This window comes from Paroedura picta, chromosome 1 (genome assembly GCF_049243985.1).
Source record: "Paroedura picta isolate Pp20150507F chromosome 1, Ppicta_v3.0, whole genome shotgun sequence".
NCBI classification, from domain to species: domain Eukaryota; kingdom Metazoa; phylum Chordata; class Lepidosauria; order Squamata; family Gekkonidae; genus Paroedura; species Paroedura picta.
In genome coordinates, this window is record NC_135369.1 from 24,018,921 (window position 1) to 24,140,613 (window position 121,693).

Sequence of the window (121,693 nt, forward strand, 5' to 3'; positions counted from 1 at the left end):
GGTAGCACCTCATCTACAAAATACCCTTCTCCTTGAGGCTCTCCCGGTGCCTACGCTACTGACTTTTAGACACCAGGTCCAAAGGTTTCTGTTTACCCAGGCCTTTAATTAAAGGGTAGATCTCTTGATGCCATTTTTAATAGTGTGCTTTTAGCCTGGAAACTGTTACATTCGTTTTAAGCTGCACAGTGGTCTGCGGCTGGGTTTTTTAATGTTGGGTTTTAATTAACAGCTGTTAACATTTTGTGTTTGTATTGTTTTCTTTTCTAAGTCACCTCAGGCTGGTTTCCTGGAAAGAGGGCATAAAATTTTTCAGAATACGTCTGCGGATAGAGTTGCATCTGGGTTTGGATCGGAGTCATGCCGAGGTTGGTCTGTTAATTGGTTGGACTGTCACTATAGATCTTAGCTAGGAATATTGTGTGGCCACTCACTTATGACAAGAGTGGTCGTTCTTCCGAGGCATGAGGGCAAGTCAAAAAGCATTGCTGCAAACTCATGGAAACCTTTATTAAGCAAAAATATCAAAATGTGATGCTCTTGTTTCTTGACATATCCTACCTCTAAATCTATATATTTCTGAAGACAGCAGTTCCATCTCTCTAATCCTTCCCTGAAGAATTCTGCACTCTTCCGTTTACACATCAAAATGGCAGTTTTGGCATTCTTGAGGGACTCAGATTGTGTTCCTTTTAAACGTGCTTTGAATTTTGGGAGCACAAAGAAGTCTGAAGGGGCACGATCTGGGCTGTGGACCGGGCAAGGTTTTCCGACAAAATTCTCATAGTAGAATTAGCAGGTGCATTGTCATGATGGGGGGAAAATTCCTCAGTGCAACTTTCCTGGGCCCTTTTCTCATCGATGCAGTTTTCAATTTTCTTATAGCGTCTTCCAAAGCCCCTGTGATCATCCTGTGTCCTCTGAGAAAATCATTTCTTTGGAATAAACCCATGTATGTAGGAACTGGAATCCTAGTAGCAATATTTTTCAACTTACCAGAAGGGGACGACAGAGAATGAGGTGGCTGGATGGAGTCACTGAAGCAGTAGGTGCAAACTTAAATAGACTCCGGGGAATGGTAGAGGACAGGAAGGCCTGGAGGATCATTGTCCATGGGGTCGCGATGGGTCGGACACGACTTCGCACATAACAACAACAACAACACCCTCATATTTGCTTTTGCGGAAAGTATTTCATCACCCAAAGAGTAAGTAACGTGTAGGAAGTAGGAGCAGCTACAACCATGAAGAGCTTCAAGACGGGGTTGGATAAACATAGGGGACAGAAGTCCATCAGGGGCTAGAGCAGGGGTAGTCAAACTGTGGCCCTCCAGTTGCCCATGGACTACAATTCCCATGAGCCCCTGCCAGCAAATGCTGGCAGGGGCTCATGGGAACTGTAGTCCATTGACATCTGGAGGGCCACAGTTTGACTACCCCTGGGCTAGAGGGTACAGAGAGAATACTATGTCTGGGGCAGCAATGCTCTATATCCTTGGTGTTTGGGGGCAACAGTGGGGGGGGGCTTCTGGAGTTCTGGCCCTGCTGGTAGACCTCCTGATGGCACCTGGGATTGGCCACTGTGTGACACAGAGTATTGGATTGGATGGGCCATTGGCCTGATCTAATAGGCCTGCTCTTATGTTCTTAGAAGTATTCATAGCACCCCCCAACCTTCTCGTGTCAGGCCTACAGGTTCCTTTCTCCCTCTCTCCCCAAAATGTGTGAAACTGCTAACCTTTCATAAGCCACCACTGACATTGTCATACTGAATCCTTAAGGTCTCTAAGGGCTGGAGGTTCTTTGTCGTTTATTCGTTCCAAGAGTGGTTATTTTCAAATGTGTAAGAAAAAAAGAACGCTCATTGAATCCGAGGCCTTCCCACTTCAAGGGCCCAAGATATATGGATTTCCATCCATTGGAACCCTGGCCTCAAGGTCTGCAATAGAAGAAGACATCACTGAGAGGGGAAAAAGGGAGGACGATGATGAGCAGAAAGCCGCCCAGTTCTTCGTTTCCCAGCCGCACATTTATATGCGATGAGGGGAAAGCAGCATCACCAGAAAGCAGAGACGACCTGTGCCTGGAAAGCCTGTCATCGAAAACCTGCCGTTCTGTCTGCCAAGCATGCCCCAAAATAAACTCCAGCATTAGCAGTCTCCTTGGAACTTCAGCGAAACAGGCACCAGAGATTCGCCAATTCAAATCTCACAGAACCCACAATCAGTTTCACGAATTTGCAGAGTTCCTCCAAGTCAAGGCACCCTTGCCAAAGCACAAAAGGGAAGGAGCCTCCCCCAATTCCCCCCCTCCCAGTTCAAGGGCCCAGTCACATATGGAAGGTCCAACGGAACTGCAAAACTGATGCTACACTTGTCTATGTCCCGGCACCTGCTTAGCAGTCTTCTTCTGGAGAAGGACCGGAAAGGCCCTTGCAGTGAGCCCTCAGTAGGACTGTTTGAATTCCTCACCCAACAACCGAAAGAAGGACAGACATTATCTCCCTGGTGGTGGGGTGGAAACTACCATCAAATTGCAGCCAACATATGGCAACAAACTAGAGTTTTCAAGGCAGGAGATGCACAGAGGTGTTTGCTGTTGCCTGCCTCTGCACAATAACTTCCTTGGTGACCTCACATCCCATCCCAAGTACTAACCAGGGCTGACTCTGCTTGGCTTCCAAGATCTGATGAGGCTGGCTTTAGACTATGTGGGGAACGGTACCAGCTAGATAAAAACATTTTATGCCAAAGTAGTTCAGCAGTGGATTGGGTTGCCTAAGGAGGTGGTGAGCTCCCCCTCACTGGCAGTCTTCAAGCAGCAGCTGGACAGATACTGATGCTGGATGCTTTAGGCTGATCCTGCATTGAGCAGGGGGTTGGACGAGATGCCCTGCCTGGCCCCTTCCAACTCTATGATTCTACCCAGGGCCCATTCCACACACAAAGGATAATGTGCTTTCAATGTGATTTGGCAGCTGGATTTTCCTGTGCATAACAGGAAAATCTGCTTCAAAAGTGCATTATCTATTGTGTGCAGAATAGGCCTTGGTCAGGGAATTATTTATCTTGTTATTGGGCGGGGGGTAGAACAGAAGCTTGAAAAGGTGGCAATATTTGGGAGCTAGGCATATTATTGGATTTTCCAAAACAGAAAAGAGTGTTGCAGACAGTAGGTATACAGCTTACAGTTTTTCTCTCTCCTGCTCTCAGGTAAGAATGGTAAATTTCTCTCAGGGTAGGAAGCAAAGAGCAGATTTAAACATGATGCTAGTTAGGCAAACTCCCCTGTGCCTAGCTGCCTCATCAAGGCAACAGACCGGTTGAAAAACAGAGGCTGTACAAGTAAAAAGTCCCACTTTTAAATCGTGACTCATAAGAACTTCCTTCAAGGCAGCGGACTGCATTTGGATCAGCCAGCAAGGTGCAGTGATTCAGAGTGTGGGGAAACCATTCTTTTGGGTGAAGCCTGCTGGGTGACCTTGGGCCAGTCACGGTTGTCTTGGAGCTCTCTCAGCCTCACCCACCTCACAAGGTGACTGTTGTGGGAAGAGGAAGGGAAGGCGAATGTAAGCCGCTTTGAGACTCTTTAAGGTAGAGAAAAGCAGGGGATCATGACCAACTCTTCTTCTGCTTCTAGGATGACACCAGTTATTCTACAGCCTTTGTTTTAAAAAAATGGTAATCACTCCAGCCTAACCTAACCCCTTGCACAAGGGTAACAAACTGGGATCAGGAGAGAGTCTAACAAGTTTGCCATCCCCATAAAAAATACATTTCTGTGGGTGACAGGTCCAAACCTTTATTTATTTATTTTCCCCAGCATGGAGGCACCGTTCTCTCCTCCTGTATCGTTCCACATAGCTCCTTTTAACAAGGTGCCGCTCTTTCAAGTGGAAATACAAAATCCCCCTCCCCTTCCTGGCCGTACATTTTTTGCAGATTAAAAATGGGTCAGAGATGCCCCCTTGAAAGGGAAATTCCTGTGTCATGAAAACCTTCAGAAGACCCGAAGTGAAGTTAATCCTTATAAAAAGCAGAGATGGGTTATTAAAAGGGGAAGAGACGCATATATTTTAAAAGTCCCCTTAAAATAAATAGCATTGTCTGGGAGTGGGGGGGGGAGTGGAGAGGAGGAAGAGGGGAGCGCGCTGAATTCACGGCAGGAGACGAGAAAAAGAATCTCTTCCCCCGCTTCACTTCCCTCACCCAGAAAAAGAGGATTGTACGTTAAGAGCCAGGATGGAGGGGACACAACCGAAATGCAGCTGCTCCATTGAAACTGCTGGTGGTTCAAGGGGTGATGGGCACTCACTCCCGTGGCTCGTCAGGAGCAGGGATCTTCTGGCGGCTGGGCTCAGCACCCCAGATTTCACGGGCATACTGGGAGATTGTGCGGTCACTGGAGAACTTTCCAGAGCAGGCGATGTTCCAGATGGCCTTCTTGGTCCATTCCTTGGTGTTCTGAGAGGGAAGGAGAGCAGCGCAGATGGGATTGTGAGACAGAAGGAAGCCAGCCTCCTCCTCCTCCTCCTCCTCCCATCAATTGCCCCCACCGGATCACCGCGGAAGGCCCCCTCAAGTGTTCCTGTTCTCTGAGATTTGGTGGGCAGCGACTAGAAATAGGAAACCCTCACGCTGGAATTCTCTGGTGAAGCACACACACGCCAACTCAGTGTGTTAGGCTGGCTTTTGTGTAGAACTGTCACCCTGCTCTTACTATTAAGGATGCCAGTTTTGGGTTGCCAGGCAGGCGAGATAATTTTTAGACAAAAAGAAAAAATAAACAGCAAATTGGGAGATATCTGAAGAAAAAGTGTGTGCTAACAGGTGGAGAGGAGGTAGTAGTAGGTGGTTGAAGGTAGGCAGGAGTGTGAGGTCCCACATGTGGTGAGGGAAATATGAGATTGGGGGGGGGCAGTACGATGTCTACTGCTAACACCTGACCAAATGTGACACCCCCCACCCTCACCCCCCCCACCCCCAGTGGCCTGCTCTCTTGCCACTCTCACTGCACGCGCACCTTAATGGCCGCCTCACCTTGTACAGAGCGCTGACCTTCTCTTGACATTTAATGTAGGCCTCGTAATCAGCAAACACTTTGAACCTACAGAATGGAAAGTACCAGAGATAGCATCCATTTTAATCCATCAAAGGACACCTTCCACATTCTTCCACATGAGAGAACCCAAGTGGAACAAGCAGAGATGGGGGGAGGTTCTCTCCTAAAGCATCCCCCTCCCCAAAGTCTGTATTCTTGTTCTGTGACACAATGGTTTTGGGACACCGTGGCTCTGGCAAGACGGGTCTCCAAAGGACTCTCTGTCAGCTCTACCCTTCAGAAGCTTAGACCATAAACTCTCCAGAACAAGGATCTATCTTTGCGGCTAAGGAAGCTCTTAATGTGCCACATATGTTAATGGTGCTAATATAAATCATTGTTAAGGAAGCCAATTAGCGCAAGTAGCTAAATGACATGGTTGATGACCTGACCCAGTGTTCTGGAAAGCCCAGGCATTTATTTTCTAAAACCTATGCAGGGCTGGTGACAGAGGGAGTATGGGGGCCGTACGGAGGGCATCTGTGGGCCACCTTCAGCCACCTGGCCCAAGGCCCCACCTTAGACAGCCACCTGCTGGACAACTGCTGGAATAATCCATGCACACGGACAAAGCTCTCTGCATCACCCCCACCCAAACTTGGGCCACAGGTGCAGTTTTTCACTGCACTCTCTTGTTTCGGCCGACCAAAACACTCCTCCTCAGCTAAGCTGCTGAGACTGGCTTATGGCGGTGGGGTGCTGCCTTCTTGGCACGCAAGTTGCTTGGCTTGCAGAAGCCACCTCCTCTCGGCCAAGCTTGCTTGGAACGGTGTGATGCGAATGTTGAATTGCAGGATATAAAAGGGATGAGCAGAGCGGGTTTTTGTCCTCTCGTAATAATAGTAGGCAAGAGCGCCCCCCCCCCAAGCAGCGTGTTAAACAGAGAACCAATTCATGCATTGCTTTTCGTGTCAACTGAATTCTTAATGCAAAAATGCATGCCCAACCATGAATGGAGCCCACATGTAAAAACTGCTGGGCTTCCAAGCAATAAAGGAGGAGGGAGGACCCCTGTAATATCTTCCCAATCACCGTTTCCATGTTTGCTTCAATTCAGCAGATGAACTGGCTCTCCGTGGGAAGTGCAGTGGCTCAGTGGTAGAACATCTGCCTGGTATGCAGATGTTCCCCGGTTCAATCTCCAGCAGCTCCAGTTAAAAGGACCAGGCAGTAGGTGACGTGAAAGGTCTCCACCTGGGACCCTGGAGAGCTGCAGCCTGTCTGAGTTAGTAATATTGACCTTGATGGACCAAGGGTCTGACTGACCATAAGGCAGCTTCATATGTGTTCATGTGCATGTTCAATGCTTGCAGAATAAGTTTGGTGGCTCAGACAGGTTGTGTTTAAAGGGTCCTAACAATTCAAGTAGTGCATTCGAATGTGTTGGCTTTTAAACCTTAGAAGAAGCCAGGCTGCTCTGTTTATAGTTTAATACTAGGAATAATATATTTGACTTAGGTTTTTTTTTAATGTTATAAATATCACCGATAGCCTTTGGCCACAAATGCAATTTGTGCATTTTATCTCTTTCTTTTTTAAAAAAATCAGTTTTTAAGATTAATGTTTCATTTTTTTTAAAAGGAGCCCATTCTAGCGAAAAACCTCACTTGCATATGCCCCATTCGAAGAAACAGGAGCAGTTTCCCATTTGGCTAAATTGTATACGCAGGATAAATTCTTGTTAGATTGTTCCCGCAGTGGGTGAACATTTAGAGATGCCCTTGAAGACAACAGAGAATTCTGGGAGAAGTCTGTACCATTGGCCTGGAGGGGACCCAAACCAGCCACTCTCCCAAAGCAAGCCCCTGCCTAGGAGGTATAACCGACCTCTGAGCTGCGCTGCAAAGCAGAGAGTGCTGGCAGGTTGACGCCAGAGAGCCAGAATGGTCCCAGAGCCTTCCATCAAACTAGCTGATCTTACCTGTCATGATACATGAGCATGTTGACGATATCTTTAAAGAGGTCGGGCTGCTTGGGGGAGAAGAAGCCGCTGCTCATCTGGTCAATAGCCTGCTTGAGCTCCGGGATGTGGTCGTAATAATCTTTGGCACAGTACCTGTGGGGGAAATTAGTTTAGCAGTAGTAGACAGCCCTCTTTCTCCATTGCTCCTTTTCTCCACCTACCCTTTCCTCATCCAACATCTCCCTCTGCACCAACAAATCATCTTCCTTTTTCCAGGGCCTCCTACTGTGCACACAGCAAAGACAAGGTGTGTACCAGGGGCTTGTGCTCTGGCACGTGAAGAAGAAGAAGAGTTGGTTCTTATATGCCACTTTTCTCTACCCAAAGGAGGCTCAAAGCGGCTTACAGTCACCTTCCCTTTCCTCTCCCCACAACAGACACCCTGTGGGGTGGGTGAGGCTGAGAGAGCCCTGATATTCCTGCTCGGTCCGAACAGCTTTATCAGTGCCGTGGCGAGCCCAAGGTCACCCAGCTGGTTGCATGTGGGGGAGTGCAGATTCAAACCCGGTTTGCCAGAATAGAAGTCTGCACTCCTAACCACTACACCAAGCAGGTGTTACAACAAATCTCAAAAGGGCTTTGTGCACCCTAGCACCACTTTTATGTCCTGCCTTCCCTCCTCTGGAGGACACACATGAGGTTCACCTACATTTCATCCACACAACAACCTTGCAAGGTAAATTGGATCGAGTTGAGACTGTTAAGCTGGAGATTCTGCAAAACGTAGCACCTCCCCCCCCCCCCGGTGCTGTTTTCCAAACAAGTGTCTCACCTTACCAGGGCTATCAGTAGCCACAGTAAGGGTGGGGGAGGCAAAGGAAGTAATTTGAAGGGCAGGACAGGAGAGCAGTCATCAAAGGTCACTCAGTGAGTTTTGTGTCACTACCCCACACTGGCTCAGTCCTTCTCTGCTCCCCAAACTCCTTTTTTGTCCCTATTTTATTCTGGGAGGGGGATTAGAGCTGGGCAGACCCTATTCAGGGCAGCCAAGCAACTCCTGACCAGGCAGTGTGGTGGGTAGTTAAAGAGTGTCGGACTAGGGTTCTGGAGACCTAGAATCTTGCTTAATGACCTTGGGCTGGTCACACTTGGTTAAGCTTCCTCACTGGATCGTTATAAGGATGAAATGAAGAGAAATAAAAGGTATAAATGAAGGATGCACAAATAAATGGATAAAACTGTCACCTCAGCCTCCCCCAGTTTTCACTCATACCTTCCAACCAAGTAAAATGACCACACTGGACAAACAATCCTCATGTAATGATTCACAGGGAAATTATTTTATATGCTTACCTAAGATAAGATGGTCATTTTACAGGGGATCTTGCAAGATTGTTTTTCTAGGTTCTGGCTTTTTCAACCTTTTCACCATGGAGGGTCGGCAGAAATATTTTTCAGGCCTCAAGGTACCAGGAAGTGATGTCAGCTGGCCACACCTGCCTGCCACACCTCTCGGAAGTGAGAGGAGCAATGGTTTAAATGGCCGGGGACCCTCCCATTCCCACCCCTTTCAGGCCCATCATTGGCCACTGGGAGGGGAAGGATTAACCTGCCCAAATAAAGATAGATTTTTTAAAAATTCAACCCCCCTTTTCTTTCATAGGGTGGGAGGGCTCTTCCCAGCTGCTATTTTTTAAACCCTCCAAACTGCAACACCATTAAGAAGCCTTTGTAATACAATATAGGTGCCTTCTCAGGGCCATATGGTACCTTGGTACCGTGACCAGGAAATCCTGCTCTGGGTAAAGAGTATTTAATTGCCAAAGCGTATTGAACTCCCTACGCAAGACTTGCAGAGTTAGCCTTTTTCCTGTGGTTTGTACAACTCCCAGCATCCCCAAAGGATAGGAAAGCCAAAGAGGTTGGAAGGAGATGGGACATAAATCCCAGTGACCTAGAACATTTGGGGTAATTCCGACCCGCTCTGGCACCCACCCCTTCCTGTCCAGCTCTTCCACATCTTCCACCCGCATGCCGAAAATGAAGAAGTTCTCTTCGCCGGCTTCCTCGGCCATCTCCACGTTGGCTCCATCCATGGTGCCAATTGTGAGGGCACCGTTCAGCATAAATTTCATGTTGCCGGTTCCGGAAGCTTCTGTGCCAGCTGTGGAGATCTGCTCAGAGAGGTCAGCCGCTGGAACCACTGCAGGTGAGGCAGAAGCAAAGACTAAACACAGGAGGCCTCTGGACACAGCAGCTGCCAGGAGCTCAGGGACATGACCCAGCCCAACCTACCTTTTTCCGCCAGTGAGACACGGTAATTTTCCAAGAAGATCACCTTGAGCCGGTCACCGACGATGGGGTCATTGTTAACGATGTCCCCAATGGACGTGATGAGCTTGATAATGATCTTGGCCATGTGATATCCAGGGGCAGCCTACAGGGAGGACAGCCATAACTGTAACCGCAATGGCAAAGGCCTCCTAGTTCATTCACCCTCTCTTGACTCTCCTTATTTTTAAATTTCATTATTCATTTAATCATTTTTATATGTCCACTCTCCAAGAAGTCTCGAAGCAGCACCACAATGATAAAATACATTAAAATACCATAAAATCCCCTAAAACCCCTTACATTAAAATTACATAAAAGCCCCTTACATTACGGTTAATCACATAGCGATTATTCCTATTAAAAAGGTAAAGGTATCCCCTGTGCAAGCACCAGGTCATGTCTGACCCCTGGGGTGACGCCCTCCAGCGTTTTCATAGCAGACTCAATACAGGGTGGCCTTGCCAGTTCCTTTCCCCAGTCATTACCGTTTACCCTCCAGCAAGCTGGGTACTCATTTTACCGACCTCGGAAGGATGGGAGGCTGAGTCAACCTTGAGCCGGCTGCTGGGATCGAATTCCCAGCCTCATGGGCAAAGCTTTCAGACTGCATGTCTGCTGCCTTACCACTCTGCGCCACAAGAGGCTCTATTATTCCTATAGATTATTCCTATAGAGAGTTCTAATTTCCCACTCCCCCCCCCCCGTTCAGCCCATAGGGTCAAGTTCTCTTCTGTTGGGAGTGAGGGACCAAATACAATCATACATCCTCCCGCCATAGCCCATCCCCCTCCTTCTCACTTTGCCTCCAATCATGATCGTCCTGGGCACAAAGTGTTTGTTTGGTTCTCTCCGGATCCCTGCAAGGACGGGTAGGGTGAGGGGTGGACAGAGAACACACAAGGGGGGAAGCACAGTTAGAACATCTCGGGTAGGATTCTCCTCCCCAGTTTCGTGAACCAGAGATGGACCAAGCATCCACTCTGCAAGCCTCCTTGTATTGGAGCAGTAGGCAGATCCCCCGTCCCCTGCCTGGCAGCAGGAGAGGGAAAAGAAGGATGGCAGGATGACACACTCCACAAGGGGACAAATGTTTGGGGCACAAGCAGATAAAGGAGACAAAGAGTTTAATCCACTTCTGCCTCCATCTATTATTTTAAATTAGGGGTAGCCAAACTGTGGCCATCCACTTGTCCACAGACTACAGTTACCAGTATAGAAATCTAATCTTTGCTGGGGGTTTGGACGGGATGACCCAGGAGGTCCCTTCCAACTCTATGATTCTACCACAAGCTCCTGCTAGAATGGCAAGGGCTCATGGTAGTTGTAGTCCATGAAGATGTGGAGAGCCTCAGTTTGGCCACCCCTGCTGTAAATCTACTGGGCCCCTTTGGAATGTACTGAGGGGAAGAGAAGCTGGGCTGTCAATCTGAACGCAAGAGAGGGCCGGATGCACTTGAGGGGCCCCCACCGGGCAACCTTGAACCCTGCGGGTCACAAAGCAGATGGTGAAAGATCAAGAATCGGGGAGGGGGGCAGCAGGGCAGGGCAGCCAGTCCGGCAGAGGAACAGGCAGCACTCACGGTTGTAGAAAGTGATGATGTGGAGACAGTTGAGCAGTTGCCGCTTGTACTCGTGGATTCTCTTCACCTGGATGTCAAAGAGCGAGTTGGGGTTGATCTTCACCTTGTACTCTTTCTCCAGGTAGGCAGCAAACTTCAGCTTGTTCTCCTGCGTTGGGAGGGGGAGAAGGGAGCAGCCGAATTAAAAACAGAGGATGGGTTTGGCTGAGAGAGAAAGGAAAAGCTGGGTTTCTATACTTTTCACTATTCAAAGGAGTCCCAAAGCAGTTTGCAAACACCTTTCCCATCCTCTCCTCACAACAGACACCCTGTGAGGTAGTTGGGGCTCAGAGAGCTCCGAGAGAACTGGCTCAAGATCACCCAGCTGGCTCCATTTGGAGAAGTGGGGAATCAAACTCAGTTCCCCAGATTAGAGGCCATTGCCATTTATTTATGATTTGATTTCTATACCGCCCCTTTCAGCGCTGTCAACTCAGAACTGTTCACAGCATCCAATATATACAACATAGCTGCATTAAACAGTTAAAACACAACTAAAAGCAGTTAAAAGTTATTCAAAGTCTGCCTTAGCCATGGGTCTTTGTTTCTGCCTCTCCTTCTCCTGTTCCGGGGGTGGGTTACTTTAGGGAAGGCCCATTCAATAAAGCTGAGCCGCCTGAAATTCAACCTGTCCAGGACAGAGGTCCTGTGGTTGTACAGGAGGGGGACAGATCAGGAAGTGCACCTACCCAGCCTGGCTGGGGTGCAACTTAACATCACACCATCCGCCCGGAACTTGGGTGTGATTTTGAATGCCTCCTTATCGATGGAGGCCCAGGTCACGAAAGTAGCCCAGCAGGCGTTTTTCCATCTGCTCACTCTACACAGGCCTATCCTTGTCCTTGATCTGGATATTACAGCTGGTACAGCATGCAGCTGCGAGGTTCCTCACTGGAACTCCTTGGAGGGCCCATATCCAGCCGATGCTGAGGCAGCTGCACTGGCTAATGACTGCGTTCCGGATCAGGTTCAAGGATTTGGTGTTAACTTCCAAGGCCATCCACGGTCTGGGCCCCTCATATCTGAGGGACCGCCTATCACCTTATGCCCCCCACAGGGCCTTGCGCTCAGCGGGTAGGAATCTGCTGGTGGTCCCTGGCCCACAAGAAGTACGTCCTGCCTTGACCACAGCCAGGGCCTTTTCAGTCCTGGCCCCGACCTGGTGGACTGAGCTCTCAGAAGAACTGAGGGCTCTCAGAAGAATTGTGCAGTTCCGCAGGGCCTGCAAGACGGAACTCTTCCACTGGGCATTTGGTTGAGGCCGGGTGGCAATAAGATCGAGGGCCCCTCTTCAGTTCGCAACCCGCCGTGAGCCAACTTGATGGGAGTGGCGGGTAATAAACCCAATCATCATCATCATCATAGAATCATAGAGTTGGAAGGGGCCATACAGGACATCTAGACCAACCCCCTGCTCAACGCAGGATTAGCCCTAAGCATCCTAAAGCATCATCATCATCATCTTAACCACTACATCACATTGTGCTCTGAATTCTGCCATGTTAAATAAATGAAGTTGTAAAATGTTTTTCTTGTTGCCAGGCACCATTTTTTCCCTGTCAAGTTTCACATGCAGGAGGGTGATAAGAACTGGGGAAGTACCACTCCTGGTACGCTGATTGCCTGAAAACCATGACACTCCTTCTTCCCTGGAGAATTACCAAGTTCCAAATCTGAACATTTCCAGGAAATGCTGTTGACACATTTCTTGTCTAGGCTGTTATTTTAGTCCATTATATATTTTTAAAAACATGTTTCATCTACTTGGCTTTATGGTTTTGTGGTTTTAGTGATACCCGACCCAGGGTAAAGTGCATTAGAAAGCCTAATACTTTGCATAAAACTAGGCCTAAATTCAAGCCCTGCCATGTGACAGGCTCTGAGCCCTGTTCGTTCGGTTACTCTCACCAAACATAGATTTAGCAGCAGTGTGGTAGGCGCCGTACAGAGCAAAGGGTGTCTCTTCCCCAGGTGAGCATTAGATGAGGCAGAGGAAAAAGGGCCAGAATGGGTAAACGAACAGGCTCGAAACGGTAGAGAGCAGACATTAGAGCAGAGAAACAAGTAAGGCCAAAGAAGGTGATCCAGGAGGTCTTCTGTGAAGAAGTCAGGCTTTGCCCATGACAGGCCACCCTGGAGTAAGGCATGGCATGAAGGCTCCCTGGCCTTCCCCCTCTCCCTCACCTGCTTGACTTTTGCTATGTCCCGGATGAAGCCCTCATCGTCCACGTAATTCAGCAGCTTCTTCAGCTGATCCAAATCGGCAATGTACTCCTCTCCAATGCGCTGGAGGAAGCAGGAAGAAAGAGTTGCGACAGGCAAGGGAATAGATGTGTATGGGACACTCAAAAAAACACAGGTGACTGAGGATCACAAGAATTCTCTGTATCGTTTCCTACCTTTACCCATCTACTCTGTTTGAACAGTAGTTAGATGCTTATTCTGAAGCCCAGAAAATCGACATTGGATGTTAGGGAGTGTGTCAGGTCATGATTAAGGGTGAACACGACTGTATAAAATCTGCCTGCTGATGAATCGGACCCGTGGGCCTATGAAGATCACTAGTGGCTACTCAGACTGGCAGCAGCTATAGAGTTTCAGTGGAGTCCTTTCCCATCACTTACTATCTGATGGAGATGCTGAGGATTAAATCCGGGATCTTCTGCATGCCAATCAGGGGCATTACCAGTGAGCTATGGCTTCTCCCTGTGTGCAGAGTATCTTCTAACATGCCACAATGACAGTGTCCAGCAGCTCAGATTTGATAAGAGGACAACCAGCAAGAGGAAAGGATATAAACCAGGGTTGTGTGAGGGCTGCCTTGGGGTTATGTGGCCTTTTCTAGAATTTCAGAGGCCCACTGACATCACTAGATGTCACTGGAGCTCACAGACTTAGTTTCTTTCTCCTCTGTGGAAGCAGTAAATGATCAATCAATTTGATTAGCTGGCTCTCACATCTTACTTCTGTTCCCACGTCTCTGAAGGGGCATGTCACCACTTGCAGAGTTCCTCGAAACCTGAAAAATATTTCAGGGATTCCTCCACGGTCAAAAGGTTGAAAAGGCTGATAGAGACTAAATTTATCACGCTAAACCTACATTTCACACAAATGCACAAACACAAAGTCAATTTGTTTTTCAAATTCAACACGGAGGGTCATAGGGAAAAAAAGTTTAAACTGATGAACCGTTATTAAAATCAATACTTTTCAACCTTGGAGGTGTTGTTGTTTTCAATTTAAAGCCAGCATCATCCACTGAGGACAAAAATTACTTTTAAGAGGATACAGATTCTTATTTGTGGCAAGCAAATTTAAAATTAGGAGAAATCGCTTAGAGAATATTTTCTCCCCACCGGTCTCACTGCTGTAGGCCTTGGTTAACATCCACAAACAAAGTCCTGATCAAAATGAGGAAGAAGTGCTGCAGGCACCCGCCAGCCATGGGCCAAACTAAACATTACTGGAGAAGTTTTTTAAAACAGACCTGTTTGGTTTGGCGCTGTGCTGGTGAATTTTGCATTCTCAGCATCTCATCCATAGAATCATAGAATAACAGAATTGGAAGGGACCTCCTGGGACATCTAGTCCAACCCCCTGCACCATGCAGGACACTCACAACCCTATCGCTCATCCACTGTAACCTGCCACCCCCTTGAGCCTTCACAGAATCAGCCTCCCCGTCAGATGGCTATCTTTAAAAATGTCCAAAGATGGAGAACCCACCACCTCATCCCCACTGCAGCACACATAAAGCCCCACCTCAGCAATGATCTCAGCCAGTCCCGGGTTGCATAGGACAAGCCAACGACGGGGGGTGATACCATTGGTTTTATTCTGGAATTTGTGGGGCTCAAACTCATAGAAGTCCTTAAACCTGGAAGAGGAAAGCGAGGGGAGGGGGGGGAGCAGAAAATCAAAAGAACAGTAAGAGAAATGAAGCGAGCAAAACTCAACAGCAGAGGAAACGCGACAGACACGGAAGTTTAAAAGGAAGGATGAGAGGTCGCTGCTGGGAATTAATGAGGGGGCGAAGCCACATTACAGAAGGAAAACAAGGAATAAATCCTGTCACTAGAGGCACGCATCTCTGCTGGGAATGCGAAAATACCGTCTTCCTTCTAAACATGGTGACATTTAAAAGCTGGAAAAAGGTAGTTGCTTAGAGTTTCAAAGGCTCAGGTAGCCTCTGACACCTTTGACACCTCAGGGGTGTGAAAGACGCCGCTGAGACGCTGGAGACCTGCTGCCAGCCTGAGCCGAGAATACTGACTTCCACAGGCCAAGGATTTCCGTAGAAGGCCATTTCTCATGCCCGGCAGGAGAGTACCACAAGAGAGACGAGGAGTCAGGAAGCAGCTCCTGATTGGCCCACGTGGGCACGGGGAGGGTACTTACACAGTGGCCTTCAGGATATCAGAATGGATACGGGCCACTCCATTGACAGCATGGGATCCCACGATGCAGAGGTGGGCCATGTTGATGCGTTTGACACTGCCCTCCTCCACCATGGACATGCGCCGCAAGCGGTCGAGGTCCCCAGGGAACTTGGCGTAGACTTTCTGCAAGAAAGAGAGGGGCCCGCCCAGACCAAAACGAGCTATTCACCGCTCTAAGTTCAAAACAGCAAGCACTGGACCTAAAGGGTCCCGGTTCTTTCCCCAAACACCCTTCCCAACTTCGGGGCCGGTAAGTACCCAGGGGATTGTGGCCACTGTTCCCTGGGCCTCCATCCTTGTCTTCCCACAGGGTTTACACTCACATCAAGGAATCGCTGGTTGATTTCGTAGATGATTTCCAGGTGACGTGGCAGGAGGGCCTCAAAGAGCTGGACGGGCCAGCGCTCCAGTGCTTCCGGCAGCACGGTGTGGTTAGTGTAGGCACAGGTCCGCACTGTGACATCCCAGGCCTTGTGGGGGGGAAATGGGGCACAGAGAAGACTTCAGAGTCCCTTTCCAGGCACAAATTCAGATGTCCTTTCAAGTCATAGTTCTCGGACGATGTGATTTTACACAGATTTTATTCTGGTTCTTCTCTATGTTCACAGGGAGGCCATGTTTTACTGGTGTTTTCATGTATCTGCTGATGCATTTGTATCTTATTGTGTGTTATTTTTTTAAATTGCTGCCTTAAGAGTATTTTTTTTAACGTAAATAAATTCACATCAATGAAATTGGGTGCAAAATGAAATCTTCTGCTGGAAAATCTGGGTGCTTTTGCCACTGAAAACTGGTCTGAAAGCAATTTTAACTTCCAGGGTTTATTTTCCCCCACACACAAAAAGGGGGGGGGGACTATGATCAAATGGAAAATGGAATAAAAGTTCCCATCTCCAAAACTACAATTCCCAGGGTCGCGTAGAGACCAGTCATGAAAGCAGAAGCTGATTCTGAAAGTAGTATGGGTGTAAATTAATATTCTTTTTAAAAAATGCTTGTGGACTGAGGTATGATCAGTAATATGCAGGCATGCCCACAAGCTTTGAGTTAAAATTTCCTTCTGAGGACTTCATTGTGGCTCAAGATAGGCAAATCCTTCCTAGTTAGGGATGCCAGTCCCCAGCTGGGACCTGGAGATCCCCAAGAATTACAGCTCATCTCCAGGCAACAGAGATCACTTCCCCTGGAGAAAAGGGCCATTTTGGAGGGTGGACTCCATAGCATTCTACTCCACTGAGGTCCCTCCCTGCCCCAAATCCTGCCCACTCCCATCTCTAGCCCGAAAATCTCCAGGCATTTCCCAACCCTATTCCTAGTACAGAATGTGCTACCCTGCGACCAGCAGCAGCTAGCATTGTGCATGCAAATGATACAAATATACTGCAACCCTTAGAACAATTCCCTGAGAGTAAGACCCCCTGAAGCTTCAGAGCAGAGCTCACTGCCCCCTTCCCGAGTTGCCTTTGACCCAGCAGGGAACAGGGCCTCACCCCAAAACCCCTCCGTCATTCCAGGGCCCCTTATGGAACAGGCAATGATAAGCAAGTCTCTGAGCATGCACCAAGTGCCAGAAGCCCCCACTGAAGAGCTGGAATTCTAAGGGGCCAGGCTGGGACCCCAGGATTAACTCCTCTGGGAATTTGACACAGCCTCACCTTGTCCCATTCCAGTTTCTCAATATCTATCAGGACTCTCATAAGTTCAGGGATGGCCAGTGAAGGGTGGGTGTCGTTGAGCTGGATAGCAACCTGGAAGAGACAGGAAAGATGACCAGGAGTGGGTTGGATATTCAAGAAAGAAAGCCCAGCCTCCAGCACTGATAGTCTCTTTGCCCCCTTTGACACTACCAGAAAACCCATTTTACAGTTACGAGGACTGAGGCCAGACAGAAGGCCAATCACTTAACCCCACACAGGGACCAACCCAAGACAGGAATACAGTGTTTTGATTTCTTTGTTAACTGGCTTATTTAGAGGGCACAAGGGTCTCTTCCCCTATCACTGTAAGCCATTTGGGATCCTTTTAGGGAGAAAAGATAAATATAAATATCTAAACAAGTACAGCCGGCCTGGGGAGGCTCACAACACAGTATTTATACCAAAATTTAAAACTATTAGCATAAGGAGTACAATAACCAGTGGTTTATATTTCTACCAGATAAGAGTAGAGCACCTGAAGTTAAACTGATGGGGCTATTCAATTATTCTAATTTCCGATTTCCCCTGATAGGGAAGAGGAGAGGAGGGGAAGGCGGGGCTTGTTTTGCCGTTCTGTTGCCTGTTTTGGCCTCAGCCATACACCTGGCGGAAGATCACTATTTTGCTGGCCCTTCGGAACTTTGGTAGTTCCGACAGGGCCCGGATTTCTCCTGGCAGCTCATTCCACCAGGCCCTGGCTCCGGTCGAGGCCAAACACACTTCTTTGGGGTCAGGGATCACCAACAGATTACACCACACATTCTCTTGGAGGGTTGTCAACCCGCAGCTGGAAGCTGGAGGTCCCCTGGAATTGTATGTTCTCCAGACTACACCGATCACTTATTTATGAAGGCAATGATTCCACTTCTCCCGGATAAAATGGCTGTTTTGGACACTGAACCCTGTGGCATTATGCATGACTGAAGTTGCTCCCTCTCCTAAACCCCACCATCCCAGGCTCCGCACTCGGGAATTTCTGAACCCAGAGTTGGCATCCCTGCTGCCTCTACGATTCCCTCACCCTGCTCAGGGGAAGTCTATACGGGCCGGGCCCCCTGCTCCCCACTGCCCTTGAATAACCAAGTCAGCCCTGGAACTCCAACTAGCAGAGCCTCGGCTCCCCTGCCCGGTGTGGCACCTCCCCTACCTTTTCCGGGAAGGCATCGAAAGAGGTGCGGACGGGGTCGCGGCACCCGAACTTGGAGGACTTGAAGCGGCGGATGATGTCTTGGAGGGTGGCGGCCACAACAAAGTACTCCTGTTTCAGGCGCAGCTCCTTGCCCTCGAAGAACTGCAGGGGAAGGCAGGAGGGGAGACTTAGAGAGCCACGGATGGGGGAGTCCCAGGCGCTCTCCATCCTCCCGGGGGCAGACAGCCACGAAGGGAGATCCCGAGCAGCAAACCCAGATTAAGACCCAGGAGTTCCAGCCTCGAAGCCCCAGGGAAGGAGCTGGAAACGGATGGTCCAGGAGCACCTTCAGAGCCAAGACTGGGGGAGGTGTAATAGCCAGAGCTCCCATGGTCAGATCTGATGACGGGACTCTGGAAGGGCTTTCTCCCTGAATAAAGTTGGACAGTTGTTTTTTGCTGACGAGGCACAGCTGACTTATGGAGACCCCCGTAGGATTTTCAAGTCAAGAGACTTTCCGAGGTTGTTTCCCATTGCCTGCCTCTGTGTCTCATCCAAATACTTGCCATGGCTGATCCTGCTTAGCTTCTAATGCAACCAGGCTAGCTGGGTTACCCAGGTCAGGCCTAAGGTGCTACTGGACTCTAATCTAGTTCTTCCACATTTACCCTCCTGAAGCAAATATTCTTCAGCAGAACTCCCAAAACAGAAACCATCTAATTACTATTTATTAAGGCGACCCAAAACACCACAACACCCTTCACAATGTTTTGCCACTTGGACATGCAGCCTGATCGTGAACAGCCACCCCCTGTGCCTACGTGAGTCAGGAAACAAGTGAAGAAGCTTCAAGGCCATCACCAGAAAAAAAATGTTCCCTTCTGCTTCAAACAAGCATAGAAAAAGATTCCAGCCTGATGAAGAGTTCTGGAGAACCTGAAAGCTTGCACAATCTGTTGTGCCATTTTAGTTGGCCTTATTTACATGGCTGCTGCTTCGCTTGGGGAGGGATTTTACTACAGGCCAGAGTGGCCACCACCAGTTTGCTGAGGCACCAAAGTGAACATTTTCATATTCTCCAGTCCCAAATTGGCTTTTGAAGGGCGCTTTGAAAAAGTTACATCTTAACTACTGTTAAAAACCCAGCACTCCAACCCAGCTTCATGTCTCTGTGTTTTTCTTCTACGACCTTTAAATTCAATATCACGCTTAATCAAAAATTAGGTGGTCGTTGTTTTCTAAATTACACCAGAATATAAATGAGATGTTCCGCCTGCGCTAGGCACTAGCCGGCTGGCTTCAAGGGCAGGCCAAGGTACTCCTCAGTCAGAGAAACCTCAACGGAGATCTCGGGCTGGGGGTCGCTGAGCTTGGCTCCTCCCGCAGCACAGGAGGAAGGAGGGGGGCTTGCGGAGCACAGAACCTGGATTCAAACCCCCACCCTGCCGCGAAGCTTGTTGGGTGACTTAGGGCAGCTGCCTTTTCTCAGCCTAACCTACCCCGCAGGGTTGTTGAGAAGATAAAAAGATAAGTGGAAGGACCATGCATGGCACCCTGAGACCTCTGGAGGAAGGGAAGACTAAAAGTAAGAGAAAGGAGCAGGGCGCCTACAGAGGAGGAGAAGACTTGGTTTTATAGCCCACTTTTCACTGCCTGAAGAAGTCTCAAAATGATCACCTTCCCTTCCTCTCCCCACAACAGACACCCTGTGAAGCAGGTGAGGCTGAGAGAGCTCCTGACAGGGCGACACGGTCAGAACAGCACTATCAGGACTGCGACTAGCCTAAGGTCACCCAGATGGCTGCATGTGGAAGAGTGGGGAATCAAATTCAACTTGCCAGATTAGAAGCCGCCGCTCTTAACCACTCTGTGCAGTCCGAAACTCTCACAACCCACATGGAAGTGGCCGCATCCCAAACTAAGGTAGCCCACAGGTCTGGAAATCCTGCAATGTTTTAGGGAGGGAGCCGAGAGAGATGGAGACGGCACCTACGTTATCGTTGGGGTACAGCACGCGGGAAATGTTCTCTGCCAGGTTTCTGTCCAGCACCGCCTGGATGTAGCCACCGACATTAACTGGGGGAACCAGACAGGGCGGAGGGAGGGGAGAAGAAAGCAAACGATTGATCAGTGCAATGAACTCGGGCCAAAGACTTGCAGCAACCCCTGCCGTACAGAAGGTGGACATGCACAAAATAGTTTTTGCCATATAAAATACGGGAGTGAGCCCGCAATTGGCTCCCACAAATGATCCGCCAATTATCTGAGGACTGCTATCACACCAATGCACATGCAAGGACGCATGTAGGTGCAATAGCAAGTAATGCATCTGTGTTTGAAGGTGTAGTTTCCTTAAATCCAGATACTCTGCACCCCCATTCCCAAGAGAAGCAGCCCCCTCCCGCCCCCCAAGCAGGAAGGCCCACTTACAGTCCTTCAGGTTGAACTCATTGGGGGCCCGGGCCGACCACAACCGCATTGTGTTCACGACGTTGTTGCGATACCCAGGGACGGGAGTGTCGTAGGGGAGGGCCAGGACCACCTGCAAGGCAAGGGAGGGGAGGTCTCAGCACCAGCAGCAGCAGCAGCAGCAGCAGCGTCTCCTGCAGGTGCTCTATGGCCCCTGCACCTGGCCGTGCAAACTGCATGAAGAAAGACCCAGCTCCCGTGGGAGTCCTCCTACAAAAGAGAGCATCTGCCTTCCCTCCCACCAGTCTGCTTTCAGGGCTATTCGTCAACGTGTGCCACATCCTCCTACATCTCCCTTCCGTTCAAGTTCGGCAAGGGCGCCCTGAAGCATCTGCAAGACGCTAGTTCCTCCCCCCGCCTGCCTTTTTAAACATCTCTCTTGCCTAGGAGTGGAGCGCCTGCCCTCTATTCACCCAGCCTTGCGTTTTCTGCTTCCCACGAGCTCCTTTCTCCTGCTACCCACCCTGTATCTTCTGCCACGTAGTGCCCCTATTCCAGGAACAGTGCGATCCTACACAGATTTCCACCAGCCTGACATTACTGAAATGAATTCAAACAGACTATCTCTGCAATAGGCTTGCATGGTGTGACCTTCAGCCATGACCTTCAGCCTGGCCCCCTGCAATCTGCAGCCGAACTCTTCAGAGAAACGTCCAGCTGGAAGAGATCCCAAGGATCTTCCAGTCCAGGCTTTCTCAACCAGAGTTTCATGAAACCCTGGGGTTTCTTGAAAGCCCCCAAAAGGGTTTCTCGAATGGGTGGGAGTTAATTAATTTATATATATACTAACCCAAAAGCCCGCTGCATGTACCAATGGTGAAGAGCTGGGGGAGAGGGCAGGAGCCGGAGGCAGGTGGCTCCACAAGGTGTGGAGCAGGCTCCCCGCACGGGCCCTTACCTGGGGTGGCGAAGGCGGCGGGGTGAGCACGTGGTGCGGCTTGGGACGTGGCACCACAAGCCGCCCGGTGCAGCATCGCTGCTACTGCAGCCACCATTGCGGCTTGTCTGCCACAGCCTCCGTGGGGGGTTGTCCACCATGGCTGCCTCCTTGGGGCCCCGCCTGTCTGTTGCCACTGTAGGCTGGGCGCTATCAGGGTGTGGCTGTTCCTGGCGAGGCCTGGGTGCCATCGGCGACTCTGAGCTGCCATCGCCAGCCCAGTGAAGTGGTGGGCTTGGCAGGGCAGCCTGGCCCGCAGCGTCCCACAGCAAAGGAGCATCTGGCAGCCAGGCTGGCAACACGCCTCGCGGACGGCTCCTTGGGGCAGGCCCAATCTGGGTGGCGCCAACTTTGTTGGCTGGGCCCGGATTGGCCCGCTGAACCGGAAACAGTGTCCAGACATGTCCCTAACACTGCCCAGGACAGCAGGCTACCCTTAGTGCCTTTTCACAAATATTCAAGGCACTAACTAATGGTTACAGATATATACATCTTAATTTGTTAAATATCACGTGACATAACCATATATAGTCATGTCGACCTGCCCCCGCAATGGGCAATGACTGGCCTGGAGGGGGTGGGAAGGGGAGGGACCCCAGGTGGGCATGTCCACAGCTCTGCTTCCCAGCCCTATTCTTCACGATCGCCCCACTTCTGGGGTTTCCCAAAGCCTGAAGAAAGCTTATGTTAAAAAGTTGAATATTTCCTTGTACAATGCAGGAAATCCACCACTCCCTTCCCCTCTTCCGTGCACGAGTATTCCCTGTCCAGTCCATTCAATATAGTCTAGGAGCTTTTGGAACAGGGCAAATATTAAGCAGAAGGGGGACAGGGGGAGAGGCATAAGCCGCAGTCCTGCTCTAGAACCACAGATCTCCAAACCCATACAAGGAGTCCTCTGGGCAGAGGGAGGCAAAACAGACAGTGGCATACCCAACTGGCGAGAGGTCGTCATCTTGCAACCGAGAGCAACCGCAAGCATACCCTCCTATCACCACTCCCTCAACGGCCTCCCTGGGTCTCTCTCTTTGTTTCTCACCTGCGTATCCGCCCATTTAACCCCATCTGGGCCATGCTGCACGTGTCCGTAGAAATGCACAGGGATCATGTACTCGGGGCGGGCCTTTTCCCAGGGGTTGCCGTAACGCAGCCAGTCGTCCGCCTCCTCCACCTGCCAGCCCCCGCAGATCTTCTGGTTGAAGATCCCAAATTCATAGCGGATCCCGTAGCCATAGGAGGCCAGGCCCAGAGACGCCATGGAGTCCAGGAAGCAAGCTGAACAGAAGCAGTGGGAAGAGGGTGAGAGGAAAGGAGGAGGAGACGTTTATTTCTACAGCCAGCCCTTTTCCTGGTTGACTTGGGCGAGTAAGAGCCGTTAAAAACAAGGTGAACAGAGTTAATTTTAAACTAGGAAAAAACTTTATTTTAAAATTCTAAAATAAAATTGTTTTAAAATCTTAAATTATTTAAAACAGTGTAAATAAAAATGATTAATTCTGAATCATTAAAGGTATACTTAAACCACCTGCTTTTACGGTTTTTGAATTTTCTGCGGGGTTGATCGATATTTAGTAGGTGGAAAGTTGCGTGGGATCTTGAGACCAGGCAGGGGACAGACGCTGGGGCTTGCAACTAGAGCTCTGGGTATCAAAGGGGATCTAACAGACCACACCCCATCCCTTGCAACACAACAAGGGCAGAGCTATCCAGAGAACATCCTGCGGAATGGGGGAAGCAAAATGTCCTGGGCTTCGGGTCCCTCAATAGGCCAATCCAGGTCCCTGAAGCAGGGCCTGTGTCAACATGCCTTGAGGTGGGACAGCTGCCAAGCCCCAAGACTTCCGTAAGGGCCTGTCCCCACGTCCCCACATTGGCTCACTTCTCCCGCTGCCCATCTGCTCTTTGTGCGCTCTCCCAAGCCCACATTCCAGTCTTCATGCTCTGCCCAGTACTACTGGGGGGAAGGGTGGCGGAAGGACTCCCAACACTGGTGCTCCCAGTTGTACGCATTGCTCAAACCAGTTGGAAAAGGGTGCAGGAGCGCTGGGAGGGCTGGCAAACGAGGGAGGGAGGGAGCGATAGGGTTGTGAGTATCCTGCATAGTGCAGGGACTTGGACTACATGACCCAGGAGGTCCCTTCTAACTCTATGATTCTATGAAAGCCGGCATGAGTGGGCAGCAAGGGGGGGAAATGCAGGCAGGTAAGGAGGAAGGCTTAAGTGGGGACCACTGAGGCAGAAGACGGGGCCTCCAGTGGGCCTTTCTGTCCAGGATCCACTAAAACCTGGAACCGGTTCTGCCCTGAATCTCTGCCGCTGTCCCACATATGGAGCTGCCTTGTCCTGAATCATGCCCTCGGCCCATCAAGGTCAGTTTTGCCTACTCAGACCGGCCGCAACTCTCCAGGGTCTCAGGCAGAGAGGTCGTCCACATCCCCTACTAGCTGGCCTTTTTAACTGCAGATGTTAAGGATTGAACCTGGCACCTTCTGCATGCCAAGCAGATGTTCTAACTCTGAGCCACAGCCCCTCCCCCTAAGTCTAACAGTGCAAGACCCTTGGCTTCAGGGTCCGCCTCTCCCTTGCCGTGAATGATACCGCGCAGGTGCACAAGATCATGAAATGGGGGCAGGTTTAGGGCAGCAGGAGAGAGAGACTGATGGGCTAGCCAGGCCAAGCAGCCCCAACTAGGAAACATTCTGTGCGGGCCTCGAGAAATCATCACAGGATTGGTAAATCCAGAGGCGAAAGGAGAATCGCCCACCCCTTTGGCTTCTTTATATCTACACACCTGCCAGGCGCCCGAGACCTCCGTTGCCCAGACCGGCATCTTCCTCAATCTCTTGCAGCTCCTCCATATCCAGGCCTAGCTGTGGGGAAAAGGAGAGGGAAGGCACAAGATTGGAAGGTGCTGGGCAGCAGAGCCAGTTCTACACTCAAGCCACTGCCTGGGACGATATTTGAGGCAGGGCAGAAATGCACCATGGGAGCTCCAATCTCACTTGCCCACCAGTGATGCAGACAGGGTCATATGTCATCTCCAGGATCCTGCTTCCATCCTGCGGCAAAAGCCATAAAGGCTTCGACTGGGCCCAGCCAGCACCGGGGCAAGAATCAGTACCCTTGCTTAGTACTCTGAACCCACAACCCTGCAGAATTCCTTTTGGTGCTAGAATCGTCCCAGCCCCAGCGTCCCACCACCCCATCCTTTTCCCCCTCCCGCCCCACCCCGGCCAGGCCAGCAGGAGCCCCAGACCTGGTAAATAGCTTCATCGCAGGCATTCTGCAAGCCCAAGTTGACCATGGTGTTCTGTAAAGTGCGGCCCATGTAGAACTCCAAGGAGAGGTAGTAGATCCGCTGCAAGAAAGGATGGGGGAGTTAACAGGAGTAGCTTCTGGGATACCCGCCTCGAGCCTTTGGGGAGAGGTGGGCAATAAATTGAATAACAACAACAATAATGATGATAATGATAATAAGAAAGACTCAGAAGTAGTGCTGCCCATCCAAGCAGAATGGAAACCCCACAACACAAACTCTCCAGTGGGATGTGTTGCTTTGGCAACAGCAGCCATTGCTGCCCAAGGATCTTCACTGTGGCGGCCATTTTGTGCCTGGCCCACAACACTATTTCGGAATCCCACAGGTGCCCATGGATTCAAAATGTTTGGGGGGCCCTGGACCGCACACTTTATAACAACCCAGAATTACGATCCAGTATTTGCACTTGGTGGAACATGGTTTTTATAGCCGCTTTCCACCTTTAACAATTCCACGTGCGCCACAAGAAGAAAGCAAGGAAGGAGGAGGAAAAGGAACAAGATCTGAGGTGAGGTGTTCCTCGGCTGAAAGCCAGTTTGGTGTAGTGGTTAGGAGTGCGGACTTCTAATCTGGCATGCCAGGTTCGATTCTGCGCTCCCCCACATGCAACCAGCTGGGTGACCTTGGGTTAGACACAGTACTGATAAAGCTGTTCTGACCGGGCAGTGATATCAGGGCTCTCTCAGCCTCACCCACCCCACAGGGTGCCTGTTGTGGGGAGAGGAAAGGGAAAGCGACTGTAAGCCGCTTTGAGCCTCCTTCGGGTAGGGAAAAGCGGCATATAAGAACCAACTCTTCTTCTTCTTCTTCTTGTGTTACATGCCTCAGTGTACCTCTTGGACAAACCTTCTCAAGTTCTGCTAGGTTATTATCCTCAAGACTGATGGGGGAAGGGAGAGGGGTGGGCAGGGATCTGACCCAACTGACCAATGGAAGGTAGTCAACAGCACATCCAAAACGGGCTGAGACAGCACTGCAGGTCCACAAAAGGTCATCTGGCCAGAGGAGATGCTCCAGATGCTGCTCATGGTAGTCAACCGTGCCTACCCTCCATGCCCCTCCCAAACAGCAAAGATGACCCTCCCCCAGTGCTATTCTTACATGCAAGGGATTGTGCCTTTGGCATTCACACCTTCTGAACAAGCACTGCCTCGGGGACTTCACCAGGTCTTCGACTCTTGCACCCCAAGGGGCTGCACTGGCCCTGGAACCTCGTGACCTTTGGCCTTCCCCCTCCCTCCTGCAGCCAGGATTAGCACTGAGATTCCAGGTCAGAGGGCTGAGTCGCAGCACTCTTCACTCCAGAAATCAATCTCTGGGGCGAGGGGAGGGGAAGAAGAGAGGAGAAGAAGGGCTGGTTGTGTTTATTCAGTGGCATGAGAAAAGCACTCTGCACGTTCTCAAGATCTCCTCACCGGGCACAAATTAAAATCTCTCTGGGAGCCCCTAGTGACCTGCGGAATGTCCAGAAGGAGACGACAGCATTTCTGGGGAGGAACAAAGCCATTTCCTGCAGGACAGAGCGTCTGAGCCCCCAGAAACCAGGAGCTGCGTCTGGAGCTTCTCCTCTGGCCAAATGACCTTTCGTGGACCAGCAAAGCTGTCTCAGCCTGTCTTGGATATGCTGTTGCCACACATATCTGGTATCCTTCACCCTGCCCTCCCCCCCCCCCCCCAGGGCCTGCTGACACAGACCTTTTCTTAAATTAAATGGCAAAAGTTCACCGCAAATGTCAAGCTGGGCTAAATTTAAAGAAACACGGGGATTCCTGCTCTTGCCTTCCCAGCAGTGGTGCAGACGGTCCTCTGCCCTCGCAGGACCGGGAAGAGAAAGGCCAGATGAAGGCATGGAGATTTATGCCCCTGTCCACATGCATCCTTGCCCTTTTTATTGGGAGGGCACAATCATGTAGGGCTGAGATGAAATGAAGCAAGGGGGGATTAGGTAGAGTTTTGTATCCAAAAGTATAGGGAGGGAGCTGGGTTGACTTCACTAGCACGGGGCACCTCTGCCTTTTATGCCCATTTCAGAGAAACTGAATGTTCTGACCTGAGGCACATTTGCCAAACAATCAGCAACGGATAATGGAGAAGAAGGAGAAGAAGAAGAGTTGGTTCTTATGTGCCACTTTTCCCTGCCAGGAGTCTTACAGCCGCTTTCCCTTTCCCTTTCCTGTCCCCACAACAGACTCTCTGTGAGGTAGGTGGTACTGAGAGAGCCCTGATATGACTGATCTTTGAGAACAGTACTAACAGGACTGTGACTAGCCCAAAGTTGCCAGCAGACTGCTTGTGGAGGAGCGGGGAATCAAACCCGGTTCACCAGATTAGAAGTCCATGTTCCTAACCACTACACCAAACTGGCTCTTGTCTTAAAGGAGTCTTGATGGGAACCTCAAAGCGTCCAGCAAGGATTAGAAATCTTGACTGAAGAGAATCAGCCTCGGAAAGGGCGAAAGGCTCGAGAGCCGGCATTGCTAGGAGCTGGAAGATGACAGAAACTAAGTCCCCGCTAGGCTTCTCAGAATTAGGCGGTGCTGGAAATTGCCACTGAAATTGCTTTCTCGAATCTGCAGCTGAGGAGGGAGAGAGCATTGCCTCTTGTTGTTCAGGCCTAGTGCTGGATCAGCCAAAGAGAGGAAGCCGGGCAGAGCACCAGAGGACAGAAACACAACTTCAATCATCAGCGGCCTCAGATCTCTCGGCCTGACTCCCCCTAGAAATCTGTGGGACGGTCTAATTTTACGGTACGGGCCTACCTACCAGGGATGTTGGAACACATCCAACATATCAAGCCCTTTTAATATTTATGGAGCACTTGGCTGGTAAATAGTATTTATGAACAATAACCCCATCAATGAAGTTGTTGTCCGTCCGTCCCGCACCAAGTGTCACCCAGCTGGGATTGAAGCAAGGGTCCAATATAGAGACTGACTTCTCCAGAGCCACCTCTGCCTTCAAGCAGTTTCTTTACAAGCTCCCTCAAAGTTCTCTGGCTTCGCAACCTTTGAGAAACGCAGCCCGGAGAGGAGAGCAGCCGCCCGCCATCTCCTAGGCTGCAGGGTGGCATCCCAAGCCGCTATTAATACCCACCAACCCCGGCTCTGATCTCCTCTCCTCCACCCCCAGCCGCCTTCCTGCACCACCTGGACGCCTGCCCACTCCTCAGGCTCCCCTGCCCCGGCCAGCCTGCGCGGCTGACTCCTCTCTGGGACCGCTTTCTGTGCAAACTACGGGAACCGAATTTTCCTCGATCGGGGCGCACAAAAGTCCAGGAAGACGCAACAGCAAGCCCCTGAGTGTAAAATGCCATGCCTGGCACAGCAAGGGTTGCCAACCAACAGGTGGGGCCTGGAGATCTCGGTTCCCCCGGAGAAAAATGGCTGCTTTGGAGGGTGGACTTTATGGCATTATGCTCTGCTAAGGTCCCTCTCCAAACCCTGCCCAGGTCAGACTCCAGACCAAAACCTCCAGGATCTTCCCAAACTGGAGTTGGCAACCGTGAGGAACGTGGCACAGATTGGGTCGCAAACAAGCGGAGGCAACGGCCCCTTGGAAGGCCGGTCAGGAAGGGGGCCATTCCTAAATCTGCCCCCCATTTAGGGAGTCCAAGAAGTCACCCCCGCGGGACGGGGTGGAGAGGGGCACTGGGAGCTCCGCCCCGCGGACCCGCCCCTTGCCTTTGATCCCGCCCCGCCCCCCGCCCGAAGCCCCTGGGCAAAGGGAGCCAATCCCGCATCTTCGCTTCTGGGGCTTCGGAGGGAGAAACTTCCCGGGGCAGCGTCCGGGAGCGCGCGGGCGGGCGGGCTCACCTTGGGGTCCTTCTCGTAGTAGTGCTGCTGGGTGCGGATCCAGCGGCCGACCAGGTGGTCGCGCACGGTGTGCGCCAGGGCGAAGTAGTAGTCGCGCGGGGTGGCCACATTGCGGTCCTTGACGAGCGTGAAGTGGAGGTGCCGGTTGAAGTTCTTCTTGAGGTCGGTCACGTTCTCCACGCCGGCCAAGCCGCGCACGCTGATCTGCTTCCTCTTCTCGTGGTCCGACAGCGGCCGAGACATCCTGGCGGGCGGGCGGAGCGGAGGGACGAGCCGGGCTGGAGGGAACCGGGGGCGCCGCGCGCTTCGCTTCGGCACCAGCAAATGCGCCCCAAGCCCCTCCCCTCATGCATTATTAAGCCAAGCGGCCCCGTGCATTATTCATGAGGTGGGGGGTCTCCCCTCCGCACCCCGGGGCTGAGCACGCCCCCTTGCTGCGCAAGCCCCGCCCCCTGGCCCTGGGAATGCCGCTCCTCCGGGGGTGACCCAAAGAGGCAAGCCGATTAGCCTCGCGTCGCTTTTCTTAGGCTTGCCCGCTGGAAACGTAGATTCAGGTGGGCAGCCGTGTGGACCTGAGTCAGTGCAAGTCCAGGAGCCTCCTGAAGGCCAACCGCCTTGCTTCCTGGGCATATTTGGGTGCTCACCTGCCTTAAAGGTGGCACCGGACTCAAGCTTGGTTCAGCTGGAAATAGGTGAAGTGGAGCTCCAGAAAGATCTGATCCCTGTTGGTCTGGGAAAGCACGTGCCCAAATAAACCTCTAATTTAGGGATTTCTGGACAAATTGCCATGGCTCTTCAGGGCCAAGTAGAGTTGCCAGCTTCCAGGTGGAGGCTGGAGATCTCCTGAGATTACAGTGGAGATCAGTGGAGAAAGTGACATCCTTGGACGGTAGCCTTTGTAGCCTTTGATGGGGAAGAAATGGAGGTAGTGACAGATTTTATTTTCCTGGGCTCCAAGATCACTGCAGATGGGGACTGCAGCAAAGAAATTAAAAGACGCTTGCTCCTGGGGAGGAAAGCTATGGCAAATCTAGACAGCATCCTAAAAAGCAGAGACATCACCCTGCCAACAAAAGTGCGCTTAGTCAATGCTGTGGTCTTCCCAGTTGCAATGTATGGCTGCAAAAGTTGGACCATAAGGAAGGCTGAGCGTCAAAGAATTGAGGCTTTTCGACTCTGGTGCTGGAGAAGACTCTTGCGAGTCCCTTGGACTGCAAGGCGAACAAACCGGTCAATCCTAGAGGAGATCAGCCCTGACTGCTCTTTAGAAGGCCAGATCCTGAAGATGAAACTCAAATACTTTGGCCACCTCATGAGAAGGAAGGACTCCCTGGAGAAGAGCCTAATGCTGGGAGCGATTAAGGGCAAAAGAAGAAGGGGACGACAGAGAATGAGGTGGCTGGATGGAGTCACTGAAGCAGTCGGTGCAAGCTTAAATGGACTCCGGGGAATGGTAGAGGACAGGAAGGCCTGGAGGATCATTGTCCATGGGGTCGCGATGGGTCGGACACGACTTGGCACATAACAACATAACAACAGCCTTTGAAGTCACTCACCAATGCCTGCTGTCCTCAGGCTCCATCCGCAAAACCCAGAGCTGGCAACCCTAGGCCCACCCTGGAAGCTGATTTCTACAGCCACCATTTCCATCGCTGTTCCATTGCTGCAGGGGATGCACCCCGTTCTTCTGGCCTGTTTGTGCAAGTGAACTGAGAAGATCCACAGGATGCAGCAGCAAGGCCAGGCGGCAGCTGCAGAGGATTCCTCCAGGGCCCTGTGGCTTGTCCCTCACTCTGGGGCATGACCTGATGCCTTGCCTGGTGTTTCCTGCCCATGACCTCCTGCTCCACCAGCCCCAGACCTGGCCTTGCCAATGATGAGGTCATAGCTCTGAGTTTCCGTCTTCCTGTCACCTGACTCTGATGTCAAGTCCTTACAGCTAAGTGGGATCTCTAGTCTGGAAAGGCTGTAGTAGACCATTGATCTAGCCAAGCAGGGATGCCAGCCTCTAGGTGGGACCTGGAGATCCTCCAGAATTACAGCTCATCTCCAGACTGCGGGGATCAGATCCCCTGGAGAAAATGACTGCTTTGGAGGGTGTACTCCAGTGTCCTCCCCAGGCATGACCACACAATCTGTCCTGTGATTGGCAGCCGCAATATAGGATCTGTGGAGGGGGGGGGGGGTTGGCCTTCGCCAACACCTGCAACCTGTGTTCTTTTAACTGGAGATTCCAGGGGACCTTCCGCTGCTGAGCCAAGGCCAGCTCCTGCCAAGCAGCTCCTTGCAGGATTTGCTCATCTTATTATCTTAAATGCCCTATGAGAGGTTCGGAGGCCATGGCAGCCCCTAGTACTCCCAGTGAGTCAGGATTCGAATTCAGTCCCTCTCCAGCCCTGTGTGTTTGTAGTCCTTCATATCCTAGTGCAATAATTCCCAAGCTTTTTAGTATGGTGACCCGTCAGTTCAAATTTACTCAGCATGGTGAGCCATCCGGAGGTGGCCCAAGTTTTTTTGGTGCCCTGGGCACCCATCCAGTCCAGCATTCCCTTTTCTACAGTGGCTAACCAAGAGTTTTGGAGGGACCCGCTAACATCACAGAAAGGGGGCAGCTGCCCCCCATGAACCTCAAGCAACTGGCATTCGGACATGCACAGCCTTTGGATATGGAGGTTCCATCCCAGTCTTGGGCTACTTCCTCCTCCTCTCTAAGCCCCCCCCAAGAAAATCCCCCCTAAGAAACACACTCTAGTAACCACCAGGATACCTTCCTACCAACGATTACAGGACATGGCAGATGCTGTTTCCTGGGTCAGATCTTGGCTTCCAAAATGCCAAAGAGAGTAAGGGGACCAGATTTTAACATTCATAAAGCGGGACACCATTGACCTGGGGGGTTCTTGATTAAAAATTTGGTCTATATGGAGCAACAAAAAGTTTCATAGAATGTATGTATTAATTTCAACATAAGTACAGTTTGCCAGGTGCCCCCGGATGTCCCTCCAAAAGTGGGGCAATCTGGTCACCTTCAAAGAGAGCCATAAGAAGGTCAGGGGCGGCCACTGGAGCGGGCTGGCCCGCAACCCACCTTCAGAGGTGCCCTGACACACGGGTTGGCCCACCCTGCCCTAGAGCTGCAGGATAACACTGAAGGCAACTCCAGTGTCTGACGGAAGGAGGCCAGAGCCAGCCCCAGTGCTGCACCCACCCTGGCAGGCCACCATCTGTGCCTGCACACGCGCCACAGGAGAAGCCGCCCGCAGTGCCGTGGGCAAGAATGCCCTCTTTGGCCATCTCTGCCTCCTCCCGCAGTGTCCAGACAGCTCCTATCAGACAAGCCAAAGCTCAGTGTCTCCCCCCCCTCCCCACCTTTCCAGGCTGAGTTATGAAGAGCAGCTGCTGCTTGGCCTTGTGCTGCTCCCCCCCCCCACACACACACACCCCGAAAAAGGCTCCCGGTGGGAAAGTTGCCCAGTCACATTCTGTTCTATTTTTGGCCTCTTCTGCCGGGCCTTGTGTAGCATGTTTGTTCCAACAACAAAATGACAGGGGCCGATACTCCGGTTGAAGTTTTTTTGGCGGGGAGGTGATCCTGGGGCTCACGTCTGCTCCCAAGCCACACACATCTGCCCAAATTTTCTGAGTTCTGATTTCCTCTGTGTGTGTAGAGCCAGTGTGGCAGAGCAAACCCCCCCCCTCCCAGGTTGCCAGTCACACACAGTCAGCCTAACCCACCTTGCAGGGTTGTTGTGGAGGTAAAATGAAGGAGAGGAGGAGGATATAAGCTTCTTTGGGTGGAAAGGTGAGAGATAAATTATGTGTTTTTTTAAAGTGCTTTTCCACCAGTAAATAACCAGTATGCCAGGATTTCTCAACTAGGGTTTCATGAAACTCTGGGGGTTCTTGAAGGCCTAAAACGGTTTCCTGAATGTGTGGAGTTAATTAATTTTAATATATTTTTGTTTGTTTGTTAAACATTTATCAGGTGATATACCATATATGGTCATGTTAACCCCCCATGGCCACTGATGGGCTTGGAAGGGGACGGAAGGGGAGGGGCCTCTGGTGGGCGTGTCCACAGCTCTGCTTCCCAACCATATTCTGCACGATGGTGCCACTTCTGGGGTTTCTCGAAGCCTGAAGAATATTACAGGGGTTCCTCAAAGGTAAAACAGTTGAGGAAGGCTGTGCTATGCCTTCATGCGAATGGCCCAGGCCAGCCCAATCCGGTTAGATCTCAGAAGCTAAGCAGGTTTGGCCCAGATTAATAGTTGGATGGGAGACCACGAAGGAAGTCCAGGGTCACTATGTAGAGGCAAGCCGTTTCTGTTCATCTCTTGTCTTGCAAACCGTGCAGGGACACCGTAAGTTGGCTGCAACTTGACGAGCCTTTGCACCGTAAGCACTCTGCGCCTGCTCAGGAGACTGAGGCCGAGGAATCCGTTTTATTGGGTTCTCGCAGGCACAGAAAACAGCGACGGAAGCAGAAACCCTGCCCGGCTCAAATGAAATCCCATATTAGGACTCCACCCCCACCCACCCCCTTTTCCCGGGACTGACAAAGTTTCCTTGGCATTTGGAGCTCGAAGGGCCACTTGATTTGTGAAATATTTCCCCCTGAAGACGTTTTCGGGAGTGATTTACACACCGTTATTTGGGTTTCCCAGACCTACAAATCAAATGCCATTACTCCACTTAGAAACTACTCTCTTTCCATTTCCGTAGCGCATTAAATAATACAGGCGTCTGAAGAGGCTATTCTCATTCTTTTCCACTCTTAGATGTATATATATAAATACATTCTTGGAATCACCATCCTTTAGCAGTAAATAAACCCTAGAAACGTTAGCAGCAGCAGAGAGCGGGGCTCAATGGCTGAGTCTCTGCTTCGTACACAGAAGGTCCCGGGATCAATCGCCAGCATCTTCACTTCCAAGGACCAGAGAGTAGGTGATTGTGAAGGACCCCATCTGAGACACCGGGAAGGCATTGCCGGAAAGAGTAGACAAGACTAATCTCGACAGACCAAGGATCTGACTCAGTATAAGGCAGCTTTGTGTATTCAGGCTGTTCCCTGTCAGATTCTGACACATGAGCTTTATCCCTACAGGTTTCTAGTCCTCATAGAGGCAGGAAGAGGTCAGAAACTGGAACAGCTGTTGTGGGCTGGGAAAACTCTAATCTTTTCTGACATGCTCTTGTTCTCTGTGTAAGTTCCTGTTCTTTCACACACACACCCTTCTTTCCCCTTAAAAAGGTAAAGGTATCCCCTGTGCAAGCACCGGGTCATGTCTGACCCTTGGGGTGACGCCCTCTAGCGTTTTCATGGCAGACTCAATACGGGGTGGTTTGCCAGTGCCTTCCCCAGTCATTACCATTTATCCCCCAGCAAGCTGGGTACTCATTTTACCGACCTCGGAAGGATGGAAGGCCGAGTCAACCTTGAGCCGTCTGCTGGGATTGAACTCCCAGCCTCATGGGCAGAGCTTTCAGACTGCATTTCTGCTGCCTTACCACTCTGCGCCACAAGAGGCTCTTTCCCCATGCTGCTTCGCTTTCCTTGCCTTCCCAGAACCTTCATCTTCATGTTCTGCAGGGCTTCCAGTTTTGCAACCGCTTTCAAGAAGCAAAGTTTATCACAATAACTCTGGTAGAATGCAGCGGCTTGATTAGAAGTACGTTTCTGATGTTTCCGCCTTATTTGGATCATCGAAGACGTTTGTTTTGGGCGGGTCAGTGGCTCCTGGCCATTGCAGCATCTGTGCTGATAAAAAGGCCCAGTCGGACACACCAGCAAGGCTATTCTCCACTCTGCCACGAGGAAGGAGTCGGCGGCAGCACCAGGGAGTGAGTCTTGCTTTTGGATGTCTCGGCCCCCAAAGATCCGTGTAGGAAAGCCCCTAGCATTGGCAGCAGAGCCTGTTCACTCCGCATGTTCTTCTTGCACTCTCCAGAAGCCCTGCAGTTGGGATTGAGCCGTGGCTTACCCACATTCCCTCCATCAAAACTTTGAAAGGCAGGCATTTGCTGTTAACCCTAAAATACCTCTACAAAACTGACAGCCCAACCTGGTCTGATCTTGTCAGAGCCCAGAAGGTCAGCAGGGGCAGCTACAGCTAATACTTGGAAGGAAGATCACCAAGGAAGACTCAAGTTGCTATGCAGGGAGAAGCAAGAGCAAAAACGACCCTTGTGGCCACTGTCTACTACCAGAACCCCAAACCCTCGTTTGGAAACCTCCACTAGAGTTCAAGACAGAAAGAAACCAAGTTACATCTTTCCTCAGTTCATAATTAAACGGTGGCATTCCCTGCCAGTGCTTGTAGTGAGGGTCACGAGCACAGGTGGCTGTTAAAGGAATTTAGACAAATAGTTGCGTCCAAGGCTATGCCTGGTGGTTGCCAGCACAGTCTCCGGTACGCACATAGGCAATAAATTAGATGTTGTGTCCAGGCCCAAACCTGATGCTTTTACTCTTCCCCAGGGCTTCCGGGAGGCACCGAGACAATTACAGAGGCAAAAATAACACAAACTTGGCAACAAAAAAAAACCACCAGATGTTCTATCTGAAGTAGCAGGGTGGATCGGAGGTCAATGTCCACATGCAAAATATGGTATCAAGAATCTCTCTCTGGAAAAGAAATTCAGGGTTAGCAACAAGGCACAGGCAGACTCTGCTGAATGACTTGGAGGACAGAGCAGTATGAGGAAAAATTCCTCCCAGACCGGTTCTCCTGTGCATCTGATAGAAACACCTCCTGCAAATGAGGGAGGAGATATGGGGGGGGGGGGAGCCAAACCGGCAGGGGAAGCCCGTTGATGTTTCAGATATTTTAGTACATTTTAATCCCATCTTTCCTCTGTTGCACACTGTTCTCTGCTCCCACGTTTTACCCTCACAACCATCCTGCGAGGTAGGATAGGTTAGAAATGAGTCACCTAGCAAACTGCCATGGCTGAACAGGGATCTGAGCTTGGGATGCTGATACTTTAGTCTGACACTGTAACTACACTGCTATCCTGGTTCAATTCTATTGGCAAATCCAGGCTTTGCGATTCTCTAGATCCTGGGCAAAAGACCAGGATGTGGACCCAGAATCATTGCCTGAGATTCTGAAGAGCTGCTGCCTGTCTGAGTAGACAGTTCAGACCCTTATGGACCAACAGCGTAAGGCAGTTTCATGCGTTTCTCTTTAAGGTTCCATGAGATTCTTCTTTTGCAATTTGTCACTCTCCTTGAGCAGTTAAAATGTTTGTGGAAGTTCTGTGTCATCACAGCTGTTCCACAAAGGGAGGACAAGTTGTTGCCAACCAGCAACAGGCAGGTTTGTGTTTGTCTTGTCTGCTCACCCATACAAATCAGGGGGCTGGAAGCATCATTATGCCTTGCTCGGAAAGCTCCTTAAACACCCGACAAATCCCTTGCTGCAGGATTCCGTTTCTGCATCTCTCTCCGTCTGCCCAGCTGAACAGCGCTTTCCCTCTAATCCTCCTTTATCTGGGCTCCTAATGCTCTTCTCCCTAATTCTCTCCCCCAGATCCTTATCATCAGCCCACCTAATTTCATTCAAGTTTTCTCTCTAATCTCGTTTCCAGTCTAATCTCTCCAGTCAATGTTCCGATCTCACACACTGCCACAAAACGTCCAGGAACATGCCACCGTCAATCAAGTTTATTATCTGGGGTCACCGCCGTGTAATACCCACCATCCCCTTTCGCTTGGGCTGCGCAGGTTGGATGCGCTTGGCTTGTCCCCGGCCTGGCCCGGTGTTGTGAGCTGCTGCACCGAAATAGCAATGCCTTGGAGCCAGTGAAAAGGTCTCAGGCCCACGACGAAGGACAGCCTGGCCCTGTGTAATCCTCGGTCCATCGCTTCAGGTTGCTGGGCGGGGTAGGCCTTGTGGGCTGTAGCTCAGGGGCAGAGCATCTGCTTGCCATGCAGAAGGTCCCAGGTTCAGTCCCCGGCATCTTCAGTTAAAAAGGCCAGGCAGTAGGTGGTGAGAAAAACACGGGCTGAAATCCCTGGAGAGCCACTGCTAGTCAAGGGCGACCTCAATTGACCCAGGGCCGGATTCAGCTTCAGGCAGCTTCAGGGGCTCACGTGTGGCTGGCCTGAGAGAGCCTTTCGGATCACCTCTATGGGGTTGGGCTGTTGTCGGCCTGACGTGTGACATGCAGCTCGGCTCACTTGTTGGGTTCAGTAGAAGGAGGAGATTTGCTTTCTCTCCCATCTCTGCTTGGCCCAGCATCGTGTGGGTTGACCAGAGAGTGTGGTTGTCCACCTTCAGGTGTGGCCTGTAGATCTATAAGAATTACAGCTCCAGACCACAGAGATAGGATAGAGCTGTTAGCTATGGGGTGGGAAATATCTGAGGACTTTGGGGGTGGAGCCAGGAGTGGGTGGGGAGCCCAAGGTCACCCAGCTGGCTGCATGTGGGGGAGTGCAGAATTGAACCCGGCATAGCAGATTAGAAGTCCACACTCCTAACCAGTACACCAAACTGGCTCTCAATGGAACTATACCACAAAGGTCAAGGTCCCCCTGCCTGCCATAGGGGAGGGCAATCAGGGCAACTGAGTCCCTGGTGGAGGGGCCTCCATGCTGCCCACCACCCCCTGAAACTCCTCCAGTACTTAATACAGTTTTTGCTGATGTTGACTTTCTGGAATGCTTCACAGTTTTCCTCTTTAGTTTCATCAATATCAAAGCAGGGGCAAGGTTGCTCTTGCACTGCGCCCATTTGACAGACGGGGAATGGAGGCTCACAGTCCAACCTCCCTCTCCCCACTGCTGCAAGTTTAGGTTGCCCTTGTCCACGGGATGGGATGTGTGCATGTGTGTGAGCACTGGGGCACTTGTGAAAGAGCACTGTCGAGATAGGAATGCCAACCCCTGTGCCTGCCACTCAGTGCCATCGGCATCCCTATAAATACAGTGCCCTTCAGAGAAAGGTCAGGTCACCTAGCAAGGATGTGGCCTATGCCATACTTAGCACAACGTACCCTTTCCTGTGCCCTGTCGCCTCTCAGCTTGCTGGGAGATGTAGTCCTGGCATATTCACATGCAGCCATTCCAACATCTAGGGCTCTGTGTCGTCTCATCACCCCCTTGCCCCGCTGCTAGCCCTGCATCTTCAGTCTAGCAAATTCCATTTCAGGCCCTCAGTGCCTTGCCCTGCCTTAGTGCAGAATAGATTCAAATGGGTAACCGTGTTGGTCTGAAGTAGCACAATGAAATCAGAGTCCAGTGGCACCTTTAAAATCAACAAAGATTTATTTAAGGTGTGAGCTTTCGAGTGCAAGCACTCTTCCTCAGCCAGTAGCATCTTTAAGACCAACAAAGCCATTCTAAGAGGCTAAATGTCGTGCCTTCTATAAGGATAGATTCAAATGGGTATCCTGAGGAAGAGTGAATAAATCTTTGTTGGTCTTAAAGGTGCTACTGGACTCTGGTTTTTTTTGGTGCAGAATAGTCACCCTTTTGCTCTCCCTTTTCAGACTCCTTCCTCCCATTCTGTGTGACCTCAGCTGGGCTTTGGCCAGGGGGAGGCTGCTGTTGAATTAGAGTCAGACTTGTAGTTTGCTCAGGTGGCTTCGCAAGAAGTTGAAAGACCTAACCGGGGACCAGGCAGGTGAGGATCTGTGCTGCTCAGCAGCACCGCCTGTGGTAATCCTGGCCTGCTCTCCCGAAAATGGTATCAAACATTCCATTTTCCCCTTTAATTGCCTCAATCTACACCAGGTTGATGTATTATTTATTAGATTTTAGTTGCTGCCCACCTGGAGGGTCCTCCGGCAACGTGCAACACCTGAAATCCTATTACAGTACATATAAAATCTTACTTTGATACATCCAACCATTAACTATTAACTGTAAAAAGCCTGCACAGGCAAAAGGCAGGACCTCTGGGTAGCCACTTCTTTGAAAGGCATCCCCTGGCAAGGGGAAGCGTGGTGCATGCCTGGTCAAAAAACATCATTTTTATCTTTCATGGAGGGGAAACAACCCCACAGCCCCATATAGGGATGGTGACAAGGGTGATAAGTGGTATTTACACATGGCTGAAGAGTGGCAGTGGACCACGCTTTGGGGTAGCGCTGCTTCTCTGCCCTTCAAAACATCTTCTTCTAGGCAGCTCTTGAAGGTGCAGGAATCCAGCCGCCCTTTGTCACAGCCTATCCCCCCCTGCCGCACGTGCACCGTGCCTCCCTGCTGTGCAAAGAATCCCACATTTAGATACAGCTGAGCTCAAAGCACCAGGATTATGACACCTGGAGGCCTGCAGAAGGGCAGGGATTTGGTCTGCTCCTGATTCCCATTTATTGGATCTAGAGGATGAGGCTGGATCTCTGTTGGTTTCAAGACCAACCACCTGTGATCATGTTCTGTGATCATGTGCACCGGAGCATACAGGCAGCAGGGAGCTGGTAAAGTTAACATTTAAACCTATATTCGGCCCTAAACCTTTCAGGCTGACCTCAGCCTCACTCTGAAACTGCAAACTACTTGAGGATAAGAGAGGTCAGAATTGTAGGCGCAAGAAATTCCTTAGAAACTCTGTTTTTAAAAATGTGCTCCACAGAAGTAGGTGGGTACCGACTGGAAACGAGAATTGCCTTTGACAACTTAAAAGATGGAGAACGGGGCTGGAGTGACCATTTTTAGCATGCTAACTTCCCAGCCCGTCTTGTTTCAGAGGGAAAAGCAGAAAACACGCAAGAGCAATATGCAGGAAGGGCTTGTGAAATGAAGGTGCAGCAGCATGAAAACCCTCCTGTCACCCTCGCCTGTCCCTGGCATCCATTTCCCATCGCCTCTGGAATCACAATTCATTTTTTGTTGCCCTTGGAAGAACTCATCAGACTGCACTAGTTATGTAAAAATGGCTCAAGAAATGTAAAGGCCTCCATTTCAACTCCTTGTCCCTTAAAAATGCCACGATTCAAACCTGGGCTGTGTGTGTGTATTATCATCAAGTGACCTTGGTTTTATGGAGACCCAATCAATTACTGACCTCCAAAACATCCTCTGGTCACCATTCTCAGGTCTCGCAAATGGAGGGTCATGCCTTCTTTGAAGGAGTCAATCCATCTCAGGTTGGGTGTTCCTCCTTTCCAGATGCCTTCAAGCTTGTTCCATTGGATTTTTGTCATGGGATCAAGTAAACTTCCAGCTGTCTTTCCCAACCCTGATCCCATCTTTCAGTTATGTGACCTTCAGTCGGGGTGGGGGGATTCTTGGGATGAACAAAAACAAATAAGAGTCTTGTGGCACCCTAAAGACTAGGTCATTTTATTCCAATGTGAACGTTTGTGGACTAGAGCCCACTCTTTCAGATGCAATTCCATAAAACATTGTGCACGAGTAGCATTTTGTGAGGTTTTCCAAGATCCAGAAGTCCTGTATTTATTCTTGCTGCAGCTGACATGGCGTGAGATGGCACCTCTTGCATTACTGGGTGAGGAAGGGGACCGGGGAAGACGGGCCCTGAGGCATGGGACTACCTCTGCAGCAACCGTGCTGTCCGGAAACCCGATCAACACCAGCCACGTAAACAAACAAAACTGCTTTCTGTGGAATCACTGCATTGGTGTAGCCAGACCAGGCTTGTCTGCTCTGGCTGGCAGCATCTCTTCAAGCCTTATTGCTGGAACTGCCGGGAACTGAACCTGCTGGGACCTTCTGCGCACAAAACTGTGCTCTGACACTGAGCAGTAGCTCCTTCCTCTACAGCAGCGTTTCCTGGGGTTCATGAACGTGAATGGGGGGGGGGGGGCAGGCAGAATTACATGTTTATTTTCACGAACGTCTTAACTGAAATTTAGCATTTCCTTCTGTTACTTATGTAGGCACCAAACCACAGCAGTATTAGCAGGACACCAGTAAGGTATGAGCCGTAAATCACTGGCTTTGAGAGTTTTATTGGCTGGTTTGGCTGTGTTTGGTTGCTGTGACAGTTTATTAATTTAACAAGATTAACTTTTGCTTTTATATTCCTACTGTTATGATGGTCAGTTCTTAGTCTGAGGAAGTGCTTGCACTCGAAAGCTCACGCCTTGAATAAATCTTTGTTGGTCTTAAAGGTGCCACTTGATTTTGTCACCAGTAGAATTCACAGCTCTTTCCCCCCCCCCACCTCACCGTTGTTGCAGGTATCTAAAGCTGTCATTTACATTCATAGGTACTTTGAAATTATTCCAAGGGGGCTACAGGCTGCACCAGATTGGCCAAGGGGTCCAACGGTATGATGCGGCTCTCCGTTTACCCCAAGGATATGGGGTAGTACAAGAGCATGGAAGCTCTCATGTTCATTTTGAGACCACCAGTTGAGACAAGGGAAACACTAGTTCACCATTACAGGGCACAGAATGCTGGACTAAATAGCTCCTGGGGTCCAATGCAGTGGGGCACTTATGTGCTAGAGCATGGCTGATGATCGAGGGAACAGGCCTTCTCCTGCAAGGCCTAGTCTTAACTTCGTATCGTCCACCCTCCCATAGGAAGAGCCCTGCTGGGTCAGACCAGGCTAACAGACCATCTAATTGAGCGCCCTGTTTCACAGAGTGGCCAGCCAGTTGCCATGGAAAGAACCAGCTTGGTGAAGGGGGTTAAGAGCAGCAACCACCAATCTGTGCTTCACTTCTCCACCTGCAGCCAGCTGGGTGACCTTGGGTCAGTCAGTTCTCTCAGAGCTCTCTCAGCCCCACCTCCCTCACAGGGTGTCTGCTGTGGGGAGAGAACGGGAAGCCACTTTGAGACTCTTTTAAGTAGTAAAAAACTGGGTACAAAAGCTTTGGAATGGAGCATCATAGCTGAATTTCACTCCACCAAGAATTTCTTCACTCAGTCTGCCTTAGCAGGACTAGAAGGGCACACAATTTGCTCCATTTACCCCCAAGAACAGCATTCTGCACCAAGTCAATTCAGCCCTTTCTGCCACACCGTGATACTTGGCAGGAACTCGGCCTCAGAACCTCCACTTGCGTTGAAAATACAGAAAAAGAGGTCGAGTGCTTGTGAGGTTTGCATTCTCGTCCCAATCCCAAAGTGACCATTATACAAACACGTGCAAAATTTACTTGCTTGGTATCCTCAACTAGTTGGGGGGCCCAGAACTATGGGTAAAGGGGCAGAAGAAATTCTTCTCAGTGTAATGGCTTTGCCACAGAGGAGGGTCCACTCCCCCCCCCCCCGCAATCAAACCCTTCTGCTGCAGTATCTTGTATCAGATAACCGTCTCAAAAGGGTTGCAGCCCCTTCTGCTTCCTTCAAGGGGATGGCCAGTTTCAATTTCACCAGGGAGCCCGACTCTTATTTCAGACGCGCCCAGCAGTTGAGAGGCAAGGAGAGAATGAAATCCCACCACGGCCCACAGAAAGGTCAGGCATAAAGCTAAACAGAGCTCTGGGTGACTCAGCTGGAGGTGTAACCCGAGCGCTGTAGAAGCCTGCCCAAGCCCCAAAGGGCTGCCTACCCTTATCGGGTCCCTGGACTTGGCTTGGAGGACAAAAGCCTTGGGGCAAGCCTGACCCCCACCCCGCTTTTCTCTGTAGTCCTAACAGAGCTTTGAGGTGTGGACCCTGCAAAAGTAATCCACACGAGGCAACCGCTTGAGCCACACCTTTTTGAAAAAGCAAGTATCTGTAGCGTATTCCTGGACCAGGTTCCTGTTTTTGGAGGAAATGTCGGAAGGCTGCGTGGCCCTGGATTCCAGCCCTTCCTTGCATTAAGCCAGCGAGACAGAGGCTATACAATTTGGCTAAACCCGCACCTGATGAGTTATTACATCCTCCTTACTGCACGGCAGGATCCGCAGCAGCAGCAGGCCCGCCCAGGGTCTTTGGGGACAGAAGTGCTGACGATGGTTAAATGCCAGGAGGCATTGTTTCCTCTGCGCTAGAGCCTGTCGCCTGCAACTCCACCGTGCAAATGAGAGAGGGGAGAGGAGCTGACAAGCCCACCCCACCCCCCTTCCCCTCAAGTCAGCAAGGGCTGCTTGTACAGCTGGATGGCTGGAACGGCTTCTTCCCTGCTCAGGGAGCTGGCACTGGAGCCTGAGGAGAAACAAAGCTGTTTCACACAGATTCAGACCGGGGGGGGGGGGGGCATGCCGCTCAGGACTGGGCACTCTCCAACAGTGGCTCTTCGGTAAGGCCTTTCCAGACAGCGGATTCTGCTGCCAGGGACTGAACCTGAGCTGCAAGTGAATGAAGAACAAACTCAAGCCCCTTTTGTCAGGCTGGACTGGAGCGGTCCAGAGAGTAGCTGTGCCAGAATTTGGGTTGTTTTATCAACTCTGATAGCAGACTCTCCTTGAATCTCTGCATACAACTCATGTCTTGTGACAGGTTTGCCCATCACCTGAGGCATTTTTCCCCCCAGCAGATTCTTCTCTCTTATCTGAGATTCTTGCCAACTGAAATTCTGAGCCTCACAAATGCCCTTTCCTCTCCGCTTTCTAGGGAACGACAGTTTTTGGGAAAGCTAAAGGCTGTGCCTGTTCTTAAGCATAGTACCTTCCTCCCCCCCCCCACCAACATCATGCACCTTAAGGATCACGGCATCATTACTGCTTGCCCTTTCCCCCCAACCAAGTTGAATGATAAACTCTTCTCTCCCGCTGACATGCCATTTCTTCTGTGCAAGCTTAACCACTCTGGGGAGCTGGGGTGATGGATGGAGAAAACAGAAACAAAACTTTCTCCATGCTAAGGAACAGAATGTCCTTGCTGGGAAAGCTTTTGTATTCAACCGGGCACCAACAAACATCTTGTGTAGACATCCAGCTATTCTGGGCACTGGAAAGACCAATTCAACATCGTAGGAAACTGAAGGGAGCACGCAGCCCTCCTCTGTCAAAGCAGAGGATACAAAAGACAACTGAATTATTGCAGCCCCCCCCCCCCCAAGCTTCTCACAACTCTGTGGCCAAGGGGAGAAACCAAAGAAGGCTGAAAGCCATCAGCCACGTGGTTCAAATGGGTCATTTCCAGACCTCTGCAGATTAGCCTCCGCACCCCGGGGGGGGGGGGACCACTTCAGGTGCATTCAAGGTTTTAGTTCAAAATGAAATGGACTGGGAGGAGAGAGGTGATTCAAAAGGAATTCCATCTAAACATCCGGAAGAAGTTCCTGACAGTTAAGAGTGGTTTCTCAGTGGAACAGGCTTCCCCAGGAGGTGTTGGGTTCTCTATCTTTGGAAATGTTTAAACAGAGGCTAGATAGCCATCTGATGGGAGAGGCTGATTCTGTGAAGGCAAAGGGGTGGCAGGTTACAGTAGATGAGCGATAGGGTTGTGAGTGTCCTGCATATTGCAGGGAGCTGGACTAGATGACCCATGAGGTCCCTTCCAACTCTATGATTCTATGAAAAGGGCAGTAATGTTCCAGAAGGAACAGGAGCTAAGGAGCTATTACTGCTCAGGTTGGACAAGAGCAGCCAAGACAGACCTCTCCCAAGCAGCAAAAGAAATGCAGGGATCATCTTCAAGATAATCCTGAAATCCAGAATGATTGTCTGTGTGTGTGTCTCAGACATCCAACAGTCTCAGGGCCACTGGCACAACGGGGTTCAGCCTGCATTGTAACTTGGCCCCCCCTACTGGCAGAAACCAGCTACAGTATTCCTGTGCCTCCCGCAAACGAAAGGGATGCAGGAAGCCTATTTTAAAAATGGCATTTAATTGGAACCTCCCCTCACTGCAGATTTTACTCTTACACAAAAAAGCAATTAAGAAAATGGTTACAGGTGACTGAATGAAGCATTATACACATACATCATTGTCAACAGAGATCACTCAATCTGGGGGTGGGGCCACCCAAAACCACAAAACACTCAGACATGCTTTAAAAAAAAAAGGAAGGAGACTCTAGGCAGGTGAATTAGAGACAAACGGACCTCAAGATGAAGGTGCCCTCCTGACACCTACTTCATTTTAACTACCCTATGGGAAGGGTGGGGAGGTGGACTCAAACACCTTAGCTTCTACAGCAGACACATTCTGCAAAATCTACCTATTCCCGCTAAGGAGACTCAGGGGTAGTTTTAAAAAAAGAACACACTGGAACCCCTCCCCCCCTCCAGTCAGCTGTAGGGCAAAAGTCTCAGGTCCCAAACACAGAGAACTCCATTCATTTCTCCAACTCTACTGGCAGAAGTTCAATGGTTCAGTGGTGGAGACGCACGGGGCCCTGGAAACCACAATGTCTTTAAGCTGGGACTGAAATCTAAGCCCAGCAAGAAAAAAAAATTAAATAAACAGAAATCACTGTTCTACACCTGCAGAGCACGCGAGAGACGCTTAAATTCACCAAAGAGGGCTTGGGCTTGCTGGTTCCGAGGCTAGACCTGGTGGTTTCACATGGAGCTTTGCTCCAGCAAGTACGTCCCATAAGTTCCTTGTTTTCACTGCCAAAGGTTAGGCAGTCCTCCCCTCAGAAGGATGCTTAAGGCTAGTGTCTTGATGGGTCAAATTAGCGAAGTACACCAGTCAGATCAATCAAAACAAGAAGTTAACAGAGTCACACCCCCCCCTCTATAATACAGAGTAAGGAGGGGGGAACATCCCTCACGTGCTCCTGGCTGAGCTTCATTAAAGATCTCCCTCCAATTCTTGGCTCCGTTTTGGAGAGAAAAGCAGCTGGATAGAAAAACCATTCTTCAGTTCTGTGGTGGCGGCGGCGGGGGAGCTGGGGGCATGCCAAACGGTGGCAAAGCCGGAACCCCCACCCCCATCATGGTGACAAAGTTAGAAGGGTCCATGGGAGGCGGAGGAGGGGGAGGGGCGTACATCATGCCCGCGGAGCCAGGCGGCGGGGGCGGGGGAGGAGGCGGGGCCCCTGGCGGCAGCGGAGGCTGGACCCCTGGAGGCAAAGGCACCATGGAGGGGCTGCCTTGCATCTGCGGGCCCCCCGTAGAAGTTGCCGCCGCCCCCTGCTGCTGCTGCCATGGAGGGATGGCCCCGCTGCCAGCGTTCGTGGTGGTGGTGGTCGTCGTATCTACAAATTAACACAGCACAGAGTCATTCTAGAAGGCCGGGACTCAGGGCTCCGAATATCCCCCTTCAGAGAAAACAGCTGACCCTCGCACATCCAGGCAGGATATTTGTTTCCCTCCTTGGTATGACCAAGGGGGGGGGCGGGGAGTATGACTGGGAAAGATGCCTTTTCCTGACCATTCCCAGGGCATTTGGCCTGCAAGTGAAGGATGGGCCTCGCAGCAAACGTCTAGAGGGAAGCCACGGTACAAAGACTGGGAGAAGCGACTCCAGAGACCGAGGGGTGGCCAGCTGAGTAGCATCCAGCCTGACCTTGCAAAAACACAACGGAGAAATCCTGGCCAGGTGCTGAAGGCCAGGAAGGAAAAGAAAGTGGCCTCCTACCCCCCCGGGGCTGCCAGCGGCTTGCTAATCTACAGGCCGGAGGGTCGCGGAGGTGCAAGATTAAAAGAAGTTCTCTTACTCACTTTGCTGCCATGGCAAGGGAGTACTGCTGCTGGGAGGCGGGGGTGGAGGCTGCTGCTGCTGCTGCCATGGGGGAAGAGGACCAGAGGGAGGCGGGGGAGGCTGACCACTGGGCGGAGGGGGCGGTGGGGGCATCATACCCATCGGAGGCGGCATCATACCTGCAGGGCCAGACAGGCCATTGTGCTGACTGTGGGAACTATCCTCCCGCCCCTCGCCCTGTCCTCCAAGTGACAGCCTCCCCCCTGCACGAAGGGAAGACACAACTGTTTCCTCACCTTTTCCTTGGAGGCGATAGACCCCAGAGCCCACTGGCGCATTGCCCAGGTACTGATCTTAAGGGAATGAGAGACCGCAGCCTTAGTGTCACAGTATGAACTGGCCATCCCCACCAGCTCTGCCCACCCAGCCAGCCACTGCCCAGTGTACAAGTGGACCTGGTTGAAAAAGAACTCCTCCTGAGCTCAAGAGAGACAATCTAAATGAGCCCACAGTTGCATTCTGATTGGCCACTCTCCATCCAAGGACCACAGAGATTCCAGACTGTACTCACCCATGTGATGGGGGCCTGGTGGGCCATGCGGATGGGGCCCCTGGTTCATTGGAGGGTTGTGTGGCTGTATCCAGGGCGGGGGACCATTTGGATTGTGCTGCATAGGGTGGCCCCCATGTCCTCCCATATTTGACATTGGGTGAGGGAAGTTGTGAGGACCGCCAGGACCTGCAGGCCCTCCTCCTCCTCCTCCACCACCACCACCGCCGCCACCACCTCCACCATGCATGCCATGGAAGGGCCGATTTTCAGAAGGGCCAGAGTTCATCCACGGAGGGCGGTTCTACGCACAAACACACAACAATAGGGGAAGTCCTTTCAGTTACACAAGGAAGAAAAGCCATGTGAGCTCTGCACTAGAAATACCCACATTCCACCCTACTTATCTGAGAACACAAACACATGTTCTGCTAATATTCTAACAGGTCAACTGTACTTTGTTAAAGTGACTCTCCTCTCTTCTATTCTCTTTAGTCCATTCTGGTCTAACAACATAATTCTAAGTAAGTTACTCACAGGAGGTGGCTGGCTGCTGCCAGGGCCTGATGGTCTTGGGCCACTTTGCAGAGGTGGATTTGACGGTCCTGAGGAAGACCCTACAGACGCTGGAACAGGGGCCTCTCCCAACTCGGCCATTAAAGATAAGTACTCTTTGTCCATACGTGCCTTATCCTGGGCGGACTGGGGATCTCCAGGTCTGAAAGGAGAAGGCTAGTTACCACAAAGCTTATAACACAGGAAGCCAGTCATCGTGTAGACAAATAATTCTCTCTTTCCCATGCCCACAAAAAGTAGCTCAGTTCTAACTATAGCTCCTCCCATTATTTTCCCCAAAGCAAGGTAAGTTTCTACCATGCTAGCCTGTATTTCTCAGAACACACAAGAAACAAGCCAGACTGGAGATGCTGACAACCTGTAAGAAATGAGCCAAGTGCAGACCTGTTTTTGTACAGAACAAGCGACAAAAATCACAGGATATTAGAGATGATGCTTACCGGGCAAACTTGCAGTCTGACGCAATGTGGCCAGCTCCTCCGCACTTGGTACACACTGTGGTGTTGGTGATGCTGCGAGTTTCCGTATTTTGCCATGGACGCAGAATCCTAGAGCAAGAGAGCGGTTAGGCCTGACTGAGAACAGACTAGTTCATTCCTGCTTTGCATAACTGAAACCTCCAAATACTTACCTGTTGTCATCTTCACGCAGCGTCCCATTGAGGCGGGCAAGCTCCCGCAGCTGCATCTTGCGCAGGTCGTTCTGGTCCTCTGGCGTTTCAATTCCTTGCTTCAAAATGTTCCGAATCTAGAAGAAGAAGAGTTGGTTCTTGTAGGCTGCTTTTCTCTACCAGAAGGAGGCTCAAAGGCGCTTACAACTGCCTTCCCCACAACAAACACCTTGTGAGGTAGGCGAGTTTGAGAGAACCTGATATTACTGCTCAATCAGAACAGCTTTATCAGTGCTGTGGCGAGCCGAAGGCCACCAAGTTGGCTGCATGTGGAGGAGGAGCGCGGAATGAAACCCGGCTAGCCAGATTAGAAGCCACAACTCTTAACCACTACACCATGCTGGCTAGAAGACAGAAAATCTTCTGCTGTATGGAAACAATACTGACCCGGATGGATCAAGCATCTGATTCAGTAGAAGACAGCTTCATTTGTCAAGTTGTGACTAAGAAAGGTGATTGTAGAGTGTGTCTCCACTGCCGCTGCCAAAAGCCCTCGATGTTGAGATGTTGGTTTTGATGCAACCCATCATTTCTCTTCCCAGAGGGGCAAAGGGTGCCTTTGGAGAGGAGAGCTCCAGAAGGTACCTTTCCCACCTCACCAGCCAACCAACTTTATCTGCCCCGTCTTCAGCTTTTCCTCCCCCTGGCAGCCTCTACCTGGAAGAGGTTGAGTGGTGCCAGCCCTGGGCCCAGTGACATGACAGGGGAACCTGGGAGACACCTCATTTCCCCCTATATCCCCTTCCCCACACTATCGCTTCCTTCTCTCCTCCTGGCAGCCCTGATACGTTTACATTTCTCTGGTTTGTTCTCTCCTTCCCACCCAGGAACGAACCTACTTTTATCTGGCCCCTGTCTTCAGTTATTTTATTTATTATATTTATATACCGCCCTCCCCGCAAGCTCCGTATACTTGGTATACTCCACAATGGGGGCCCTCAAACCATCTTACATCATTCTTTTATAGCTGCACAATAACCATTAGGCAAGTGAGGCTGAGGATGTATAACTGGCCCAAGATCCCCTAATAAACGGCCATGCCACAGTGGTGATCTGAACCTGGATTCCCAAGACCATGGTCTGAAACTCTAACCATTATTATACTATACAAACTTTTGTGTGTTGGCTGCTACCAAAAAGTAACAAGCAGCCAGTCCTGGGTGAGTTACCTGGTGCTAGCAAGCTGCCTTATGGTTGCTGCCAGGCCTAGACTCAATGAGTCTGCCCTGAAAGGCCAGCCATGCCCTCAAAAGGAAACTCCCACCACCCCTTACTGATAGAAACCAAGCCTGAAAGGCTGACATTTTAAATTTAATGATTTAAAGATGAAAATCGTCACGAGCAGGTACATACCAACAGAGGCTGCATATAAATATAATAATTATAAAAATAAATAAATAAGATGCTGGTTTGGTCGCCTGGCAGCAGCCACTGAATACATTTGTTTTGTAAAATTAGAAGTGCTGGTCAGGGGTGGGGGGGTGGGATACACCAACTTTTTAAATTTTCAGATTTTTCTGCAAACTTGAGGCAGTGCTCTGGATTGTTGGTCTGTCTTATCTGTTCATAGCTTAAATCTCAGGATTTAAGTGAGACATCAAAGATCCTGCATTCCCTACTGCCATGCAAAACTTGGGTCCATCTTTAATCAAGAGATAAAAGCTACCCTAGCTGAAAAGGGTTTTTCCTGGCCACACTAGGGCTGTTTGACTGAATGCCACAGTAAGGGTCAGGAAAGGTTCTTTCTGCATCCTAAATTGCCTAGCAACCACCATGAAGTTTTGTTCTTCTCTTCAGTGTGCACCTTGGCTCATGTACACATGGTCTTTGAATGAGTTGCTCTAAAAGCTTCACACTGCGGTCTGCCTTTCTGCTGTGCACTGAACATGTAAACTTTTTGGCCTGCGTTTTTCTAGTAGCTATAATGCCTTGTAATGGCCTTTGGCTATATACAATAATTGTTAGGTCTGCCCTTTACCTGTTCCACGGCTTTCTTCACATTTTCCATAGTGTTGGCAGTGACAAGCGCATGAAGGGGCTCGTCCTCACCAGGCAGCATCTGGCCATCTTTCCGGCCCACCTTCCCTTCTTTCACAGAACCTTTGCCTCTGATCATGATCTTCGCATTGCACTCTTTCTCGATGTTCTTCAGTGTGTTTCCTCTGGAAAGACAAAACGCAAACCCAGGTGTTCAATGGATGTTAGCCAAACAGTTCTCTGAAATACATCCCCCAAAAGAGGAACCACCCTAAAGGATGCAAATGCAGTACTCAACACACTCAAATAGTCCTGTATCATTTTAAAGCTTAAACAAAGTATTTTATTCCTAAAATAATATGGTAAAGGAAGACTGGGGGAGGGGGGGTCGCAGTACTTTATGTATGCTTCACTTTACTGTGAATATAGAAAACAATAACACTAGGTGTTCTGTCTTGTCAGCTTTTTCCTCCCAGACACTCCCCTAAAAAAGACAGAAGCTACCACCTTTCTGCAATACAGAGCACTCTGGAACTGCCCATTTTGCCATCTCTCAACTTTCATGGAAGGAACACCATGAACAATTTGGGGGTTTGGCTTGATCCTATGCTTTCCATGGATAAACAGGTATCCATGGCGGTCGGAATGGCATTTTTACATCTTCATCAACGACCTTCTCAAAAATTTGAGCTTGACTATACCACAATGATCCATGTAACATTAACCTCTCAGAAGGCTCCCTGTGAAAGCTTCCGATGGTAAAGAATGCAGCTGCTCAGATGCTGAGTAAGTCATCATGGCCAGCTCACAAGACCAATCTTGAAGCAGCTGCACTGCCTACCAATTAGTTTCTGGATCCAATTCAAGGTGTTGGTATTCAAAGTCCTTAATGGTCCGGGACCCCTTATTCCTAGAGATTGGAACAAACTGGCTCACGAGTCAAAATTCAGGCTGAACTTGGGACAGTTTGGGGCCAGCTATCAAAACCTAACAGCTGAGCTCTGCCACTCAGCTGTTAGATCCCTGTCCACTTTCTCCTGGATGCAGGAAACCACGGCCAGAAAAAAGAAAGTCCTTTCCTGAGCCATCCTCCTGTCTCCTGGCCTCAGTGCCCACCCACCCCCCCCCCCGCCACAGCTTGCCCTTTTAAGGTTCATGGCTATCCCAATTTATTCCTACAAGACCATCTCTCCCATTATGACCTCCCTCTTGGAACCTTTGTTCATTTTCATTTGGCCTGCTAGGGTAGCATGATTTTATAGACGATTCACGATTGTGCCACCCTCCCCCTGGAAATGGACTGTCAGAAGACATGAACAACAGGACCTGGTGACATTTCAAAGCCTTTGTAAAGCAGAATGATCCTGACTTGCTGCTTACTATTAAGCTTGAGAGTAAGTAAAAGCATTGCTACAAAATTGCTGAAACCATTATTAAAAAAAAAGAATTCTAAGTATGCGCATCCTTCAGGGTTCAAACTATGCTCCTTTTAAATGGACTTTGAGTTTTGAGAAATCTGAAGGGGCAAGATCAAGGCTGTAGGTGGATGGGATAACATTTCCCAATAAAATTCTTGTTATGCAGCCCTTCCTACTCTAAGTATGAGCAAGTGCATTGTTGTGATGGGAGAAAACTCCTCAGCATAACTTTCCTGGCCTTTTTCTCACCACAGCAAGTCTTAGATTTTTTCGTTTTGAAGGCAGCCTAACAAGACTAAGACTGAGGAGAACTTGTCTGCAGACATTAGCTCATAAGAGAGATAGGTTTATACCAGTGTTGGTTGGAAGAAACCAGTGCATGGATGAACTGGGACCCTAGTAGCAATACTTTTGACTTACCCTCATATAGAATCATAAAACTGGAAGGGACCTCCAGGATCATCTAGTTCAACTTCCCCCCCTCCCCGTAGAATGCAGGAAACTCGCAACTACTTGCCCACCCAATGACCCCAGGTGATTCTCCCCACCCCCCAAAATCAGAATCCCTGGCCACTCTGGCCTGGAGGAAAATTGACTCCCGACCTCAACGTGATTGGTATTATCTTGGGCATCCAAGAAAGGCCACAAGAGCCAAGCAATAAGACGATCCCTTCTGCCCATTCACTTACAATCTGCCTAAGCTCACAGAACCAGCATTTCTGTCAGATGGCTATCTAGCCCCTGCTTAAAAACTTCCACCACCTCCCAAGGAAGCCTGTTTCACTGATAAACTGCTCTGTCAGGAACGTCTTCCAGATGTTTAGCTGAAATTTCTTTTGAATTAATTTCATACCACTGGTTCTGGTCCTATCCTCTGGGGCAACAAAAAACAACTTTGCTCCCCAGGGGTAGTCAACCTTTGGTCCTCCAGATGTCCATGGACTACAATTCCCATGAGCGTTTGCTGGCAGGGGCTCATGCGAATTGTAGTCCATGAACATCTGGAGGACCACAGGTTGACTACCCCTGCTCTATGCGACAGCCCTTCAAGTACTTGAAGACAGCTATCATATCAACTTAGTCGTCGACTCTCCAGGCTAAACAGACCAAGCTCCCTCAACCTTTTCTCATACATTTTAGTCTCCAAACCCCTCACCATTTTCATTGCCCTCCTGTGGACGCACTCCAGTTTGTCTACATCCTTCAATTGTGGTGTTCAAAACAGAACACAATACCCTTAAATGAGGTCTAACCAGAGCCAAGTAAAGCGGTACCATCACCTCACGCAATATGGACACTACTTCTTTTCATACAGCCCAAAATTCCATTTGCCTTTTTAGCTACTGAGTCACACTGCTGACTCACATTCAATGTAGTCTACTAAGACCCCTAGATCCTTTTCACACATACTACTGCCAAGACAAGTCTCACCTGTCCTATAATGATGTATTTGATTTTTCCTACCTAAATGCAGAACTTTACATTTATCACTATTGAAATTCATTTTAGCCCAGTTTTCCAGCCTGTCAAGATCATCCTGTATCCTGATTTTACCTTCTTGTGTTCAGTATCATCTGCAAATATAATAATTCAATATAGTATAGTGTATTACACTATAGAGCCACAAGAGCTTCTTGTGGCGCAGAGTGGTAAGGCAGCCGTCTGAAAGCTTTGCCCATGAGGCTGGGAGTTCAATCCCAGCAGCCGGCTCAAGGTTGACTCAGCCTTCCATCCTTCCGAGGTCGGTAAAATGAGTACCCAGCTTGCTGGGGGGTAAACGGTAATGACTGGGGAAGGCACTGGCAAACCACCCCGTATTGAGTCTGCCATGAAAACGCTAGAGGGCATCACCCCAAGGGTCAGACATGACTCAGTGCTTGGACAGGGGATACCTTTACCTTTATTACACTATAGTATATAGATAGCCAGTTCGGTGTAGTGGTTAGGAGTGCAGACCTCACCTCACAGGGTGTCTGTTGTGGGGAGAGGAAAGGGAAGGCGACTGTAAGCCGCTTTGAGACTCCTTCGGGTAGAGAAAAGCGGCATATAAGAACCAAGAATTCTTCTTCTAGTTACAGTAGACTTGTAGGTAATTTTTGATGTTCACGGGGGGGGGGGGAGATAAATTCTTATTTATTTAGGGTGGGTTGGTTTTATGTATTTGTATTTTATATTAGTCTATATTATTAAATATTTATATTACTTCTGTATTCAATTTAACTGATATGATGTACTTGTTTTAATAAATGTTGTTCACTGTAAACTGCTTCGAGTTCTCAGCCAAAGAGAGGTGGTATAGAAATAATAAACACAAATTCTTACCTGGGTCCAATGAGGAGCCCAACGAAGTTTATCTCAGGATATTCATCCTGTGGGATCATCACTTTATCACTCACCCGGGTTGCTGGCGGTCTGGGAAAGATGAGATAGTGTCCATCAAGATCTGGTTGCCACCCTGTATGAACCCCTCCCCATAGCTGTTCTCATCATAGGCCTCAACGTGGTCATCCTCTAACAAAGGGGTGGCCCAATGGTGGCTCTCCAGATGTCCATGGACTACAGCTACCGTGAACTGGCAGGGGCTCATGGTAACTGTAGTCCACGGACATCTAGAGAGCCACAGTATGATCACCTCTACTCTAGGCAAAGTCCACACCAGAGGACGCTCTGCCACAGGCACAGAGAAAGTCACAACCACCTGGCTCAGAAGGGGCTGTGCAGCAGACCCCTTGCCTTACTTGTAATCAGCTGGTGGTTTGAAGTCTGGGTTCAGCGCCACCATTTCTGTTATCAGGTTATGCCTCTCTTCCTCCAGCTTCTTGCGTGTGCGGAACTCACGGGTGTTGAGGCGCTTCCCCTCGCTATTGTAGATTGGTTCAGGGGAAGGAGACCTGCAGAGGAACAATTTCCAGTAACTACTCATAGACCTGAGCCATAAACACCACTTATTAAGTACAGGTTCCCCTCAACTCTAGCGCAATTTAAAAAAAAAAAAGAGAGACCACAGGAAAGGAAGGTGTAAACTCACTCATGCCCGTTAATGTCACACGGACAAGGGGGTTGTAGCAAATCACTGCCTGCTACCAGAAGGGGAAAAAAAACCTGGGGTGTTTTATTTTGGGAGAGGAGGGGTGTAGAGAGGGAAGCAGGGTCACACACAGCCATGACAACAGCTCTGCCATGAGTGTGCCTGTTATTAAAAAAGGGGGAAGGGGCAGGGAAGATGGAGAAAGTTGATTCACACAGAGAACAAACTTTCCAACTTCATTATTCCATGGAGCCAAACATTTAGGAAGGAACCCTGGTGCAGGAGGTAAATCAAAGAATTATTCAGGTTAACTCTTGGACTTTTTATTAACATCAGAAAAGTAACAAGACAGGTTAAGCTTCTCTCAGATTCTTCCTGGCAGTACAAGTTAAGTCTATTTCACTGGTGCCACGTGGACGGGTCAAGGCTTCTGTCCTGGCTTTACCTCCACTGTGCTGGCTGCATCAAGGACGACTGAACCTGTTTACTGCCTTTAAGGGTCAGAGAAGTGGGCTTGGTGCAGGTTGGACAAGCCCACCCTTCTCATGCCACAATCTGGGTTGTAAACTACTAGAGACAGACCTGCTTTCTCCATGCAGTTTAGGTGCCCAGACAGCAGAGTTACTAATGAACAAAAAGTTACAGCTAAAATAAAAAAAAAAGAGTCAGTTTGATTTTACCACAGCTGCACTTGCGGTAAAAAAAATGTCACACTGCTAGAATTCTGTTTATATTTTATGGACTTCTCCAAACATATTGAAATAAAAATTTAAAGTTAGCTGCAAGAAGGGAAGAGATATTGATCATGTTATAAAAAAATACATCCTTAAACCTTGGGTTTTAGGTAAACAATCTTTTCTTCCTAGCTTGTTAGATTGATTAGAGCCAGTTGATCCCAATGTCTTCTCAGCTTGAAGTGAATAATCAACACAGGAATATGAAATAAAAGGTCAGGAGTAATAATATGTAAATTACACCTCCATTTCTAGGACCCAAGAAGGCTTAACAGTCCCAACGCAATGTGATCCACCTCCCCCCCTTACACACCTTCTGTCTATGTTGACTAGACATTTTAAAATACCCGTCCACTAGCTAGAAAGTTCTTTTAAACAGGAATGTATGCTTAAACAGTAAGGAAAAAGGTTCAAGCTGAATATATCTAATCATTTCATGCCTTGTGTGGTAAAAGCTACCCCTTTAGCAAATAAATGAGAAAATCCATTTTTACTGAATGGTAAAGGTATCAGATCTTTTAACCAGTTTGGTTTCAGAAAGGAGCATTCAAACATTCTACAAACGCAGATAATACACCAGAAATTGCAGCCCTCCTCCTCTGTTCTGTGTTTAATTTTCACATGAGAGAAACCTCATTGGCACATTAAAATTAAGACCAACAGCCCCAAATTCATTCTTATCCAGCACAGAACATATAACTTTACTCCCACCAAGAATAAGTCTACCTATCAAGATTAACCTAAACCCCATTACCATGATTATGAGAGCAAAAAGGCTCTTTGAGGCTTAAAATAAATAATATGGGGCCTCAAGAACTAGAGTTGAGAACTTGCTTTTTTGTCTGGGGTGGTGGTGGCGGTGGCAAGACTTCCAAAACCATCAGCAGCCTCACCACATTAATTGACCCAAGTAATTTCAGATGGGTTTAATTGAATGAAAAAAAGAATTTTACAGTATTCAACTTTCGAAAACAAGAATGGACTTAAAAGTTGTGCAACATGCTATAACACAACACATCCGTGTTTGCACCCTCTAAGAAATTAATGCTGACAAGCCAATTAAAAAAAACAACCACACACAAAAGTTATTTTGTTGGATGACACTGAAGCCCAATAAAACCACAGGCGTCCAATTCCGCACACCGCAGGTGCAGTATTGCCTGGGCCCCAGCTCCCCAGATATTGGCCAATACTGTGTAGTCGCTGCTACCAAAGAAACTGGTTAGTACCCGTCTGGTTTAAAAACCATGCTCAGCCAACCCAATGGAAAGCACTGCAAAATCAGCGGTCAGAAAAAGTTCCCAGGCTGTTCAGACTCAGTGACTGTGCTGAGGATTCCTCAGTGTGAACCTGTGAGAAAGACCTCTGAACACTTGCCCAAAGACCAGCAGTGAACGGGTTAAATTACTTGGCCACCATAGTCCTTTTCTTAAAAGTCAGGTTAAGGATTGCAACCTATTTGCTTAGGAATTCCACACCGAGAATGGAACCTCAGTCCCTTTCTGGTTTCACTTTCCCTCACAGTAAGTATCTCAGCTACTGCCTCTGTCAAATTAGACCACTGAAGACATTTCATTAGGAAGAAATTTCATTGAACTGATATTACGATGCCACCAAAAATTTATTGAAAAAGGTAAAAAATGTTACTGTCAGCTGGTTAAAACTGTTTTCCCAACCTGTCCTCAGGGTTAGGGGGGATGCCCAGGTCTCCTGTGCGCAGTTTACGAGTCAGGTCTTCTATCTGCAGTTGCACTGGAAGAAACCAGGTTAGGAAAGAAAAAAGGATGGAAAAAAAGACAATGTTACCAAAAAACATCTCAAAACTCATCAACAAAGCATGAAGAACTGGAGAATTTTCAAGGGACGACTGATACGTCAACATAAAAACCAGGAGACCCTACAATGTTATGTCAAGGTCAAATACGTTCATCAGGAATCCAGCAAAGGCCCTCCTTGGTCTTACTTATTTCTATCGATCTTCAAAAAGAATTATTCATCAGGAAGCAAAGCATTCATTTTAAAGTTAGCAAAAATTGTCTATAATTTTTTAAGCCTGATCTCCAGGCTGCTGAAGAAAGCTGCCCTTGACGTGCTGTAACTGGTAGTGGACAGACTTCCAAGCATTAATACTGACATTCACTCTTATATTTTTACCCATCAGAACAATCCTGTTTGGTTACAACAGTAGGGGCCAAGACTTCAGAACTGCACAATTCACAACCAGTCTAGCAACAGTTCTCTCATTCTGGAGATTGTGGATTATAAAACACACTTCAGTACTTATTTGTTACAGTTAAACACTGAACCTTGTTATGCATCATTAAATGAAACCTTAGCATCCTTCAACTGGTCCATTATCCCACAGTGCACATAGACAACCAAATGTCTAAGGTGATGCTAACAGGTGGCAAACATTCAGCGTCTGATTCTTCGATCCAGGATAAAGTGTTTTGACTCTGGCTCATCCTAAATAGCACAAGTTAGTTGCCCAGCTTGTAAAGAACAGCAAGGCAAAGCAGCACATGGGCACAACCTCCAGACATTGCGTTTTGAAGGAGGACTGTACAAGCTCCTGTCATCGGTCAGTCTACTCTGAAGTGTGCAATTTGTGGACTACGAGGCCAGCTCCCCACTAAGCAAAGTTACACCCACACCAATGGGGGAGAAAAAACTGCAACACAATAGATTACACAGACAAATATTTTAACCATTTGGTACCATTAACATAACAGCACACAAGCTACACAGGCCTTCACAATTCTGCTTATAAGAGCACCTTGGGCCTCCCTTAAGGGAGAATAATCAGGAACATCCAGATACCACCCCACGTTCTCCGCACACTGCAGAGAAATTGGGGAGGTATCTTATTTTATGCCAAGCTTTGAAACAGCAAAGTGACTGGCTCCAGAGAACTACTCTCTGTCCCATGGAGGAAAGGAGTGAGGTGGGACAGTTCTGGCTGTGAGCAAGGAGAAGCTGTATGAGATGGGCTGCTTCTGCTTGTTCTCTGAGCCACCAAGGCAACGAGAACCACCACTGTCATCAATAAGAAAGGAGGTTCCTTCCTGTAAGTATTCAGACTGCCATCCAGTCAGTTTGGAGCTGCCCGCTCAGCCCTCCACTCTGGACACTGTAAACCATCACAAGGGCTATAACGTAGGGACAGATGTCTGAAACTGTGAAATACTTAAATTATCACCTGATCCTTAGAAGAACCGTGTGTTTTGGGAGTTTGATTTTAATGTCCTCTTTCTATGTGATATTTTTACACAATATTGATTTAATCTCGAGTTAATGCTACCAAATGTTACGTGCCTGATTATATAATAGATTCTATGACATACTGAAGAATTCTCTCTCATTACTGTAGTTATAACTTTGCCTATTAGTGGTCCAGCTCAGTGTGGATCACTTCACCCCCATTTACTCAGTTCAGCTGAGGACTGCAAACTCCATCTTCGGCACTACAGTTAACTGAGCAAGCGAAATACTCGTATCTTTGCACAGACTGAGAATTCTGATCTGATTCTATCCATCCAGAGGGAGCTGTTTCAGTTAAGAGTGTGATACAGTTGCCCAACCAATTGGGCATGTCTGATTAAAAACAACCAACCAAAAATACCCTTACATTTTAATCAGTCCTGCTATCTGTTCAATACAAACTAATGTTCCAATTAGAGCCAAGTTATTGCTCAAGGTCAGGTGGTATATCCTGATTAACATGGAATGTTGCTACATCTACAAGATGTTAAGAAATAACTTCCGAAATCCAAAGAAAATTGCTTTTTTTGATGTAACAAGGCATAAGATTGCAATCAGCTTCACCAAACTGCATTAAAAGGCACACCTCCACAATGCAGAAATTTTGCTTGACCAAGAAAAAAAAACTGTTCTGCACTACATATAAACTGACCTTGGAATCCTAAAAGTAATCCTAAAGCAGGCTTTTAAGAAGTCAAACAGCTCTCAGTAGGGCTATGGATAACCGAGGATTGAATCAAAATTCTCAGTGTTTTATGCACAGGAGTTAAACATTTGCCACCCTTATGAAATAAATGTATTAAATAGTTTGGTATTAAAGAAAATACTAGCATTAAGCTAAAAGGCATTAGAATGCGATAGGATAGTTCTGTCCAGGTACTGACCAATGTCATCAATATTCACAAAGAAAATTTAACATTCACATCGCTTATCTCACACAAATTAAACATGATTTTCATTTTCATGCACAGCATGGTAACATTTGCCACTCCTCAGTTATTGCAGTTCCAACATCATCATTCCCACAGAATTAAGTATCCCTTTCCCAGCAACGGTGTCATTGTAACCACCCCCAAGTACCTGAAGATATCAAAAAAATAAATCAGGAAATAGGGGATCTCCCCTTGCCTTAGGTGGCATCAATAACAAGCTTTACCACCGTGCAGACTCGGTTTAGGTTTTGAAGAATTAGCGTAACAATGCAAGAAAAAGTCAGAGGGAAACCATGGTTAGGTCGCTTTATAATATTCTGCTGTGAAAGAGGTACTTGCTTCCAAACAATGCAGCTTGAAAAGGAACCCTTATGAGTGTTCTTTGCTAGCAAGGAGTCTTAGAGGCTAACAAGAGACTCCACTGATTACTGAGTTATTGGCCAATTAAGTGAATGCTAGCAAGTTTTCATTCTCAGGTAACTCAGAGGACATTAGCACTTCCACTGTGCCTGTGGAGGACACCGTTTCAGTCTTCAAACAGGGAAGGGAGCTGGGATGGAGCACAATCCACTCTGAGCAGAGACATGAATATTATCTATTTTAAGTAACAAAAACAAGGTCACGCTATCCAAGCCCTTGAAAGCACACATTTTAAATGTCTCAAACATACAGCGGCCAAAAATAGACCCTGGATCAGCACCTAACATGAACAAACGAAAGAGAGAAAGAACAAGAGTTTACCTATATAAGCTCTCTCTTGTTCACGAGTAAGCCCAGGAGGGATAACTGTGGGCATGCCAGGAATAACAGTCTTCTGATCCATGGTGTCTTGGTTCCATCTGCTTCTCTTCCTCTTCTTATTAGGGAAATCTACAAACAGAAAAACATCTTTACTCGGACGGCTAATGCACAACAATGGCTGTATAGTTTGCACACTGCTTTCATGACACAACTGATACAGCTGAAGGCCCAACCACTCTTATATCCACAAATCAATCAGAGTTCTTTTCAATGTCAAGCTTGACCCCAGCACAAAGACATTTGTGCTTCTCCCAACAAGGGGACCACTCATAGCTCCTTTGGATTTTACCCACATTTCACAGCATGTGCTAAAGGCAAATCATTAATTTTCTTTATGCCTACATGTCATCTATTGTTATGAAGATGCACATGGTGAAAGGCATTATGGAGACAACTAGGATTATGCACATTCCTAAATTACTGCCTGTTTCAGTCAACTATGAAAAAAATACTCACACAAAAACTGAACTGTATTAGTTTGTCCCTAAAACTAACTTTGGAATCACAAAGAAAACAAACAAGACACTTAGACTTCACAAAGCAATGAATATGTATCAACAGATTCATGTAATATACAATTCTGGAGACGATAACAATTTATCAACAAAAAATAACAGGTACTAAAGTACATTGTGCCAAACTCCAAATTCAAAGGCCAGATTCTAGGTTTGCTTTTTTTTTTCCGGGGGGGGGGGGTCATCTGGCCATGGAATTGGGGGTCACTGTGGTGGGTAGGTAATTGTGAATTTCCTGCATTCACCTGGGAATTGGACTAGATGACCCTGGAGGTCCCTCCCAACTCTATGATTCTATCATCACTGAGTTTAGCTTCATACCAAGGACTCTTCAAAGGTCACTTCTACTATTATGTCTGTAGGTGGCAGCAAGCTGCATTTGATGACCATTTTTAAACATGGCTGCTTGTTAATTTCCTAAATGTGCTGCCACAGTTCCTTATATTGCCAGGGTGTTCACAGTAAAGCATGGTAGTTCCTCCAAGAATGATGAAATCATAGTACTATTTCATTCAAATATTCCCAACATGAACTCTTACGAAGATATTAAAATCCTCTTGATTAACTGCCCTTAATAGAAAAATTAAAAAGCAAGAGAAACATCCAGTACAGGAGCCTACCAATCATTTCCTGCTTCCACAACTCTTGTATAATAAGGGTTTGTTTGGTGCAGTGGTAAACACACTGATTTATGGAGATCCAAGTTCAAATCCCTGATTTTCGGGGAATTTTTCTCTTTGTCTGACCCACCTCACAGGATTCTTGTGAGAAAATAACAGAGAAAAACTATCTACGTTTTTCTTTAGCTCCTTCACAAACTATTTTTACATTTATTTAGAAAATGCATATGGCATCTCTTCAGAAACATACTAATACATAAATAAGACTTCCCATTTTGTACAGGGTTCATGAGACATGGCTCAACTCTTTCTGTAGGCATCAATATGCGCGAACTGTGAGCACATATATATTTTAAATAAGTCTGCCTCTCAAGATTATGGAGGAGCTCTGTGCCTTTCCTACTCTTCTAAATGATTTCTTCACCACAGGGCTCTTTTATAAGTCTATCCTCCCAGCATCTTCCCCTTTCTAGTGTAGATATCATAGCTCTATATGGGCCAACCATTTTTTTAAAGGGGTATCATGTGCTCACCCATCCTCCTTGTCCCAAAGTATTGGGATAGTTAGCCCTAACCAAAAGATGGAGGATAACATAATGCAACAGTTATAACAAGACGACTCAAACTCTGCATAGATTCAAATGGGTAGCCGTGATGGTCTGAAGTAGCACAATAAAATCAGAGTCCAGTAGCACCTTTAAGACCAACAAAGATGTATATGGTCTTAAAGGTGCTATCAAACTCTGCACTTGGCTAACCAGAAGTAGCCAAGTGCTAAGAAAATATTTCATAAAGAACCACATCAATAAACATACACAAAAGATACGTTAAAATGCAGTACATAAATTTATACGATTTATGCTTATACGATGACTATAAATAAACAGAACATGTGTTCTATAAAAATAGATCCACTTAGCTAGCTCGTGTCAGAAAATTTCCCACTACTGATTCAAGTGTCCCCGCAAGACACCGCCACCCCAGAGGGGTGGTCTATAAATCTAATAATAATCATCATAAAATAATAGACTAAGCTTACTCTATGGCCTTCTATTAAGAAGTAAATTTCATTAACAAAAGTGACTTCCCTGCCCAAAATCACCCAACGAACTGAATTCTCTAAGTAGCATTGAGTAGCACTCCCCCAATGAATTTTAATTTTGGAAGAGGCAGCCTTTAACTTGTTTTAAATTGATTTAAATTTTAAATCATATTTTCTTTAAAGATTTAATTATACAATGTTTTAATTTTTTGTCCTGATGTATTTCCAATGTAAACTACCCTTTGCTGTCAGGAAAGGGCAGCACACAAGTATAAAAATAAATAACATTTATAACACTTAGTCTCATCTGGATAGGCAAAAGCCGTTTTCACATTCTTCTGGTAACTAGCAGGCGGTCTTTGGATTCCACGTGTACTCCACATAGCTTTTCAGTTATTCTAAAGAACACCTCCACCCACGCTAATAACAGTATCACGAAATGCAGAATCCTAGCCTATCTTTGTTTTAATTGATATTGTACAACTCCCTTCTTGCTTGGATTTCCTCCACAAAACTTCCACGATCCGTTTTTTGCAGCCAAAATGGGTACCATCAACAACCAAAAATCCAACGCAGACAAAAGGGAAAAAGTGCAACCAATGGTAGACTATTAAAACCCTTGAGGCCTAAAGGGAATTCAGCCGTACTCACTAGAGCGTACCACCCTAACCCCGTGCAGGGAAACAGGGCGCTTGCAAGCCTGACCGAGTTAAGTGTCTCGCCGTGTTGGTCTGAACTAGGACAACCGAATCCGAGCCCAACGGCGGGGTCCTTTAAGGCCCGCAAAGATTTCTGCGGGGCGCGAAATCCTTGCTGGCCTTAGAGGTGCCCCTGGACTCGGATTTTGTTAAGCCAGACCCAACTTCTGAAACTTCCACCCCGCGGCCCTTCCCCGCCCGCGCCGCTTGCCTTGGTTGCCGGCCCCGGCCTGGCTGCCCTCGTCCTGCGGGTGGAGGTGGTGGAGCTGCTGCTGCTCGAGGCCCATCTGGGAGGGCGGCGGCGAGGGGAAGCGGTACTGGCCGTACTGGGGCGGCGGCGGCTGCGGCTGGGGCTGCTGCGGCGGCTGGGCCTGCGGGGGCGGCGGAGGTGGCGGCTGGGGCTGCTGCGGCGGCGGCTGGGGCTGCTGCGGCGGGGGCGGCGGAGGTGGGGGCGGTGGAGGCGGCGGCGGCGGCAGCGTGAAGGAGAAGGCGGCGGCGGCGGCCATGAGGCTGGGGATGGCGGGCTGCGGCTGGGCCTGCGCGGGGCCCGGAGGCGGCGGGCCCTGCATCACCAATCCCGGAGGAGGAAGAGGATAACCGGCTTTGCCCGGCGGCGGGGGCGGATGGAGCTTCCCCAGCGGCGTCGCGTTGGCCCCGGTCGCCATAGACAGAAAAAGGCGCTACCGCGCTCGATGGCGACCACACTTCGCGAACCTTCCACGCCAGAGTCTCGCCTCACAAAGACAGCGGCTCTCTACTGGTTGGGAGCGCCGCCACTCAAACGCCCTCGCGCAGCGTTATTGGATAGATGCCCCATCACTCATCCCACTCCCGACGGTGATTGGAGGGAGGATTTCTCCGGGGTTGGGATTGGTGTAAACGCAATGCAAGACGAGATGGAGACCCATTGGGTCGCTTTGTTGTCGCTCGGAAGGGAAACGGCATGAATTGGCTCCCAAGGATAGCGGGCGGGAGAAGGAAATGGAATCGACGTAGACAGCGGCGGGCGACACGGAGGGCAGGTGCTTGAAGTCCAGCGTCGAGTCCTGATTGGCTAGCCTTGATTTGCGTCATTGGGTGTGGAGGGAAGGTGATTTATCGTTTCGCCATTAGGGGCCCACAGGTTCATGTTAAAGGAGGCTGAGAGACGTCAGCAAAACTCTCAACTCTTATTGGCCCGGGCCTAGAGGAGGACGAAAGGTCCTCTTTGACTGGCAGGCGGCCAAACGCAAGCCGCTGAGCAAAGGGTTAATGGCGGCTGTGGTAAATTTCAACGCTTTTCGGTGCAGAGGCCTATGCAACGCAGGGGCTTCTGGGAGCTAAGGCAAGCCTGCTGCTCTCCTCAGGTCATCACCGTTTTTGGTGATGAGCAAACTTATTTTCCGCAGTCTCCCTGCGTTTGCAGCTCTAGAGGGGGGGGAGTAGGCCTTTATATTTTCAATTACATAAATATGGCAAGCAATATATTTCGCAATCCCTAGTTGTATCTGACAGACTTTAACTCAGGAAAGCTCACACGTTGGTTCAATTCAGAGACACCTTCAAAAGCAACAAAGTTTTATTCAACGAAGGAGCTTTTGTGTACACACACACTTCCTCAGACACAATATTCTATCTGCACATGAAAGTTCCTTTGCCCCTGGACTCTAAATTTGTTCTGGTTTTTAACGTGCCACTGGGCTCAAACTGTGTTTTACTTTACTACTACAGACTAGCATAGTTATCCACTTCTAGCTAGTTGCTGTTTGTTCTGCAATTGTGTAAAACCTAGTATGATTAAGGAAAATATTTTAAAAGCTAAGTGTCCCCTATGCCCCCCTCCTAGGTCCTGTGTTGCAATAGAGCTAATACTTGTACAGTAAGCCTTGTGAACATCTCTGAGCTTGTGTTTTGATAACTGCAGTTGTATCTTCAAAGGCATACATGCATCAGCCCTTACTCCATGTTTCTGGAACAATTAACTCATTTTCCCTGACCTGTATAGCCCAGGCTAGCCCTATCTCATCAGAAGACCATCAAGGAAGTCCAAGGTCATGCTGCAGAGGCTCTGAACATCTCTTGCCCTGAAAATCCCATGGGATTGGCATAAATGGGATTGGCATAAATCAGCTGTGACTTGACAGCAGCAACCAGCCCCACCCCCTGAAAAAAATAGCTTACTATACATATATACCTGCTTGGCCAACAAGAACAGACAGGTCTTGTTGTTTCAAATGTGTACTTAATCAGAGGTGCATAACAACAACCTCAATTTTTTGGGGGGGTGGGGGGAGTGACCATTGCCCATGTTAGAATGAGGAGAGCAGAGAGAAGTCAACTAATAATAGCAAGATACTGCAGATGGTTCAGGCAGGTGCAACAGAGATAGAAGCCACAGTGAGGAGGTTGGTGTTGGTTCAAAAATGGTAGGAAGGTGTGGGCTAATGAAATGAACATACATGAAGCTGCCTTATCATCAAGCTCAGGGTGTTAGGTCTTTCACATCATCTGTTCCATTTTTTAACTAGAATACAGGCAGGGAAACTCCTACCTAGAGAAGAAAATATTATTATTTAATTTCTATACTACCCTCACAGTGAGCCAGCTTAGTTAAAAGCAAAATTTAAATTTAAAAACTTCTAAAACCAATCAGCATATTAAGCAACTCAGATGCCAGAGATCTCGGTATCAAATCGCCTGTTCTTGCAGAGCCGGCCTACACTCAGGGGGCATCTTCATTGGCGGGCCCCCGGTAGATACTACACACTGGTTACATGCTATTAAATTTCTATAGCATAATGATCAGTTATGCTATTATATTTGAATAAAAAGTGGATTTAGGAAGAGTAACAGAAGCTCTTGACTGGCAAGTATTATAAATGGGATGTTGAACTAAACAGAAGTTTGGACCCATCCAGCGTGGCAACTTTTATGAGGAAAGCAACGGATTCTGATGAAATATCAGCCGGATGAGTTTGTAAGAGTTTTGTCATCCTCAGAGCAAAATAGCAGAAACAGAGGGGAAGAACATGTTTGGGAACCAAATGCTCCACACATTTGTCAGAACACCAAAGAATCCCTTGCCTATGAAGAGTAGTTCAGCAGTGGAATAGGCTGCCTAAGGAGGTGGTGAGCTCCCCCTCCCTGGCAGTCTTCAAGCAAAGGCTGGATACACACTTTTCTTGGATGCTTTAGGATGCTTAGGGCTGATCCTGCGTTGAGCAGGGGGTTGGACTAGATGGCCTGTATGGCCCCTCCAACTCTATGATTCTATGATTCTAAGATTGGTGAAAATGCTTAGTGCTGTTCAGGCAAATAAAAAAGGATGGAGCTTTATAAAATTATGCATGGCTTGGAGACGGTGGACAGGGAGAAACTCTTTCCCCTCTCCTGGAATACTAGAATGCGGGTCACTCATTGAAGCCGAAGGATAGGAGATTTGGGACAGACAAAATGCAGTATTTCTTCATACAGCAAATAGTTAATTTGTGGAATTCACTGCCATAGGATATGGTCATGGCTGCTTCCTTGGAAGGCTTTAAAAGTGGAGTGAACATATTCATAGAATACTGAGCTATCAGTGGCTACTAATTATGACGAATATCAATTCCCACCGCTACTAGAGGTAATATGCATCTTCATGTAAGTTGTTGGGAGCAAAGGCAGTTGCAGTCTTCCTGTTTGTGGGCTTCCTAGAGGTCTCTAATTGGCCATTGTGAACACAGTGCTGGAGTTGATGGGCCTTTGGTCTGATCCAGCACAACTCTACTTATGTTCTTATTAAAAGAAATGTATCATGCCCAATCATTGGGGGATAAAATACCACAATTTAATATCAATCTCCGTGTTAAATAGCATTTTCTTTTCAAGTTTGGTTTTCTCAGACAATAAATTCTAGCTTACGGCAATTAAAAACCACAAAGAAATTAGCAGCCTGGGAAGAAAACTTCTTGGCACTGAAATTAGCAGGGTTGTGGTTGACCTGATAAGCCGGATATCTGGCTGTATGCTTCTACTGGCTCAAGCAATAAAAAGAAGAAACAAAAAGCCATCTCATCACCAAGAACATCACACAGATCTCAACACAACAGGGGCCTTGCTCAGCCCCACTCAGGCACCCCAAGGGCATCCATGCACACTAGCATGCTTCTCTTTCCAAACAGCCAGTCCCCCACCCTGGTCGCTGCACCACAGCAGTCATTCAACCCACATAGAACCACTAGGACGACTTGTGGATCATCAAGCTAAATGCATCAACCTGTGCCCCAGCCCCCATTTTAACTACATAGCTGGGACTTCAAAGACAGAAAGTCTTGCCCTTAGGAGCCCTAATGGAATGTGAGGGGCTGGTTGGGCATAGTGGGTTGCATGTGTGCCAGCCTCCATTAAAGGAATATCTATGCTACAAAAAATGTAAACTCAACTGAAGCCGGTTTAACCATCTCATCTCCTCTTTCTTAAGAACACTGGGAATTGTTGAAGAAGAAGAGTTGGTTTTTATATGCTGCTTTTCTCTACCAGAAGGAGTCTCTCCCCACAAGGTAGGTGAGGCTGAGAGAGCTCTGACAGGACTGCTTGGTCATAACAGCACTATCAGGGCTGTGACAAGCCCAAGGTCACAAGCTGTGACAAGCTTGGTTGCAAGCGGAGAAGCGGGGAATCAAACCCGGCTCACCATAGTAGAAGCTGCTGCTCCTAACCATAACACCAAGCTGGCTCTGTGTACTTTTGTGAAAGAGCTAAACACTTAGAAATTCCCAACCCCTTCAGAGAGCTTGGTTGGAAGCTGCAACAGATCAATGGGGTCAGAAGCTGATGTATAGCGTACAATTTGCTATGCAGGCCGTGTGCTGAATGTTCACAGCCAGTTCTCCCCCCACCCCCAATTCATCCGTACTCTGGAGGCACCTATTCCTCCTGCTTGGTTATTTGGCAAGCATACTGCTCAATCTCACACCTTCACGCAATTCCAGCCACCCACACGTACCCCTCCTGCCACAGTCATCCAGGTTGCCCCTCCTGGGCCTGCCCTCTTCATGCATCATTCATACATCCAGCCTCAAAACCACATATTCCCTGCCTCCAATTTAAGGAGGACAGGTCAGTATTCAAAGTGCCCTGAAAGACTTTACATTAAAGCTCAAGTGCTAAGCGTGCGATGCCCTGTTGCGCCCCTGGCGAATGATTGTCTTCACACTGGAGGCCACACTAGGTCATCCTGCCTACACAGCGTCACGACGGACAACTTCTAAGGATTCAAAGGAAGAGGAAACGGGGACTAGGAAGCGCTCAAGCAGGCACATGGCGTCAGTCGAGAGAGACTGCTGCGCTCTTTGGACTGACTAGTGGTCAAATTATTGCAAAACATCTCAGGAGATGCTGGCCCAAATCAGGGAAGAGGGTCTCCCATCCTAGTGCACAGCGGGATCTCAGGAAGACTCAAGCAGAGGACATACGGGAGCCCAGCCAGTGTTATGTCCAGTGTATATGGGCAGCAGTAGAGAGCGGCAGGGGAGGGCTCGAAAGCCTTCCGCACACGCACACACAATTCCATTCCAGTGGGTTCCCAGTGGGTCGCAGCCGGCCTTCTTCGTGACAGTCCACCACAAGGCCAGGCCCCTTCAGGAGGAGCAAAGCTTTGGAGAAGGCACTCAGTAGCTGCTTTCGTGACCTGTCAGAATGTAGAGGTTGCTCTGCGCCGTGGGATTATCTGTGGGCGTGCTCTCCAGGATGATGTCTCTGTCAGGGATGAGAAAGAGGCAGGAGGAACAGTGAGAAGGGCAGTCACTGGAAAGGACAAGAAAAGCCGGACACTTGTCCGACAAAGGGCCCAAGGGAAGGTCCAGGCAGCAGCTGCCTGCATTCACAGTCTGATGCCTTAGCCCAAGCCCCAGGGCATAGGGAGAATCCTGGAAAGTGGCAGGAACTTTAGCTTCCCACATAAAAACTGCACGCTTAACAGACTGTGGGCAGGAAAAAAACCTTACCGGTGGGCTCCTAAGACCCGGAACGCTCGGGATTCATCCGTTACCTCCTGCGTCACCTTTTATGGAATAAAGGACATGTTAGCTGGAAACCCTTGTTACTGAGGCTCTGTACACCTAACAAGGTACTGTAGTTAAAACCCACCCATAACACTAACTCTTGAGCCCCTTCTCCTTGAGAGAGGAATCCAAGGAAGGAAGAGGCAGATTGTGGATCGCTCTTTAAAAATAATTCCTCCCTCTGTTTCTTCAGATTAATGATTTTGCTCTCCATAGTGGGCCAAGAAAGTGCTCAGTCTGCACTGTGGCCCAGTTTTCAGTTACTGAAGATTATGGGGCTTCTGGTTGGCATTAGCAGCTTGTTCATTTGTCTTGGCCAAATGCCTGGTGGAAGAGCTCCTTTTGCAGGCCCTACGGAATTATTTTAGCTCCAGCAGAGCTCATATGTCCTCTGGGAGATTGTTCCATCAGGTGGGGGCCAAGACTGATAAAGCCTTGGCTCTGGTCATTCATAGACAGGCTTCCCTGGGGCCAGGGATCACCAGTTTACTGGTGTTAGAGGAGCGTAAAGCTCTTTGGGGGGCATTGGTGGAGAGGCAGTTTCTCAGATACTCAGGACCCAAACCACATATGGCCTTGAAGGTAATGACCAAAACCTTAAGTAGTCAACTGGCAGCCAGCACAGCTGCTGGAGTGCGGGCCGGATATGGGCCCTCCAGCGTGTCCCCGTAAGGACCCTGACTGCCGTATTCTGCACCAGTTGGAGTTTCCAGGTCAGGGTAGGCCTGCATAGAGTGAGTTGCAGAAATCCAGCCTAGAGGTGATCACTGTGGCTAGGTGTTCTGGGGCCAGTTAGGGTGCAGGTAGCTTAGCTTGGCATAGGTGGAAGAACTTTTGCGATCTACTTTTGTGATCTGTTCTTCCATGGCTAGGGAGGAGTCGAAGATCACACCCAGGTTCTTGGCTCAGCATGCTACCGACAGTTGCACCCCATCCAGGTTGGATGGTTGTGTTTCCTTGCTTGGCCCTTTCCTACCCTTTCTATGTTAGAAGACAGAGCGGGGTGAGACTTCCATGATATTTCCCCAGAATTCCATGATCCTCCACGTGGGAAAATATGGAAGAAGTCAACTTGTGGTTCACTAGTTTGTGGAACAGGATGCTGGATTAGATAAACCAGCAGGGCATTTCTTGCACTCCTCAAGGAGCCATTCAGAATAACTTCTTCTCAATACTGTTTGACTCACATTTTCCCTTATAGTGCTAGATCAACCTTTCTCAAGCTATTGACCATGGAGTAACTCCTGAAACATTCTTCAGACTTTGAGTAAACCCAGAAGTGATGCCAGATGGCCGGATCTCCCTGCCACGCCCCTGGAAGTTCCAAGCTTACAGTGTGCATGGCATCATCATCACTACTAAAATAAAATGCTTGTTAAATAAGTTACAGTAGTCTCATTTTTGCGTGTGCAATACTTTGCCCGAGCAAAACAAGGACGCATTATTCTCAGCAGACATAAAGCCTACCATGCAAAGCAGCAATTCTCCAAAAACAATCTGATTTGGAGATCACCTCTAACTTTGGGAGAGCTCTAATCACCACCAGGAGGTTGCCAATCCTAGCAAGACCTGAGAATATATTTTCCTAGGGTTGGAAATCCCTAGTAACCCTGGTTGAGATTTACTGTACTAGAGGGAAAGGTTTTAGGCTCTACTGTTATTAAAACAGAGCCCGGTGACAACAGACAACTATACCATAGGGGTAGTCAACCTGTGGTCCTCCAGATGTTCATGGACTACAATTTCCATGAGCCCCTGCCAGCGTGTGTTGGCAGGGGCTCATGGGAATTGTAGTCCACGAACATCTGGAGGACCACAGGTTGACTACCCCTGCTATACCCTATATTTTGGCTGTACTTACTTCACCCGATTCCAGGCTTCGGCCTTGCATGCCATGTTTCCAAAAGGCCAAAACACTGTCTTGAAGGCACACTGCATCAAAGCAAAAAGGAAGAAGACCTTTTAAGACTCAGTTTAGAAAGTTATCATTTGTTTTGGTTCAACTCTGGTGGGAAAAACAACACAGTAGACGAAATGAATATGTAAATATTGGAGACTAATGGACAGCTGCATCTCCAACTGTGGAACGCCAAGAGTAATTTAGTGAGACCCTGTCTTTCCTCCATTATGTTTTTCCTCCCAGAGTTGCACCCAAACAAATGATAGCCTTATAGACTTAGCTTGTGATCCCTGTAAGACCCTTGAATCTGTTCAACATCTTCATTGTGCTGTGTACTGGTCTACAATGTACCCTCTGCCTATACGTGTGGACTTGTAATTCCCATTTCATTGTGTCTGAGGAAGTGTGCTGTGCACACACAAGCTTACATGTTAAACACAATTTTGTTGCTCTTAAAGGTGCTGCTGGACTCAAAGCCACTGGTTTAAGTCTGTTTTCCCTTTGTCCTTCCCAGGAATCTGTTCTTTAATGGGGTGGAGTGATTGGTGTCTCGGAATGAGAATTAATTTGAGTTACTGAAGCTGGTCCTCCAAGTTTCGTTTTCCCAATAAAGGATGAAGTCCACATGCACTGTTGCTGAATGAGGTGGTATCCTATTGGATTCATTCTCAAATAAAATGGCCTACTTTGCAAGCAGAAAAGCCTCGAAGTGAGTTTTTCTCTCCCAGATAGACCTTGGTGAAAGAAGGGGGGATTTCCATTAGGTTTAAAGGGGAAATCCCCTAACAGGTTGCTACTGACACTTGTCACTCGGCTTTGAGGGGAAAATAAAACCTTCCAAAGCCTGATCTAGGGAGATGCCTGAGGGACCCCTCGAGCACCATTGTCTCCAGTTACACAAGGAACTTTCCCCTCCCCACCCCTCCCCCCCAACCCAACATACCAATGGTCTCAATAGGGAAATTGAAGGTAAGTTCAGGAGCAAGTCCTCCCCGAGGAGCACCGCGTAGGTTCACTACCCGCACACAGCCTAAAGCAAGAACAACAACGTTGACTAAGCAACAAAATGCAATTCCAGGTGAGTCAGCAGGGCAATGGAGAGGAAAGGAGGAAAACGGGGTTAAAGCAAGAGGGGACTTACGCTCAAAACACACCAGGACAGTGTCTCGGTCCATCTGAGTGACGTGATTGGCCATGACCAGAGGCCGGCCTGTAACAAGACAAGTGATAGGTTAAGGGGCTTGGGGGAGTGCTGAACCTGACTTTTATCAACCACTCCGGAAACTCAGTCTACAACCACATCGCTCAGAGAGACAAACAGCTCTCTGGCAATGTTGTGATTGGCTGCACGTGAACAAGGGGTTCTTTTCAAATGCCTGACTCTTCCCTGCCTCTTACCCCTGACCCTCTCACTGCCACCCCCCATGTTGCACATCTGTGGTCCTGAACAAGCCACCACTCCAGAGAGTTCAGAGCTGTGATCCTTGTTGGGTTTGGAAATTCCTGGCGATCTGGGAAGGGAAGTATGTTATACAGCCCACCCTCCAAGGCAGCCATTTTCTCCAGGGGAACTGATCTCCATCATCCAGAGGTCAGTTGTAATTCCAGATCTCCAGGCCCCACTGAGAAGCTGGCAACTCAGGACCCCATGGAGGTCAGCCAGTGAACCTACAGAGACTAGGCCTCCCCACAGCCAAGCCAAACATGTTGGCTCCCATGAATTCACTCACATAATCCTAATTTCTTTTTTTTTAAGCTTTTATATTGCTAGGAATGTTTAAATGCTGCTAAATCACAACTGAGTTACAGCAACCCCATCGGTTTTCAAGGCAAAAGACGTACAGAGCTGGTTTGCCACTGCTAGACTCTGCGTAGCAGCCCTGGTATTCCCGAGTGGCCTCCCATCCAGGTACTAAGCAGGGCTGACCCTGCTTAGCTTCCAAGGTCAGGCTAGCCACCCAGGTATACTTGGTGTGGTAGATAAAATTCAGCAGCAGTTTCCAAAGATTGCAGTTTCTTCCTTACCCGAAGGGCTCGAGGTGCTGAGGCCGGTGCTGAGGGAGAGTGTGCTGAAATGCAACTCTGCACCTGGCTGGTCGCTGCCAGTGACCCCCAGGCATACCTGCGGGTACTCCTCTGTCTCCACCACCAGCAGTTCAAACAGGGTCAAGGGAGCTGGCAGCAACACGGGGACGTGCTGGGGGGAAAGAAAGAATGCAGGTCGATGACATGACTGCAAAGGGCACAGTCACTCTGGAGCAGCACCAGGACTTCAGCCCTGCTTGGAAGGCACAGGCAGGCAGGCAGACACACATACCTTCAGTAGCATGAACTTCTGCAAGGGCTCGTACCACTGCAGGAGGGCAAGACTGGAGGGGAGTGCAGCGCACAGGAATGTGCTCCCAGAGTAGGGATTACGGACTGAAACAGAGACAGCGGTGTTAGCCCCATTGCTACCTGCATAGTATTCAGGTTGAAGGCAAAAGAAATTGGGGGAGGGCATAGCCAACTCTGGAGAACAATAAAAAAAGATGTGTTAGAATAAACGGTGGCAGAAAGTGCCATCAAATGGCAGCCAACTTATGGGGAGCCCCATAAGGCTGAGGTGGCCAAACTGTGGTTCTTCAGATGTCCATGGACTACAATTCCCATGAGCCCCTGGGAATTGTAGTTCATGTGCATCTGGAGAGCCACAATTTGGTTACCCCTGCCATAAGGTTTTTAAGACAAGAAACAGAGACAATTTACCATTGCTTGCCTCTGCACAGCAACCCTGGACTTCTTTGTCAGTGCCCCCCCCCCCCCCCCCCCACCAAACACAAACCAGGATGGACCCTAAATCTGAAAAGATCGGGCTGTCTTGAGCCATCCATGTCAGGGGAACAGAAAGAAAAATGGTTTTAATTAAAAGTTCTTTTCTACTCTCTATTGCACTTTAATAACCAATAGGGGTTTGATCTCAATCGTTCTCCTCCACCCTCCAGATGATCATCAAAACAGCTTAGGGATTTCTCTCCCGTTACAAAGTAATTAAACAAAATTAAAACGATTTTTCTATGACAACTTTTTGGCTTCACTTTTGCCCTAGGCATTTAGCCTTGCTCCTTGTAGCCTGATACCCAGGATCCTACTTTTCCTGCCTATGCATCATCTGGACATACAAAGTTTGTTTCTGCTGAGTGTACCAACACTGCACGCAAAAAGGACACTCAAATGATGGATGTGAAAATCCAAAGTGTATTCTTCTCATCTTCCATTATACAAAATCCTCCTATGCAATATACTGAACTGTAATGATCAAATGTGAGTTCTCCAGGTTCAAGATCCATTCCGAATCCCTAGGCTCCTTCTTCATACTTAAGGGTTTATTGTCAAACGATTGTCTCATTAATTCGGTTGTTTACATGATCACCATGCCACCACGGAAGTAAGTAGCTGCAGCTTCTCATTAAAATATGAAGAAGTCTGATATTATTAATGGCTCCATTAAACATACAAAACTTATCCCCAGGGGAAGGAAGGAATATTAACTCAGATTATTAAATCTGAAAGAGGATTCTAACTATGCAAAATGAGTCTTGAGCCCAGGGAACTGTCAAATTGTTACTTAAAAGAAAATAATTAGGCAGGGTTGGAAGTTTTACCAACTAATGCTGGAGAGAGAACCAGGAATGCCGTGCCCCACTGGTTTGAATGTGAGTCGCTGATCCTGAACTAACAAGCTACAGATTTACAAGGAAACAGCTCCCGGAAGAACTGAGGGCCCTGATGGAGCTTGTGCAGTTCCGCAGGGCCTGCAAGATGGAGCTCCTCCACTGGGCATTTGGTTGATGCCGGGTGGGAGTAAGATCGAGGGCCCCTCCTCAGTTCGGCCAGGACATCAGGCTCTCCTCCCTGTGCATATTTTCCCTTGAAGCATCCAACAGGAGTGTTGTCAAACAAAGGGGTGGGGAGAGGGTTAATTGGTCATCGGACTTAGAATTGTCTTAGTTGGGGATGGTTATATTTTATTGTGGGGTTTTCAGGGTTGTAATCCCCTGTGAGCCAGCTTGCTGGGAAGAGCAAGTAATAAATCCAACATCAACAACATCTGTAGAGCAAGCTGCTGTTGAAAGAGACGTGCAGGGCTAAGTCAGATAAGGACAAGCATACCTCTCTAATTTGGGTTGATGTGGGCTAAGGAGATTTGTGTTGGGACTCAGGTTTGGGGCTGCTCTGAGATTATTTTTATTATTACTATTATTATCTCCTTTCCTTCAAGGAGCTCAAGATGGTGTACTTGCTTCTCCCCTGTTCCATTTTATCCTCACGACAACCCTCTGTAAGGTTAAGTCAGACTGCCCAAGAACAACTGGCCCAGTGGGGATTTGAACCTGGACCTCCCATATCCTAGTCCAGCACTCTAACCACTACACCACGTTGGAAGGGATGTCTTCTGGTTGGAACAGCAGGCAGACACTTACCCACACGACATTTCAGGCAGCCTTTGGTATCCGCTATCTTGGCTGACAGTGCAAACTTCCTGCCAGGAAAAAGGGAGATTTAGATTGGAAGAGGGAGGTGAAATACTGAGGACCAATGAGACAGAAGAAGACCTGGAGATCCTTCTGGCTCCCTGCCTGTTGCTTTGCCTTCTGTCCCTCTTCTTCCCCTAGAGCTGGGGTGGCCAAACTGTGGCTCTCCAGATGTCCATGAGCTACAATTTACATGAGCCCCTGCCAGCGCAGTAATGGCTATGCTGGCAGGAGCTCATGGCAATTGTAGACCATGGCCATTTGGGGAGCCACAGTTTGGCCAACCCTGCTGCAGAACCTACCCAGTCCTCCCAATATAAGTCTCAGAACAGTTTGCCAAGCCAGGCTTGGCTATCTAACAAAGTGGAGAGAAATATGCCAAAACACTAATCCAGGCCCATCTTCCTCACCCCGCCCCCATTGAGCAAGGCGTCGGCAAAGAAACAATACTCTCAATCTGTTTAGCAGGTTTCTAGTCCGTCATGAATAAAGCCTTAATATCTACACAGTCTCAAAAATTTTAGAGCCACCCTGCCACGCCTATGGCAGGAGATCCAGCAGCCTTCCCTGTGGCTACTCTGTTCTTCCCATATCTCAGGGGTGGCCATGGTGCTTGCAGGGGCTCATGGTCATTGTAGTCCATGGACATCTGGAGAGCCACAGTTTGACCACCCCTGAGATATCTCCTTTTGTATACTCAATAGGGATCCTTCCCCTGTCTTCCTGTCACAGCTGCCAGGAGGTCTTTGAAGAGTCAAGGTGTGCCTTAATATTAAAGAAAGGTTCAGAGGGCAGCAGTAGAACAGTGAGCCTCAAGTCCAGTCGCACCTACAAGACCAGCAAGATTTTGGGGGCTATGAGGCTTTGAGAGTTGAGGCTCTCTCAAGGTATCTGATCCAGGAAGCTTTGACTTTGAAAACCTTCCTGGTCTCCGAGGTGCTAATGGACTCACATAAGTTTCATGTTAAGATTTCCTTTGCCCTCCACCTTTCGCTACAGGGATACTAGCCCCCTCCCCTTAAGGGAAGCGTCGTCCCCCCCTCACCTGTCCCCACCTGGGGATGATCCGCTCCGTCAGTCGGTTGGTGGCGATGGAAAGCGGGACCTGCCGCTTCTGCAGCTGACGGCGTTGCTCAAAAAGACCCAGAAGGTTGTGGGAGGAGACCTGGGAAGACTTCCCTGAAAAGCAGAAAAGGAGGAAGATGCAGCCAAATTGCTCAGCAGTTCATTGGTTGGGGAGGGGAGTGGGGAGAGAATGTGCCCGAGGACACATGTGTGGCAGGACTGGGTGTCTCCCAGGAGGACTGCACCCCTGGTCAGATGGGTGAAGATCTAGAGTCTCTTGGGCCCTCCCAGCCTCCAGTGTGGATCTCCTCTCCAGCCCATTCCTGCCACAATATACCTCCCCTTTCTTCCTCACATGGGGCAAATTGAGGCTACACAAGCATGCCATTTGCAATTTATATTCCGATGCCTAAATCGTAAACCTGCCTTGTGGTCCCTCCCAACCCCATCACCCGCAGTCCAAAATCTGAGGACCTCTACCCCTGGAGATCCAGCCCCTGTAAACTGATCTTGGTAACTACTAACAAGTTAAAATGGAGGGGAAATGGAAGGGGCTAGTTCTGCCCCTATGAACTCACCAGCTAAGGTCAGTAGCATGTTATTCATACAGTAGAGCCAAGAACACCTGTGTGGAAGGAGCTTGGGAGGGGGAAAGAGAGAGTGGCATCTAACAGCTGTAGAACAACGCATTTACTTATTTGAAACATTTCAACTCTTAGTTGTCTTCTCAGATTCCAGGTGGCTAACGCAATGCCAGGTTGCAATCACTTTAAAAGGTTTTTCAAAAATGCACAGATTACGTGTTAAACACACCACTGAGAATTAAAACGGACGCAGCCCAATCTATCAAAGTATTGCACTCCTTGCACAGTGATCATTTGCGGCACCCTCCAGTTGCAGACCAAAGGAAGCTGATACCAGCGCTGCAAAACCTTTTCCCCAGGGCACAGGTACCTGCCAAGTGAAGACTTCATGCATTTTCCTCCCTCCCAGTGTGAAACTGCCCTCTTCTGAATCAGACCGCTGGTCAATCAGAGTCAGTACTCTCTACTGCAGGGGTAGTCAAACTGCGGCCCTCCAGATGTCCATGGACTACAATTCCCAGGAGCCCCTGCCAGCGAATGCTCCTGGGAATTGTATTCCATGGACATCTGGAGGGCCGCAGTTTGACTACCCCTGCTCTACTGAGTCTGGTGGTGGCTGTCCAGGGTCTCAAGATTAGGTCTCTCGCATCACCTGTAGGATATCACCAACAGGACTAATCTTTCTTTGCTGAGTTTGCAAGCTAACTGAAAGCTCAAGCACCTCTCAAGGGTCAAGCAACACTGTCTGCTTAAGCTTACTTTCATCTTAGATAGTTGAAACAGTTAACAGAAAAGTTCAAATGATTGTTTTTTAAACAGAGGTCAAGAGTGGCCTTTCCGTCCTGCTCAGTCTGACATAACTCAAATGCACATGCTGACTGCCTTCAGTTACACAGATAACAATCACGTGATTGTGATATACAGATTCAGAGAAAGATGAGTGATATTTTTCTGTAATTATGTACTACTGTAAGAAGCAGATCAGAATTCTCTAGATGGAAGTCTCAGAAGAAAACTAAGTGAGATTTCTTGGCGGGCAGCTTGAGCTAAAAGCAGTAAGCACCAACTCTCCTTTCTCTTCTTCTCTGATCTCTTATCTCAATAAAAGAAAACAGTTTTCATAGGGGTTCGGTCTGGTTTGTTGGTTACATCAAAGAATCAAATTAAATTCCTTACTGTTTTGTATTATCAAAATTAAACACCTTTTAAATAGAGAAATCCTGGAGAACTCTGCTGCTAAACATTTTTGCAAAGCCTTTAAAAGTGTTTAGTTCAGGTCTTCTAATTGGATGCAGGAGGGAATCTCTCCTTGCACACCTACTGCCTGGTCCTTTTAACTGGAGATGCCAAGCACTGGACCTGGGACCTTCTGCATGCTAAGCAGAGGCTGCGCCCATGACCCACAGCCCCTCCCCCCTGCAAGTTACAGGAAGACTACTCCCATCAACCATCTGCCACGGTCTCCATACTCCTCCGGGCTCACCTTTTCCATGGTATCTTCATGGAGTTCGTGCAGATTGAGGGTGTAGATGCCTTCTTCAGCCCCTACCACCAAGTAGAGATCTGCAAGGAGCAAGAAGAAGAAAGTCAGATCACAGGTTGGAAGCCACAGATTATAGGAGTGTCAAGGTTGAAGAGGGTGCAGGCTCTACCTCGTGTCTCCGGGTGGATCCACGTCGTGGCTGAATTGATCTTCAGTGGGCAACCATTGAACACTTTGGAGAAGCAGGCTCCCATCTAGGGAAGGGGAGAACAGGCTTGGGTGGGCAATGAGGATGCCATCCAAAGCAGTCAAGCTGGAGCAGTGCTCCAGGGTTCTGCCTTTCTGATACTACTGCTACAGCTCTCCAAGAGAACTTTCGGCAATAACTTTCCCCAAGTTTAACAAAGTAGCTTCTCCACCCAGGAAACGATGCCGAGAGAGACAGTGAAAGGAACTTACGTGAACTTTTGGGGTGGGCGGGAGCCCATGACAAGCTAGTCTCTGTAAAGAACAAAAACCAGAGAGAAGACAGTCAACTAGGAACTTGCTACTTTAAAAGGGCAGGGCATTTGCTTCCCCTGACTAAGGGTCCTAAATTTTTGGCCTCCCTTTTAATCAGGGTGACTCTTTTCCACTGGGGAAAGGACACCTTTCAATGAAAGGTAAGGGGTGTGTCTCCACTAGAGTGCATCTCCAATTCCCACAGCTAGGCCTCTCCTCTGGTCCTCTCCTCCCAGGTTTCAGTCCAGTATCCAGAAACCGCCCCTCACCCTCATAACCCCGCTAATATTATTCTATACGAGATGCCCTGGGAGGGGCCTTAATGAAGATTATCTTCCTGCTTCCCATTTGCTTGGAGTTTAAAGGACTCCACCTATCCCTGCACTCACAGTGGCCTCTTCTTTCCTCTTCATGGTGGCCCACTCTGTGGAAAGGAGTGAATCTGCAGGTTTTGGAGAGTCGGATGCCATAGTCTCTGGAGCATTATTCAACTCTGTCCGATCTGTGGACACAGAGGTGAACCGTCAAAAAAGCACTCAAACTGGAGCAGTTTGCATGCATGAGGTTGTGTAAAAACACGTTACTTGATCGGGAAAGAAGCTATGGAAATGCATTCAGTAGGGTCTGAGCCAGGGGTAGTCAAACTGCGGCCCTCCAGATGTCCATGGACTACAATTCCCAGGAGCCCTTGCCAGCATTCGCTGTCGAATGCTGGCAAGGGCTCCTGGGAATTGTAGTCCATGGACATCTGGAGGGCCACAGTTTGACTACCCCTGCTCTGGGCAAATCCATTCTATGAGGTTGCAGAAGCCAGAGGAACACAGAGCCACTTGGCTGATGCTTGTAAGTCACCTGCCCATCTCCATAACCCCATTTCCCAGGGCAGGTTTGCAGCTTGTTCCAAACAGATTTTCCATTTTTAAGGGGAGAAAAGGCAGAACAAGCATGTAATTAAATATTTTTGAAAAATCTGATAGCCCAAACTACAGAGCAGAAAACAGAATAAAAGAGTCAACAGATATCAGTACTTGAATTGCTAATGAATAATTCCTGTAAAGAGGGAGAGGATTTTCTTATCTTTTTAAACTGGGAAAACAGATCTGGATGGGAAGGAACGTGGCTTTCTGCTGAACAGAGAGCAGAAACTAGCTATGCATAGCAGTGGCTAGTGCATGTAGCATCAACCATCCCCATCTTAATTCCCCAGAACACTGCTTGAAACAGATTTTCCTTGGAAAACCACAAGTGACCAAATAAAGAAACTAGTATACTCATCTAAAATTTGTAATAAAGGGAAAGGTAAAGGTATCCCCTGTGCAAGCACCGGGTCATGTCTGACCCTTGGGGTGACGCCCTCTAGCGTTTTCATGGCAGACTCAATACGGGGTGGTTTGCCAGTGCCTTCCCCAGTCATTACCGTTTACCCCCCTGCAAGCTGGGTACTCATTTTACCAACCTCGGAAGGATGGAAGGCTGAGTCAACCCTGAGCCGGCTGCTGGGATTGAACTCCCAGCCTCATGGGCAGAGCTTCAGACTGCATGTCTACTGCCTTACCACTCTGCACCACAAGAGGCTCTTTAAACAATTTGTAATAGCATCTTCCAAAGGAGAAGAGTCCTAGCCTCTTTCCCAGAACTCTCTACACCATAGGAAAACAAAGATCTATTTTTGCATTCTGTGCTTGCCTCACATGAGTGCAGGTGCTGAACCTGCATGTTGTTCCCACTGCCCCCCTTCTTCCTATTACCTGGCAGGGTCTGATTTCTGTGACATTCCAAATCGGGGCCGTCCAGGCCCTCTTCGTGTTCCCAGGGAGCCTTATATGACAACTCCATGTTGAGGAAGTCCCAGAAAGGCCCTCTCCTTATGGTGCCCATGTCACCCTCATCCGTACCACTGGGCCGCTGCTCCTCCTGGGCCTGCACAAGGAACAAAAGAAAAACGATTTAAGGGTCAGTCTGGTTAAAGGAAGGGATGGAATTAGGATAGCTGAAACGTACCTGTTGCGGGGGACATGCTGGGCGAATAGTTAAGCTCCTGCATGTGAAAAATAAAGTAACAGAAAAAGGACGTCTGAAGGTGCATGTTCAACACTTGGGTTCAAATCCCCATGCAGCTTTCCTCGGGCCAGTCTGCTATCTCTCAGCCAGAGCTATCTCGCAGGGCTGTTGTGTGGGTTATTAAAGTGCGGGAGGGGGGAATGACGTGCATCCCTCCTGAGCTCCTTGGAGCAAAGGCGAGATAAAAATGGATGGATAAACAGCACAAATCCATTTTTTCATGCCTGAGCTCAACGGCAAAGCAGTCTTGAGCACGTGCAAAAGGCCTTTCCCATCACCACAGGCAACCAGGTTTTGCTACAACGCCTCCCTGAGGAAGAATTCCAGGGCCATAAACCTCCCTTTTAGAACGTTAGGCCCCCTCTTGCAATTGAACTTACATCTCACCCTCCCTCACCCCCTATGAGCCAGAACTTGAAAGAAGCCCCCTAGTGAATCCATTTACAAAACTTGCAAAATTTTGTAGCAGAGGTCAGCTTGGAGGGTCTTTCTGAGAAGAGTAGGTTTTTGCTGATCTACCCAAAAGGGGCGGGACCAAGGAAACCACAAAGCCCCCTCATCCCCGCCCCTCCCTCACCTTAGCTTACCTCTCCTCAAGTGCTTCTTCCACGGACTGAAGGAGGCTCCTAGGGAAGAAAACAAGATGGGGGAGAAGGAACAGCTACCCCGTCACCTACCCAGGAACTCTGCTTTCCCCAACTGTGACCCAACACATTCTGTCCCCTTTCCAGGAAGACTGCCACCTTTCTTCAGAAGGGTCTGCCACCTTTCTTCAGAAGGGTCTCCATGCCCTTGCTCTAAGTATTTAAAAGGTAGCCATTTGGAGGAGGGCAGGGAACGGTTCCTGTTAGCAGCAGAGGAAAGGATCCACAGTAATGGCTTTAAACTACATGCAGAATGGTAATGGCTAGATGTCAGGGGGGAAATTTTCAATCAGAGTAGTGGAATTGGCTGCTTAAGGAGGTGGTGAGCTCCCCCTCACTGGCGGTCTTTAAGCAGCGGCTGGACAGATACTTCTCACGGATGCTTTAGGCTGATCCTGCACTGAGCAGGGGGTTGGACCAGACGGCCTTTATGGCCCCTTCCAACTCTAAGGTTCCATGAACAGAAGGCAGCTGTCCTATTCACTGCAGTGGGAAGAAGAGAAGTAAGCTTCCCCCCAACCTTCCAAGGCTTCTTCCTAACACCACCAGTTCCTTACTCTCCATCTCCTATAAGCATCCAGTTCTCCTCTTCTTCCTCCTTCTGCAAACAAACAAAACACATTATGAACAGTCTTCAAGTCTACAATGGAAGGACTCCACCTCCAGACAGCATCCCCCCCGCCCCCATGACTGCTAGTGCAAGGAACAATCCAATGGACACCCGTGCTTACCAGGCTGCACCAAGGTTCTGTTTCTTTTCTCAGCAAGGGCCCAAATTTCACCTGATTAACTAGACAAGAAGAAAAAGTCAGCCATGCACTCAGAAAGATATTCTCCTCGCTTCAAGAGCCAAAATGCTCAGATCTAGTTACATAACACGGCCTGAGTAGAAGGCCCCGGGTATGTAACCATACACATGCTAAAGCTCACATGTGAAGGCCAACTTCAACGTAGAAGAATAGAATCATAGAGTTGGAAGGGACTTCCAGGGTCATCTAGTCCAACCCACTGCAGACTGCAGGAAATTCACAACTACCTGCCTGCCCACAGTGACCCCAATTCCATGCCCAGGTGCCCCCCACCCAAACTAGAATCACTGGCCAGTCTGGCCCACAACTTTGTCTTCTGACCCCAAAGTGACAATCGGCATTTCCTTGGGCATACAAGAAAGGCCCGCAAGAGCCAGACTGACACAATTCCTTCTGCCCGCCCACTCACAATCTGCCTGAGTTCACAGAATCAGCATTTCCTGTCAGATGGCTCTCTAGCCTCTGCTTAAAAACTTCCAAAGAAGGAGAATCCATCACCTCCCGAGGAAGCCTGTTCCACTAAGAAACCGCTCTAATCGTCAGGAACTTCTTCCGGATGTTTAGCCGAAAATTCTTTTGAATCAATTTCATCCCACTGGTTCTGTTCCAACCCTCCAGGGGAACAGAAGACAACTCCATTCCAGCCTCTATCTGACAGCCCTTCAAGAACTTGAAGATAGTTATCATATCACTGCTTAGTCATCTCTCGAGGCTAAACATATCCTTAGCAGAACCATAGTGGCTGAGTTTTTCCAGGGGCAGGACAACCAGGTCCTAGCTTGTACCCTACCATTTCCACAGAGAGCTTTGACCTACTATGGCCTACACATGTCTTCTGGAGACTCCTATCCAAGAACATAAGAAGAGCCCTGTTGGATTAGACCAGTGGTCCATCTAGTCCAGCATCCTGTCTCACACAGTGGCCAACCAGTTCTTCTGGAGGGCCAGCAACAAAGAAGAAGAGTTGGCTTTTATACCCTGCCTTTCACTAGAAGGAATCTCAAAGTGGCTTACAATTGCCTTCCTTTCCTCTCCCTACAACTGACATCCTGTGAGGTAGGTGGGGCTGAGTGGGCTCTGACAGAACTGCTCTGTGAGAACAGCTCTAATAGGACTGTAACTAGCCCCAAGGTGGCTGCATGTGGAGGAGTGGGGATTAAAACCAGGCCTTCCCCTCATGTTGCCTCCTGGTTCTGGGAGTCAGATATTAAGTGCCTCTGAACGTGGTAGTTCCCTTCAGTCACCATGGTTAGCAGCCACTTCTAGGCCTTTCCTCAATGAATCTAGCTAATCCCTTTTAAATCTGTCTATGTGGCTGATGTCTTTAGTCTGGAAGGACTCAGGTCCTTTTGACAGACGCAGGAGCCAATGGGCCCTCCGTGCTAAGGTGACCAGATTGTCCCACTTTTGGAGGGACATCTGGGGGCACCTGGCAAACTGTACTTATGTTGAAATTAAATATATATATATATAACAATACTATTTGTGCGTTCTATGCATTCTACGAACCTATTTGTTGCTCCAGGTAGACCAAATTTTAAATCAAGAACCACCCCCCCCCCCCCCGGTCAATGGTGTCCCGCTTTACCAATGTTAAAATCCGGTCACCTTACTCTGTGCCCATCAGCAGGGATGGAAGAGAGGAGGGATGCAAAGTCAAGGGATACCGGGGGGGGGGAGGGGGCGGGTGATGGTGATGGCAGGGCAGGACAAGATGGTCAGTGCTGCAAACTACTCTGTGAGGGAGAGGGAGGGGGGGGCATGACAGGGCGACTCACGCTGGATCTCTGAGAGGGTCCCTTCGACTTGCCCGTGCTGCCGATGCGAATGGATTTTGTCAGGAAAGATTTCATAAGCCTGAATAGACAATAGATATATATCTATTTAAAAACACACATGCATGAACAGTCCTAAAGCCCCTTGGAGTCCCAACCTGCTTTTTAGGGCCACAATTTCTGCATTAAAATGTGCATTGTGTTCAAAAACAGATTTCTTCTGTCTGTGAATATTAACACAATTACCATTTTATTTATTTATTTTCAAGTTTATATGCCGCCCTTCTCCGAGGGCTCAGCACGGCTTACAATATCTCATGCGATAAAACTATGATTGGTTGAGGCTGGCTGGTTAATTAACAACATTATACCCAAATTTCAGGCCTCCCTCCTGCCCCCCCCCCTAATTCTTACAATTTTAACATCTAGTTGGGTTCAAGTTACTATTCTGCTGCTGATGCAACTATGATAATCGGGGGTTTTAATTATTTTAAATTGTCTTAATTTTTAGATTTTATTTATTTAGTTGTTTGTTTGTTTGTTTGTTTGTTGCATTTTTATACCTCCGCTCCCAGAAACTGGCTCGCGGCGGTTCACAAAATGTATTGGTTTTACTGAATTTCGTATTGTGTAAACCACCAAATCGGTACTACCGAGAGGGGTGGTATATAAATCCCTAGATGATTGATAAATAGATAGACAGGAGATAGACAGATATTTAACACATTTTAAAACAATCAAGCTTACATTAAAAACGGAAAAAACCACCATCTCCCCACTTCCTCTTTCAAGACCATACCTCAAAATCCCCATCCTCTAGGGGAGCAGAAGCCAAGTCAGGATTCGTGGCTTTGTCCAGCAACTCAATCGCTAACAGGCGGGCCAGAGGCTGGCAGATGAAAGGGTGCTGGTGGACAAGAAGACAAAGGAAATGGAGAAAGATCTCCGATAGGGACCCTCAAGTCCCCCTCCCACAAGCACAGAAACCATTCTGGGAAACCATCCTAGCCTCATCTCTGCTTCAAACAAGAGGACATCTAATGTAGTTCCATGAACCTTTTCATTGGCAAATTGCTTTTTTAAAAACACAGCTGCTGGGGGGGAGGGCTTGTGGGTGGAACTGTCTAATCCTTTCACCCTCACCTGATTTTCTGGCTCAAGAACAACTTGGAGGTGGTAGTTTTCTCGATAGGACAATGGGATAAGAGGCAAGGCTTAAAAACAGCCTGTGTGCCCATGATACACTTCCCCTTCAAATCACAGTATCAGCTGCTGAATGCTGATTGTGTGAACTCATGCAGATCATGAGGAGGACAGGGAGGGAGGCACCGGTGCTTGGCTCTCGTGGCCCTTTCCTTATATGCCCATCACGACTCTGAGGTCAGGAAAGAATACGGCTCAGGGAACCTGGTGGGTTTTTTTGCCTTCCTCCTGCAACAGAGCAGGGGTCACTGGGGGAGTGGTGGGGAAAGGTAGTTGTGAATTTCCTGTGTTGTGCAGGGGTTTGTAATAGAGGACCCTTGAGATCCCTTTCAGCTCTCTGGTTCTATGCTGTATTTTGAACACTAAAAGAGGTCAGTTAAAAGGATCACCCTTCCAAAACATTGGAATTCTGCCCCAAGAAACAGAAAAGTGCTTTAATTTTCTTTACTAGAAGTGATCTGTCTTGCCAATCTTATTTCTCAGCATTTAGACAGAAATCCCATCCCTCTCTAGAAGGATATTTAATGCTTTATCTTGGTGGATACTTCAAAGATTTATTCCTCCCCCCCCCCACAGCCCCTGTGGTTCTAGCCACCCCGATTAAAAGGGCTTTTCCTGTCCTGTTCAGCTACCTGCAGGAGCTTTTCCGCTGCGGGACGCTTCTTGGGGTTCTTGGTCAGGGCCAGTTTGAGGAACTGATGGAAATCTGCAGACCTGCAAGGAGAGAAGGAAAAATCACAGGTGTCTATTAAACATTAATAGGCGTACCTTTCTCTTAAATAATTGGGATCTTTTTGTCCCCAGCGCAACACTTGCAGTTTTATCAGGTGAATAGACCCCTCTTCACTAGCCAGAGGAAACCTGCTCCTCAGGACCCTAAAGCACAGGAAGTATTCCTGCCTGGTCTATTTTCGGATTAGCTTTGTTTACATGGCCCTTTTGGAAACTGTTTGCTTTAGTGCATGTTCTGGGTCCCCTTTGTGATCTATTCAACTTCCAGTAGCTGGAGATCTCTTGGGGTTTAGCTGATCTCTTGGAATTTCAGCTGATCTCCTGGAAAAAGAGAGCAGTTCCTCCCCAAGTGCTGCTCTCCTCAGATTCCACCTCAAATATTTCCAGGAATTTTCCATCCTGGAGCTGGCAACCCTTATTAAAGGGCTGAAAGGGACAGAAAGCCTGCCACTGAGTCCCACCATTTTGATGATGGATCTTAGCCCCGCCCCCTCCCTGGATCAGCAGCAGGCGGCGTTTCCACACAAAGACTTTGCATGCAGCCACCCAGCCATTTGACCCTTTCAGTTGTAGCGAGAGAGGAGGGTTTTCCTTTGCTTTGGCCGAAAGGGAAAAGCCCAGGAAGATCCCACATCGAGATCTCAGAACATGTTGTCAGGTTGAAGCCCCTTCCCCTCCAAAGCAGGGCTAGGACAGGTTCCATGCAGGGAAAAGTCACCATGATGAAGGAGAATGAAGAAGGCCCGGCGGGGTTGTGAAAGCTGTACTTACCAGCATGCCTTATCTTTTAGCTTGGGAGGCTGGAAGCTGCTTTTGGACAACATCATCAAGGCCCTAAAAGGAAAAGGGGGAAATGATCCCTGCTGGGGTTGCCAGGTGAGGCCTGAAGCTCTCCCAGACTTACAACTGAACTCCAGAACACAGAGATCAGTTTCTCTAGAGCAGGGGTAGTCAACCTGTGGTCCTCCAGATGTTCATGGACTACAATTCCCGTGAGCCCCTGCCAGCAAACGCTGGCAGGGGCTCACGGGAATTGTAGTCCATGAACATCTGGAGGACCACAGGCTGACTACCCCTGCTCTAGAGGAAATGGATGCTCTGTAGGACTGACTCTCTGCCCTTATCAAGGTCTCTCCTCTCCCCAAACGCCACCTTCCCGAGGCTCCCCCCACCACCACACGTAAATCTCCAGGAGTTTCCCAAACCAGAGACAGTAACCATAATTTTGACTCTTTTCTCTCATTTCCACTGGCTACCTAAGGGCCACGAGGATGCTGCCACCATTTCAAAGATATTTTAAAATGCCACGAGGGCCTGCAGTCAGCAAGGACGCTCCCAAGGTCAAGCAGCAGCAGCTTGCCCAAGGCTTCGCAAGCAGGGCTCACCAGCAAATGAATCTGGGTCTCCTGCATTCTACACTAACTACTCTTGTCATCTGTTGGCAGTGCTGAACTCACAACGCTGCGGGAGGACATGGAGAGACCCTGAAAAGGTAGAAATGGACTGGCAGAATAAGGGAGCCTCCTAGTACCACCTTCTCTAGGTTTACTACGCACTCTCTCTGTGCATGTCGTTATTATTATTTAATTTATTACCCGCCACTCCCAAGTAGGCTCATGGCGGGTTACAGATGTCCAGTTAAAACCCCCATAAAAAACCCTATTAAAATGGACAAAAAATACAAATACAGTAGACCAGGGGTAGTCAAACTGCGGCCCTCCAGATGTCCATGGACTACAATTCCCAGGAGCCCCTGCCAGCTACATGGAATTGTAGTCCATGGACATCTGGAGGGCCGCAGTTTGACTACCCCTGCAGTAGAGAGTACTGACTCTGATTGACCAGCGGTCTGATTCAGAAGAGGGCAGTTGCACACTGGGAGGGAGGAAGCAACAGAATGTCTGTATCAGGGGTAGTCAAACTGCGGCCCTCCAGATGTCTGACTACAATTCCCATGATCCCCTGCCAGTGTTTGTTGGCAGGGGCTCCTGGGAATTGTAGTCCATGGACATCTGGAGGGCCGCAGTTTGACTACCCCTGCAGTAGACCAACAACCCAACAACATGGCAGAACCCCACCCCCACCCCCACCCCCTACCTCTACAGGAGAGCAGGAAGGAGAGACGAAGTAATCGAAATGCAGCTTAACACCATGTGTCTGTGTGCGCATGTGTACACATCCACAATAGGTGGAAAGGGCTTTGGAAACCTGGAATTTTTTTCTTTCAGAACTTCACGCACCCCTTCTATGAAGACAGGGCAGCCAAACAATGTGAAGTGTCTGACACGCCTCCAAACTGGGTTTGCGATTTTACCTCATGGGATGCAGGTCGAAAAGAGGGGGCTGGAGCTCCGCCAGTTCTATCGCGGTGATGCCAAGGGCCCAGATGTCACATGAGTGGTTGTAGCCACCTTTCTTCTCCACCGCAGCCACCTCTGGTGCCATCCTGGGATGGGGGGGGGGGGAGACAGTGAGCATGAGGAGGAGGAAACAGCAGAGGCAGATGTGCAGCCTAGCCAAACTCCTACTGAACACATTCAACCACCACACATGCTGCCCAGGTCATCTGCTGGGTTAGACTTTCACAAGTGTTTCACTCCTGGGATGAGATTTTCAAGGCACCCTTTCCTTTGTCCCCAATGGATGGAAGAGGGAGAGGGTAATTTTGCCTCCATCCCTCTCCCCACTGCAGATTCCTGACCCACACGGCTATTAGTCCAAACTGGGACAGCAACTTCGGGAATACACTTTTGCAGAATCAGAAAGGACTGTTGGGGAAACATGAGAAAGATTTGTGATCCTCACTGCCCTAGATTGCAAGACCTAGCCCCTGAACTCTACGACGAAACATTGTAAGCAAGAACTTGGTAACTGCTCAAACATCAAAAGAAATTCCGTCTAAACATCAGGAAAAAGTTCCTGACAGTTAGAGCGGTTTCTCAGTGGAACAGGCTTCCTCGGGAGGTGGTGGGTCCTCCATCTTTGGAAATTTTTAAACAGAGGCTAGATAGTCATCTGACAGAGAGGCTGATTCTGTGAAGACTCGAGGGGGTGCCAGGTTACAGTGGATGAGCGATAGGGTTGGGAGTGTCCTGCATAGTGCAGGGGGTTGGACTAGATGACCCAGGAGGTCCCTTCCAACTCTGGTATTTAATGATTCTATCACTTTGGAATGCAAGGGAGAGGCCAGTGGCTCATGTGTGGAGCATCCACTTGGCATGCAGAAGGTCACAGGTTCAATCCATGACATCTCCATGAATAAAGAACCAGATGTAAAAGAATCGTTTTGGAATGCTAGGAAGTCCAGACAAGAACAATTAGCTATGTCTGTCACTCAAAACAAGATTGAAGGTAACAAAACAATGATACCATCAAGCTTCATGACACAACGAAGAACACCACCTTGACCTCTGAGTCACCAAATACAGTCAGAAAGGAAGACTCTTCAAATAAGGAAGAGGAACTATAAGCAGACAGGAAAAATGACACTTGTGATGGGGTATGCAGCTAGAAGACAAGTCGAATTAAAGGGTGTATGGAAATGCAAGTTAGAACTGGTCCCCAGCAGTGGCAAAATGTTGGGAGGAACTAATAAAGCCGGCTTGCCAGAACTGCTAGCTGCCACAACAGATCATCCCTCTACTGTACTTGATAAACATCTTGGCACCAATCAGTCAGTCAGTAACCTTTTATTGGCGTAAAAAGTATAAGACATATAAAAATACGGTTTAAAATTTCAACAAAATAATAAAATGGGGTTACATGACCAAACAGACCAAACAGGCTACACTTAGTTATGCTTTGACAGACACTATAGGACAGTGGTCCCCAACCTTTTTATCACCGGGGACTGATCAACGCTTGAGAATTTTACTGAGGCCCAGAGGCCCAGGGGGGGGGGTTAGTCTTTTGCCAAGGGACATCGCCACCTGAGCCCCTGCTCCACTTGCTTTCCCACCGGCACCCCTGACTTCCCGCCATCCACTGGGGGGTGCTGCCAGCAGCAGCTGCGCAGTGCCAGGCCGAGGGGGAGCCCCAGCCATGGCAGCCGCTGGAGAGCACCAAAGGTGAGCCGGCGGCAGAGTGGCAGGGCAGCCCCCAAGGCAGCAGCCGGGGAGGACGAGGAGGAGCTGCGGCCCAGTACCGATTGATCCACAGACCGGGACAGGTCTCCGGCCCGGGGGTTGGGGACCACTGCTATAGGATGTTGATTAACACCAGGTTCCAAAATAAGGCATGCCCATGGGAAATAGGGGGTGTCAAAAGGATGGCAGAAAGCAGAACCGTTCTGTTGCTTGCAAACTGGCAACTTTTTTCTTTGTTCAGTTCTTAGATTCCTAGGCAGTTGACTTGCTGCCAAAGCTTCAATTGAAAAGTGAGTCACTGCAGTTGGTGGGATTCTGCTGAGTCATCCTGTCCAGACAGAACTCGTGGAAAAGCACAAAGGACGGAGAGACTAAAACTGTATTCCTGTCGGGTCAACCACAAAATGACCCTTCGTTGGTCTACCTCCTTACAAAACAGATGCGACGATACAAGTCTGATGGAGTTGGGGTTGGACTTTTCACTGTTGTTATGCTATGAAATGCTGCAGTTCCTAAGGTGCCCACTCAATGGTTAAACATTGTTTGTGACAATGCAAAGTTCTGTAATGTTTTGTCTCTGTAACTTAGCTTCTGGAACTATGTCTTAATCAGAAGGCCTTGTGAGGAGGATGTACTTGACCATCTCTTGAAATGCTGCAAAATAGTACTAATGCTGATGTACCCGGCTGGCCTATTTCCAAGGCCAGTGGAAGTAACTAGAATTGTTATACTAAACCATTGGAGTTGGGTGGAGGGCTGGGAGGAACGGAAAATTGCCTTTTGGGGCCTTTCCGGTGACTTTGCAAAATGGCAAAGAGTGGTCTGGGGGGATACTAATCCTTATCCTCTGCCCTGTGCCGTCAAACTAGGATCTGGAAGAACCAGTTTCAACTTCTCGCTCTACCACAAAGTTTGCTGGGTGACTTTGAGCCAGTCCCTCTGCCATGTCACAGAAGGAAGGGAGAATGTCTGTCACTCTGACACTCTGACACCCTACTTAGAGGAAGGGTAAATGAATGCAAAAGAATTTTCAGCTAAACATCAGGAAGAAGTTCCTGACAATTAGAGGAGTTCCTCATTAGAGCAGGCTTCCTCGGGAGGTGGTGGGTTCTAATTCTTTGGAAGTTTCTAAGCAGAGGCTAGATAACCATCTGACAGAAATGCTGACTCTGTGATTTTAAGCAGATTGTTAGTAGGTGGGCAGGAGGGATTATGTTTAGCTTGGCTCTTGTGGCCCTCTTATACACTGCCAGGGAAATGCTGATTGCCACTTGGGGGTCAGGAGGCTAGTTTCCTCCAAGCCAGACTGGACAGGGATTCTGGTTTGGTTTTTTTTTTTGGGGGGGGGGTCATATCTGTACATGTCACTGTGGGTGGGCAAGTAGTTATGACTTTCCTGCATTCTGCAGGGGGTTGGACTAGATGACCCTGGAGGCCTTCCAACTCTATTATTCTATGATTCTACAGAGGCATACAAATGTACTAAATGAACAGCAATTGTAGAATGTTTGTACCCATCAGTATGCAGTGAAGAGACTTTCAGAATGTGTGCTCTAATGGAACACATGAAGCTGCCTTCTATTGAGTCTATCAAGGTCAGCGTTATAACATTATGGCTGGCAAGCAGCTCTCAGGTTCGTGGAGAGGCTATCGCACCAACTATTACTTGATTCTTTTTACTGGAGATGCCAGAAATTAAACCTGAGACCTTCTGTATGCAAAGCAGCTGTTCTGCCACTGAACCGTGGCCCCTCCCCATGATGGTGAATTAGAAGCAGAGCAAATGTCAAGTATGTCCTAAGCACTGCTTTTTTCTAAAACAAATCATCAAAGCAGGGAATATGCAGAAATCAGCAAATTGTCAGCTATTTCTACGGTCCATGCTTTTTTGTTTGTACATGCAAGGTGCGATTCTTTGTGAGCATAATATTATCATTTGAAAAAGGAGTCCCAAAGTGGCTTATACTTTCCCTACCTCTCCCTACAACAAACATATTATGAGGTAGGTAGGGCTGAGAGATCTCCAAGAGAGCTGCTCTGCAAGAACTGTGACAATACTTTTTGTGACCTGTGTGGGAATGCACTGGTGATTGAGGGCTAGGCAAAAGCAAAGTGGTGGCCTCTAGAAGTACATATTTTAACCGGTGGGCTCCAAATCAGATACGTTTACATTAGAAAGACTAGTTGGAGCAGCACCTAATGGATTTTTCTTTGCCACCCAGCAAGCCTTCTGATTTCAACATGAGCACATTTCTCATAACAATTTGACCACCGAGGAAGACCCCTTGGGGTCGAAACGCACTTGGTCCATTCTATGTTGGCCTACTCCATGTGCAGTTAGAAATGTGATGCTTTTTTAAAATTATGACATCTATGTAATTCATAGATGTTTTTAAGATTTTGAACTAGTGCACTTTATGTAATAAATAGTGGCAAATGTTTTAAAAATTATTTTTGCAGTTCAGCCTTTGGGCTCCGAACTTTTCTGGTTTGGAAAGGTTTTGGTTTCCCTTTTTAGTTTTGCATCACACTGACAATAGCCATAAGCAGAAAGCATCAAGGCAACAGGCAGCTCCCTGGAAATTCTAACCAGCTTCCAAATCCATCAAAGCTCAAGGTACAAAGGGTTCTTAACCACAGCACACAACCATGCTCCCTAGTCCTCACGTGGACTGGGAAGACATACTGAAAAGCTCCTTATTCAATACAGGTTAGCCTACAGTCATCCAAAATATTCTTCACTGCTCAAGAGCACGTCTACTCAGATACTACAAAATACTTGAACAGCATCTAGGATTGCCCCAAACCCCAAATCTGATTTCAGAAACTAAAAAGAGTTGGCTCTGTCTTGTGTTTAGATGGGAGACCTCCACAAAATTCCAGGGTCGTGACATGGAGGCAGGCAATGGGAAGCCACCTCTGTACATCCCTTGCTTCAAAAGGCCTTATGGGGTCCCTGTAAGTTGGCTATGATTTGACAACCCTTTCCACCATCACCAAGTATTGGGGATTACTGAAGAAGCTGGGGAAGAGAAGACAAAAGACTAGGGGGGCAGGGGGGCAGCAGGATCTTCCACGGTGCTTTGGGATTACAAGTCCACAACTTTCCACTCCAAACCCTCCTTCTACAATCTGCCGGCCAGCAGTGAAAGGGGGGGGGGGCTGTCCTCTACTGCAGAGTACTCCCCTTCTGGTTCTAGACCAGGGATTCCCAACCAGGGGTCCTCAGAACCTCCAGAGGGGGTCTGAAGAAGAAGAAGAAGAAGAAGAAGAAGAGTTGGTTCTTATACGCCACTTTTCTCCACCCGAAGGAGTCTCAAAGCGGCTTACAGTCGCCTTCCCTTTCCTCTCCCCACAACAGACACCCTGTGGGGTGGGTGAGGCTGAGAGAGCCCTGATATCACTGCTCGGTCAGAACAATTTTATCAGTGCCATGGCGAGCCCAAGGTCACCCAGCTGGTTGCATGAGGGGGAGCGCAGAATCGAACCTGGCATGCCAGATTAGAAGTCCGCACTCCTAACCACTACACCAAACTGGCTCTCTGCAGCCTTTCTCTTCCTGCCTTAATGTGCTTGGCCACAAGTTAGGGAACTGGCCACCTCCAACTGGAGGGCTCAGTGAGTAGGCTGTGGGTGTAAAAATCAAAGTGGGGGGGAGTCGGTTGTGGAGTGGTATGGAGGGGTCTGGGCTGTCTTCTAAACTCCTGCCCTTCTTTTGGCCTACATGAGACACTGTAGTAGCAATAAAAGTGGGGGAAGGGAACAAAAGGAAGGTGAAGGATTATGTCACTTCCGGGGATTTGCCTGGGAAGTGTCACCAGCTGACATCACTTCCAGGGATCCTCAAAGCCTGAAAATTTATTTCAGGGGCTCCTCCATGGTCCAAAGGTTGAAAAAGGCTGTTCTAGACACTTCAAGAACAAAACCAGTGTTTTAAAGGAGCCCCAAACTAGGGTAAGAGGAAGGACAGCCTCCACAATGGCACAAAAGGGCAAACTAAATAAAGGCACATTACCCAGGCCTTTTTGATTATGTTGAGATTTCCTAGCAGGGACTTCCTAGATGCAGAATTCAAGTTTTTAACCTGGCTTTGTCTAGTTTCAAGGTCGCATAGTCTCCATAGAACCGTAATGAGTCTCCTCCCCCTAAGAATTCCTGCCTCCCTTCCACCCAACAGCCGATTCCCATCAAGTCTGCTGGAGAAGGAAGACTGGGAAAGACAGAATAGGCTGCACGGCACCGGGAGGGCTTGCCTCCGTTCGGACAGAAAGGGAGCGAGAGCAGAGGGTACCACAAAAGTGGGGTGGGCGAGGGGAGAAGCAGTGCAGTTACCAGTAGGGCGTCCCGATGAAGGATTTCCGTTTCGCCACAGAGGCTGTCAGTTCTGCAGAGACTCCAAAATCCGCTGTTGAAAGGAAAGAGCATTTGGTGAGAGGGCTAGTTAAGGCTGAGAAGATACACACACACACCTGTGTTTGCTGAGATGGAGGGAAAGAGTTCCATTGACATCACGGGAAGAGGACTTTACAGGACAGTCAGGAAAGAAAAAGGGTCTGGGAAGAAGGAGAAGAGTTGGTTCTTATATGCAGCTTTTCTCTACCCAAAGGAGTCTCAAAGCAGTTTACAATCACCTTCCCTTTCCTCTCCCCAAAATAGACACACTCTGTGAGATAGCTGGGGCTGAGAGAGCTTTAACGGAACTGCTCTGTGAGAATAGCTCTAAGAGAACTGCAACTGGTCCAAGGTCACCCAGCTGGCTGCATGTGGAGCAGTGGGGAATCAAATCTGGTATTCTAGATTAGAGGTCGCCTCTTTTAACCACTGCACCATGTTTGTCAAAGGCAACAAAATAATACTTCCGTTCAAGAGTCAAATATGAACAGCGGAGGGTAGGAAGGAAGTTAAAAGGAATGTGTGAATAACATATTTGACAAGGTAGAGGAAGGAGAATTCTGGATTAGCAGCGAGAATAAAAGCAGGTCAGATGTGAACAAAAAGGAGGGGAAACCAAGAGAGGGAACTGACCAAGTTTCACGTCACCGTCGGCTGTAAGCAGGATGTTGGCCCCCTGAAACAGAAGCAGGAAAACTCTGCTGAAGAGAGGCTGGAGACACAAAAGGGGAAAGACCGAACAGCCCTTTCCACAAAAGAGAGGGTCTTTTTCCTCTCCCATCCCATCTTCCTTTTCAGAAGCAGCCACAAGAGAATTTCTTAAAGGAGACAGACTCTGGACTGGCTGAGCCAAAGGTGTTGTTGGAAGGAAGTTCTCACCTTGATGTCCCTGTGCATTTTCCCTTTGGTGTGCAGGTGGTGGAGTCCCTGGTGAGGAGTAACAGACAGAAGTATTACACACCTGTGTGGTTATTAGCCAGTGTTCGAAGTTCGCTTTCATCTTATTCTCCCTCTTTCAATGTCCCCTACATCCAAAGCTGTCGGACGCCCCCCATCCCTAAGGCAAGTGCTTTTCCTTAGTCTAGTAAATCAAGTGAATCTACATTTTCACCAATGACTCTTTGAGTACATCTGAGGATTACATAACTACTCTCACATTTCCCTGAAGATTGTCTCAGGTGGGTAGCTGTGTTGAGTCTGCAGCAGAAAGAGCAAGATCTCCAGGCTATCTGCGTCTGGGAGCCAAAGTTCCCTTTGTCAAAGTGACTGGCATCTGACAAAGGGAAACTTGACTCTCAAAACTCACACCCTGAACATTCTTTTGGCCTCTAAGGTAGCGATCCCCAACCTGTGGTCCGTGGACCACATGTGGTCCTTCGACTAATTGGTGGTGGGCTCCAAAGGACGCCTTCTCCCCCCACCCCCGGCCCTTTACTTCATCCCCCCCCAGCCCTTTACAACACACTTTGGGTGTCATTGTCTCCCATCACTCCCAGATGGGACTATCTTGTTGCAGAGAAACAAGCTCAGGGTTCCCATTGATTTGTCATTGACATGAGTTAAAATTTCCATGAAAATAAAATGTTCCTCATGTTCATTGTTGTGGCGTGTCTGTATCTTATTTTGAAGGGATGTTTAAACATTACCATAGCGATCAGAGAGTGTTAGGGCAGTGGTTGAGAGTAGAGGAGTAAACTACCCCCCCCCCCGGGCCTCAGTACAAGGCATTGAGTGGTACCCGGTGAGTGGTCCCCGGTGATAAAAAGGTTGGGGACCACTGCTCTAAGGTGCTCATGGACTCAAATCTTGCTCACTACAAGCAAGAAGTTTTGCTTCTTTATTGGCAAATCCAGCCAGGCATGACAATGCAGTGATCCAGGCAAGATCACTTTGCAGGGCACCTCAGTAGCCAGCGATACCTGCTTCTCCACAACGTGCTCAGGGCCACTTCCAACCATCCCTGCCAGACAGGGCAGAGGCTTCCCAGCTTGCCCCCTATAACCAAGTCGTGGTGCCCAAGTGCCCGTATGGCTTGCACTGTCCATGAATTGTTAGTGTTGAAATATATTAAGAGGTTTTAAAAACATAGGACTATTTTAAATGCAGGGGCTCCTGCATTCTGAGGAGGAGGAAGAGAGCCAGTGTGGTGTAGAGGTTAACAGCAGTGGCTTCAAATCTGCTGAGCCAGGTTTGATTCCCTGCTCCTCCACATGGAGCCAGCTGGGTGATCTTGGGCTTGTCACAGCACTGATAAAGCTGTTCTGACTGAGCAGGAATATCAGGGCTCTCTCAGCCTCACCCCCACCTCACTGGGTGTCTGTTGTGGGGAGGGGAAAGAGAAGGTGATTGTATGCCACTTTGAGACTCCTTCAGGCAGTAAAAAGCGGGGTATAAAAGCCAACTCTTCTTCTTAAGTTCCTGCCCCTCCTAGCATTCTGCTACTCTCTCAATAATTAAAGAGAGGAACCCAACCCCACCACCAAAAAACCCCCAATCCTGAATCACTGGAAAACTAATTGCAATATTTGAGCCAGGAGGAATCTTGTAAGGGCACTGCATGGCAAGTCAAGGGACTGATGTCTAGTGAACTTTTGAAGGGCACCAGCCACTATCAAGAAATAAACCCAGAATTGTCTCTATTTTATAAACAAGTTTGCAATAATTAAATCAGAGATCACCAATGCCGTGTCCCTGAGCCTAAAGGCACCCGCCAGTGGGATTCCTGGTACCCATATGCTTCTTTCCCCCAAAGCAATGAGCCAGGCCTGGCTTTCCTCCATCTCACTGGAATAGAACAGGAGATGCTTCAAAGGAACCAAAGGCTCTCCTTCAGCTGTTAAGGACTGCAGCCTTGAGCTGCCCAAAAAATCGACCAAAGAAAGACGACCCAATCAGTGTTAAAAAAACCTCTCCTTCCTCTTTGTTTCTGCTGGGTCTTTCTTTGTACCATTAGATGCTTTCGGTCCCTATTTGGGAGAAATGCAGGACGCAAAACCAACAGATCTTTTTCCTCCGTTTGTCATGTATTTTTCGTATTATACTTGACCTCAACATTTCAGTCTGACTGAAGTTGCAGCAAGTGGGCCAGATTTCACCGTCTGCCAAACAGAGATTACAGTCCTTGGAATTGCAAATTCTGTCATCCTATTTATAGGCAGTGAAACCAGTAGTTGAGAAGCTGGGTCATTTCCTGGAAAACCAGTGAATTTTAAAGTAGCACCAGTAGGGGAGAAAGATGCTTCTCTCAACTGTGTTTGAATTCCAAGGCAGTTTGGTCGACGTGCATTTCATGCTTATGATTTGCAATCCAGAGTATTTGAAGATTATTAAACCAAGCAACTGATTTCATACCAGTTTACAGATGTCACTACATTGTGGGACTTGAAAACGGGCTTGTGTACTGCAAAAAAAAAAACCAGGAAATAATCTGATGCAGCCTTCTCAGTGTCTCTGGCTTCTGAAATGGAACCTAATTCTCAAGGTAAATTAACCCAGTTTATCTGTAACTTTCTGACCCTCAGTCTGCATGCTCTTCTAGTTTGAGTCCAGTGGCACCTTTAAGATGAATAAAGTTTTATGCAGGCACATGTACCTTGAATAAAACTTTGTTGGTTTTAAAGGTGCCACTGGACTCAAACTTTGTTCTGCAGCTTCAGACCAATACAGCTCCCTACTTGAATCTATCTGCATGCTTCTCTGTGGTTGATTGTCCATCCGAAGAAAACCCTGTGTCATGATTATGGTAGTCTAGTCCTTTATATTGTAACAATTATGTACTTTCCTCCACATACCCTATTATCACATACTCTATTATCCCACGGCTCACAGTAAAACCATGGGGAGAACTCCCAGAGCTCTTACCTACCTAAAAGCCAGTGATGGCGAAACTGTGGCTCTCCAGATGTCCATGGACTACCATTCCCATAAGCCCCCTGCTGGCATGTTCATGGACATCCAGAGAACCAGTTTGGCTACCCATGGTTACAGCTATTAGTTATTATTATTGTAAGGTTATTCACATGTGTATAGACTGTTTTATGTATTGTTCTTTGTTCTTATGTAAACCGCCCTGAGCCTCCGGGGAGGGCAGTATATAAATATAATAAATAAATAAATAAAACAATCCCAGGGGCAGATGGATGCACCCTAGGAAGAAAAGAGCAGCCCTGTTCCCGCACTGAATACATAGAATCATAGAACCATAGTATAATAGAGTTGGAAGGGACCTCATGGGTCATCTAGTCCAACCCCCGGCACTATGAAGGACACTCACAACCCTATTGCTCATCCACTGTAACCTGCCACCCCCTTGAACCCTCACAGAATCAGCCTCTCCGTCAGATGGCTATCCAGCCTCTGTTTAAAAATCTCCAAAGATGGAGAACCTGCCACCTCCCGAGGAAGCCTGTTCCACTGAACAAGGAGTGCAGGAATTAGGTCATGCTAGCTTTTGATGAGGAGTCTACCTTTTGGCTCCTTCCTCACTTAGGCCACCCTTCCTGGGACCAATCGCTATTGCCAGAGGCCTGGAACATGGTTCTTTGTGGCTGGGTCCCACACCACTTTGGAAATGGCTTTAAAAAGAAGCATCTGTTTTGTATGCAGATCCCTGATTCAATCCCTGGGATTGTTGGCAGCAGGTCTTGCCTCTGGTTGATCTCTTGGACAGCAGCTGCCGATCCCAGTAGGTTGACGAGACAGAACTGTGGCTCAGTGGTATAGCATCTGCACGGCATGCAGAAGGCCCCAGGTTCAATCCCCGACATCTCCAGTTTAAAGGATCCAGCAATAGGTGATGTGAAAGACCATCCCCTGCCTGAGACCCTGGAGAGCTGCTGCCAGCCTGAGTAGACAATACTGACCTTGAGGGATCAATAGTCTAGTTCAGTCTAGGTCTGCATAAGACCCCGTTCTACAGTTCTCGGTGTGAATTGTATATACCTAAAGCACGATGTTAAATGTCTGTGATAAATTAGCATAAATGAACCTGGGAAAACATCATCTTCAGACTGAAGAGGCCAGCGATTGAACTAGGGGCCTTCTGTGTGCAAACCATTTGCTCTGCCTTCCTAAACCACATGCACAAAGAGCTACGTGGCTGATGACACACCTCATTCCCACGATTGTAGTACTTTCTGCTGCAGGAAGACAGGAAAATAACAGAGAGAACAACGGAAAAGTGGACTTCCTGGACAGCCCAGCCCCAGCTGCAGAGAGGGAAGGAATATGGGCTTTGTTTCTAAACAGAGATGCTGGCTCTTACTTGGACATGTTTTGTCCTAATGCTAGGTTTCCAGCAGCTGGTTGTGGTTAACCAGTAGCAAAGGGAGAAGGAATACTCTGCATTCGCTCCAAGGGACCTTCTTCCTGATTAGTATGTTTCATATTCCAGAGGAGAGTCCTGGTGCCGAACCAGTTTGGGGGAAAGCTATGGCTCAGATTAAATTCTGGAGGGCTCTCAAATCCTATCCCGTTTTTTATAGTGATTTCTGAACTAAAAGAGAAATATGTTTGAATGCATATGAAGCTGCTTTATGCCAAGACAGACCTTTGTTCTCCCAAGGTCAGTCTTGTCTACTCTGACTGGCTTTTCCAAGGCCCCCCATGCCACGCACCCACCTGATCCCCTAAATTGGAGATGCTGAAGGTGGAATTTGCACGCAAAGCAGATGCTCTAACACCAGACCACCGCCTCTCTCCTTAAGGACTGAGTATTCTCAGTTAAAAAACCTCAGGCTCTAACTGGAAATGCTAAGCATCAAACCTAGGCCCTTCTGCCTGCAAAGCAGATGGCAGCCAGGGTGGCATAGTGATTAAGAATGGGGGCCTCTAATCTGGAGAATCGGGTTTGATTCCCCACTCCTCCTGCACACGGAGCCTGCTGGGTGACCTTGGGCCAGTCACCATTCTCTACGAACTCTCTCAACCCCACCTGCCCCACAAGGTCCCTGTTGTGAGGAGGAGAAGAGAATACAATCGTAAGCCAATTTTAGATTTCTAAGAGTAGAGAAAAGTGGGGCATTAAAACCTAGTCTTTCAATTCTCATCTCCCCCCTGTACTACCAAGCCACAGCCTCTTTCCTTATGGACCAATTATTCCCAGATTAAAAACTGAAGTTCTAAGTGGAGATCGAATGTGGGACTTTTCTGCATGAAAAGCAGATGAGCTGCCATTGAGCCAGGTGGCCCTAAACACAGACTGTGAGAGTTACAGTATCGTACATCACCCTCCTTCATCTTTTGTCGGTGTCTGGGGAAGCTAGCAGCTGCTGGTGCCAATCTGACCACGGCCTGAACAAAGACGGAGCCCCCTCTTCCCACTTGGCCATGCACGCATGCTCACCTGGAGTGTCTCTCTGCAGACGTACGCAATCTGTTTTTCTGAGAGGGGGCCAGTTGCTGAAGATAAGAAACGGAAGTCCAATTATTATGGGTTTTTGAAAATGTCCAGCTTCTCCATAAAAATGCCCGAGGCAGCTTACATTACCACTCATTGAAATACATAAATATGTATACAATGCAACAATCCCCAGCCCGAAAGGCACAAACAGAAACAGCTTTTCTATTCTGTTAATGAAATCAGTTCTGCTGATGGTGATGCTCTGGGATAGAAAAGATTCCTCCCCCCTGTAGTTGTGATTCCCTGGTACCATGTGACTTTCTTACATGAATTCAGCCTTCCTCAACTTTTTTACCATCAAGAACCCCTTGAAACATTCTTCACGCTACAAGAAACCCCAGAAGTAGTGTGATTGTGCAGAATATTGTTGGGAAGCATAACTGTGGACCTGCTCATTCAGGGCCCCTCCCCTTCTGACTCCTTCCAGGCCCATTATTGGCCATTTTGGGGGTGAGAAGATCAACATGACCATATATGGCCATATATTTATCACATAGTGGCTCTATATAATTGGGAAGGAGCCACGATGGGTGGAGCAGTGTCCGGGTGTCCAGACACTGATTGGGCAGGCCCCTGGAGTGCCCACCCCCAAAACCCAGCTTCAAGGCACATGTGCAGCCTCACAGCCACACACTCTCCACCAGCCACCGAGGCCTGCCCAGCCAGCTGCTGCATCATGCTGGTGGTGGCGTTGCTGCCGGCTGCAGTGAGGTGGCGAGGTGACAGCAGCGCCGAGGAGGTGGCGGCAGTGGCAGACAGTCCAAGGAGTGCAAGCCCCAAGGGCGCTATGTGTGCCCCTCACCGCCTTGGGAGGGGAAGGAAAAGAAGGGAAGGGAAGCCACTCCGTGCCTGGCCACAGCTGCCTCTCCACATGCCTGCCATCTTCCGCCCCATTGCCCCACTTGCATCTGCTGCATTTAAGGCTGCAGCGGCTTTGCTGCTAGTCACCTGATAAATGTTTAACAATTTTAAAAACATATACAAATTAATTAATTCCTACCCATTCAGGAAACCCTTCCAGTGCCATCAAGAGATCCCAGGGTTTCTCAAAACCCTGGTTGAGAAAGCCTGCAAGAGTTGGTAGTGAACTGGTTCATGGTTTGTGGCCCCACAAACCCTGCTGAATCTGACCACAGTCCCTTTCAATGAGATTTGCAGAAAGTCCCAAAAAAAGCTTGCTCCCCATTGTTTAGTTGTTTCAACTTGCCTACTACAGACCCTTTAAAACGTAAAGGGACTGCAGATAGTTTTAAAGGGGCTGACAAGGGAGCCCAATAGGGCTGAGCTCATGGGAGGGACACTCAGGCTTTCCTGCGCCAGCCAGTTTCGGGTTCTCTTGTGCAGCCATTTAAAGGGCCTGCATAAAGGAGCTGGAAAGGGCTTGTCAGTTGGGGACACTGCTCCCCACTGACTCAGTTGCTTTCCAAGCTGTCATTGGCACTCCCTTTAAAATTTAAATAGACTGAACAATAAAGCCTGAAACAGCCGAGCAGCAGGGAACATCTACCTGCTTTAAACCCCTGTTTCTCCATTCACACACCACCATGCTTTAAAAGTTCATGGGAGCTTGTGTCGGTAGACCCATCTTGAACTTCATTTTCCAAACTACAAACAGGGCAAATTTCATGAAAAATTTTGCTCTGTGGTTTGATTTGTATCCAGCACTCCATGAATTACTTCAAGCTACTGCTGTATAAGGGTGAAGGTAGATGCATGTATATGGAACAGTCAGCCTATTGTGGAACTCACATCCTTTTTAAGCAGAAGCTCCCTGGGAGCAACTGGTTCTTCTTGTTTCAAGGCACAACCAGCGGGGCAGGATGCCGATCCCCTGGCCCTTGACAATTATCTACCTGAGCAGAAAGGTGACTGAGGGCCTTGGTGGTAATCCCAAAGCCAGCGCTGACTGGCTATTGTGGAAATCATAAAGCTTACTCCCTCCCCTTCCAAATGAGTAGCTTAAAAATAAAAAGGGGTATACGTGCCGGGCACATAGGCAAGGAGGAAGCTCCAGAGGCTCATGCAAATGAGGAGGAATGAGAAGGGATGGCATGAAAGTCCATACAGAAGTTAAATCTCAGGATGTGTCTAGGACTGAGCTCTGGGAGAACCTGAGCTTGACTTGTAATGGAAAAACTCACTCCCAAGCAGAGGAAGGTCAGTCCTGCAAACTGCATGTTCTGATTTCTGAGGAGGGCGACAGGCTGAACCAAGGGGCTTCCTTGGGGGCAGTGAACAGACTCAATTGCCTTCTGTTCAGCTAGACCCTCCCCCTTTCTTCTAACCTAGGAAAGAGCCACCTGCTGAATCTTCCCCCTCCCACACAACTATGGAGTCATTAACTGGATGCCAGGCAAACCTCTCCCAAACTCCCCATACCCAATCACACAACGTGCAGAGTGGCAAAAGGAGAAGTAAAACCCTCCAGAAAGTGAAGCAGACGTATTATTGCAACAGGCCAGACAGTACAAAGGTTTCCTATGTATTAAAGAAAGGCCTCTACACTTCTGCACATAGAACAACACGCTTTTCTATTTCTAGCATCACAAGGCTTGTCAGCAGAACCATAAAACATCCTCAGGAGGGCAATTCCCTCTCCTTTGCCAGCATGCATGGTTAGTTATATTGTCCAATTCTGGCATCCCCCCCAAAAAATTGTGGAGATTTTTTGCATGCTCTCATTGGATTTTGGAATTTCGTGTTAGAAGAAAAGGAGGAAAGTGGAACATGGAAGGTAATTCAAGAAGCTGGGCTCAACTAGGGCCAGGACCTTTTTGGTCCTACCCCCGACCTGGTGGAATGAGCTCCCAGAGGAGCAGCGGGCTCTTGGAGAGCTTTCAGCTTTCCGTTGGGCCTGTAAAACGGAGCTCTTCCGCCAGGTTTATGATTGGGGCCAACGCTAGAGCAGGGATTATGGGTCCCCCTTGATACTTTGCGCCGGACATCTTGGCACAGTTTGGTTTTCCCCTTGCTGTCCTTGTAAGGGCCTTCCTATTGAGGAGGGTTTGTATTCTGCCATCTTTGGGTTGTTGTAATTGTATTATCGGGGGGTTTAATTGGTATTTTAGGGGGTTTTAATGTTTGGATTGTGTCTGTAACCCGCCACGAGCTGGTCTCCGAGAGCGGCAGGATATAAATCAAATAAATAAATAAACTATTGTATGAGGATGGAAGGTTGTGTGGAAATATCAGTCGCCTGCCTGTATCATACCGCAGTTAAGCCTCATCACCTCGACGTGCTTCATTCTGCAGGGGTAGTCAAACTGTGGCCCTCCAGATGTCCATGTACTACAACTCCCAGAAGCCCCTGCCAGCATTCGCTGGCAGGGGCTTCTGGGAATTGTAGTCCATGGACATCTGGACATCTGGAGGGCTGCAGTTTGACTACCCCTGTGCTACACTTTTCAAACTGTTCTCTACAATAATGGAGGGAAGGTCTCTGGTCTCTTCCAAAGAACAGAAGAAAAGGGGAAGGAATTGCTTGAAGAACCACCTGACTAGGGGAGGGGAAATGAGATGCGTTGGAGACTGCGCTAGGAAGTGGCCGATTACATCGCAGCCTCCAGCAGTCTATGGAACAAGGTGTGGTTATTCGCAACCAGCATTAGCAAAGCCATCTCCAGCCCGAGAAGACAATGCAGTCAGTTCTCCACTATGGCTTTTTCTGGAGGAGGAGAATCCAGAAATCTAATCCCCCCCTCCCCCCGTACACACTTAGGCCTCTAAGGCACCCGAGGGGACCCCACAGAATGCTCAGAGCCAAAACTCACAGTGATAGACCTCCTGCAAAGACCCCCCTCCACAGTACTCCATGCAGATCCAGAGACGGTCATTTCTAGAACGGAGAAGCAGAAATAAATGCACATCTTACAATGGCTTTTCCCCTTGATTAAAAAAATAGTTAAGTCTTCCCTTTTCCTCCCAGAGATGGTTGTGGGGTATCAATTGGGGTGGGCTCACTCTCTGCTCTCTTTGGAAGAGGATTCCCAGGTGAGCATTGATTACAGGCAGCTCCTCAACCTCACCCCACCCCGCCATCAAAAACCATCAAAAACTAGATAGCAGCAAAGGCCATCCACACAAGATCACTGAACACAGACCCCTCAGCCCCTTCGTATCTTAGTTAACTACTCGGGATTTGGGTGACTACATAACTAAGAACATGGTAATACATCCTCCACCTGTAGAAGGCCAGGTGAAGTCTGCTTTCAAGGTCTAGGACGGGGGTCATCAAACCCCAGTCCACAGCCCATTACCAGTCCGTGAAGGCCTCGCTACCGGGACGCCGGCGGCCGCGCCTGCCTCTCCCCCCCCCCCACAGCAAGAAGCGGCCCGGCTAATTTCTCGCTGCGGGGGGGGGGGAGGCAGGTGAGCTGCCACGCATGTGCGTTTGTGCCCCCCGGCGGACGCAAATGTGCGAGCATGGCAGCTCTGCGCATGCACGTTTGTGTGGAGCTGCCACACGTGCGCGTTTACGCGGCAGCTCCGCACATGTGCAGCTGTGCCATGCATGCACGGCACCCGGGCCGCTGGCTCTCCCCCACCCCCAGAAGCAGTTCTCAACCAGAAAAAGGTTGGGGACCGCTGGTCTAGGAAACGTTTCCACTAGGGTAACTTAGTTTTCGTGGGCACGGTCTTAAGACACTTCCACAGCCCCCAAACCGTGACGAATATGAAAGGGAAGATCATATGTAGATTGCAGAGCTTCCTTACCCAGCTCTGGCCCTCTGGAATTGGCATGAGGTTAAATGTGTTCAGGTCAGTGAAATAGTTTTGAGCTCTTGCACCTTTCAGCCACCCTTTGAAATGTTTTAACTCCTCCTTGCCCAGGGAAGCCTCTCACCTGAGATAGCTGCCAAAATACGACACAACATTGGGGTGGCGACAATCCCTGAGAGTGGTGATTTCTTGCTGAATGGATCCGATGTCGTCCCCTGTGGAGACAAAACGGAAAAAATGGTTGGTGGCACAAGTGCTCGCCTTCCCAATTATCCTTCACCCAACAACTCCGGTCCCCAAAGTGTTTTGGCAACCTGTATTGTGCTCACCCTCTCACAACTGCCCTGTGAGGCGGGCACACCTACCTTTCTGCAGAGGGACAAAAACAGAAGATTTTTTTAAAGCCAGATTTTATTTAAACTAAAGCTTATTTTTTAATTTTCAGTTGGAGTGTCTATTTCTTTTCAATAACTGGGTTAAAATAAACCAGAATCCACATCCCCTCTTTTAGAGATTAAACTATTGTTTTTAATGGATCACCCTTGTGAACCTTTTGGGGGCTTAGGGTTTTTTTTGGGGGGGAGCAATGGGATAAATATAATTACTAGTTATTACTGGGGACTGCAAGGCGAACAAACTGGTCAGTCCTAGAGGAGATCAGCCCGGACTGCTCCTTAGAAGGCCAGATCCTGAAGATGAAACTCAAATACTTTGGCCACCTCATGAGAAGGAAGGACTCCCTGGAGAAGAGCCTAATGCTGGGAGCGACCGAGGGCAAAAGAAGACGGGGACGACAGAGAATGAGGTGGCTGGATGGAGTCACTGAAGCAGTCGGTGCGAGCTTAAATGGACTCTGGGGAATGGTAGAGGACTGGAAGGCCTGAAGGATCATTGTCCATGGGGTCGCGATAGGTCGGACACAACTTCATAACTAACAACAATTGGGGCAAATTGTGCTCAAGTTTATGGGCTGAATCCAGCAGCTGTGGACAGAAGAGGGGAACAATGCTCATCAAATCCCCCCTACTATTCTTGGTTTCTCTGGCCCCAGGAGGAGCATTTCAGGGGCATTTTGGGCTGCAGAAAAGCCACCTTCCCTTCCCATCCCTCCTGGAATAGCGCTTTCAGTCCAAACAATATTATGCAGGAACTCTTACAGCAGCTTCTCCTAACATTCTGACTTTTTACTTAGCAGTAGCAGCACACCCACCTCTCAGGAGGGAGCAAAGGAATGCTTAACCCCACTCCACCCCCCCCTTGTACTAACCTAAATTGCCCTTCCAAAATTCCTGTTTTTCCCCACCAGAGAAAACATTCAGGGTCGAATAATAGAATGAATGAATAAATAAACTGTTGTTGGCTCAGGGTAGTTAACAACATTTTTAAAACAATTCACAATAAACAATAAGAACAGCATATCATTAATAAAACCACCTCCTATTTGCAATCCTTAGGAGGGCTGAGCAGAGTTTGGAGGGACTTCCTGTCTGTGGATGAGTGTTCGAGTAAGGAGGTCAGCAATTCATGATGTTGTTGCTTGGCCTCAACCATGCGCCTGGCAGAATAACTCCATTTTGCAGGTCCTCTGGAATGATTTAAGCTCCTGAAGGGCCCTGAACACACACATAGCACAGTACCTGTTCCAATCCTATTCCTCTATATCTATCTATTACATATTTATCCTGCCGCCCATCCAAGGAACTCGGGGCAGCTTGTATGAATTTTACTCCCCTCTTTGTTTTACCCTCACAACTCTCCTGTGAGGCAGGTTAGGCTGAGAGATGTAGAGACTCATGAACACCCAGAGAGCCTCATGGCTGAGCATGGGTTTGAATTGGAATTTTCCCCAGCCTCAACACTAGAAGCAGCACACCACTCGGGGCTCTCCCCTTCAGAAGTGGCTTTTGTCCGTCAAATCCATGAGTGATGCAAAGTAAGGGATCTGCTGGATGTCCTTTCACGTGGACATAAAGAGAAATGGATTTCACAACTGGACCCTATTTTCCTTCAAGCTGATACAGTTCTGGAGCAGAGAAGAGAAGGAGGAAAGGGCCAAGGACACTCTCTAAGCTGATCCCTCAAAGGGCAGGCAGGATAAATATGGAAAGCTACTGTCTTCCGTAACACCTCTGTCCCAATTCAACATTTCCTCTTCTTGTGCAATCCAAATGGGGGAGGTGAGGGAACAGAAGAAGAGGAAGAACGGTTGGTTTTTATACCCCACTTTTCACAACCCGAAGGAACCTCAAAGCAGCTGCCTTCCCTTCCTCTCCCCACAACAGACACCCTGCAAGGTAGGTGAGGCTGAGAGAGCTCTGCGAGAACTGTGACTGCCCCAAGGTCAGACAGCTGGCTTCACATAGAGGAGCAGGGAATCAAACCCAGTTCTCTGGATTAGAAGCTGCCTTTCTAAACCATGACTATACCAAGCTGGAACACAGAGAGGATCTGAATCTCTATCAATATAGGAACTGTGGATGAGAAACCAGTTCTCTGCTTTACCTGGATCAAGTTTCACTATCTTGATAGCTGCCAATTCCCCTGTCTCGGTGTCACGGGCCTGTGGAGACAAAATTTCATGTAAAGGGAAGAGTAATTAGACAGCCCCCCCCCACCCCATTTTTTAAATAAGATCTTGAGTAGCCTTTTTCAGCTTTCTTGCCAATGACCGTTTACGCACTGAAGGTTTCATGCCGGGCTGCAGGCTGGTGTTTTAGTCATGGCTGGTTGCCCCACCTCTTCCTTTACCCACATGGGGGAGCATTTGACCCAGTGCACCTCATCTGCCCCCGATCTGTGATCCTGCATGGGATCTGGGGCAGTGAAGTTCCCAGTGCATAAATGGTCATTGAGGAACCCTTAAACATTCTTCAGTCTTGGAGAAACCCCAGAAGTGGCCCAATCATGCAAAATACGGTTGGGAAGCATAGTTGTGGACATGACCACCTGGGGCCCCTCCCCTTCCCACCCCCTCCAGGCCCATCATTGGCATGTTCTGCGGTGGGAGGCAGACCAAACCAAATATGGTTATATCACCTGATAAATGTTTAACAAATTTTAATAATATAAGAGGGGGGAATTAACTCCCACCCATTTGGGAAACGCTTCTAGGACCGTCAACAAACCACAGGATTTCATGAAAGCCTGATCTAAAGTGTCTCTTGAATACACGCATAGAAACGCGTGAACACATGTGCTAAGACGGACATTTTACACACGACACACACAGAGGTATATTGGCCTGAACTCTCCCTAGAAAACAGAATGACTAAACTGAGACAGTCTGAGGAAGAGTGCTTGCACTCGAAAGCTTACACCCTGAATAAATCTTTGTTGGTCTTAAAGGTGCTACTGGACTCTGATTTTATGGTGCTACTTCAGACCAACACGGCTACCCCATTTGAATCTAAACTGAGACTATTGTAACCTTGGCCACATTATGAGAAGGCAGGAGTCACTGGAAAAGGAAATACAAAGGCAGCGGGTAAAGAGGAAGACCTGACATGAGATGGATTGACTCACGCAAGGGGGTGGCAGGTTACGGTGGATGAGCGATAGGGTTGTGAGTGTCCTGCATAGTGCAGGGGGTTGGACTAGATGACCCAGGAGGTACCTTCCAACTCTATGATTCTATGATTCTATGCAGCCACGCCCCTCAGTTTGCAAGGCTGTTAAGAGGGTTGCCAACCTCCAGATGGGAGCTGGAGATCTCCTTCAGGTGACAGAGATCAGCTCATGTGGAAAAAATGGCTGCTAGGGAAGGTGGATTCTATGGTATTATACCCCACTGAAATCCTTCCCCTCTTTAAACCCCACCCTTCTCAAGCTCCACCCCTCTACATCTCTAACCCAGAGATGGCAACCCTAGCTGTTAACGATAGGATGTTTTGGAGGTCATTAATTCATGGGGCTGCTGTAAGTTGGAAGCAACTTGAAGAAGAGCTGGTTTTTATATCCTGATTTTCACTACCCGAAGGAGTCTCAAAACTGCTTGCAATCGCCTTCTCTTCCTCTCCCCACAACAGACACCTTGTTAGGTAGGTGGGACTGAGAGAGCCCTGGGAGAAACTGCTCTGTGAGAACAACTCTGACAGGATTGTGACTACCCCAAGGTCACCCAGCTGGCTGCATGTGGAGGAGCGGGGAATCAAACCCGGCTCACCAGATTAGAAGCGGCTGAACCTAATCACTACACCAAGCTGGCTCTCAACCATGATGTCATGTGTTTCTCTCTCACATACACACATCAGCCCATTATCTTTTCCAACCTAATCTACAAGCAAGCTCACAAACACAGTCTTTGCTATTAAATTAAGGTGACCAGATGGTCCCACTTTTGGAGGGACATCTGGGGGTACCTGGCAAATTATACTTATGTTGAAATATATATATATATATATATATAACAATACTATTTTTGTGTTTGATGAGTTCTATGAAACTTTTTGTTGCTCCATATAGACCAAATCTTTAATCAAGGACTTCCCCCCCCCCCCGGTCAATGGTGTCCCGCTTTACCAATGTTACAATCTGGTCACCTTATATTAAATGAACAGAGACCAGGACATTATGGAGCAAATTAATAGAGCACGGAGATGATTTCAGAGACCTTTATTTCCATCTGTTGGAAGGTATGGAATTGAGGCCACTCCTTGAAGTGTGCTCCATTTTGTGACCTGGACGCCCACTGAGGGAGGGCAGGTGCAAACCAGTTAAAAGCCTGTCTTTTGCCCATGCGCACGTCCAGATGACACCACGGAGCCCTCCTGAGCCTGCCTAGTCTCCCATGCAAAATCCAGAGGAAATCCCCCAGCCCATTACCCAAGGAGCCGCCTTCCTCGCTGAGGTCACAAGGCCAAACCATAAGCAGGAATGCAACATGGGCTATTTCCATGGGCAACGGTTAATTTTGCCTTGGTAGGAAAAACAAAAACATCAGTAAAGATAAACGTCCGCCCAAACCTCTCATCCACGCTCCCGCGTTCACGTTCATGCCAAAGAAGTCAAGTTGTTTGTTCCAAAATAACATTCCTACCCAGTTCTCCCACACAGAGACCGGTAGAAATGAAAGAGGATGTGAGAGTCCTCAGGCCTTAAGGTAGGCCCAACCCCTGAACTTGTTGAATGTCAGCAGTAAGCCCTGGAATGTGGAAGACGACAAAGGCTGCTGCATAGCACTGACAGAGTACACTGTACAAGCCTCTCCACTGACTAACCCCAGCCAGCCTTCACACAGCTGAGATTACAGGGGTAGTCAAACTGTGGCCCTCCAGATGTCCATGAACTACAATTCCCAGGAGCTCCCTGCCAGCGTTTGCTGGCAGGGGGCTCCTGGGAATTGTAGTCCATGGACATCTGGAGGGCCGCAGTTTGACTACCCCTGAAAGGCTTTCAGACATGGAACAGCCAAAGGTTTCTGCCCCCATGACTCCTTCTAGAATTGACCCACCACAGTTCCTGTCAGCAAAGGATCTTAGTCTAGGGCTGTGGTTCTCAACCTGTGGGTCAGGACCCCTTTGGAGGTAAAACGACCCTTTCACAGGGGTCGTGGCAGGGCAAGCACCTTGGCGGGGGGGGGGGAGCACCGCCACTTTTGCTGCTCCTCCTACAAGCACCACACAACAGCCTTACGGGGTAGATCGAGATAGAGCATTTGTCTGTCTGGAGCAGCAGAAAAGAGTGAGATCGGCATGGTGGGACAGGAGGCAGAACTGAACTGAGAAACCCCAGGGGAAAAACAATTTGTATACAATCATGAACAATGGATCTTGATGCCGTTGGTCAGTTTCGGTTTAATTTCTGAGAAAGAACCCTTGGATCATTTTATGGTTGGGGGTCACCACAACAGGAGGAACTGTATTAAAGGGTCGCGGCATTAGGAAGGTTGAGAACCACTGCCCTAGGATCACAGCCTATGTTAGTTGAGCGGGCAACCAAGCTCCACTCTGCTCAGTTCCTTCTCTCTGCAGACGGTGAGGCAACTTCCTGTTGAGCTGCTAGCAGAAAGAGCCTTAGGGGTTGGGGATGTTACGTATGCATGCCCCCCTCATCCATCCTCCTTGAAGCCAGTGGAGAGGAAGCAGACAGGCAACCTCTCCCTCACCTGAACACCTTTGGACACAAAAAATGCTTCTGCATGACAGGTGCCCTACAAAGGCCCGGAATATACAATGAGAGCAAAACTAAGGCCATGCTTTAAGAATATTTGGAGATGGGAACGGTGCCAGAGAGGCACCTTCTTCTGGGCTTTTGTTTTGAAGCAAAACAAAGGAGGGAAATGGTCAAAAAGGACTCTGGCAGGGCTGGCTCCAGACATCCACCTGGGGAGCTTTGATTTCTGCAATTTCTGTGCTGGGAACCTAACCCCACACCAGTTCAGCTCAGCAGCCAGGCATTTCTGGAGGTTATGCTTCAGGCCTTATTTATATTTATATCCCACTACTCCCGGTAACAATACAAACCCATTAATAATAAAACACCTATTTAAACCCCAATAAAAACCCATGAAAACCTTCCTCTGCCCCCCCCTCCATTTTCCAAGTCAGCTGCCAGACTGCCACCAGGAACAGGAAAAAGGGATTGTATCACCCCCATGCTGGAAGATCAGCCCTGGATGCCTATTTCTTTCCAGGCAAAATTCAGAATGCTGTTCTTACATCTAAAGGCCTGTAGGTCTTGAAATGCCCTCCGCCCCTCCCATATTGTCCAGCCTACCACTTACAATCTGCCTCGCAAGTCTGCTATCTCCTGAATTTATCTCATCATCATCATCATCATCTTTTTGTAGCCTGCCCTTCTGGGATAGCTCAGGACAGGTAACAACATGGTTTAAGCCAGGGGTAGTCAAACTGCGGCCCGCCAGATGTCCATGTACTACAATTCCCAGGAGCCCCTGCCGCAGTTTGACTACCCCTGGTTTAAGCAATCATCAGTCACATCATATAAAATCAGAATACAAAACGCTTTTATAAATGACGTCATAAAACCATATTTACAAATTGCATCAGCCCCCAGGAGTCTCAACTCCCTCCTAGCCTTCTTCTCAGAAATGTCAGGAAGCGCCACACAGGGTAAGAACAATGCTCACTCCCACAGGGTGCATCCTGTCTCCAAAAGGAGGCAGGCTGGTCCCTCAAGCCAGTGCTTAAGCATGCAGTAGAGGGGAGGAATATAACAGAGGGGGGCACTGCTCTCTGATACCCAGAAAGATCACCTTGGTGATATGACAGCAAGGTTCTTGGCCATTTTCACATGCACCAAATAACATACATTCAACCCACTTTGCAAATGGATTTTACTCTTTAAAATGGCAAAATCCACTCGCAAACAGTGGCTGAAGTGAACTGAGACTGCATGTGGGAACTAAAGCCATGATGTTACGGTGAGCATGTGCCACTCCACAGAGCCCACTTTTGGGGAACGAATGAGTGTCTGATCGCCATCTGATCACTGTACCCTGTACCCTGAGCCTGTACCCTGAGCCTGGAAGATTGACCCCCTGGTTGAGTTAGCTATTAAGCATGATTGCCTGCATCCATGTGCATTTTCCCTACCTGCCACTGCCTGGCTTGCTTATCTGTCATCATCAGCTCTACGGCCAGCAAATACCTCCATACAGTGCCTGAACGCCCACAGTTCCGCAGGGCCTGCAAATGGGAGCTCCTCCACCAGGCATTTGCCTGAGACCAACCACAGGTCCCCCTTAGACATCCCCTCCATGGCCTGAACTAGTCTGACCTCTCTAGGGGTTTTAGTTTCTAGTTATATTGTTGTTGTTGGATCACTGAAGTTGTGTTGTTTAGAACCACTGTTATTGTTGTATTTGACTATGTTGACTATGTTGTATGTTGATTTGTTCCATGTATCCCCCTGTGATGTTGTATGTAAACCGCCCTGAGCAATATGGAAGGGCGGTATAGAAATCAAATAAACAACAACAACAACAACAACAACAATAATAATAATAATAATAATAAATAATAATGATCTGTACACTTACGGCACAGCTGTCCAGGCAGCATTTGGTCTTTCAAGGTTAGTAAATCAATGGAGAGCTCTGCCTTGAAGCAAAGGGGTGACTAGATGGTCTTCAAGCACCCCAAAGTCTTCCCAGTTTTACAAAGCAAAACTGCACCGCCTGAACGGGACATCCTATACCCTTTTACCACTGTGGGAAAGAGATTCTGCTCCAAGCCCGGCTTTCTCAACCAGGGTTTCATGAATCCCTGGGGTTTCTTGATGGCCCTGGAAGGATTTCCTGAGTGGGTGGGAGTTCATTATTTTATATAGTTTTTTTAAAAATTGTTGAACATTTCAGGTGATATGACCATATATGGTCATGTTCAGCCTCCCCCCCCCAATAAATGTCCAATGATAGACCTGGGAGTGTAGGGAAGGGGAGGGGCCCTGGGAGGGCATGTACACAGCTATGCTTCCCAGCCATATTCTGCATAATCGCACCACTTTGGTGGTTTCTCAAAGCCTGAAGAGTGTTTCCGAGGTTTCTCAATGGTGAAAAACATGATGAAGGCTGCTCTAAGCCATGACCTTTGTGCCAAGACCTGTTTTTTGCTCTCACGTGAGCCTGAGACAATAAAAACAAGGACAGTGTCGGAGCTAAAACCAAAATGGAAGGAACCTCAGCGTTCCTTCTTGTCTTACTGCTTTCACACATGATGCACACCATGCCGAACGGTAAGACTCATCCCCGAGAGAGCAGTCCGGGACGTTCCTTGAGGCCTTAACAGAAGGGCGAGTGGAGAGGCAGGTGGCAAAGCCGATGTACAGGCCGTGTTTATTCGCTCCCCCAGGCAGCCATTGTCTTTGGGTGATTTTCACACCTTCACAAACCACTTTTCAGCACTTGTGATGCCTTGGCGAGAACAGCCCAATCTCTCTGCTGAACTGCCATGCCCAAACATAGGCCACCACGGCGTCTATATGTAGCCATTTAAAATGGCATGTACATGGCAGACGTGACAGGGACACAAGGCTGAAGGAGAAAAGGTTTTGCTTTGCTATCTTTGGATGTTCTGCCTCCCCTGCCCCAGCGATAGTCACAGCCAGAATTAGGTCAAGTACATGAAAGGATGGGGGCAGGATTACAGTCTGGGGTCCTGGCATTTTCAGAAATATACCAGTCCCGCTTCATGGACATTCAGTTTTAATTATTTTCAAAGCACATCCCTTAGCCCTTGGACCTGCGCAGACATAAGGAGAGGCTGACAGAGTCCCATGCAATGGGTGAGTGTGAATTTATAAACCAGCTCTTGCCTTCCAGTTTCCCATCCCATGAGCACAAGGGTACAGAGATGACTGACATTTACATTCAGTTTAAGGTAGATAACTTTAAGCTAAATGGATGATGCAATTGGAACATAAAGTTGTTATTATGTCACAGCAACATGTCTGGCCAAGGGCTTGGTGAGATCAGAAAAGAGCTTTCAACATGCAGGTCAGAAAGTGACCCAGTTGCCTACTAGGGAACCTTCCTATTACCGTAATAGCTGTGAGAGTCAAGAATGTAGAAAATCCTTGCTCTTATCACACCCACCCAAACATAATAGCTAGAAAGCTGGTCCAGATGGAGAAACCTACCCTCCAGGCGTGAGGTGAAAGCAAAATCTCCAGCAGTCTCCAGATTTTCCTGTGAAATATCAACATGTGCGATGCGCCACTCAGGTCAAGGGGCGCTGACAGACTGTGCCCACCATGGTGGCAGATCTAGTGCGCTAACTGGAGTCCAAGGGTCCTCCAAACTCTAACCAGCAGCCTTCCTTAGCTCCTTCCCAAACCAAAACACACTGTTCTTCTCCGAGGCCAACAAAACAAAATCAGAGTCCAAGGGCACCTTTAAGACCAACAAGGATTTATCCAAGGTGTGAGTTTTTGAGTGCAAGCACTGGGAGAGACTGCTGGCATAAACCGCTGGAAGTACAACCTAATATTTCTACAGCAGTGGCAAAAAGCAGGCTTTCCCCACCTCTGCCAAGATCGTAAAACTGTCAAAGGTTTTGAGGGTGGAGGAGGCAGTCCACTACCACCCACCAGGCCACTCTGGGCCAAATGGCAGCATACATTTTGGGGGGAAGGATCACTATAGTAACTGGCAGCGAAAGAGAGCTCCAATCAAAGTCTAAGAGTGCCAGCGGGTGAAGCAGAGCAGTGGTCCAGGCCACCCCTCAACAGAACCCCCTACTGAGAGCCTGGGCACCGGATCTTTTGCAGGGTCAAAGGAGATCTTCCAGACCCACCCCCAAGTCTCCTCTAAGGGCAGCCTTCCCCGGCATCTTTTGCAGACACCTCTCTTGCAGCCCCAGGTAAGGCGAGGAAGGGAGCCCCCAGGAGCCCGAGTGTCCCCTCCGTCCTTGTTCTCGCCTGCCATCCAAGGAGCCCACGAAAGCGTCGCCCATGCTCAGAGGCCCCACCAAAAGACGCCAACCCGCCGCGGTCTGTCGCCCGGAGAACTCCGGAGGGCTGTTTCAGACCCACCAGCCCCGTTTCCCTACCGGGACCCGAGCGCTGAGGCTCCGCGGAGGGCTCCTCCTGGCGCCCGGCGCTTGGGCTGCCCCGTAGCCCTGCTTCCCCCCACCACCACCACCCCAGAGCCGGCTTGCGCCCCTCCTGTCCGGATCGCGCGCCCTGGGCGCACCGCCGGCTTTTGCGCACCTTGTAGACGTCGCCGTAGGTGCCGGAGCCGATGCGCTGGACGAGCTCGTAGCGGAGGCGCGGGTCCTGCAGGGAGACGTCCCGCAACGCGCTCATGGTCCCTCCCCGGCCGCGGAGCGAGGGTCGGACGGCGGGGCCCGGGCCAGCGGCCGGAGCGGGGGAAGGCGCCGCCTTCGGGGCGGAGTGCACAAGCGGCCGCTGGGAAGGGGAAGGAAGGAAGGAGGGGAGGCTTAGGCGCCGCCCGGCTTCCTCTTTCAGGGCTGCAGCGCCGGGGACGGACAGGGGCGGCGATCGTGGCTAAGGCCCGACCTCCCCCGACCCTCTGGGCACGTGCAGAGTACGCAGCACTCGGGGACCTACCGCTAGGCCGGCTCCGTCTATGAACAGGCGGGAGTGGAAAGGTCTCCGCGCACTTGCTCAGAATTAACGGCTTTTTATCAAGTTGGGTACGATGCAGGTGCCTCTGAGCATGCAAAGAGTTTCTTGGCCCCTGAAGCACGGGGAGTTGAGCTTCTCTGCGGAAATGCAGCGCGCGCTGCCTCTGGGCCCTGGACTCAGCCTCAACTGTCACGAAGACCTGGGATGTGAGAACTACGGTGCCTCTGAGCACATGCTTGGATTTGCCTCTTCGCTTCCAGGCTCCTAAGCGGAAAGGCTCGCAAGGGAATACGTCAAAGCAGGCGGGACAGTGTTGTGTTTTAAGTATGGAGAAGTTTAGTCGCTTATATGTGTGTTTAACTGTTCCAGTGCTGGCTTAGGATTTGGGAGGACATCAGCCCTTTATTGTGAAGCTCCCTGGGTAACCACCGGCCACTCCACTTTCTGCCTGTCCTACATCGCAGGGTTGTTGTGAGAACAGAATAAAGGAGGAAGGAACCACTGACAGGGCCCCAACTCCCTCGGAGGAAGGGTGTGATAAATACCTGAGGAAATTACTCCCTAGTCATGATCACATCTCTAGGCTTTGAAAACAAGAATGGCTAAGGCAATTGGTGCTTCCGGCTGAGGCAACTGGTGTTACACCCCGGAAGGCTTTCTGTTTAGCCTCCTGCCCCCTCCACTGTGCTTCTGGTTGTAATATTGCACCACCACCACCACCACCACCACCACCACTACTCCAGGCTCAGGGTTGGGGCTTCATTCAAAGAGTCTTAAGTCTCAGATTTCAGTTAAATACAAATTAATGTGCATATGGATAAGAATAACTTTGAATGGGAAAAAAAGATTCTTGGGTTTAGATTATCTTCCCACCCTTGTGGGAGTTTCTAATCTGGAGAGCCTGGTTTGATTCCCTGTTCTTCCACATGCAGCCAGCTGGGTGACCTTGGGCTAGTCACATTCCTGATAGATCTGTTCTCACAGAGCAGTTCTGTCAGAGCTCTCAGCCCCACCTCCCTCACAGGGTGTCTGCTGTGGGGAGAGGAAGGGAAGACAATTGTAAGCCATTTTGAGACTCCTTTTGGTGATGAAAAGTGGGGTATAGAAACTAACCTTCCTTTAAGTAGTGAAAAATGGGGTATAAAAACCAACTTTTCTTTGTTGTGTGTGAGAGAAAGCGGAAGAACCTTTCTAAAAGATCCTCTATTCATCAGCTTCGATAAGTACTTAATTAAAAAAATATGCATTGATGTTTCCGCTCAGTTTTATTGTGAGCACTTAGTGGTCAGTTGTAGTAGTTAATGATCAGAAATGCATTCATCTCCTTCACCCTTTCCTCTCACTTGAATGGCAGGCAAAAGGGTTTGCTTGTAGCACCCTTTTCTTCAGGACTGAACTGCAATCAAAAGTTGAAGAAGAAGAACAGTTCATCCCAGAACATAGGATTGACTTGTGGAACTCACAGGTGCAGGATGTAGAATAGCTTATTGCTTGGACAGCTTTCTAAGGCTGTATCTGTCCTTGATGCTCACTCGATGGAACCTGTTTCTTCAGAGACTGGGGTACCTCTGAAGAGCAGTTGCCCAGAGTCAATAAACAAGGAGACGTTTTCGGCTTCTGTGCTGTCTCTGGGCCTTCCTGGGGGGCTTCCGGTTGGCCACTGTGGGCAACAAGATGCTGGATTCAGTGGAATGTCTGATCCCATCTGGCCTGACCTTGATCTCCCAGGCTCTTCAGATGTCAGAAGTTAAGCAGGCTTGACCTGGTTAGCACATGGATGGGAGATCGCTACCCAGAGGCAAGCGAGGGCACCCCACCTCTGAACTCCCCTTGCCTCAGAAGCCCTCGTTGCCATAAATGGGCTGTGACCCGAAGGCCCTTTCGCTTCCAGGATCCTATCTGGCAAGAGCCTCGTCTGTGACTTTCGTGTGTGCTGGAGACACAAGATGCCAATGAACTTATTGTCTGCGCCAGCTTTCTTCAACTTTTTAAGCATGTAGGAGCCCCGAAATATCTTTCAGGCTTCGAGGAGTCCTGGAACTGGGACGGAAGTGTGGTTGAGTCCATTCAGGCAGGCTGTAGGGGAAAGACTGGGGACAGGAGCCCCTGGTTGGGAGCCCTGGTCTCCTCCCTGGGTGCTGCCGGAGTGAGTCAGAGGTGCAAGTTCTGCACTGCTGCCCCCTTCAGGACACTGCTTAGTTCAAACCACAGACCCTATTCAAAAGGTAGCAACTGACCCAGAAGTTGGCAAGATCAATGCAAGCATTAGATGGGCCAACGAGCCTTAGGAACCATGGCAGGAGAGAGGAATTTCCACAATGGCACTGCCAGTTTGCTTGCTTTTATTAAGTTTGGGGGTGGGGGCTGTCCTCAGTCCTGCTGACTTTTTGATGTGGAACACATCTTCTGGCTCACAACCTGGGACGGAAATGGGAACGGACGTGACATCTATAGTCCAGCCCCAGAGAGTGAGCCAGAAGAGGCTGGGCCAGCTGTGGGGCGGCGTGGGAGGTGGCCAGTCAGTGCCATGACTGCCCAAGGCCTCAGGATGCTCATGGAGTGCAGGAGGCAACCCAGCCAGTGCAGCGCCATCCCGCCCAAGGCGGGAATGTGGGGGAAGGTGCTTGTGTGTGTATGTGTGTGTGAGAGAGAGGGCGGAGGGGGAGGGGGAACAAGGAGCCCCGGAGCCCCAGGTATGTGTTCTACATACCTGGTGAGAGTCAGGTTGTCAGTGATTTTTTTCCCATCCATTCCAGGCTACGCCAGCAAAGCAGGAAGGCCTGTCAGCAAGAGTTAGGGCCACCTCTGACTGTTCCCATCTGCTCCTGGAATTAAGTCCCACTGACAAAGCCAAGAAGGGTTATTCTGATTTTGTTTCCCTTCCTGAAGACCAGCAGTTCTCAACCGCCATAACACCGTGACCTCAACTGTGGTGGTAGCAGCATGTGCATGCGCATGTGCGCAGGTACACAACAATATGTAAGCAGCGTGGAGGCAGCCAGTGCCATGGCTCCGCTGTCAGCCACAGCGGCAGCCCCCAACCTGGCAGCCCTGCGGAAGGAGCCAGGTGACCCCAATTGGGGTCGGGACCCCAAGGTTGAGAACCACTGCTGTAGACACTGGTACCTGCACACATTATTTATCACACGACACAGGAAACATATCATCATACCACATAAAAAATGCATGGTTCTTCTGACGACATTCCAAGCCTCTGATTGGTCCTCAGTGGGGGCATGACCCCAATAGAGTGATGACATTCCCCCACTGAGGGCCAATCAGAGGCTCGTCCCCACCCCTTTCCTCTCTTCCTCCATTCCACTTCCTGGCATTTGGCAGGACATAAGTTGGGCATTGGCCATCCAGTCGCACTCTGCTGTGTTCTGCCATTGCAATCCACAGCCCCTGCCCTCCTGGTCACGAAGAAGACAGCTGGCCACCCACATGTGCTGCCAAACTTGGCTGCTGGGAGAGTTGGAGGAGCCTGTCCACCTTCACTCTGCTGCACCAGCCCAGCTGGCCTGCCTTGCTGCCAGGCACGCCCTGGGTTGTGGGGGTCCTTCTGCCTTTTTACAACCCATTTTTAAAATGGGCTTTCCTCCTAGTAATAACAAAATATGCAGCCAAGTAGGTACAAATGGAGCAGTCCCCCTAAATACTAATATCTAAGTTTTCAATCCATTCAATTGTAGCTGGGGAGAGTACAAAGAGCTCCATCACATCTCCTTGGAAAGCACAACACTCATATTCCGGTGTCAGATGAAAAATAGTTTGGTGGGATGCACCACAGTCACATTCAGGGCCTGGCATTTTGCCCCCTTTAAACAACAGGTCTGCATGACTGCCAACACCTGTTTATATTCTATTAGCCATTGTCCATACTTTATAACAGTGGTCCCCAACCCCCGGTCCGGGGACCAGTCCCAGTCCGTGGATCAGTCGGTACCAGGCTGCAGCTCCTCGTCCTCCCCGGCTGCTGCCTCGGGGGCTGCCCTGCACCCAGGCAGCAGCGATGTTCCTCGGTAAAAGACTAGCCCCCCCACCCCCGGGCCTCAGTAAAATTGTCAAGCATTGACCGCTCCCCGGTGATAAAAAGGTTGGGGACCACTGCTTTATAAGGCAAGTAAAACCCTGTGGGCCTCTTGTTGATGTTTATCAGGTTATGAATACCGGGTGGAACTGACTATCCATATCCGCAGTCATTCATTTCCTAGATTGAAATGTTGTGATTGCAGGATTTCTGCAGATCTTATTGCCAGGTGTTGGGACTTAAAGCCGAATATGCCCGTGTCAGCCATATCTCTGTGGCTGGATAGCTCTCTGTTTTCAATGATATTTCTATATTCACCTGCACACATTTGCTTGCACACGGGCATACAGCCAAACTGTCCTCATTTGTGAAGGAGGGCCCAGCGTGCCAAACTAGGGGACCCCGGTAGCCTCGAGGGACAGCAGGGAGCGGGAGGAAAGACAGAGAGAGAGAGAGAGAGAGAGAGAGAGAGAGAGTGCCTGTCAAAGCTAGCAGGGCCAGAAAAGTCATTTCTCTAATTAGACTGCACAACGGGAACCCTGCCAGGATGGTATAATTATCTAAGTGCTTGTGACAGAAAAAGTACTGCTTTTAAGAATCTGCTGTTTCCATGCGCAGAGCGGCCGTTCCTTCATGATAGGATGGGAGAGCGCCTGGAAGTCCAGCCAGCCCCCCATCCTGACACCTGCAGCGGTGAGCTAGA

The 121,693-nt window shown here is 48.8% G+C and overlaps 3 protein-coding genes across 9 annotated transcripts; all 3 read right to left on the reverse strand.

Annotated features, from left to right (window-relative positions):
- Window positions 1-3,784: 3,784 nt before the first annotated feature.
- On the reverse strand, window positions 3,785-29,100 carry PYGM (glycogen phosphorylase, muscle associated). The gene is made up of 19 exons (XM_077327979.1): window positions 28,758-29,100; window positions 24,883-24,984; window positions 24,418-24,496; window positions 22,666-22,901; window positions 20,651-20,762; window positions 20,214-20,296; window positions 18,239-18,382; window positions 17,050-17,142; window positions 15,718-15,864; window positions 15,354-15,517; window positions 14,718-14,832; window positions 13,140-13,241; window positions 10,917-11,064; window positions 10,135-10,193; window positions 9,298-9,439; window positions 8,998-9,205; window positions 7,021-7,155; window positions 5,039-5,105; window positions 3,785-4,462 (listed from the first exon to the last, which is right to left on the reverse strand). The coding sequence occupies exons 1-19, from the start codon at window positions 28,998-29,000 to the stop codon at window positions 4,310-4,312; spliced, it is 2,532 nt and encodes an 843-aa protein (XP_077184094.1). The 5' UTR covers window positions 29,001-29,100; the 3' UTR covers window positions 3,785-4,309.
- Window positions 29,101-44,422: 15,322 nt separating this feature from the next.
- SF1 (splicing factor 1) lies at window positions 44,423-63,768 on the reverse strand. Of its 7 annotated transcripts, none has more exons than XM_077328008.1 (13): window positions 63,236-63,768; window positions 60,090-60,218; window positions 56,832-56,907; window positions 54,132-54,284; window positions 53,716-53,805; window positions 49,977-50,160; window positions 47,960-48,075; window positions 47,769-47,876; window positions 47,290-47,470; window positions 46,774-47,056; window positions 46,499-46,550; window positions 46,223-46,381; window positions 44,423-45,756 (listed from the first exon to the last, which is right to left on the reverse strand). In XM_077328008.1, the coding sequence occupies exons 1-13, from the start codon at window positions 63,687-63,689 to the stop codon at window positions 45,507-45,509; spliced, it is 2,235 nt and encodes a 744-aa protein (XP_077184123.1). In that variant the 5' UTR covers window positions 63,690-63,768; the 3' UTR covers window positions 44,423-45,506. The 7 variants fall into 7 exon arrangements, with proteins under 7 accessions (XP_077184123.1, XP_077184106.1, XP_077184117.1 ...); XM_077327991.1 differs by having other exon boundaries at window positions 46,499-46,555; XM_077328002.1 differs by having other exon boundaries at window positions 46,219-46,381; window positions 46,499-46,555.
- Window positions 63,769-66,810: 3,042 nt separating this feature from the next.
- On the reverse strand, window positions 66,811-116,783 carry MAP4K2 (mitogen-activated protein kinase kinase kinase kinase 2). Its single transcript, XM_077328056.1, has 32 exons — window positions 116,583-116,783; window positions 108,417-108,474; window positions 106,039-106,129; window positions 104,966-105,030; window positions 101,139-101,194; window positions 95,675-95,722; window positions 95,429-95,471; window positions 94,736-94,808; window positions 88,633-88,764; window positions 87,090-87,152; window positions 86,219-86,300; window positions 85,183-85,290; window positions 84,387-84,465; window positions 82,531-82,589; window positions 82,357-82,400; window positions 81,743-81,781; window positions 81,096-81,132; window positions 80,843-81,014; window positions 79,484-79,596; window positions 79,053-79,094; window positions 78,763-78,847; window positions 78,594-78,673; window positions 77,105-77,165; window positions 76,517-76,640; window positions 75,411-75,469; window positions 73,265-73,368; window positions 72,973-73,144; window positions 72,089-72,157; window positions 71,891-71,977; window positions 70,909-70,979; window positions 68,991-69,046; window positions 66,811-68,742 (listed from the first exon to the last, which is right to left on the reverse strand). The coding sequence occupies exons 1-32, from the start codon at window positions 116,676-116,678 to the stop codon at window positions 68,655-68,657; spliced, it is 2,556 nt and encodes an 851-aa protein (XP_077184171.1). The 5' UTR covers window positions 116,679-116,783; the 3' UTR covers window positions 66,811-68,654.
- Window positions 116,784-121,693: the final 4,910 nt, after the last annotated feature.

Excerpts from the sequence above, each read along its gene's own strand:
- PYGM (XM_077327979.1), bottom strand. The coding sequence starts at position 29,000 with ATGTCTCGGCCGCTGTCGGACCACGAGAAGAGGAAGCAGATCAGCGTG. Across the intron at positions 14,833-15,353 it reads GATATCCTGAAGGCCACTGT|GTTTAAGGACTTCTATGAGT; the intron begins GTAAGTACCCTC and ends TTCCTCTTCCAG. Across the intron at positions 4,463-5,038 it reads AGGTCAGCGCTCTGTACAAG|AACACCAAGGAATGGACCAA; the intron begins GTGAGGCGGCCA and ends CTTCCCTCTCAG.
- MAP4K2 (XM_077328056.1), bottom strand. The coding sequence starts at position 116,678 with ATGAGCGCGTTGCGGGACGTCTCCCTGCAGGACCCGCGCCTCCGCTAC. Across the intron at positions 81,133-81,742 it reads GAAGAAGCACTTGAGGAGAG|GAGCTTAACTATTCGCCCAG; the intron begins GTAAGCTAAGGT and ends TTTCACATGCAG. Across the intron at positions 78,848-79,052 it reads CGCCCACCCCAAAAGTTCAC|ATGGGAGCCTGCTTCTCCAA; the intron begins GTAAGTTCCTTT and ends CCCCTTCCCTAG.
- SF1 (XM_077327991.1), bottom strand. The coding sequence starts at position 63,689 with ATGGCGACCGGGGCCAACGCGACGCCGCTGGGGAAGCTCCATCCGCCC. Across the intron at positions 60,219-63,235 it reads GGCCGGGGCCGGCAACCAAG|ATTTCCCTAATAAGAAGAGG; the intron begins GCAAGCGGCGCG and ends TTCTGTTTGTAG. Across the intron at positions 47,057-47,289 it reads GCAGCAGCCAGCCACCTCCT|AACCGCCCTCCGTGGATGAA; the intron begins GTGAGTAACTTA and ends GTTTGTGCGTAG.